At 44.5% G+C, this 137,500-nt stretch overlaps 2 protein-coding genes and 1 pseudogene across 5 annotated transcripts; 1 reads left to right on the top strand and 2 right to left on the bottom strand.

Moving 5' to 3' along the window:
* The first annotated feature begins 46,761 nt into the window (after positions 1–46,761).
* Positions 46,762–100,815, top strand: LOC311124693 (dihydropyrimidinase-like). 2 transcript variants are annotated; one of them, XM_084158325.1, is made up of 9 exons: positions 46,762–47,184; positions 52,074–52,232; positions 52,964–53,143; positions 61,370–61,559; positions 61,747–61,903; positions 62,346–62,487; positions 63,531–63,673; positions 98,508–98,715; positions 98,909–100,815. In XM_084158325.1, the coding sequence occupies exons 1-9, from the start codon at positions 46,933–46,935 to the stop codon at positions 98,966–98,968; spliced, it is 1,491 nt and encodes a 496-aa protein (XP_084014451.1). In that variant the 5' UTR covers positions 46,762–46,932; the 3' UTR covers positions 98,969–100,815. The 2 variants fall into 2 exon arrangements, with proteins under 2 accessions (XP_084014451.1, XP_084014452.1); XM_084158326.1 differs by lacking the exons at positions 98,508–98,715; positions 98,909–100,815 and adding an exon at positions 63,828–64,499 and having other exon boundaries at positions 46,805–47,184.
* Positions 100,816–101,220: 405 nt separating this feature from the next.
* Positions 101,221–106,403, bottom strand: LOC311108231 (dendritic cell-specific transmembrane protein-like; annotated as a pseudogene). The gene is made up of 4 exons: positions 106,366–106,403; positions 102,071–103,139; positions 101,597–101,939; positions 101,221–101,378 (listed from the first exon to the last, which is right to left on the bottom strand). The product of its transcript is annotated as a dendritic cell-specific transmembrane protein-like (transcript).
* Positions 106,057–115,710, bottom strand: LOC311115278 (regulating synaptic membrane exocytosis protein 4-like). Of its 2 annotated transcripts, none has more exons than XM_084157290.1 (6): positions 115,275–115,710; positions 108,286–108,424; positions 107,906–108,018; positions 107,626–107,727; positions 107,241–107,380; positions 106,057–107,120 (listed from the first exon to the last, which is right to left on the bottom strand). In XM_084157290.1, the coding sequence occupies exons 1-6, from the start codon at positions 115,429–115,431 to the stop codon at positions 106,923–106,925; spliced, it is 849 nt and encodes a 282-aa protein (XP_084013416.1). In that variant the 5' UTR covers positions 115,432–115,710; the 3' UTR covers positions 106,057–106,922. The 2 variants fall into 2 exon arrangements, with proteins under 2 accessions (XP_084013416.1, XP_084013415.1); XM_084157289.1 differs by having other exon boundaries at positions 108,286–108,427; positions 115,275–115,708.
* Positions 115,711–137,500: the final 21,790 nt, after the last annotated feature.

The following is a 137,500-nucleotide window of genomic DNA, read 5'->3' as shown; positions in this document are numbered from 1 at the left end:
GTTCAGCAAAGAATGTGATGCAGTGGTGAGACTAACAGGTCGGTGCAGAAACTAGCTAGCCGGCATCTGTGGAATGGATTGACTTTGTGATTACTTCTGCATTGACATCAATAGAAAACATTTGACATCTGGCCCAGGGAGAAGGCATCAGACTGGAGCAACTTTGATTAAATGAAAAAAGAAAACTTCATCAAATTTTGCCCGATCACCTTGTTGGCCCAGTCTCCTCTTCTATCAGACAGGGGAGCTCTCTCAACACCTGTACATTTCTCTGGGCTGAAAATGAAAAGATGAGACACGCGGTTGATAAAAACAGTGGTGGTGGAATGAAACTCCGATCCTTTGGCTTTGATATAGAGTCACTGAGCAACAATTTGCTCGCAGGACAATTTTCTGCTCTTTGAATTTGAATGCTGTGCATGGCATGGCACACAGGGATATACAGGGCAGTGTCCACAGAAGTGTAGAAAATATGGGTGTACACTGAACTACACTGTTTCTGATGATGGCTGAAACGTCATGATTTTTAATATTGAGAGAGAGTAGTTTCCACCCTAATGTACACTGAACTAACATATTTTTTTAGGTATGTTGGGGGGAGAATAAATTGGTACAACAATTCAGTCAAGTCACACCCATCTTTCAATATATTAATGTATGTTTATTTGTGGAACAATAGACAACAATACACCACAAAACGGAAAAGCTATATTGGATACACTGGTAATACGCCTCTCAACCCCAACAAACAACACACCCACACAACACACACATACAACCCCCCCACCCCCCCTTCAATTTAGTGCATTTGTTTTGTTTTGGTCACAGTGAGGATAACACCTACCTCTTCCCAGTTAATGGCCTTTTTAATTCATGGCTCAAACCCATTTACAGAGCCAACCCTTTCACAATTTACCTTAATTTCTGATGTAATTTCCCCCATATAATTACTGTTCTCTTCCTCATAGTTATCTGTCCAATGTACCTGCAATGAAAATATAAGACCTTGACTCCACTTTCGCAGAATCAAAACACTATTTCATTTGATGTCATTGGCTGTCCAACAACATTGTTCGAGGGACGTAATTAGGAGAGATTTATCATTTTTATTTTGGGGATATTGCTAGGACATGTGGGACCTTTATGATAAGCAGGGTGGGGGGAACGTTTGAACACTGCTGCCATGGTTATGTGAATGGCTTTCAATACAATTAATGGCATAGGGAGATTGCAGTGTTGCCATGTTAAAACAGGAAACATATGTGGTTGTAGGCATGCAGGTAAGGAAGCAGTTGTTTCCTAAACATAGCACGCGCGCGCACGCACGCACGCACGCACGCACGCACGCACGCACGCACGCACGCACGCACGCACGCACGCACGCACGCACGCACGCACGCACGCACGCACGCACGCACGCACGCACGCACACACACACACACACACACACACACACACACACACACACACACACACACACACCAGAATAGAAATATGGATCTATTTAAACATTTGCTTACTGTGAGATCTCTCTCTCTCTCTCTCTCTCTCTCTCTCTCTCTCTCTCTCTCTCTCTCTCTCTCTCTCTCTCTCTCTCTCTCTCCCCTTTTCTTTCCCAGAAATTGTCAAGAGTTCTTGACCTTACAGTACTTTACATTAGAGTGGGTCTTGTTAGTTTTTGAAAGTACACAATTGATCGAATATTGCGGTATCTGTGTTGTTACCATGTAGAAAAGTATTCAATTCCACAACGGATTCTATTACAACACATTCACTTGAACCGTCTATATTCACAATAGTTTGAAATCCCCACTCTTACGTTACAATGGTATGTCCATGATGTAAAATGTAGGCATCACTACTGCTCGCCCAAGGAGTGAGAAATTAGTCTTGGGGAAAAACATATTTTCGTAGGTTATTGTTCTTGTTCCGAGCAGCGCCAGATTTTCTGTACACAACCTGCTATATGTTATGTTGTCAAAACTGAAGGTATCCCCGGCAAAGATAAATTAATTGCTATGAGGCAGGAGAATTTGTTTTCATGTTTCAGTCAGTATTGTTGTGTGCCAGAACGCAGGGGGACAGCTGTAGGGGATGGCTGGTCGACCCACAGCCTTCTGCCTCTACCATGGCTAGCTGCACAGAGCTTCACACAACCACTGACTGATTACACACACAGCCCTCAGGAAGACTGGTCACACACACATACAGTCTCCCAACAGAATATAAAGAACTTTCTAAGAGCACCAAAGACAACACAGCCGGTCTTCCAAGTGACTCTTTAGAATAACTTACATGAATATGCATTAATAAGCACATTAATAAATACATATTTCATTATTTATAAACATATATAAGCATTTATAATGGCTTGTTAATGAAAGTTACGATAAAGAGTAACCCAAAAATCTTCTGTATTCAATGTATGACAGAGGAATTATACAGTACTGTAGTATCATAGCACATACATTACAAATGTGAAATTTGAGAATCACACAGCAGGGAGAGTCTGAACTCATAATAAACAAACATGTTCCTTTAGATGCTTTAACAACTTGCAACAAGAAATAAGGTCAAGCCTGTTGTAAGTGATTCCTCCTCTTCTCAATCTGCTCCAGTACGTGCTCTCACTGTACGAGGAAGCAGACGAGGCTCAGTCAGGAGAGATGGAGTTAGATAGGGCAGTCGAGGTAGGAAGCGTTTTCACACCACCACAATTACAGAAATCATCATTACATTGCTCACTCTAACTCGAATACCGATAGAAGACCAAAAATTATGCGAAGGCTAGGAGGAGAAAGTGGCTCACTTCTGTTTGCTAAATTAATCGCTTCCTAAATGGCTCCGGGCCAGGCAAAGTTAACATTTGCAGTTTCAAAGGTTTTCAGTGCTTGCAATGAGCCATGAAATTACTGCATGCCGTCGAAAATGGCAGCTGATGAAAAGCCCAAGGACTGCAGCGGATCCCACAGGCAGAGAGAGAGAGGCTTGGAAGGGAAATCACAAACACAAAGTCTCAGTCATTTCTGATGTGCATCATGGATGGTGAAATTCACAACCAAAAACTTTAGAAAATACCCCAACATGAGATGAGAAGGCTAGTGAGACAGGCAGTGACAAGACAAGACAGATGACGAACAGCTGTTCCTGCTTCTCTCACCAGCTCCTCCGGTGACCAGCGTCCATTGTGGTTCTGGTAGGGGCAGGGGTGGGGCTTTAAGGACCATAATAATGAGTTTGAGATGTTCACCTGGAGCCAAAATGGCTGACCCAAATGAGGTTTGTTTGATTAAATGGCAGGGGTGACACTGCATGTCTCAGACGTCGTTAACAACAAAGTGATTATGGGTAGGAAGACATTTTGGCTCAGCGCTGAGCAGTCAAACAGAGCATGTGATGTGGTAATTCCCAACTCTGTGTTCATCCTTTTGAAGATATAAACATCCTTATCAAATCAACATTGTTGTATGTTATTTTTTTTATACATAATTTGTTGTGTTAGACATTCTTTCATCTTTGCTCTGAATTACATCAAATCCATCAGTCAATACTGCAAGTGGCTAGAATTTTATAGTGGCAGAAAACGGAGCCTGTTTGACATATGGATATGATATGGACATGTATGGATACAGAATAGGGTTTAACCTCCAGAGAAACATGTCTTTGAGAGATTAAAGCCAAACTGGAAAGGACCAAATCTAGCCTATATCATGTTATCCCCCAGTAAAGGCCTGGTACTCCTTTAACTAAAACTGGAACATCATCATAGAGAATGTCTTATCAAAATGTTAACATTATGTATTTTGTAAATAATTTCCAGTAAAACCCTAAAATATTCTCCAGTACGTTGGGTCGTTTGATTTCCCATTCCTCTGAACATGGCTAACACACCTTGGAGATTACCCATTCTCTAAAACTCCCACTGTGCTTTTGGCTGTCTGCTCTTGGTCCTGTCTGGGTACCACTGATAATTAAACATTACCCCCAAGATCAATCTGAGACTAATGTGGACTCTGGAATGCAAAGATGCTGACCCTCTTGAAAATGTTTGAGTGACCGCCTCTAGGATGTTATGGAGTAGGCCAGTATTGTATGGTTTCTAACCTGGCTATATCATGAAATCATACCTTGAGTTAATAGGACGTCCCACATTTGTTTGAGAGTTGTACATTATTGCCTTTGTAAGTCTCAAATTAAGAAGTTCATGGCTAAAATGTAAAACGTTCTCTTTGATATACAAGCACTTCTGCACCAATTTAACTAAAATGTTACCATGACCATGCCGGCCAAAACGTTAAATGAATGTGTAATTATTATTTGGCCTAAAATGGGGGAACCCTCTTTTTTTAAAGACATCACCTAATACTGCTAATAGAATTTAAAAAAATATGTTTATCTTGGTGTCCATGTATTAATGACATTTAAATATGTTATGCCTCTAACATAAAACATGAATACTCTATTGTTAGGTCAAATTTGGAGTGAGTGGGAAGTGTTGGATGTTTATAAATGAGAGCTTAATTAATTAAAGAATGCATTACATTTTAATGTGAATTGTTAACACGTCGGTGTAGACTCATTAATATGCGCCCCATGGGGATTCCAATGCTATAATTTCACCAGCAACCTGCAGGCAGCTCGCTCAGTGGCTCTGTGGCTATTTCATGGTCCCACAGATTGACGGATGACAAAGTAATTAATCCTATGGAGAAATTAACCAACTATTTAGCCTGTGTGTGCAAGGAGGAAATGAAGAGTCAAGACCAGCCTTTTGAGTGTGTTACATGAAAGGTGTGTAATATAACATTTAAAATAGTTGCATTAATTTAGTTGAGAGTGAAGTGTATGTGGCCCTCAAGACTATCAATTGTCATTCCTTCTGCTTCAGGTCAGGGCATACAGTATGTGTGTTTACATTTACGTCATTTAGCAGACACTCTTATCCAGAGCAACTTACAGTTACTTTTATTTTTCATGCTGGCCCCCCGTGGGAATTGAACCCACAACCCTGGCGTTGCAAATGCCATGCTCTACCAACTGAGCTACATCCTTGCCAGCCATTCCCTCCCCTACCCTGGGCCAATTGTGCGCCGGGTCTGCCGGTCACGGCCGGCTACGACAGAGCCTGGATTCGAACCAGGATCTCTAGTGGCACAGCTAGCACTGCGATGCAGTGCCTTAGAACACTGCGCCACTCGGGAGGTTACTGTGTTCTTTATACAATGTTGTTTCTTCAGAGGGATATGCTTTTACTGAGATACCCTTGCACCCAAGCTCTAACTTCTCTGTTCCAGTGCTGTTATATTACATAATAACAGTGATTTGTAACATACAAAAGAGAATATATATTAACACACATCAAAAAAAACTTGTACATTCTTGTATCTATATTTTTTTTATATTTTGTGTAAGTATCATGTACTGTAAATACATATTTTTTTTCTCCAAAAGTAGGGGAAAAGACATGTAATGTGAAAATAGTCTAGCAGAGTGTAACAGTGGCATGTTGAGTGGCCAAAGGGCAACACAAGCCCCCGTGCCACTCGGGTAGTGTTGTTTAAGACTTCACTGAACTCAGTGGCTCTGAAGCTACCGTTCTCTCTCCTTTCTCCCCCTAATTACCATCGCCCCTCCACAACGTCCTGTCGCTCCATCTGTTGTCCCCTCAGACACAGACATAGATACTCGAATCACGTCTCATAACGTGTCTAGTACCATGGGAGAAGCCTACACAGCCACAGCCACAGCCACCACCGTGGCTCAGTAGCAGTAGTACAGCATGCCAAGCCTCACAGGGGGGTATCCACTTCCTTACCCTACTCTACAAACACTGTCCATGGGGCTGGGATAAGATATGATACGTTGAAATAGAGCCATGTTTTAATGTTACAGATCTCTCACAACGAGCAACAACATAAATGTTAACACCAAATGTGTGTTTGTGAACTACATGGCACATGTATAGAGGCCAGGCCGTCTATCTGAAGTCCACTTCAATCCTTCACTGAGACCTTTAGACATAACAGCCCAGTTCCAAAATGACATTGTAGGCTACATTTGTGAAGCCACCGATATCAGGGCATAAAACCCTGAAAAATGAAGATGACTTTCCTTGCATCACAAATAAATGTAGATGGCTGTCTACTAAGGAATTAGGGACCTTTGAATGAAGCCTGGGCCACACATATTTTTTCTCCAATTAAAATCTCCATTCAAACTTTCTGACTTGAGATATGTAGCTATATGTACAGTTGAAGTCGGAAGTTTACATACACTTAGGTTGGAGTCATTAAAACTCGTTTTTCAACCACTCTACAAATGTCTTGTTAACAAACTATTGTTTTGGCAAGTCGGTTAGGACATCTACTTTCTGCATGACTCAAATAATTTTTCCAACAATTGTTTACAGACAGATTATTTCACTTATAATTCACTGTATCACAATTCCAGTGGGTCAGATGTTTACATACAGTGGGGAGAACAAGTATTTGATACACTGCCGATTTTGCAGGTTTTCCTACTTACAAAGCATGTAGAGGTCTGTAATGTTTTATCATATGTACACTTCAAATGTGAGAGACGGAATCTAAAACAAAAATCCAGAAAATCACATTGTATGATTTTTAAGTAATTAATTTGCATTTTATTGCATGACATAAGTATTTGATCACCTACCAACCAGTAAGAATTCCGGCTCTCACAGACCTGTTAGTTTTTCTTTAAGAAGCCCTCCTGTTCTCCACTCATTACCTGTATTAACTGCACCTGTTTGAACTCGTTACCTGTATAAAAGACACCTTTCCACACACTCAATCAAACAGACTCCAACCTCTCCACAATGGCCAAGACCAGAGAGCTGTGTAAGGACATCCTTGTGGGGCATCAATGATCATGAGGAAGGTGAGGGATCAGCCCAGAACTACACGGCAGGACCTGGTCAATGACCTGAAGAGAGCTGGGACCACAGTCTCAAAGAAAACCATTAGTAACACACTACGCCGTCATGGATTAAAATCCTGCAGTGCACGCAAGGTCCCCCTGCTCAAGCCAGCGCATGTCCAGGCCCGTCTGAAGTTTGCCAATGACCATTTGGATGATCCAGAGGAGGAATGGGAGAAGGTCATGTGGTCTGATGAGACAAAAATAGAGCTTTTTGGTCTAAACTCCACTCACCGTGTTTGGAGGAAGAAGAAGGATGAGTACAACCCCAAGAACACCATCCCAACCGTGAAGCATTGAGGTGGAATAATCATTATTTGGGGATGCTTTTCTGCAAAGGGGACAGGACGACTGCACCGTATTGAGGGGAGGATGGATGGGGCCATGTATCAGGAGATCTTGGCCAACAACCTCCTTCCCTCAGTAAGAGCATTGAAGATGGGTCGTGGCTGGGTCTTCCAGCATGACAACGACCCGAAACACACAGCCAGGGCAACTAAGGAGTGGCTCCGTAAGAAGCATCTCAAGGTCCTGGAGTGGCCTAGCCAGTCTCCAGACCTGAACCCAATAGAAAATCTTTGGAGGGAGCTGAAAGTCTGTATTGCCCAGCGACAGCCCCGAAACCTGAAGGATCTGGAGAAGGTCTGTATGGAGGAGTGGGCCAAAATCCCTGCTGCAGTGTGTGCAAACCTGGTCAAGACCTACAGCAAATGTATGATCTCTGTAATTGCAAACAAAGGTTTCTGTACCAAATATTAAGTTCTGCTTTTCTGATGTATCAAATACTTATGTCATGCAATAAAATGCAAATTAATTACTTAAAAATCATACAATGTGATTTTCTGGATTTTCAGCAGTGTATCAAATACTTGTTCTCCCCACTGTATATTAAGTTGACTGTGCCTTTAAACAGCTTGGAAAATTCCTGAAAATTATGTCATGGCTTTAGAAGCTTCTGATAGGCTAATTGATATCATTTGAGTCAATTGGAGCTGTACATGTGGATGTATTTCAAGGCCTACCTTCAAACTCAGTGCCTCTTTGCTTGACATCATGGGAAAATCAAAAGAAATCAGCCAAGACCTCAGAAAAAAATGGTAGACCTCCACAAGTCTGGTTCATCCTTGGGAGCAATTTCCAAACGCCTGAAGGTACCATGTTCATCTGTCAAAGAATAGTACGCAAGTATAAACACCATGGGACCATGCAGCCGTCATACCGCTCAGGAAGGAGACGTGTTCTGTCTCCTAGAGATTAACGTACTTTGGTGCGAAAAGAGCAAATCAATCCCAGAACAACAGCAAAGGACCTTGTGAAGATGCTGGATGAAACAGATACAAAAGTATCTATATCCACAGTAAAACGAGTCCTATATCGACATAATCTGAAAGGCCACTCAGCAAGGAAGAAGCCACTGCTCCAAAACCGCCATAAAAAAGCCAGACTACGGTTTGCAAATGCACATGGGGACAAAGATCGTACTTTTTGGAGAAATGTCCTCTGGTCTGATGAAACAAAAATATAACTGTTTGGCCATAATGACCATCTTTATGTTTGGAGGAAAAAGGGGATGACTTGCAAGCCGAAGAACACCATCCCAACCGTGAAGCTCGGGGTGGCAGCATCATGCTGTGGGGGTGCTTTGCTGCAGGAGGGACTGGTGCATTTCACAAAATAGATGGCATCATGAGGATGGAAAATGATGTGGATATATTGAAGCAACATCTCAAGACATCAGTCAGGAAGTTAAAGCTTGGTCGCAAATGGGTCTTCCAAATGGACAATGACCCCAAGCATACTTACAAAGTTGTGGCAAAATGGCTTAAGGACAACAAAGTCAAGGTATTGGAGTGGCCATCACAAAGCACTGACCTCAATCTTATAGCAAATTTGTGGGCAGAACTGAAAAAGCATGTGCGAGCAAGGAGGCCTACAAACCTGACTCAGTTACACCAGCTCTGTCAGGAGGAATGGGCCAAAATTCACCCAACTTATTGTGGGAATCTTGTGGAAGGCTACCCGAAACGTTTGACCCAAGTTAAACAATTTAAAGGCAATGCTACCAAATACTAATTGAGTGTATGTAAACTTCTGACACACTGGAAATGTGATGAAAGAAATAAAAGCTGAAAGAAATCATTCTCTCTACTATTATTCTGAAATGTCACATTCTTAAAATAAAGTGGTGATCCTAACTGACCTAAGACAGGGAATTCTTACTAGGATTAAATGTCTGGAATTGTGAAAAACTGAGTTTAAATGTATTTGGCTATGGTGTATGTAAACTTCTGACTTCAACTGTAACTTGAAAATTAGCACATAATCATTCAATATGTTTATATCGCATAAAGGACTCAGAAAATTGCAATTAAAAAATCTACCAGATATTTCCAAAAGGCTTGCTGCATAGGACATTTCCCAGAGTACTCTAATCTAATATTTCACTCTCATATCCCTTTAGGAACCTTGATTTATTTGCCTTCGATGTAGGTATTTGATTCTGTGATTTTCACCTATAGGTTAAGGCACCTCCAGACTTTTTTTGGTTCATTCGTTCAAACAACTGTAATAAGTTTTGCAAGGTGACTTTTTTCCAGAAGTGCAACTTTTTGAGGCCGAAAGGCAGAACAAAAAACGTGTCATCTTGGCTGCGAGGCGCGAGGCGGCTGGGCTGAGGGGAACTCTCAGATGATGACAGCAGTCGTGAAAGGGCAGATAAACCCGTGTGGCTCTGCCTCTGAATGTAATGTTCATCTCATTCTGATCCGGCCGTCGATTCTAATCCCCTGTCTGTCTCACAGTCTCACAGTCTCCCCTCTCCAAACAGTTGATTTTCTGCACGTTGAAATCGCCTTATAGATGATCCAGGAGACGACGAGGGGAACGTGGCTGTTTGTCACAACACTTTGGTCTGTTCTTGGCATAGAGAATCATGATTGTTTTGCGCAGTATAACTGTGGAGTCAGTGTGACATGACCAGTGCTCATTACTTAAACAGTGGGGAGAACAAGTATTTGATACACTGCCGATTTTGCAGGTTTTCCTACTTACAAAGCATGTAGAGGTCTGTAATTTTTATCATATGTACACTTCAACTGTGAGAGACGGAATCTAAAACAAAAATCCAGAAAATCACATTTTATGATTTTAAAGTAATTAATTTGCATTTTATTGCATGACATAAGTATTTGATCACCTACCAACCAGTAAGAATTCCGGCTCTCACAGACCTGTTAGTTTTTCTTTAAGAAGCCCTCCTGTTCTCCACTCATTACCTGTATTAACTGCACCTGTTTGAACTCGTTACCTGTATAAAAGACACCTTTCCACACACTCAATCAAACAGACTCCAACCTCTCCACAATGGCCAAGACCAGAGAGCTGTGTAAGGACATCAGGGATAAAATTGTAGACCTGCACAAGGCTGGGATGGGCTACAGGACAATAGGCAAGCAGCTTGGTGAGAAGGCAACAACTGTTGGCGCAATTATTAGAAAATGGAAGAAGTTCAAGGTGACGGTCAATCACCCTCGGTCTGGGGCTCCATGCAAGATCTCACCTCGTAGGGCATCAATGATCATGAGGAAGGTGAGGGATCAGCCAAGAACTACACGGCAGGACCTGGTCAATGACCTGAAGAGAGCTGGGACCACAGTCTCAAAGAAAACCATTAGTAACACACTACGCCGTCATGGATTAAAATCCTGCAGCGCACGCAAGGTCCCCCTGCTCAAGCCAGCGCATGTCCAGGCCCGTCTGAAGTTTGCCAATGACCATCTGGATGATCCAGAGGAGGAATGGGAGAAGGTCATGTGGTCTGATGAGACAAAAATAGAGCTTTTTGGTCTAAACTCCACACGCCGTGTTTGGAGGAAGAAGAAGGATGAGTACAACCCCAAGAACACCATCCCAACTATGAAGCATGGAGGTGGAAACATCATTCTTTGGGGATGCTTTTCTGCAAAGGGGACAGGACGACTGCACCGTATTGAGGGGAGGATGGATGGGGCCATGTATCGCGAGATCTTGGCCAACAACCTCTTTCCCTCAGTAAGAGCATTGAAGATGGGTCGTGGCTGGGTCTTCCAGCATGACAATGACCCGAAACACACAGCCAGGGCAACTAAGGAGTGGCTCCGTAAGAAGCATCTCAAGGTCCTGGAGTGGCCTAGCCAGTCTCCAGACCTGAACCCTATAGAAAATCTTTGGAGGGAGCTGAAAGTCCGTATTGCCCAGCGACAGCCCCGAAACCTGAAGGATCTGGAGAAGGTCTGTATGGAGGAGTGGGCCAAAATCCCTGCTGCAGTGTGTGCAAACCTGGTCAAGACCTACAGGAAACGTATGATCTCTGTAATTGCAAACAAAGGTTTCTGTACCAAATATTAAGTTCTGCTTTTCTGATGTATCAAATACTTATGTCATGCAATAAAATGCAAATTAATTACTTAAAAATCATACAATGTGATTTTCTGAATTTTTGTTTTAGATTCCGTCTCTCACAGTTGAAGTGTACCTATGATAAGAATTACAGACCTCTACATGCTTGGTCAGTAGGAAAACCTGCAAAATCGGCAGTGTATCAAATACTTGTTCTCCCCACTGTATGTAGCTTTTGAGTTTATAAGGGAAAAACACTGAAGTCAGAAGAAAGTGTGTAAGCATACAGTACAATTAGGTTGAGAATCAACCAAAAGCGCATTATAGACAAGCACACTGCACCTGACTTCTTAAGGTCATTTACACTTGAGCTGACATCTGCAGCGTTTACCGTGAATGCGTTCTCTGACAACTCTTTTAACCATATGATGGCCAAAGTTATCCATAATACATTTATTAGCATAAAGACGTGTAGCACATGACAAAATCATTACATTCATTATTTTAGCCACTCCAAATTCTTATTGAATAAAAGTTAACTATGCCTTTCCTGTATCTCTATCTGATCAATGACATTCAGTATTAGCAGACCATTTCCCTTTTAAACATAATAGCCTATAGGAAAAATAACAGGACAGGGGTCGTAGTAACATCACCCATACACACACCATAGGGACACTCACCACCATGCTTATTAGAGTGTGTACAGGGCCCATAGGCCATACAATCCCCTTCAGATAGCTTGACATTTCCAATAGCTATGTCTCTGTGGCAGAGAGACGTTCAGATCAGAGCAGGGCCCTGTGTGGTGTCACGTCTATAGTCGTGTGGCAGTCTGCTGCATGTAGAGCTGAATGCTCCGAGTGCTAAATGAGATCCCAAAGGGAGAAGATGAGACCTGAGAGGGCATTATCTACCCTTGCTAATGAACAATTGTATAATTTCTATCAAAAGGCAGTCATAAGGCCTATCAAATTTATATCAAAAGGCAGTCTTACCATATCTTCTCTAAATACTGTCATGATAAAGGAACCGTTAAAAGAAGAAGAGGGTGATGGTGGGGGGTTGAAGCTGTCAAGAGGGGTGCTATGGTCAGGAGTGTGGGGAAAGGAAAGTCTTTCCTCTTTATCTACCATTTCCTGCTCTCCTTCCTGGCTACATTAAGTACAGACAATCACGCACGGCCATAAGAGATAAAACACGGATGACAAAATATCAACTTCCTGGCTACAAAACTCAAAGCCCTGTTATTAGAATATCAGCAGAGACAGTAATTAATTTTAACTTTAATTGCTTGTACTGTTCGTGTAGATTAGATCACAGGTCTGAGATGGGTTATTAAAACAACTGGGAAATGTTCAATGTAAAAAAGAAAAATTAATATGTTAATTTCTCCAGCCCTCCATCTTAACCTGCTTGTTGAGTGATGCAATTACATTTCTGCAGTACAGACGGGGTGATATGGTGCAGATGAGAAAGACACTGTATCGTTTTGTTGGAAGTGGAAAGGTTTCACTACATGCAGAAAGCGGGACTGAGACAGGAATCTCATTGATGATATCGTCGGCTCATTGGGATACTTTCCTTTTCCATTCCTTGTAATAATCTATGATACAGTATTTTTTTTTTTTTCTTTAACTCTTATTTTACCAGGTAAGTTGACTGAGAACACATTCTCATTTACAGCAACGACCTGGGGAATAGTTACAGGGGAGAGGAGGGGGGACGAATGAGCCAATTGGAAGCTGGGGATGATTAGGTGGCCATGATGGTATGAGGGCCAGATTGGGAATTTAGCCAGGACACCGATAAGTGCCATGGGATCTTTAGTGACTACAGAGAGTCAGGACACCCGTTTAACGTCCCATCCGACAGATGGCACCTTACACAGGGCAATGTCCCCAATTACTGCCCTGGGGCATTGGTATATTTTATTGGGACCAGAGGAAAGAGTGCCTCCTACTGGCCCTCCAACACCACTTCCAGCAGCATCTGGTCTCCCATCCAGGGACCGACCAGGACCAACCCTGCTTAGCTTCAGAGGCAGTAAGATGTCAATGCACACTCAATATGAGTTTTCTGCAGTATTCCACTGGCCAAGGCTGTATGGTGAGAAGACACTACAGCTTAGTTATCACCATGTGCATGCAGAAACAAATAAGACAATTAGACAAATCTAAAACAAATTGTCAGAGTACTAGGCCTACAGCTGACATCTTATTGCTTCAGATGATACTTGTTTTAAATGAATACCCATGCAGACTGATTCTGGGTATTAAAACAGAGCATTCAGTAACCAATCCCCATCTTTCACACCATGACGTACTGTATGTGTACAGTAAATTATTATTTTTATTAAATTAGATATGAGGATGATGAGGCCTTGATTTCTTTGCAGTAAATATACTCTAGCTAGAGCTGCAGTCATTCAGCCATGTGCCTTAAAGCCCATGCAGCACACAGCACACGCTAGGGCTAATAGCCATAATAGGCTAATAGGCTAATAGGCTAATAGGGCTAATAGGGCTAATAGGGCTAATAGGCTAATAGGGCTAATAGGCTAATAGGCTAATAGGGCTACTCTCAGTTGATTCAATGCACACTTTTCTTCATCAATCAAATACTATCAGACACCTATATGCAACAAATCTGCTGGGATGATATACTATTATATGGGCAGCAGACAGGGTATTTTCCGTGGGATTAGCTATTGAATAAAAAATGCATTGCCATATATGCCATTTCAAATTAAATGCACCAATTTTTGGGCCTATCTTTCCGCAGTCTAATTAATTTACATAAACTATAAATACATATTTAGTTCCTTCCTAGCACTGCACTGGTCTGCAGACTGCAGTGCACCAGCGTGCAATGCAGCTGGACTGGAGCTAGCCTTCATTATAAAATGGTGTTAGGAGTATGTGGGAACAGCTAATCTTCGAACCCCTGCCACACAATAAACAGAGTGACAGAGAGGAAGGATGTATGAGATAAGTCCAGTAATGAAAGTGGATGCCAAAAGAAGAGGACAGTATGTAATGAAGAGAGAGCATTGGGGAATGTTTAAAATAAGTTCAAGAACAGAGATAAAGCCAAGGATGATGTTATCGTCAGGATTGCAGAAAGCATTTCAGTAACAGAATGTTCCCAATCACTTAATCAGTACGACTCCACCCAGCACAGACTCTGTCTTCCATCATATGCTATTTCCCCCGCTCTAAACAGTCAATTTTCAGTGTGTGTGTTCGTGTTCGTGTGTGTGTGTGCATGTGTGTGTGGATGTTTGCGTGAAAGCCAAAGATGATACAGATAATAGTTGAATTTGATGGCACTAAGTTACTGAATCAAAAGACCTCTGATGTCACTTTCGCATTGGTTAATACAGAACTGTAGCTTTCCACCACAGCAGTGGCCTATTTCATCTAAATACATCTCTACTACCCCTAACAGTATCAACTGTCTAGAAACAGACAGAGGTTCCGTTTAATCTCAGTCTCCATCCATTATGCCAGAGCAACATCTCCATCACCCACAAGCTTATTTTCCTAAAGCTGCAAATGCTGTGTTCAAAGACTCTCTATCCCCTGTCCCACTGGCCCCAAAGGCAGCCAAACAGAATGAGGCCCCAGATCCACAGACAAAGACTGGCCTGCTGATCTGTTGCCTTGGAAGGCCCCCATATCCGTGCTCGGCAAACACTATCTCTGTGCTCATTTGTGAGGTCTTTAGTCGCTCATGAGTTTGTGATTAACAGTGTTTTGGTTCGATGGCAGCTCACCAGTTGTAGAAGTCGGAGCGGACAGCGGACCCCCTCTGAGAGAGGGGGAAGAATGGGGCACTAATGCATCGACCTCACATGTACCAAGACCTGACTCTGGGCCCAATGCTGGCGCATGGAGAGAGAGGATGCCCCTCAGGGGTACGTGCTCAGTCCCCTCCTGTACTCTCTGTTCACCCATGACTGCATGGCCAGGCACGATTCCAATCCAACACCATCATTAAGTTTGCCGACGACACAACAGTGGTAGGCCTGATCATCGACAACGATGAGACAGCCTATAGGGAGGAGGTCAGAGACCTGGCAGTGTGGTGCCAGGATAACAACCTCTCCCTCAACATGACCAAGACAAAGGAGATGATTGTGGACTACAGGAAAAAAAAGAGGACTGAGTACGCCCCCATTCTCATTGACGGGGCTGTAGTGGAACAGGTTGAGAGCTTCAAGTTCCTTGGTGTCCACATCACCAACAAACTATCATGGTCCAAACACACCAAGACAGTTGTGAAGAGAGCACGACAAAGCCTATTCCCCCTCAGGAGACTGAAAAGATTTGGCATGGGTCCTCAGATCCTCAAAAAATTCTACAGCTGCACCATCGAGAGCATCCTGACTGGTTGCATCACCGCCTGGTATTGCAACTGCTCGGCCTCCGACCGCAAAGCACTACAGAGGGTAGTGCGTACGGCCCAGTACATCACTGGGGCCAATCTTCCTGCCATCCAGGACCTCTATACCAGGCGGTGTCAGAGGAAGGCCCTCAAAATTGTAAAAGACTCCAGCCACCCTAGTCATAGACTGTTCTCTCTGCTACCGCACAGCAAGCGGTACCGGAGTGCCAAGTCTAGGTCCAAAAGACTTCTCAACAGCTTCTCTGCACCGGTACCCCCTTGTATATATAGCCTCCCTACTGTTATTTTATTTTACTTCTGCTCTTTTTTTCTCAACACTTTTTTGTTGTTGTTTTATTTTACTTTTTTTTTTTTTTAAATAAATGCATTGTTGGTTAAGGGCTGTAAGTAAGCATTTCACTGTAATGTCTACACCTGTTGTATTCGGCGCATGTGGCCAATACAATTTGATTTGATTTGATTCGATTTGATTTGAGAGAGAGAGCGAGAGCGAGAGCGAGAGAGAGAGAGAGAGAGAGGGGGGGGGGGAGAGAGAGAGGGGGAGAGAGAGAGAAAAAGAGAGAGGGGAGGAGAGGAGAGAGAGGGAGAGATAATGTGAGAGAGATAGAGAGGGAAGGGAGAGAGAGAGATAAAAAGCAAGAAAAAGTCAAGAGAGAGACTGGGAAAGGGTGAGAGAGACTGGTAGATATATAGATAGGACTGGCAGAGAGAGCGGCAGATACAGAGACACACAGCAAGCCTGTTGACTGTTGGCTGTACGTGGCTGATGGGGTTAGTGGCAGGCAGAGGCAGCCTGCTGAAAAACAGTGTGAGGGAAACCAGAGCAGGGTATGGTGTGGTGTGCTGTTGGACTGCTCCATAGAGCACTAAGCTCCTGGCACACCTTGGCAGGCCTGGAAGAAGCCTGGGAGAAGCCTGGGAGAAGCCTGGGAGAAGCCTGGGAGAAGCCTAGGAGAAGGGGCACATGGAGACAACCACCAACCAACCTGACTTCACCTCTGTCTATCTGTTCGTCCGTCTGTCCGTCCGGCCGTCCGTCCTATTTCATATAAAAAAGATTGTGCTTGCTAAACATATTGCAAACACATATTCCACCTCAATCCCTTCATTTTCTTTATAATGTTGAGACAATTTCCTTGCAGAAATACAACAGAATGGAGCCTCAACATGTTCAGGGGCTGGCAAAGTGGAACGTCTTCGCTCCTCTGTTTAAACAAAGGGTGAGATAAGATTTAAAGGAAATACTTAAGGTGAAGCCAGCTGGCTGCCCTCTCCCAAGCTGCAGCAGCCATGCATCACCCAGAGAGGGGACCAACCTCCAAAACCATCCAGTTTCCTGGTTGTACATTGGAATAACGATTTCTCTGGACTGGCAAATGGTTGGAGATAAATAAATTCATCCTCACATTCCCTCCCAGCTTATTCTCCTGAGATAAAGTCCCTAACCAAGCAAGCCTTAGAGAATGGGAGACGTCTTTGTTTTGGTGTTTCGCACCTGTCTATTGTTTTCTGCATGGGCCTCTGCATGTACTGTACTGTACTGTACTGTACTGTGTATTGTACTGTACTGTATTGTACTGTGTATTGTACTGTACTGTACTGTACTGTACTGTGTACTGTACTGTACTGTATTGTACTGTGTATTGTACTGTACTGTACTGTACTGTACTGTGTATTGTACTGTACTGTATTGTACTGTACTGTGTATTGTACTGTACTGTGTACTGTACAGTACTGTATTGTACTGTACTGTACTGTGTATTGTACTGTACTGTATTGTACTGTAACTTATAGCTACTCTAAAACCACTGCAATCACAGGTGCATTGTGTGTCACACGGAGGGTCAATCATCTGCCATTGTCCATTTCATTTACTATTTATGATGTACATTTATATTAGTTTAAAAAACTAATCATTGACTTTTTTTTCTGAATTATTCTGTTGTCTTTTTTATTTTCCCCTCTGTGCCATTCTAATTCCACGCAACTAACACTGAACAAAAATCTGTTAACTGTCAGAAAGCATTAAGAAAATAGAGCATTCTGCATATAAATGCATGATTACATTACATCAAAAGAATGTTTAACATTTTGTCACATCAACATTGTAATTAATGCAAAACATATTTGCACGAACAACGATTTTACAATGAAAATCATTATTCATAACACTGGGACAATCCAGCGTAGGTCTGGGACAATCCAGAGTAGTTCAGTGAGTGAAAAAAAATAATTAGCAGGAAGAAACAGATTGGACTAATGAGACGACCATTTGACTAGGATCCTTTACTTGACCTGCAGTGTTTCCTCGCCTCGGCCGTTCAAGTGAAAAGACACATTTATAATTATACTCTGCAATGCACCATGAAATTGTTATTGTGGAATACCTTTTTGAAAAACGCTATCAAACAATTACTTTAAAATGTTCCCTGCGGAGACTGTTGCATATGTATACTAAATAAAATGGGAAGTGGGAGCTAGCTGTCTGTGTATGTAGCCTGTCGCCTGGCCTGCCTGTTGACACTGCTGCTGCTGCTGCTTCAAATGGTGCTGTTCTCTTCATGCAGATGAGCTGTCTGTTCAGAGGGGGGATGCTGTGGCAAATAAAATAATACTCTGATAAAACTGAAACATTTTATGGCACAGTGATAATCATTGCAGGCATACGTGCCACTGATATGAGGCTGTTGCAGTTGGGGGAAGAGAGGAAATAATCCTTTTTGTTGGGCTTTAAAAAATGAATCTCAGTTGAATCACATCAAAAAATAAAAAAAACTCAAAAGACAGTTCCAAGATGAGCCAACTCCACGAGAAAATGACCTCCTCGTTTTGGTGATAAAGTTCTAGCCAAAATGATATCAGGCTGGGACGTGACTCATTAGAAATGTGTGTATGGCGTTGAGGCAGCTCTCCCTATCTGGCTGTGCCTGGCTTGCCGACTGATAAGAGGAAAATGCAAATGTACTGATAAGAACTGAATGCAAATATTCATGATATGATATTCCCTGGGAATTATGTGTGGATAAAACAAAGTGTATTATTTCGCCTGTATTCCCTTTTAGGTTTGCCAAAAAGCCTTTTTTTTTTTTGCTTTTTGAATTTGCATTTCTTCTAAATTGATTGGGCCTGCATATTATGTTAAGCTATTTGTTTGCCTAGGATGGTAATTAGTTACTGTAATTACAGCGATGACAGTTGCTAAATTGTTTTTAAAGCATTACAGTACGTCTGTGCCAGAAGATTGCAGTACTTATTTTAGGATTTAAGCATTTGCTGGAAAAACTCCCACTCCAAGGCCAAAGTGAAATTTGTTTGAACTACAAAGCAGCCATTTTCTAAGCAAAGACATTTTTTAAAATGTCTGTTAATTTGCACTAATTGCTGGGTTGACTGTGTTTCGCAGTTTCTTCACCGATCAGGGACATGTTACTGATAGGATGTCTAGAGGGATCAAAATGGCCTTGAAATAGTTTGAAATACATTTGTTTGTTAGCTTTGTGTGCTCATTTTAAGACCAACTTTTTATGTTTTCTGTCAACCAAGAAACAAATTGCTGTTGAAGGCATATTTGTAATTATGGTTCTCAGTGTAGCCTATGCACTTTCAAGTTTAGTAAACATGAATTAGTGTGGATGCTGACATTGGGTAATTTAGAAAGTGTTTCATGTACTCTGATTAAAGAACTAAATGTCAAAATCACATTGATCAGGAGTAGGAGAGCTGCTATGCTTATTTGTAGTGCAGCAAAACAGAACATATCCTTGTGCAATGTCACATAAACAACAGTCTGCCAAGTATTAGTGACTCATAATGATTACATTTTCACTGCTATTGAGGTTAGTTGTCAAATACAATGCCATACAGATAGTTTCGACTTGTCTTACAGTATGCATTATGTGATCTACCTATACGTTTTCATGTGGAGGGGCAGGGCATTGAAAACAAGTAAGTGTAAAAGGTGTGACATTAACAATCCTTGAACACACAATCTACTGGTTGTGGTCTACTATTTGTGAAAATGAGACATGAGTTGGTTACACTTCACAATGGTAGACCCCATTGGCACCGGTCCTTGTTAGATTCTCAGGCATTACACTACAGCTAAATGCGTCATTTGATTTACTATTAACATAATCAGACAACGTGCATGTTGACTCTCATATTCCTTATGAAATGCATTTCTCTTCCAAAATGTTTAGGATGGGAATAAACGTACCACTGAGGTCCCAAGAGCTCCTCTTGTATCTGTCTACTTCCTCTGTCTTCACAGCTGAGAGAAAAACATAATGTCATTTGTTTTTAGAATGTAAAAAGTGGTCATTTCTAATGAAGGCTTGAATGAATAGGAACAGTATTACTCTGGGTGGATGATTATGTGCATGCATATGCATTGGTTGTCCACAAAAGAGTTTGAAGGAAACGGTTACCTTAAATGTTTTGGTGGAATGAAGAGCGTGAGGAGTGGACAGTAATCTGGGGGACCAAGAACTTTAAGCTCCCACTTTCCTATTGTGAGATGTTTACTTGTAACTGCTGTATTACACACCTACACGTCTTAGCATGATTGATAAAGACATGTTTTGTTCTTGAAAATCCCAAATACAGTTATAAAAGAAAATATTAGTGAAAAGAAATCTTCTAATATATATTCAAACAAACTGAAGGCTTCTTCATTGAGTAAAACAAAAACAAAAAAACAAAAAAACAAAAAACAGAACTTCTTAGTGGAAGAGGAATGTGGCCTTGGTGTGAGGGGTGAATTCCCAGCCCACCTCTTCCTTAGCAAGCCTGCTCCCTGGCAGCCCCGAGCCCCCTCCCTGCTAACTGCCACAACCCCTCCCCACTAGATGTTCCAGCCCCCTCCCCACTAGATGATCCACCCCCCTCCCCGCTGGATGCTCCACCCCCTCCCCACTAGATGCTCCACCCCCTCCCACTAGATGCTCCAGCCAGCCCCCTCCCCTCTAGATGCTCCATCCCCCTCCCCACTAGATGCTCTGCCCCCCTCCCCACTAGATGCTCCAGCCAACCCCCTCCCCACTAGATGCTCCAGCCTACCCCCTCCCCACTAGATGCTCCAGCCTACCCCCTCCCCACTAGATGCTCCACCCCCCTCCCACTAGATGCTCCACCCCCCTCCCCACTAGATGCTCCATCTAACCAGCCCCCTCCCCTCTAGATGCTCCATCCCCCTCCCCACTAGATGCTCCACCCCCCTCCCACTAGATGCTCCAGCCAGCCCCCTCCCCTCTAGATGCTCCATCCCCCTCCCCACTAGATGCTCCATCCAACCAGCCCCCTCCCCTCTAGATGCTCCATCCCCCTCCCCACTAGATGCTCCACCCCCCTCCCACTAGATGCTCCAGCCAGCCCCCTCCCCTCTAGATGCTCCATCCCCCTCCCCACTAGATGCTCTGCCCCCCTCCCCACTAGATGCTCCAGCCAACCCCCTCCCCACTAGATGCTCCAGCCAACCCCCTCCCCACTAGATGCTCCAGCATACCCCCTCCCCACTAGATGCTCCACCCCCCTCCCACTAGATGCTCTACCCCCCTCCCCACTAGATGCTCCATCCAGCCAGCCCCCTCCCCTCTAGATGCTCCACCCCCCTCCCCACTAGATGCTCCACCCCCCTCCCCACTAGATGCTCCATCCAGTCAGTCTCCTCCCCACTAGATGCTCCACCCCCTCCCCACTAGATGCTCCATCCAGCCAGCCCACTCCCCACTAGATGCTCAAACCCCCTCCCCACTAGATACCTCAGCCCTCTCCCACTAGATATCCAGCCCCCTCCACATTGACCTGTATATAGCTTGCATTCTTCTTGCATTTCACTGTACTGTTTTACACTTGCTGTATCCTGTGCATGTGACAAACAAACGTTAAACTTGAAGAGATGGCCCAGCCTTTCCACATTAGATGCTTTACCCAGCCCCACACTAGATGCTTTATCCAAGCCTGCTCACCAGTCAGCCAGCCCCCTCCCCACTAGATGCTCCATCCAGCTGGCCCTTACCCTCCTTGTTAGATGCTCCCTCTAGTTACTGTCTTAATTAACACCTAGCTACTGCGGCTATAATAATAGAATCACTTTTCCTGTTTCTGGAAATCCCTTTGAAATTACACAGGATTAAGGAAAGTTGGTTGCTAAATTAGTGTGTACTGTACATCAGTCATTTAATTGCATCTGAGGCTATTAATTAATAAAGGTGCCTTCTTAATAGTTAATGTATAATTGCTATTAATTAACCAGCGGTCCTGATAAAGTGTCACCAAAATCAAACAAAAACAATTAGCATCCGGAGGTAAGTGTCTTTTAAAAGGCTCATAATGAAGACTGGAGGTAATATACAGTAGTAGTTAGAAAGATAATAAACCCAGTGTAGATTTTAATTTGGTGGGAGAAATAATAAACAGTTAACATCCATAAGGGAATTAACATTCATTAATTAGGGGGCTAAGCTCATTGTAACATAATACATATTGTTGAAGATCTGTCTCCTCCAGCAAAGTTGTATCAGTTCTATTAGAAGTGGATACATAGCTAGATATTGAATTTCAACGGTTGAAACTTTTTTTGATTATATCATTGTTGTATTTGATTGTATTACATATGATATCTATTTAATTGGATCCTATGATATTCTATTGGATTCTGTTGGATAATTCATACTATGAATAAATAATATCACCCCATGACTTAAAATACCGTTTTTTAATGATTTATAAATGACATAATAACCATACTTAACTGGCTATAAACTGGCTATAAACCCTTTACCATTAGGGTTGAAAAGGGTACCTTAATGTAAAGTGTTACAGGATCTTGTATAATGTTAAGGAATAAAGTGTATAAGGGTACCTTATTGTAAAGTGGTATGGAATCTAATTAGTGTTTTTGTCAGACATGGTTGCCTGGGCATGCTCACAGGCTTGCTCTTCTGTTCTCTTCTCTTCTCATCGTGTGGTAGAATACATTCCTAGACAAATGTAATCATCTCAAGAGCTCATGTTTGAGCAGTCTCCGTTTGCAGTGTCACATGGTATAAATACAACAGGTAATAACTTAGACCTCAGTGAACAGCCATGACTAATATTTAAATACACTGCGAGGAAACTAGCATCTTTCATGTTTGAGTTAATACCTCCCTAAAGCCTATTCACGGGAAATAACACCAAAACTATTTAGTTGTTAATCTTATCTGGTATAAATCTGTGGGCTAGTTAGGTTTTTGCTCTATAGATCTACGCATGAAGCCGTGTTCATACAGAATGAATGAGGTGGAAGGTTGAGAAACTACATGCATCTTGAACATGAAAAATTAAACAAACCAGACTATTATTTGCAGAGCAATATTACCATGAATACAAATGACACCACAACCTCAATTTTCTGCTCTGTGAGAGGAGTGGTGCAAACCGCCAGTTAAGTGTTATTCCACCGCAAGTGCTTGTTTGGTCTCAGTTTTGGTCGTATCACAATGTCAACAATCATGCTGTTTAGTGTTGGATTGGGTAAAATAATATTTGGTCTACCATCCAGGAGGAAAAGAATGCAGAAAAACCTTTATTCCATGAATTATGTTTTACAATAGAAATGCTCTCCTACATGTTCACCCCAAGAAGCTGTTGCCTTACTTTACATTAAGTACATCAGGAACAAAAGTGTAGGCTACAGTACAGTAAGCAGACACTTGCTCCCCATCAACCGTCTAGACAAATAAAACTAGCCTGGTACACCAGACTGAATGCCAAGTGAAACAATGGTGAGCATAGCATTCAGTCAGGTTTAACCAGGCTAAAATTAAACATCCCACTGAAAACGATTAAAGTGTACCATTCATTCAGCACAGCCTGTCAGGTAAAAGAAAGAACAACCATTCATTCTTAATTCCCACCGTTTTCCCTGTAGCCTTCTACCTCCTTTCCACAGAGAGACAGGCAGGCAGGGATGTGTTATGTTATGGGTCCTCTGGGAGCGCTGGGGTATTTTACTCAGGCAGTGACTGAGGCAGCCCGTCGGGAATACAGTAGAATCTGTGTGAGTATGTAACTCATTAGTTCAGTTATGTAATTTGGTAGCAGTGATAATCCTTGAGGACCGGCAAGTTAACGCACCTCAGCAACAAGAGACAAAGCCATCAACAAGCAGCCAAGTAGCTACAGTACAGCACAAGCTGTTAATTGCTCAGCACCATATACTGTATGATAAATGTCATGACTGTTCCTCTATGGAATTTAGAGTGAGGAGCGTACTATATTTAACAAAATATTGAAGTAGGATCCACTTTGGTTAGTGGCAATAGATGTTAATGATGTAATTAATAGTTTGATTGATATTTTAGTTAAATAATAAAGACAAGGATTTATTTTAGTTAGTAAAGTCAAGGATAGTTTCCACTGTAAGCCTATCAACTTGAGTTCAGGAGCTGAAGCTATGAGGATTCACGTTAGGGTCTTGGGGATGGATGACTGGCTCAGAAGGCGACAGGTTCAACCCTTCCACACTTGACCCTTGTCTATGGTTCTTCAGGGGCCCTCCTCCACTTCAGCCCAACCTGCAGCAGTGAACAGGAAGAGGAGAAAAGGTGTCAGTATCATTCACCGTGACACACGTAGTCCAATAACAACGTACAACATAACAGCAGTTAACCTTTACAACACACTTATTGATCTGTCCTGTGGTTATCAGGCTGCGATCAGAGCCCGGGGATCGGCTTAGCTCTGCTTCAGGCTCTTTGAATTCACTCAGCAGTAATATCGCAAAGACAATGACATCCAGACGCACTAACAGTTATTCGTTTTCCACGTACCTTCTCCCAAGCTTTTCTGTTGAACAATGGAATGATATCAATATCTCTTTCTGGGAGAGACGGCTAGATGTACAATGAGATATCATCTGAACACAAGAGAGCAAATTGATTAAGAAAAAACGCCCGAACCCCCTTGATGATTTTTCACTGATGGGGGGAAAGAGTCTCTCCACGCATTCAAAACATGTAGAGGAGAGGATTCTCTGATGTATTAAAGAAAAACAGTAAGATATCATTTAACAATTAACTGAATTAAATCTTGTTTTGTCTCTGTTAACCTATTCCCTAAATAAATACAGTAGAGCATGTTAATGACTGTGTGTGTGTGTGTGTGTGTGTGTTTGTTTGTGTGTGTGTGTGTGTGTGTGTGTGTGTGTGTGTGTGTGTGTGTGTGTGTGTGTGTGTGTGTGTGTGTGTGTGTGTGTGTGTGTGTGTGTGTGTGTGTGTGTGTGTGTGTGTTAAAAAGCACCACAGATGGTCTTCTACCTGTACCTGTTATGTGTAATATGGAGTTTGCAGTTGTCCCTCCCTGAAACAACACAGGAACTGTAGGATACTCGGTGGACGTGGAACTTGACATTACAGCTCAAGCACACATACAGTATGACATATAGTCAATCTACTAGGTCAGTTTAGACAGTAAGATGACAATGCAATTACTGAACGAGCTACAGCAGATGACAATAATGATGACGATGAGGAGGAGGAGGAGGAGGAGGAGGAGGAGGAGGAGGAGGAGGAGAAGGAGAAGGAGAAGGAGGAGGAGGAGGAGGAGGGGGAGGAGGAGGAGGAGGAGGAGGAGGATTGGGCTTGGGGGATGGTGGGGCGCAGAGGTGAAACGGTCTTTCAACCCCATTTAATATTTTTTTCTTGCGAGTATACATTTTTTGTATCAATATCAAATCATTTCTGGGTAACAGTTAAGTACCTTACTGTAATAGTTTTCCATTAAAATTGGCAAAAATAGCTTTTTAGAAGATAAAACAACTATTTCTCAAGCAATAATTTTTCTAGGACTGTCTGGGAATGGTCTGAGTGGAGAGGGGAAAAACTGAAAACTAGCTGGTATTGCCAGAGAGGTTTGGAACTCTTATTGGTCCATTAATCAATCTTCCGCATGGTGATGTCACCATGGAAAGCCAAAACTCCCGCCCATTCAAACCTGCTGATTAGAAGGTCCTGTGTAGATTGTATTTTCAACCAGCAACTATCAAGAAAAGACACTTATCAAAAAATGTTGTCACATTATTACAGTGTTAGTTTCATCATCTGTTGTACAATATGATACAAAACACAGGATTTTGACTACACTGGGCCTTTAAGAAATCAAATATATTTCCCTTTACTTCCGTCCTGCTCGGCCCTCCCCTCCTGCTCCGTGGCTGAGTGACTCATTGCAAGCTTACAGAACAGAGCTGCGGGCAGCTGAGCTAAACTTCCGGAGGATCTATCATCCTTTTACTCCCTCCTCTCTACCTTCTCTTCCTCTGTATCCACTGCTAAAGCCACTTTCTATCACTCTACATTTCAAGCTTCTGCCTCTAACCCTAGGAAACTATTTTCCAGCTCTCTACCCTCCTTAATCCTCCACCCCTTCCCCCTTCAGCCTCCCTCTCTGCGGACGACTTTGTCAACCCCTTTGAAAAGAAGGTTGACGACATCCGCTCCTCATTCACTCAGCCTATTGAGCCCACTGGTCTCATTCACACAGAACTACCCTACGCCTTGACCTCTTTCTCCCCTCTCTCTCCAGATGAAATCCTGCGACTAGAGAGGTCCGGCTGTCCGTCAACCTTCCCGCTCGACCCCATCCCCTCCTCAACTCATCCCTGACCACTGGCTGCGTCCCCTTTGACTTATAAATGGCCCGAGTCGCTCCCCTCCTTAAGAAACCAAGACTCGACTCCTCTAAAGTCAAAAACGACTACCTCTTTATTTTCTCTCCAAAACACTTGAGCGTGCTTTCTCTGACTAACTCTCTCGCTCTCAGAATGATCTTCTTGACCCTAACCAGTCAGGCTTCAAGATGGGTCACTCAACCGAGACTGCTCTTCTCTGTGTCACGGAGGCTCTCCGCACTGCCAAAGCTGACTCTCTATCCTCTGTTATCATCCTCCTAGATCTATCCGCTGCCTTCGAATTGTGAACCATCAGATCCTCCTCTCCACCCTCTCAGGGCTGGGCGTCTCAGCTCTGCACACTCATGGATTGCATCCTACCTGGATGGCAGCTCCTACCAGGTGACGTGGAGAGAATCTGTGTCTGCACCACGTACTCTCACTACTGGTGTCCCCCAGGTCTCAGTTCTAGGCCCTTTCCTCTTCTCTCTATAGACAAAGTCACTCGGCTCTGTCATATCGTCACGTCTCTCCTATCTTTGCTATGCGGATGACACTCAACTACTTTTCTCCTTCCTGCCTTCTGACACCCAGGTGGTGACACACATCTCTGGGTGCCTGGCAGATATCTCAGCTTGGAAGTCGGCCCACCACCTCAAGCTCAACCTCGACAAGACGGAGCTGCTCTTCCTCCTGGGGAAGGCCTGCCCGCTCCAAGACCTTTCCATCACGGTTGACAACTCCGGGATGTCCCCTAGTGCAGAGTGCAAAGAACCTTGGTGAGACCCTGGACAACACCCTGTCGTTCTCTGCAAACATCAAAGCAGTGACTCGCTCCTGCAGGTTCATGCTCTATAGCATCCGTAGAGTACAACCCTACCTCACACAGAAGCGGCGCAGGTCCTAATCCAGGCACTTTTCATCTCCCGTCTGGACTACTACAACTCGCTGTTGGCTGGGCTCCCAGTTTGTGCCATCAAACCCCTGCAAGTTATCCAGAAATTCCCAAGTTTTCCCATCTCACCCCACTCCTCCATACACTCCACCGGCTTCCAGTCAAAGCTCGAATCCACTACAAGACCATGGTACTTGCCTACGAAGTAGCAAGAGGAACTGCCCCTCCCTACCTTCAGGCTATGCTCAAACCCTACACCCCAACCCGAGCACTCCGTTCTGCCACCTCAAGTCTCTTGGCCCTCCCACCCCTACGGGAGGGCAGCTCCCGCTCAGCCCAGTCCAAGGTCTTCTCTGTCCTGGCACCCAAATGGTGGAACCAGCTCCCCCCTGAATCTAGGACAGCAGAGTCCCTGCCCATCTTTCGAAAACATCTGAAACCCTACCTCTTCAAAGAGTATCTTAAATAATCCCACAGCACCCCACCCTCGCACCCCCTCCTCACCCCAAACCCCTCCCCCCACAAAAAAAGCCTTTCTTGAACACTCGCACGTGACTTTTTTCCCCCTTACTAGCTCTGACTTTGCTGATAGCTACTTTATTGAGGAAAAATGTACTTACAATGACTGTAACTGGTTGTCCCACCTAGCTATCTTAAGGTGAATGCACTAACTAAGTCGCTCTGGATAAGAGTGTCTGCTAAATGACTAAAATGTAAATGTAAATTATAGTAATAGGGGGAATGAAACCCAAGATGGATCATTACAGTGTTGCAATGATAGAAGCAAAAAGCTGAGTTATCCTACATGCTGATAATAGATATGTGTGTAGTGGGAAATACAATTTGAATATAACTTTTAACTGGATATCTCGAAGCTGAAAATTAAACATCCATTCTAATTGAATACCTGGTCCAAATTGCACCCACACCATTATAAATCATCAGGAATCACTTTTACAATACTGCCTCTCTCCTAACCTGCATTACAAACACAGAGGAATACTTTTTAAACCTCTGATAAACGTTAATAAATTACCTGGATTTCTAAATTAATAGCCGGCCGCCTGCCTGGTGGAGATATCATTGTGTTTCATTAATATTTTGATTTTGTGATTAGATCAAAATGCTGTGAATTCCTAAACAGCTCTCACTGATCATAAACTCTTCTCTTTATAAAAATATAAATACATTCTATTCCTTGCAAATCTGCTGATATAGAATAATTAGAAATGCGTTTGCCAGTATTTTTTCCCTCCTGTAACATTTGCATGACTTTAGATCTCAACCCAGTGATCTCCAAGCAGAGGGAAAATAAAATGTATGTTTTGTGCAACGACGACTCCCCAAAATGTACCTTGCCGAGCGAGATAATGGATTATATTGTGATGTTAAAGAGGCTTGTATTTACAAAAAGAAACAAAGGATAGCGGCTCGGTCTCCAGTCCTGGGAGACATTGATTATACACTTCCTGTCAGTCCTATTCAGCTGCTGTATCACTGGCATTCCAGCTCATCTGCTTCTAGACATGATAGGGATCAAATAGTTGCTGCTATACTCATTGTCATAGCATTAAGTTGTATGAAATATTAGGGGGGAAAGACAACAATAGACAAACTTTGACTTAATAACACATTCTTGCCATGCCTACATTCCTTCACACTTTACAATGCATTTCTCTCTCTCACACAATAATAGACCTAGGAAACACACACGTGCAAAAACATGCGCACACACAAACGCAGGTGCACACCAATACACACAAACACAGAAGGTATGTTAAATAATTTATTTAAGTCTCAGTGGAACTCACACAACATTTTGTGCTGTCCTCTACACTGCATTGGTGTTTTGTGCAATGCATTCACTTTTAGTTTAGATTCATGTGTGACTTCACATATAAGTTAGCCACAGTACACTTTCAAACATGGCAGGAAACTGGTATAGTCTGTGTATGTGCGTGCATGTGTGTGTGTATGCGTGTGAGTGTGTGTGAAAGCATACATTTGTGTGTGTGTACGCCTGTGTGTGTGTGTGTGTTCCCAGCAGCTGCACTGGGCCCATGGGACAGGCCTGTGTAGATTGGGTCTCTTCGACCAGTAGCTCATTAGTGGGAGTGAAAAGAATCCACACAGATGGCTGTCAACGTTCTAAAAAGTCGGCTGTATGAGACATGTCAATTGAGGTTTAAGTTCCTTCTGCTCATTCTTATGACATTGCAGAATTCAAGCAGTATTTGTTTATTCCCCACCAAAACTACAAAAACATGGGAGCTCTGTGACATCTGAAAATGTGTTGTCTAATGAGCGCTCAGAGTACTGAGAAGGAGTCTGTACTTGGTACTTGTCATTCAGCACCACAAATTACTCGCTCTAACTTGACATGTTTTCAGTGGTACAGATGATGTGCTCGTCTGTTCTGGAAACACTGGGAATAGGACAGCATTTAACTGGAAATATGGCAAGCGGTCCAGCAAGGCGCCAGTGGGAATCAATTAGACTGTTTACCTGTCCGAGTTGAGATGGAGGTCATAGTACTTTAACAGTGGCTCATCATTCTCACACAAATACACTAACCTGTTCTCTCCATTATTTAATTAACACATCTACATCTGTTACAGTAATTCCGTCATCTACCTCTTGAGTCTCTGACCAGTAAAAAGGTTGGTGTGCTCAGCGGTAACAAACAGTCATGATGATCTGTGATTTGACTATAATATGACTGTACAAATCAAAATTATTTCCAAAAGCAAACCCTGTGATGCAGGATAGAGGGAGGTTGTAATTTCCTAACAAAATTAGGTGGTTAGGGGATAGCAATAATGTATTCTGAATGTGCTTTGGTTAATGTACATCAATGTTGATCGGTTTAATGTTGTTCATTTCTTTTTCATCAGTAACTATAGTAGTCCTGACCAGTGGAGGCTCCTCAGAGGAGGAAGGGGAGGACCATCCTCCTCAGTGAATTTCATAAAAATGTTAATTGTAAAACATTTAAAAAGTTATCCTTTTTAGATAAAACTATACTAAATATAATCACGTCACCAAATAACTGATTAAAACACACTATTTTGCAAAGAAGGTCTACAGTAGCCTCAACAGCACTCTGTAGGGTAGCACCATGTTGTTGCCGGAGGACAGCTAGCTTCCGTCCTCCTCTGGGTACATTGACTTCAATACAAAACCTAGCAGGCTCATGGTTCTCACCCCCTTCCATAGACTTACACAGTAATTATGACAACTTCCGGAGGACGTCCTCCAGCCTATCAGAGCTCTTGCAGCATGAACTGACATGTTGTCCACCCAATCAAAGGATCAGAGAATTAATCTAGTACTGAAAGCATAAGCTACAGCTAGCTAGCACTGCAGTGTATAAAATGTGGTGAGGAGTTCACTCAAAGAGAGAGAAAGACCATAGTTGAACAGTTTTGAGCAAATTCATTTCTTCCAAAATGAAGGAGAAGCAAGAGAGAAATAGAGAGAGAGAGAGATTTCATCATTTCTTTTCACTTTAAGTTTCACTTACTTAGCTAGCAAATGCAGCTAGCTAGTTTAGCCTACTGAAACACCATGCTAAAACAGAGGGATGCTATGTTAGCTAGCTGGCTATGACTTTCCAACACAACACTGGAACTCAAGCTCAAGGTAAGCTTTTGGTATTACAAATGTATTGCCACCTGGGCCCGCCGGTGTAACTGCTTACTGACTGTACACTAACTGTACTGCATGATTGTAGCGGATTTACTAACGTGTTAGTTCTATTAGCTATGCTGACAATGACGTTACTTTAGCTAATATGGTGACAATGATGTAGGCTGTGTGTAGCCGTTTGGCTTGGAAAGGTTTTTTCACCTGGTCAAATACAGCTGATGTGTTGTGCATTGAAGTCCACAAGTGAAGGGAAGAGAAGGAATACAACGTGGCTGTTATGAGAGTGAACTCTGCTTACGCGTGATCAGGGGTGTATTCATTCCGCCGATTCTGTTGAAAAACGTTTCTTAAACGGAAGCAAACAGAAGAAAACGGGGATAAGCATACCTGAATTTGTCCAATAGAAACTCTTGTTTGCAACTGTTGGACTAATTATTACACCCTATATCAGCTTGATGCAGGCAAGAGTGTGCAAGTCAGCATTGAATGTCACTGTCTGTCACCTCAAATTTGTCTCTCGACCTATGTTGTAAACTTTAATTCATAGGATAGGTTGTAGTAACCTCATGATGGGTATACATTTCAGTATCATGTAGTAGCCTAAACCTATCGCTGTTACAATGAACTGGGTGAATGAAATATGAATGAGAGTCATCCAATATGCTGTAATGGAAATAAGGCCATGCTCATGAAAAAAGAATCGCCCTCCCTCATCTTAAACGGCACTGACCGCCACTGGTCCTGACCTAGTGGTATTGTACTTGACACAGTAAGAGGCTGGGTAGTGTACAGAACTGTAGACTAGAGTAGTGCTCTCCAACCCTGTTCCTGGAGAGCTACCCCTTCTGTAGGTTTTCGCTCCAACCCCAGTTGTAACTGACCTGATTCAGCTTATCAACCAGCTAATAGCTAAATCAGGGTCGGAGTGAAAACCTACAGGACGGTAGCTCTGTAGGACAGAGTCTGGGTGAAGAGTTGGACCAGTCAGAGATGCTGTGATACTAACACACCGACTCATCGACACGTAGAGCATTATAGCTGACCTAGTTGTGAGGCTGGCAACTTTTCTCTCCTCCGGCCAACTCTAAAAATAACCCACCAGCCAGTTTTAGACCCGTCTCCACTGCATCCCTGTCACTTAGAGAGAGTGCCAATGACAAGACCCTGTTGAAGTCTCCTCCATAAACACTGTGTACAGTATGCACCATTGGTGCCCCAGCCCAGTGCTGCCATTTCACTCATCCTTTCCCTAAAATTACTAACTAATCATCCTCCTTTTTTTGTTGTTGACAAAGCTAGCATGGTCTTGCATGAGAAAACAACAGATACGTATATAGTTAGCTAGAATCCGCATGTAAACCAATAGCTCTCAAAACCCCTTATTATCCATAGGGTTTTCAGCGGTTAGCTTCGCCCACGATGAAAAGTCAATAATCATTGCTTGCGAAAAGTTTTTTTAAATATATGCTGATATGCCCCTTAACTTTCATATCAGCGAGAAAGAATCTTTCAAATAAAAAATATACACTTATTGTAGCATTTTTGCACAGATACTTACACTGTGTGTGCCTCCAGTTGATGAACTACACTTCCTCCCGGTTACGCTTACACACAAGTGTTTGGAGCATGCTAGATACCTGTAGCTAAATATGTCTTCCATAATTAAGTGCTGTAACATGGAGATTTGGCCGTGTAGGAACACTAACCCTAACCCTATAAAGGTGTTTAGTCATTTAAGCTTTTGTTTTTTGAAAATTATTTATCGCTGATATGAAAGAAAAACTGTATTGCAAGCGATGCGTTTTAACATTTAGAACGAGCGTTTGGGCTCTTAACAAAACTCCCCCGGCCAGAAGATACAATCATCAATAGACGCTAACGTTAGTTAGCTTTAATGAATGGGTTAGTAACCCAATAGAGCCATTAGCTAGCATGTTTAATCATGTCAATCTTTACAAAGTTATCAAAGTTCAACAAAATAGCCATCCACAATATTAGGTAAGTAGTTAAAGAATATGTTAGATACCGACAATGCTATTAAAGGCATAAGATTGAGGGAGATAGGGCAACACTTAGCCTAGTGGTTAGAGTGTTGGGCCAGTAATTGAAAGGTCGCTGGTTCCAATACCCGTGCCGACGAGGTGAAAAATCTGCCTTGAGCAAGGCACTTAACCCTAATTTACTCAAGGGGCGCTGTACTACTATGTCTGACCTTGTAAAACAACACATTTCACTGCACCTATCCGGTGTATGTGACAATAATGTTTGTTTATGTATTTTTTATTTTATTCCAAAGGTACTGTATGCAGAATCAAACATGATCTTCTTCCAAGAGAGAAACAAACTTCCTGTTTACTGAGGTCACATGACAGGTCAAGGTCACAAAAGAAAGAAACTGCATATAGAAAATGCCAGCAGGGGTATGGTAAATGAATACTGGTAAATGAATACTCATGTAACAGAACATCACTGTTATGGCATTTTGAAGTGGACACAATATACTGTACAACTACTTAGTTTCACACTAAACAAAAATATACTATAGCCTATGATGCACTATACATAAACAATGTGCCAAGCGTACCAAATTCCACAGATCTCACTATCTATGAGCAAATGAAGGAGGTGTTAAGAATGTTAAGAAGAAGCACGATCTTTCTGTATATTTCCTCTTTTGGTTCCACTAAGTTGGTAAGCTGTGCACAGAGAATCTGTGTGAAGTAGTTCTCGTTTAATCAATTACTGTAAATGACAGTCAATGATTCTGTTGAAACACACTGGGATTCATGTCCAGGCAAAACAGAAATCATATGGGGTTTTTGTGTTCTTGTTTTTCTTTTTAGTCATTGTATGGCTATTTCTCTTGCTGCATGCATCGCTCCTTAAGATGATTTGGAATTAGTGGACTTTTCAATGGGCCGTATATTATGTAGCTTGGTGGGGCTCCATTAGCTTGTATCAAAGGAGACTGCAGCCTGCGTGGAGCAGTACAACACTGGGTTACAGGCTGTGTTTCAGCAAATTAACAACAAATCCTCACGCCTGCCCGGCCACTTCCAGTACCAGCAGCCAATGCAAACCAACTAATTAAAAGATGAAAGGAGGACATCCTCCTAGCCTAGTGGTTTGTGTTGACGGTTTGCTGAATAGTAAGTCAGTAAGTAACATTCGAGGGGGAAATTAATTTGTTTTGTTTAGATGAGCCTCGTCGGTTGACCACCACCTCACACAGTATTGATTTGACTTGAAGATGTGGTACAGGGCAGAGGGGATACCCAAACATGATCTAGTGTGGGGGAGTGGAAACAGAAAGGGGTTACACTGTTGTGCCATGGATGCAGCTGGTCTGTGGGAAGACGAACTGAGGGCCCTCCCCTTCCCCTATCTACCACCAGTAGTCCAGCTCTCCTCCCAGAGAGCATCATGGGAGTATGGAGCTCAGACTCTAGGATTAGTCAAGGATCCATTTTGAGATGCAGATAATGTTCTGTTACCCAGACCCCCCCTCTGTAATGTTCTGTACAAGAACTCCCAAAACCCTATCCTCCACAGGCTTCAGTCTCTATGCACTCGCTCCACCACTTCATTATAGAAAGAGAGAGCTACCAAAAAAATAATATTTTGTATTTCATTATTTCATCAAACTGTTGTTGTTGTTGTTTGTCGTGGTTATATTTCTTCTATTTGTTGAGGATAACTACGTCAAGACAAATCTGCAGCAGCTCCTACTGTCTGACTGTCTGTGGATCGCTGCGCTGCGCTCGGTCTGACAGTAACATGGAACCGCCACAGGGCTGTTTGAATATGCCCCCTGGACATTCCCTCTCACGCTGTTTAAATGACTTAAGTGGATGGTGGTGCTACAACTTCCCCTGGTCTACTCCAAACTGCCTGGCCTTGTACTGCAATCGGGTGCAATTGATGTGCAGTATTTTGTTATTCTGAAATAAGTGAAGTTGCAATGCATTTGAATTTTGTTTCACCTGAATAACTTTCTCTCTGTAATAATCAGAGAGCTTGCTCCTTCTTGGCATGCTGCATATATCTTATTCTGATCGTGGTTCATGTGACAGAGTGTGTGTGTTTGTGTTTGTGTGAGTGTGTGCGTGCATAAGTGAGTGAGTGTAGCCTCACCTGCCTGTCATTTTGACTGACAGAACAGAGGAAAACATGTGCAGAAGTCTAGCAGCTGGATTTGCACCTGCAGGCTCCAACACTCACAGCTCCACGTTTCTGTCCCTCAACACTTCCACAAGTTAACACACAATAGAGTTATTCATTAGTGGGTACCATTTATAACAGTATTGTTCTATTGTTAGCACATAATTTGCGACCTACATTTATAGATTACCATCAACACAAATAGTGTGATAAAACCCATGAGAAAACGACATAATTCCACTATTACATTGATTCCAGCCCTTGTAGTGCTGTAGGATTTTAGCCTGTTCATACTCCCCTTGGTCACCTCACTATTTGCTCTTACAACACTGTCATTTACAGATACTCATCCAATTTGAAGTATTCTGTTCTGATTGGCTATAATTCTTCATGAAACAATTCAATGTCTCTGCATGATTGTCAAGTTGGGTCGCATAGGGCTCCAGCTACACCCACTCGGGCAAAGCAAGGCCTGAGCAAATTTCATTTAGAGACGTTGTGTCATTTCTTCCATATCCTGGACATTTAAGACACTGAAGTGACTGTTCTGCTCCGAGCATGTAAAAGAACCCATTATCAAAGCATTAAGATATGATTAAACTGACATTTTCTTAAGAAACCCCAAAAAGTGGAAGAAAATAATCGAAAAGCTCTCTGAAAGGGAAGAACTACATACTCCAGATGTTATCAGGACATACTGATCTTTGAAGCAGCTTATTACAGGGCGAGCTAAGAAGACAAGTCCACTGGTGTAGCTACAGATCAGAGGAATGCAAGTCAAATGCACCTGCTAGATCTCACTATCGGTCTCCGTGTGTCAGTCAGTCAGCGTTCGCTGAGGCCCTGTCTGTCGGTGCAGGGGACTACAACCTGCTGATTCTAATACCATGCAGGCAGAGAAGCACCCTTTACTTGGCTGTCTCTCATCATCTATATGGCACGATAAAACCTAAGAAATAGTCTTGTTGTTGTGCTTGTAAATGGAAAGGTTTTTTGACTATCCTTCCTGTGGAATTTGACATACTCAGTGGACACTTGAAGAGGCATTTGCCTCTGTGTCTGTGACCAACCAGTTCATGAGCTTTGATGCTCTCAGGTTTCAATAGGACATTTGTATTTCTAATTTAGTGTTGAACTCGTGCTCTGTACTATTATAGTAATTGACTTCATAGTCACCTCAAATCAACCTTTCGGAGCATGGGGTTCTGATAAAATAAAGGCCAAAAACTCAAAGGAAGTTGGCCAAAATAGTTTGATAATGTGTTCCACATCTAGACATCTAGGAGGTCAGCGAGGGGAAACCTTGCTAAATTACATTTGTATTTATTTATCTGGTTGTCGTGGGGTGGACTGCCATAATGCAATGAGAAAACAAGCTATATGTTGTCAAAAGATCTGAACCGCGATAAGACCAAGACATTTTGATTAATAGTCTGATCAAGCTGGAGACTGTTCTCTTTTTATCCCTCTCTTGCTCTCTTCCTTTTCTCTCTACCTCTCACTTTCCCTCTATCCATTTGTCTCCCTCCTCTCTCACTCCTCTTTCCCTCATGACCCCCCTCTCTCCCCCCTCTCTCTCTCCCCATCCCTCCCCTTCTCCCTCTCTAACTGGCCTGTGAGTAAACGTTACCACGCTACTGGGAGCTTCTCGTCAGGGGTCTTGTGTGGGGCTGTATCATCTTGTGAGGGGGAAACTAGGGGGGAGCAGCATATCATTGTCCCAGTCAGAGGAGGGGGAAACTAGGGGGAGCAGCATATCATTGTCCCAGTCAGAGGAGGGGTAAACTAGGGGAGAGCAGCATATCATTGTCCCAGTCAGAGGAGGGGGAAACTAGGGGGAGCAGCATATCATTGTCCCAGTCAGAGGAGGGGGAAACTAGGGGGAGCAGCATAGCATTGTCCCAGTCAGAGGAGGGGTAAACTAGGGGGAGCAGCATATCATTGTCCCAGTCAGAGGAGGGGGAAACTAGGGGGAGCAGCATATCATTGTCCCAGTCAGAGGAGGGGGAAACTACGGGGGAGCAGCATATCATTGTCCCAGTCAGAGGAGGGGGGAACTACGGGGGAGCAGCATATCATTGTCCCAGTCAGAGGAGGGGGAAACTACGGGGGAGCAGCATATCATTGTCCCAGTCAGAGGAGGGGGGAACTACGGGGGAGCAGCATATCATTGTCCCAGTCAGAGGAGGGGGAAACTACGGGGGAGCAGCATATCATTGTCCCAGTCAGAGGAGGGGGAAACTACGGGGGAGCAGCATATCATTGTCCCAGTCAGAGGAGGGGGAAACTACGGGGGAGCAGCATATCATTGTCCCAGTCAGAGGAGGGGGAAACTAGGGGGAAGCAGCATCAAAAGACTAATCAAAAGGAATCAGTGAGCAACAAAAACATGAAACAAAACTCCCCCCTTGCCCGCCACCGTAGCACCCCAAAGATTCTTCCATTTCATCAACTGTGATACAGGGGGGTAGAAATGAGAAATGTGCATGGCAGCGATGTGGTACAATGCAGCGTTGGTTCTGGTTTCCACCGCTTCACTCCACACTCTCCTGCTGAGTTAATACATCTGACCTCTGCTTAATTAAAATAACAGACTATCCTCCACTGAGAGAAAAGAGACAATTTGAGAATTATTCCAACTAATCGCTAATTAACATTCGGGAAAACAACAAGAAACCCATCATAAAAGATATATCTATTTTTAGTTATGCAAAGAGAGAGGGAGAGAGGGAGGAACCGTCAGAGAGTTATTCTGGCTAACCTAATAATGAACAAATATACAGTAAAGCTCATGTGATGACATGTTATCAAATACATAGGAAAGAGCTAGTAATGGATTCTAAACTAACTGACAACCATAAGGAACTCATTTAGTAGTATGCATAGGAGCTAGAAGCAGAGCTGCCATGTCTGTCGGCGCCATCTTACAAACATATTTCTTAAATACAGTTTAACATTCAACAGTATTTCGTCATGAAAAATTATTCTCTGTAAGGTTTATAGTTAATTATTGTTGTCACAATGTTCATTCTCATGTACTATTCTTGAGAAAACAACTGAAGGTGAATAGAGAGGGAGAGAACAATGGTCTTACGGCTTTAATTGTTGTTGTTATTTTCTGCCATCTTGAATGCTGGCTGTCGCTGCCATGAGGCCTGTAATACTCCAGTGTTCATGGCGTGTTAAGAGGATATCATTATCGTGTGTTTTTCGGAGTAAGCCGCAGATTTGGTTAAATATAGTAGTTTTTTTTGTTTCCTCTTGTTTTCATTGGTGTGTTGAAGCTGGGTCAAGCTGAAACCTCCCATGACAGTTCTCTCACATCAAGCCGCCAAAGTGCCTCCTCTTGCCACAAACACAGCCAATATCGATGCTATGCTCAAAACTGATTGAAAAGAGACTTACATGTTTCAAAGCATGCTGGGAATTAGGGGCCAGGCGACAACCCAAAGTATTAAAGCTTAGATAGTCACCAGTATGCTATAAATAGACAGCGTATGCCCACTTTGTACAGACTGACTGGTAGCCTACACACAAACCACTACATGTAAACTTTAATTCGAAACAACATATCCAGAAAGTATTTACAGAACAATACACTGACACTATAGTCCAGAGATCATTTTTAGCTTCTGTCCTGTACTATGGCAAAAATAACAACAGACAGACAAATCTCCATATTCATGCACTAATGAAAGCAATGCTAAATAAATGAAGCCCCAAAATTGTCATAATTAAACTATTTAACACAATTAAAAAACAGTCTCTTAGCTGTACTGAATGACATTGTAAATGTGGAGTATGTGATGCAGTGTGTTCTTTAACACCTCTCTTTACAACTCATTTTTCTAAATCCTGTATTTACATTCTCTCTTTACCAGTAGAATAAATTGCCTTACAGTGCTCTCCGGAAATTAGGGAAGAGAGCATTGCATCCACTTGTTATGTGGAAAGTCATGTGATGTACTTGTTGAAATGTTGTGATTCTATAGGGCTGCCTTTTTTTTTACAACAGGACAGGGAGGACAGAAGAGCAGGAAAAAGCCGATAGACATGACAGTAAGTGGAGATCTGCTTTTTAACATCAGAAGGTGTACACAACTTTAACTTAAAAAAACACCGATTATAAATCGCTGTCTTAAATGTATTTCTGTTATAGTTATTTGGGTGTGTTAGTTACAAAATAATTGTGAATAGCTAACTATTTTGTAACTAACACACCCAAATAACTATAACAGAAATACATTTAAGACAGCGATTTATAATCGGTGTTTTTTTAAGTTAAAGTTATATACCCCACGGGGGGCCAGTATGAAAAATGTATGCACTCACTAATTGGAAGTCGCTCTGGATAAGAGTGTCTGCTAAATGACTAAAATGTTTTTAAAAAAGTGATATATCTAAATCTCCAGATATTCTAATTGTCGTCCCAAAACACTTTGCTTTTGAGTCAGAGTATCTGCGAGGGAATCTGTGGTGCAGAGAGTGTATTAGTAGAGCAGTGCAGTAATACGATAGCATACGTATTCATCACATCATATCTATCTGTGCAGATCATCAGTAACGATCAACTAAAAGGAGCAGAGAATAATCATCAGTTGCTTTTTTTCACTAGGAGGGTGTGAAATGATTCAAGTATGTTCCTGAAATGCCTGAAAATTTATAAACATTGGTAAAGGAAAGTATTATGATTTGGCAGAAGTAATTGAATTCTTAATAAAAAATGACTGTGCTGTTGGTGATTTGGATATGACTGAGCACTATACCTTTTTTTAATTTTTTAATTTGTTTTTTTTGTTTAGTCATTTAGCAGACGCTATCCAGAGCGACTTACAGTTAGTGAGTGCACACATTCTTTTTATTTTTATTTTTCATAATTTTTAATTTAATTTAAAAAAACACCATGCTCCACCAACTGAGCTACATCCCTGCCCGCCATTCCCTACCCTGGGCCAATTGTGCGCCCCATGGGTCTCCCGGTCACGGCCGGCTACGACAGAGCCAGGATTCGAACCAGGATCTCTAGTGGCACAGCCTTAGACCACTGCACCACTCGGGAGGCCTATACCCACACCTGAATACAAACTATGTCAACAAAACACAAGAGTAAATTAAATCATTTTAAAAAGCTAATTCAACATTTTAAATCACTTTTAACGCTGTAAGTGTGTAGTCATTGTTGGAGACCATTAACATGTTTTTCCTTGACGTATATACTGAATGTACAAAACATTAGGAACACCTTTTCCCCTCAGAACAGACTCAATTCGTCGGGGCATAAACTCTACATGGTGTCGAAAGCATTCCACAGGGATACTGGCCCATGTTGACTCCAAAGCTTCCCACAGCTGCGTCAAGTTGGCTGGATGTCCTTTGGGTGGTGGACCATTCTTGATACACACGAGAAACTGTTGAGCATGAAAAACCCAGCAGCATTGCAGTTTTTGACACACTCAAACCGGTGCGCCTGGCACCTATTTCCATACCCCGTTCAAAGGCACTTAAATATTTTGTCTTGCTCATTCACCCTCTGAATGACACATACTCAATCCATGTCTCAATTGTCTCAAGGCTTAAAAATCCTTCTTTAACTTGTCTCCTACCCTTAATCTAGACTGATTGAAGTGGATGTAACAAGTGACATCAATAAGGGATAAGAGCTTTCACCTCTATTCACCTGTTCAGTCTATATCATGGAAAGAGCACGTGTTCCAAATGTTTTGTACACTCAGTGTATATAGAATCAATATGTTGTATGAAATTAAATATTGGGAATTCAAATTTGTGGGAATTTTATTCTGAAGTATTTAATACTGTATGGACTAAATCAAATAGATTGCTCTGCTCAGTACTACCAATCCATTGTGAATATTTTCCTGGAGAGAACACAAACCCTGTGACATTTAGAGAGGAAACATGATGTCATGTTTCATACCTCACGGAAAAAACAGATTCAATATTATGTCAACTTAAAGGCACTGGGAAATGATCTCTTTGATTTCCACATGATAAAAATGTAAATATCACTCTTTCTTTTTAAAACAGGGTGTTATTGCTCCTGACACTGTCTGGTTGAGAAGTCCATCGACCTTTACATCATCATTCCTTTGGTTGCCCATCAATGTAATGACAAGTAGACATGCATCTGTAACTGCAGGTGTCATAAAGGTCCCCATATATCTTACAACAGCCTATATATATGTAAACTAACTCAATAAGGACACTAGGACTGCAAATTGTGTGGATATTCAAGTTGTGACAGACAGAGGACAGACCAGTTGAAATGTTACTCAATGGTGCCATCTAGTGGTTGTAAAAGCACCCTGTCTGAGACGGACGAAGATCCAAACCCTCTTGTAACACAGAAGTTTGAACAACAATAATCTGTTATATTTGCTGCAATAATTTGATTGCTTTGTCTACGGATTCATCTGCATTGCAATTATAAGTGTAGCATTAAAACACTAATTAATTAACTCAATTGTGGGTAGATTGATTAATTCTAAATAAACATGAGATTGCTGCAGCAAACGAGCTCTGCAGCAGCGTGGAGACATCTGGGACTGAGAGGAGAAGACATTTTGATTATCTTCAGACACGTGTAGTTGCAAATCTTTTAATTAACATGAGTAGATAGTGAGGTTGTTGAACATCTACAGTAGCTGCCTGTTATGTGTTCTCATATTTGGTCAGTTTATCAATGAGAAATGAGGCAGTAGATTTAAAATGCAGTGGTACTAGTGAAAGGGATCGATCTATACTGGGGCATATCCATCATCACCTTTCAAGATTTTTTTAAAAGAATGGGGCCTGTATATGCAAATTCAGCTACCAAAAAAGAGAATGAAATTAAGATCAAACAAAGCAGATGGTCACATAAATCATCTTTTCACATGTTGGACTGTTGCCCTTATTACAGAACAATGAATCACGTGATGTTTTGGAATAGTTTGGCCTTTCTGCTCTTGATCAGGTAAGACTATCATGACGTGTTGATGTTTAATTGGTTTGAAAATACAACAATCATGATAAAAATAGGGTGGTTAATAAGGTTATATTCAAGCTGAAGAAAACATATCAAGCTAGAATATCATGCTTTATTCCCTGACTTCTACCTACAGTACAGTACAGTATCACATGCATCATTTCTCATGCCACATACTAGGCTAACTAAGCATGGTTCTGAACAGGGGTTCAGTGGAGGGGTTTGAACAATCTGTATCAATACAATCCAAGCCCTGGAATAGAGAGAGCAGTCAGTCAAAAAGCTGTCCTTTCTGAGGCTCTGTCAGGATCTGCACATACAGAAAAGCCTCATCAGAGAGATACTGCTAAAGTGCATGTAATACTTTAGAGATTTAATGCAGGTTTTAATTGGATAGAGGCCCATTATTTTTCAATACAGAAGGGGCAGTGAGGCACATAAAGCTCTTGAATATTTTTGCAAATCGTGTTCAACAGCATAATGATTAACCATGGCACTAAATTTGCCTCACAAAATGAAAAGCAAACTTCATGCAAGGCGTAATTTAATTGTTTCCCTTCACATTTTCTGCCTTTCCATTGTTGGAAGCTTAACATTTTTAGTCTGCTCAACAGCTGCCTGCCTTGTGATGCTTGAGCTGCAACAATGTGATTGACAAATGTTTTGAAGTACTGTTGTCGCAGTGTGTTTTCACCTCCATACAGTCCCAGGGAATATTACATCATTTCCTGCTCAATTTGATGCCTTATGGAATTTTTTCCACTTAGTTCTATTGATTACAGATCATCTACTGATATTTGATAAATCATTATGTATGGAGGACTGATCATTTGAAATCTCTATTTCAGTACTGTATCTTAGATTGTGTGTGTCCAAGGGTATGAGTGCAATAAGGTGTTTTATTATTATATATCAAAGAAATGCAATATTATTCCAATATAACCAACACAATATAGAGATATTTGTTTACTCTAGGTATTATGTTTACTCAGGTTAAGATCATTTGACATAATGATCATTCAAAAGTGGAATAATTTTAAACATTTGTCTGTTTGTTTACGGTAGTGTATGTTTCCAGGATTATGAAAGCATGAGTCAAATTTCTATTAGTCTCTTCAATGTCTGTTCAATCTGAAGAGAACACTGCCATCTGGGCAACAATTAGTGGAAATGCAATCTACCAGTCTGGGTCTATGCATGTCTGTGTTTCCTTAACACTTCTGAATCCTTATGGGACAAATAACATTTAACAATAGATTAATCAGATTGAGCATGCACATATGGGGTCCGCTTAGCTTTCCCTTTAATGTGCATTCCTTCAAAATAAGTTTTTTGTAGACACCTGTAAGCATAAAAAAAATGCTAAAGAAGTATAAAAGATAATGCAGTACCAGGAAGAGGCAGGATGTACCGCTACTAGAGACACACAGAGGTAATGAAGGGGATCAATAGGATTAGGAAAAGCATTTTCTGTTTTGCCAGAAATATTGACATTGAAATGGGAATAGTTTAACATAACTGTTATACCAGTAAATAATAAGTAAGTATTACAGAGATTGGAAAAATTAGGACATTCTGAGCTAGAACGAAAAACAATCAAGTCACTTTGAATGACAATGGCCATTTTGGCACTTTTTAATTCATATAACCCCACGTTCGGTTTAGCGTTCCCTGGATATATATATATTTTTTACAGTTACACCTGACCTGTGTAGTTAGTTCAGGGAACAACAACAATGCCCAACGGCAGCTTTCTAAATCCACTCTGAATCGGAACTTTCTTAATGCTGCATCGAGAGTTTCTGTTTTAGTTAGAAGATGCCACTGCTTCCTCATTGGTTTGTCTCCTACTGATTAGGGCTCTCATCTTATGTAAATCCTCTTAAGTCATATGTTATTGTTTATTGCAGTACTGTGAAGGTTAGGTGTTTCCTAAGCCCTGTGCGCTGTCTTATCTCCCCACCACATGCATCTTTGTCTCTCCAATGTCTCTGTTTTTTTTCTTCTCTTTTTAATACACTAATGGATGAAAAAAGTTGTGGGAACTGAACTGATGTGATGTTCTTGTTGACAACCAATCCACTGCACTGAAATGCTCATCTCTCCCAATGGCTAACAACAAAAACAGTTCAGGAGACAAAGAGATGTGATGTGTTGAGTGCTCCAGGAATATCACAATGTTATCTGAAAGTCTGTGGTTTCAGTTTGCCTACTGAATGCGTCCTCAGAAATACACTTTGGTCAGCTTCTAGTGGCCAGAGAATGGGGTGTAGAGAAAATGTTGCAGTTTTAAAGCAAGTTTTCTGTAATTCTAAACATTTTGCCATGGGGTGGAGAGAAATCTTTTCAGTTTTAAAGCACATTTCCTGAAATTCTACACCTTTTGCCATGACTCATGCCATGTTAATATGATATCTGATTGACTAACAAAATCAATAGGGTCGTCCTGAAGGTCAGGGTCCCTTCGTGCCTGGTCGGTAATTCGGCCATGATTTAAATAGCTGCTGGGTAGACTAACTTAACAATCTAAAAAGATTTAGCTGACATGGGCTAATTGAGTGACAGTCAGTGACTGACATTTAGTGGGGGAAAAAAGTATTTAGTCAGCCACCAATTGTGCAAGTTCTCCCACTTAAAAAGATGAGAGAGGCCTGTAATTTTCATCATAGGTACACGTCAACTATGACAGACAAATTGAGAGAAAAAATTTCCAGAAAATCACATTGTAGGATTTTTAATGAATTTATTTGCAAATTATGGTGGAAAATAAGTATTTGGTCACCTACAAACAAGCAAGATTTCTGGCTCTCACAGACCTGTAACTTCTTCTTTAAGAGGCTCCTCTGTCCTCCACTCGTTACCTGTATTAATGGCACCTGTTTGAACTTGTTATCAGTATAAAAGACACCTGTCTACAACCTCAAACAGTCACACTCCAAACTCCACTATGGCCAAGACCAAAGAGCTGTCAAAGGACACCAGAAACAAAATTGTAGACCTGCACCAAGCTGGGAAGACTGAATCTGCAATAGGTAAGCAGCTTGGTTTGAAGAAATCAACTGTGGGAGCAATTATTAGGAAATGGAAGACATACAAGACCACTGATAATCTCCCTCGATCTGGGGCTCCACGCAAGATCTCACCCCGTGGGGTCAAAATTATCACAAGAACGGTGAGCAAAAATCCCAGAACCACACAGGGGGACCTAGTGAATGACCTGCAGAGAGCTGGGACCAAAGTAACAAAGCCTACCATCAGTAACACACTAAGCCGCCAGGGACTCAAATCCTGCAGTGCCAGACGTGTCCCCCTGCTTAAGCCAGTACATGTCCAGGCCCGTCTGAAGTTCGCTAGAGTGCATTTGGATGATCCAGAAGAGGATTGGGAGAATGTCATATGGTCAGATGAAACCAAAATATAACTTTTTGAGAAAAACTCAACTTGTCGTGTTTGGAGGACAAATAATGCTGAGTTGCATCCAAAGAACACCATACCTACTGTGAAGCATGGGGGTGGAAACATCATGCTTTGGGGCTGTTTTTCTGCAAAGGGACCAGGACGACTGATCCGTGTAAAGGAAAGAATGAATGGGGCCATGTATCGTGAGATTTTGAGTGAAAACCTCCTTCCATCAGCAAGGGCATTGAAGATGAAACGTGGCTGGGTCTTTCAGCATGACAATGATCCCAAACACACCGCCCGGGCAACGAAGGAGTGGCTTCGTAAGAAGCATTTCAAGGTCCTGGAGTGGCCTAGCCAGTCACCAGATCTCAACCCCATAGAAAATCTTTGGAGGGAGTTGAAAGTCCGTGTTTCCCAGCGACAGCCCCAAAACATCACTGCTCTAGAAGAGATCTGCATGGAGGAATGGGCCAAAATACCAGCAACAGTGTGTGAAAACCTTGTGAAGACTTACAGAAAACGTTTGACCTGTGTCATTGCCAACAAAGGGTATATAACAAAGTATTGAGAAACTTTTGTTATTGACCAAATACTTATTTTCCACCATAATTTGCAAATAAATTCATTAAAAATCCTACAATGTGATTTTCTGATTTTTTTTCCTCATTTTGTCTGTCATAGTTGACGTGTACCTATGATGAAAATTACAGGCCTCTCTCATCTTTTTAAGTGGGAGAACTTGCACAATTGGTGGCTGACTAAATACTTTTTTTCCCCACTGTAACAAGTGTAAAACTGCTGATGCACAACCAAATTTCGAAATTCCACCTTGTGTATTCTACTATTCTAACTCTCAACAGTAAGTAGAGACCCCGACTGAGTTCCTAGCATCCGGGGCACGTGCCCTTTGTGTCCGGTCGGGGCCCCCTAGCGGCTGGGGGCCCTAGGCGACCGCCTATGTCGCTTAAGCCCAGGGCCGGCTCTGGCTGTAACCTTTGACTAACCTCATGTTCTGGGAATGTTGGAAAGCAAGAAGTCAGCAATCCATCAATCATTGGCCTATTTGTGGGAAGGGCCGAAAGCCCACCATAAAATGGGTGGTCCCTGGAGCTTCATGGAGACAAACACACTTTAGGTCTACTGCACGTTAATTTCTTCCTCACTTTCTACCAGACAATTTTTACTTGCACATGCTTGCCATCTGTGATCTGGATAAATTGAGTGAAAACAATTTTTTTATGGAAGTAACGTCCTAGGGGACCGAGGACCTGCAAGTCTGGTCAAGTTTGCTAAATATTGCGAAATCTAGGCTACTTCCTGGGAATGTATTTTTGTCTCTCTCTCTTGTTGTGAAAGGTGTGTCTACTTGTGAAATATTTGTTCGTTGTATGTCCCATCTCAGCAAAACATTTTCTAACTGACATTATAGGCCTATGCCCAGAGCTTCTAAAAGAGAAAGAAAAAATGTTAAACCAAAGCAGGATTCTTATAAAAGGAGGGAAAATTGTGAACGAGGATTGCTCCATTATCAGTGATGTCTACATTGAAGACGGACAAATTAAAGAAGTCGGATTAAACCTCCAAATCCCGGTCGGAGTTATCGTTATAGATGCCACTGATAAACTGGTGATACCGGGTGGTATCGATACCCATACCCACATGGAGTTGGCATTTATGGGCACCAAAGCAGTAGATGATTTCCATATTGGAACTAAGGTAAGAATAGTTTTGTGTTGTTTGATTTCACTGCATTAGGAATATTCTCTAGTAAATCAGAACAAAAATAATTACAGTGCCTTCAGAAAGTATTCATAACCCTTGACTTATTCCACATTTTGTTGGGGAATTCAAAAAGGATTAAATAGATGTCTTTCTCTCCCATCTACACACAATAACCCATAATGACAAAGTGAATAGATGTTTTTAGAAATGTTCACAAATTCATTTACATAAGTATTCACACCCCTCAGTCAATACTTCGTTGAATAACCTTTGGCAGAAATTACAGCTGTGTGTCTTTCTGTATAAGTCTCTAAAAGCTTTCCACACATGAATTGTGCAACATTTGCTCATTATTCTTTTCAAAATTCTTCAAGCTCTGTCAAATTGGTTGTTAATCATTGCTAGACAACAATTTTCAGGTCTTGCCATAGACCTTCAAGGAGATTTAAGTCAAAACTGTAACTCGAACCACTCAGGAATATTCATTGACTTCTTGGTAAGCAACTCCACTCTAGTTGGCCTTGTGTTTTAGGTTATTGTCCTGCTGAAAGGTGAATTAATCTACCAGTGTTTGGTGGAAAGCAGACTGAACCAGATTTTCCTCTAGGATTTTGCCTGTGCTTAGCTCCATTCTGTTAATTTGTTATCCTGAAAAACTCGCCAGTCCTTAATGAGTACAAGCATACCCATAACATGATGCAGCCACCACTATGCTTGAAAATATGGAGAGTGGTACTAAGTAATGTGTTGTATTGGATTTGCTCCAAACATAACACTTTGTATTCAGGACAAAAAGTGAATTGCTTTGCCAAATGTTTAGGAGTCAATTAGGTTAGTATTGTGGAGTAACTACAATGTTGTTGATCCATCCTCAGTATTTTTCTATCACAACCATTAAACTCTGTAACTGTTTTAAAGTCACCATTTGCCTCGTGGTGAAATCCCCGAGCAGTTTCCTTCCTTTCCGGCAACTGAGTTAGGAAGGACGCTTGTATTTTTGTAGTGACTGTGTGTAGTTATACACCATTCAAAGTGTAATTAATAACTTCACCATGCTCAAAGGGATATTCAATGTCTGCATATTTTTTTTACCCATCTACCAATAGGTACCCTTCTTTGCAAGGCATTGAAAAACCTCCCTGGTCTTTGTGGTTGAATCTGTGTTTGAAATTCACTGCTCGACTGAGGGACCTTACAGATAATGAATTGTATGTTTCGGGGTACAGAGATGAGGTAGTCATTCAAAAATCCTGTTAAATACTAGTATTGCACAGAGTCCATGCAATTTATTAAGCACATTTTTACTCCTGAACGTATTTAGGCTTGGCATAACAAAAGGGGTTGAATACTTATTGACTCAAGACATTTCAGCTTTTCATTTTTAATTAATATGTAAACATTTCAAAAAACATAATTCCACTTTTACATTATGGGGTATTGTGTGTAGGCCAGTGACAAAACATCTAAATGTAATCCATTTAAAATTCAGGCTGTAACACAACATTTGGGTGTGAATATTTTCTGAAGGCACTGTAGTTGTCTGTCTTTTCTGTATTAGAGGTAGGCTACATAAAACCCCATTTAATGAAGTTTAAAACATACATACTGTACCTTTACATAATTAAAAACATATAATCAGTAGGCTATTAAACAAAAAAAAGCATTATAATGTGCAGTAGATGGCCGATGCTGCAGAAATGCAAGTAAACTTGTTGTTTACATTTTTCAGTGCTGAAAGTACAGTGTAGCCTACCACTTCCCTGTAAAGTGCACTCCTCCATAACGTTTCATTGAGAGGTGTGATCAACCACCCCCCATCATCAACATCATCATTACACTGCAGTGTATTTTTATACTGAAAAAGTATAAAGAGAGCATTAGTGAGGCATTAGTCGGGCACTGATGTTGGGCGATTAGACCTGGCTCGCAGTCGGTGTTCCAATTCATCCCAAAGGTGTTAGATGGGTTGAGGTCAGGGCTCTGTGCAGGCCAGTCAAGTTCTTCCACACTGATCTTGACAAACCATTTCTGTATGGACCTCGCTTTGTGCACGGGGGCATTGTCATGTTGAAACAGGAAAGGGCCTTCCCCAAACTGTTGCCACAAGTTGGAAGCACGGAATAGTCTAGAATGTAATTCATTGTATGCTGTAGCGTTAAGATTTCCCTTCACTGGAACTAAGGGGCCTAGCTCGAACCAGCCCCAGACCATTATTCCTCCTTTACAGTTGGCACTATGCATTGGGGCAGGTAGCGTTCTCCTGGCATCCGCCAAACCCAGATTCGTACGTCGGACTGCCAGATGGTGAAGCGTGATTCATCACTCCATAGAACACGTTTCCACTGGTCCAGAGTCCAATGGCGGCGAGCTTTACACCACTCCAGCTGACGCTTGGCATTGCACATGGTGATCTTAGGCTTGTGTGCGGCTGCTCGGGCACGGAAACCCATTTCATGACGAACAGTTATTGTGCTGACGTTGCTTCGAGAGGCAGTTTGGAACTCGGTAGTGAGTGTTGCAACCGAGGACAGACGATTTTTACGTGCTACACGCTTCAGCACTCGCGGTCCTGTTCTGTGAGCTTGTGTGGCGTTGTTGCTCCTAGACCTTTCCACTTCACAATAACAGCACTTACAGTTGGCCAGGGGCAGCTCTAGCAGGGCAGAAATTTGACGAACTGACTTGTTGGAAAGGTGGCATCCAATGACGGTGCCATGTTGAAAGTCTGAGCTCTTCAGTAAGGCCATTCTACTGCCAAAGTTTGTCTATGGAGATGGCATGACAGTGTGCTCGATTTTATACACCTGTCAGCAACGGGTGTGGCTGAAATAGCCTAATCTACTAATTTGAAGGAGTGTCCACATATTTTTGTATATATAGTGTACTTTGAAGAGGTAGTGATTGGGTCTAAATAGGTGTTTAGCGTTTGGTAGTCTAAATTCAGTGTACTTGCCTTTAACTGCCATTTCCCGAAAGTCAGACTCTTCCCACATGCCAACTCAGAAGCTTCTGCATTCACCAAATGTTGTGTGGTTATCCTTATATATATATATATATATATATATATATATATATATATATATATATATATATATATATATATATTCTCCAGACTTGCCCAGAGTGAATTGTTGATATGTTGGCATATTTTTTTTATTGTAGATAACCTTTTCTTTGGAAAAATGCACCAAACATGCATTTTATGTACATGTCTTTAGTAAGATGAAAAAAGTATTTATCCACAATATGTTCTGGACAAGTCCGGTTCTGAAGTGTCTTAACAAAATGAAACCAAAATATTTAGGCTTACTTCATCCAGTGTCCAGAAAAATAGAGTTGTGCGATATGCACATATGTGCATATTTAATGAGATATCACCTCATTTGCATATTTTAATAACATATTTCAGTTTTATTTTTTTTACAAAAAAACGTTTTGATTTCCGTGTCTACATTCAACTGGTACAAATGTATAATGATATGATTAAGGGCCTTAAATCAATGTGCCCTAGTTAATATGCATTACAATTATTGACTGTTAACACAACAACTGAGCATTTTCCTTCTCAAAGCAACTGTTCAGAGTATTCAGAGGTTGTTGATTGTGCTCTTCACAAGTCCTTAGTGTCAGCCTTAGCTATGGAAACACAACTTTCCCCAAAATAACACTACGTCTTACACCCCAAAAAAGATTGGGACCCAGGCCAGATGGGGAAATGCCATTATGTCATGCTCAAATTATCTCAAAGTAACTTTAAACCAAGTAATTGAACTCCCTTGCAGAGATGATTTGGGCATGGAATGAAAATTATGCGAACTGAGGGACATTGACTTACATCTAATATTAGTGGTTGGTACAGTGGCTATTTTTAACAAAACCAAAGCATGGATTGCATTCTCTCCTTGTACATAATCTGTCTACACTCTAACCCCAAACGCTATCTGTAGTAAACCCTAACCCTGCTCTCTGTAGCCAGGCTGTCCTTACAGAAGGAACCAGACCACCATGATCCTGGAATAAACCCTCACCCCTTATCATCAACACCCCTATCTAAACCCGAACCCTTGGTGTGCCCAGGCCGCCGCTCTACACCCTAACCCTGTTCTATGTTTGTACAGGCTGCCCTGGCTGGACCATGGCCTGGGACTAAACAATAAACTTAAACCCTGTTCTGTGTATCTCTATCCATGGAACCTAAACCCTGTTCCGTGTATGTCTATCCATGGAACCTAAATCCTGTTCCGTGTATCTCTATCCATGGAACCTAAACCCTGTTCCGTGTATGTCTATCCATGGAACCTAAACCCTGTTCCGTGTATGTCTATCCATGGAACCTAAACCCTGTTCCGTGTATCTCTATCCATGGAACCTAAATCCTGTTCCGTGTATCTCTATCCATGGAACCTAAACCCTGTTCCGTGTATCTCTATCCATGGAACCTAAACCCTGTTCCGTGTATCTCTATCCATGGAACCTAAATCCTGTTCTGTGTATCTCTATCCATGGAACCTAAATCCTGTTCCGTGTATATCTATCCATGGAACCTAAACCCTGTTCCGTGTATGTCTATCCATGGAACCTAAACCCTGTTCTGTGTATGTCTATCCATGGAACCTAAACCCTATTCCGTACATCTCTATCCACGCTGTCCTGGAAAGTGGCAGGAGGCACTATCATGATCCTGGACTACACCGTAAACATTACCCCCTCCTATCCACCCCTCTCTAAACCCTAACCTATATACAACATACCCTAACCCTGCTCTCTGTACCCAGGCTGCCCTGGCAGGAGGGACCACCCTCCTGGATATACCCCATTCCACCACCCCTAAACCCTACATCCTAACCCCTTTTCTAAACCCTAACCCTGCTCTCTGCACTTAGGCTGCCTTGGCAGGAGGGACCACCATGATCCTAGACTTTGTGATCCCCCAGAGAGGCACGTCCCTGCTGGAGGCCTATGATAGGTGGAGGGACACGGCTGACGCCAAGGTCTGCTGTGACTACTCCCTCCATGTGGCCGTCACATGGTGGAGCGACAAGGTAGTGCCACATCAGGGCCATCATGCCCGTTTTATCTATAATCTATTTTCTAACCTGAAAATAAAAATATCACATTTGGCCATCAGAACCCAAAAAAATTTTATGCATCAGACTCATGCTCGTGTGACGAGGTAGCCTTCCCTGCACCCTGTATTTCTATCCCAAGTAAGAGACTAGGGTTCCCATCAGTTACATTTGTACAGATCGTTACAAAATAAGTAGATATTTCTGTCCCAGACTGAAATGTTTCATTTATTTGTCTTGATCTGTGAATGTTTTGTGAGATTGGGCAGGACTTAAAACGTTGTTTATTCTGGCCTGACGCCATCAAATCTATAGGGATTTTATAAAATAGCAGACTTGTTTTGAAAATGAGGGACACTGTCACTGTAGATTCAATCCAGTCAGCAGTAGATCAGCGTTATAGCGTGCTTGACATTTAAAGGTAATTTCCACTTGAGACAAAAAATGTGTTTATGGTGAATGCTGTCTCCACCAAAGCGGGAATATTGCCTTTAAAAGGTGCATCTCCAACAAAGAACTGAATCCCGGCCTTAATCTCAGCAATATCTACTTATTTAAAAAAATACCATGTGGTAATAGACTCCATGGAGACCTGGGATGGACAGTATGTCAATACATGGTTTTTACAGAGATGTTAACAGTCTTATCTCTCAGCATTGCAAAGAAAAGCACCAAAACTAATTTGCTTTTTGCTAAAACCCTTCTAGGTCAAGAAGGAAATGGAGACTTTGGCCAAAGAGAAAGGTGTCAACTCCTTCAAGATGTTCATGGCATACAAGGATGTGTTCATGCTTCAAGACCATGAGCTGTATGCTGCATTTTCCCAATGCAAAGAGATTGGAGCTATAGCCCAGGTGCACGCAGAGAATGGAGACCTTATTGCAGAGGTATTCCCAAACATTCCTGACCACAACACAGCCAATATGGCTCAAACCAGGGGTTCGTTCAGTTCGCTTCAATGTTTGCAATGTTGTGTGACGGTTTGTATTGAACGACACATTTTCACCAAATGGTACGCACCATTCTTCAACAGCCTTTGAGGTAAGTTTGCTCCCGTTTGGTGGGTGTGGTGAGGTGTGCCCTGATCAATTTAAGTGTGACCATTTGAAATCGTAAAAATCATGCAGCAAACCATATGGTAACTGCCATCTGGGCCACCATAATCACAAAATGTTTCAACTGGTCATTCAGTACATTACTGCTTTCATTGAATTTAACATTGCACACTGTTCTGTCGTACTGAACGCTCCCCGGAAAAAAACATGGAACCTTGTGGGTAACAATGTACCCATACAATATCCCATGAACCAGGACTGAACAAATGTTAATTTATCAACTGTTGGTGAGAAAATACAAATTACCTATTTTGACAGACTAAGGAAATACATTATATTGAGAAAGGTTCAGTCAGGAGTTCCTATTGACTGTCTGCTCAGTGTGTAAGTATTCCAGAGGTCATTGGTTTAGGTTAATGTTTAATCCTGATGTAACCTAATAGAAGACTAAACAAGAAACAAGCCATGCAAAACTATCCCTATCCAAGCCATGCAAAACTAACCCTATCCAAGCCATGCAAAACTATCCCTATCCAAGCCATGCAAAACTAACCCTATCCAAGCCATGCAAAACTATCCATATCCAAGCCATGCAAAACTATCCCTATCCAAGCCATGCAAAACTAACCCTATCCAAGCCATGCAAAACTAACCCTATCCAAGCCTTGCAAAACTAACCCTATCCAAGCCATGCAAAACTAACCCTATCCAAGCCATGCAAAACTAACCCTATCCAAGCCATGCAAAACTAACCCTATCCAAGCCATGCAAAACTAACCCTATCCAAGCCATGCAAAACTATCCATATCCAAGCCATGGAAAACTAACCCTATCCAAGCCATGCAAAACTAACCCTATCCAAGCCATGCAAAACTAACCCTATCCAAGCCATGCAAAACTAACCCTATCCAAGCCATGCAAAACTAACCCTATCCAAGCCATGCAAAACTAACCCTATCCAAGCCATGCAAAACTAACCCTATCCAAGCCATGCAAAACTATCCCTATCCAAGCCATGCAAAACTATCCCTATCCAAGCCATGCAAAACTATCCCTATCCAAGCCATGCAAAACTAACCCTATCCAAGCCATGCAAAACTATCCATATCCAAGCCATGCAAAACTAACCCTATCCAAGCCATGCAAAACTAACCCTATCCAAGCCATGCAAAACTAACCCTATCCAAGCCATGCAAAACTAACCCTATCCAAGCCATGCAAAACTATGTGCAAAGGGAGGAAAACTCTGACCTGCACCTGCTGAAATGTTTGTGCTTACTGTACATCCCTGTTGCAGTAAATAAAAACTTTCAAGGCTGCTGTTATTTTTGAACCACATGTTTGTGTTATGTTGGAGTTTAAAATACCTTTACAGGGTCTGCAGAAAAGTCTAGATGATGAAGTTCTACTCTTGGTGATGTAAGATTTGACAGTTGGTCATTAAATACTTTTTCTAAGGTACTGGTTAGAAATGTTCCCTCTGGGATTAATAAAGTACCTATATTTCCATCTATCTATGCAGCACAGTATGTCCTTGAACTAGTTAACATTGAAGACACTGTGTCACGGTTTCGGCCGAGGCTGCCTCTCTCCCTTGTTCGGGCAGGCTTCGGCGTTCGTTGTCTCCGGAATACTAGCTGCCACCGTTGTATGTTTCATGTTCGTTTGCTTTTGTCTGATTGTTGTCACACCTGTTTTCATTTAGTGTCATTAGTGTCCTATTTAGTTCTCGTTGTGTTTGTCAGGTGTTGTGTGTTATTTATTTTGTCAGTTGTGTATTTCGCTCGGTTGAGCTTCTCTCCACTGCGCTGGAGTTATTACGCACCTGTTTTGTGCGCTGTTGTTTCGTTTCGCCTTCGTGCGTATTTCGCCTTCGGGCAAGTATTGTCCGTTTGCCGTGTTTTGGCATTACTAAAGTCTGTTGGATTATCCGTCTGCGTCCTGCGTTTGATTCCACCACTGCACCTACAGCACGCTTTGACAGAATAACACACCTCATGGAATCAGCAGGAGCCGCAGCAGCCCAGGCGACTCTGGAGGACAGGGTCCGGGAACAAGGTGACCAGATTCTGCAGATGGGGACCGCACTGCAGGAGGTGATCACCACCATCCGAGGCTGGGGGACGCCTCCACCGCCACCCTCCGTGCCAGCACCATCGGCCAGTCAGCCTATTCCCGCACCAGAACCCCGAGGAGTCCGACTCTCGCTCCCGAGGGCTTACGAGGGGACCGCGACCGGGTGCCAGGGTTTCCTTCTCCAGGTGGAGCTGTACCTGGCCACCGTGCACCCGGCGCCCTCGGGACATGAGAGCGTGTCCGCCCTGATCTCCTGCCTGTCCGGGAAGGCGTTGGAATGGGCCAACGCGGAGTGGAGGAGGATCGACACGGACACCATAACTTACGACGAGTTCTCCCGCCGCTTCAAGGCGGTGTTTGACCATCCCCCGGAGGGGAAAGCGGCGGGGGAGCGTCTGGTCTTCCTCCGGCAGGGGAGGAGGAGTGCTCAGGAGTTCGCCCTCGAATTCCGTACTCTAGCGGCAGATGCAGGGTGGAATGATCGGGCCCTCGTCGATCACTACAGGTGTAGTCTACGAGAGGACGTCCGTCGGGAGCTGGCCTGTAGGGACACCAGCCTCACGTTCGACCAGTTGGTCGACATGTCCATCAGGCTGGATAACCTGCTAGCTACCCGCGTACGTTCCGAGGGGGGTCCGTCCATTTCACCCTCCAGCGCTTCCGAGCCGTGCCCCATGGAGCTCGGGGGCGCTGGCGCTAGAGAGAGGAGGGGTCGGCTTACTAGGGGGTCCATCCCCTGCACCAACTGTGGTCGGGGAGGACACACCGCGGCTAGGTGCTGGGGATGGCCTCCTAGGGGAGAGGACGACAGGTCCCGCACTGGGGATTCCCTCCAGGTGAGTAGGCGCCCCACTCACCCAGAGCTCTCTGTTGCACATTTTTGTATGCCTGTGCGTTTTCCACAGGTAGCACCTCATTCCCAGCATAAGGCGCTGGTAGATTCAGGCGCGGCTGGGAATTTTATTGATAAGAAGTTTTGTTTAGCTTTAGGGATTCCCCTTCTTCCTGTTGATGTTCCTTTCCCCGTTCATGCCCTAGATAGCCGTCCGTTGGGTGCGGGCTTGATCAGGGAGGTCACTGCGCCACTTAGAATGTGTGCGCAGGGGGGTCATCAGGAGATGATTCAGCTATTTCTGATTGACTCTCCTGCGTATCCGGTGGTGCTGGGCATGCCCTGGTTGAGTACCCATAACCCATCCATTTCGTGGCAGGAGAGGGCTCTGATGGAGTGGTCTGCCCAGTGTGTGGGTAGATGTTTAGGCGTTTCCGTAGGGGCTACCTCGGTGGAGAGTCCAAACCAGGTGCCCGCATTGCACGTTCCCCCTGAGTATGGGGATTTGGCTATTGCGTTTAGTAAGTCGAGGGCGACGCAGTTGCCGCCCCATAGGCAGGGAGATTGTGCGATAGACCTCCAGGCAGGAGCTGCGCTCCCACGGAGCCATGTGTATCCTCTGTCTCAAGAGGAGAAGAAAGCTATGGAGACTTACATAGACGAATCTCTGAGACAAGGATACATACGGCCTTCCACTTCCCCTGTGTCCTCGAGTTTCTTTTTTGTGAAGAAAAAGGATGGTGGTTTGCGCCCGTGCATCGATTACCGTGGTCTCAATCAGATTACGGTGAAGTACAGTTATCCACTCCCGCTGATTGCGACCATGACTGAGTCGTTGCATGGGGCGCGTTTCTTCACTAAATTAGATCTCAGGAGCGCGTACAACTTGGTGCGCATCAGGGGGGGCGATGAATGGAAGACAGCCTTTAGTACCACCTCGGGCCATTACGAGTATCTGGTCATGCCATACGGGTTGATGAACGCTCCGTCAGTTTTCCAATCATTCGTGGATGAGATCTTCAGGGACATGCAGGGGCAGGGGGTGGTTGTGTACATAGATGACATTCTCGTGTACTCGCCTACCCGTGTCGAGCATGTGGCCCTGGTGCGTAGAGTGTTGCGGAGGCTGGTGGAGCACGACCTGTATGTGAAGGCAGAGAAGTGTCTGTTTTTCCAGGAGTCGGTCTCCTTTTTGGGGTATCAGTTGTCTGCGTCAGGGGTGAAGATGGAGGTAGACCGGGTGTCGGCCGTGCGTAATTGGCAAACACCAACCACTGTGAAGGAGGTGCAGCAGTTTTTGGGGTTTGCGAATTACTACCGGAGGTTTATCCGGGGTTTTGGACAGGTGGCAGCTCCCATCACGTCTCTTTTGAAGGGGGGTCCGGTGCGTCTGCAGTGGTCGGCCGAGGCGGACAGGGCGTTTGGGAGGCTGAAGGACCTGTTTACCTCGGCCCCGGTGCTGGCGCATCCGGATCCCTCTTTGCCGTTCCAGGTAGAGGTGGACGCGTCAGAGGCCGGTCTAGGAGCCGTGCTTTCACAACGGTCTGGCGCGCCACCTAAACTCCGCCCCTGTGCTTTTTATTCTAAGAAGCTCAGTCCGGCGGAGCGGAACTATGACGTAGGGGACAGGGAGCTGTTAGCCGTGGTACAGGCCCTAAAGGTGTGGAGGCACTGGCTTGAGGGGGCTCAACACCCTTTCCTCATTTTGACGGACCACCGTAACCTGGAGTACATCCGGGCAGCGAGGAGGCTGAACCCTCGCCAGGCAAGATGGAATATGTTCTTGACCAGGTTTACTTTTAAGATCACGTACATCCCTGGGTCACAGAACGGCAAGGCAGATGCGCTGTCTCGGCGGTATGACACGGAGGAGAGGTCCGTGGAGCCCACTCCCATACTGCCGGAGTCGTGTCTGGTGGCACCGGTAGTGTGGGAGGTCGATGCTGAACTCGAGCGGGCGTTACGCACCGACCCTAGTCCACCACAGTGCCCGGAGGGTCGGAAGTACGTTCCGCTCGAGGTTCGGGATCGATTGATCTATTGGGCTCACACGTCACCCTCCTCTGGACATCCGGGTATCGGCCGGACAGTGCACTGTCTTAGTGCCAAGTACTGGTGGCCCACGTTGGCAAGGGATGTGAGGGTTTATGTTTCCTCCTGCTCGGTGTGCGCCCAGTGTAAGGCGCCTAGACATCTGCCTAGGGGTAAGTTACTACCCCTGCCCGTGCCACAACGACCATGGTCCCACCTCTCGGTGGATTTCCTTACTGACCTTCCTCCTTCACAGGGGAATACCACTATACTGGTCGTTGTGGACCGGTTTTCTAAGGCCTGTCGTTTGCTCCCCATGCCGGGCCTTCCTACCGCCCTGCAAACTGCCGAAGCCCTATTCACCCATGTGTTCCGGCACTACGGGGTACCCGAGGATATTGTGTCTGATCGGGGTCCCCAATTTACCTCCAGAGTCTGGAGGGCCTTTATGGAGCGGTTGGGGGTCTCGTGAGCCTCACCTCGGGTTACCACCCGGAGAGTAATGGGCAGGTGGAACGTGTAAACCAGGATGTGGGCAGGTTTCTTAGAACATACTGCCAGGACCGGCCGGAGGAGTGGGCAAGGTACGTTCCCTGGGCCGAAATGGCCCAGAATTCCCTACGCCATTCCTCCACTAACCTAACTCCTTTCCAATGTGTGTTGGGTTACCAGCCGGTTCTGGCACCCTGGCAGCATAGCCAGATCGAGGCTCCTGCGGTGGATGAGTGGGCGAGGCGCTCGGAGGAGACATGGAACGCTGCACACGTCCACCTGCAGCGGGCCCTCCGACGTCATAAGGCGAGCGCCGATCTCCACCGCAGTGAGGGACCGGTGTACGCACCCGGTGATCGAGTCTGGCTCTCTACCAGGAACCTGCCCCTCCGCCTGCCCTGTCGGAAACTGGGTCGGCGGTTTGTAGGGCCATTTAAAGTCCTGGGAAGGTTGAACGAGGTGTGTTATAAATTACAGCTACCTGTTGAATATAAAAGTATTAACCCCTCGTTCCATGTGTCCCTTCTCAGGCCGGTGGTAGCTGGCCCACTCCAAGAAAGTGAGATCAGGGAGACTCCTCCGCCCCCATTGGACATCGAGGGGGCACCGGCGTACTCCGTGAGGTCCATCTTGGATTCGAGACGTCGGATGGGGGGTCTCCAGTATCTAGTGGAGTGGGAGGGGTATGGTCCGGAGGAGCGGTGCTGGGTGCCGAGGAGAGACATTTTGGACCCGTCTCTCCTGACGGAATTCCATCGTGGGCACCCGACGCACCCTGCTCCGCGTCCTCCGGGTCGTCCCCGAGGCCGGAGTCGGCGCACGTCTGGAGCCGCGCGTCAAGGGGGGGGTACTGTCATGGTTTCGGCCGAGGCTGCCTCTCTCCCTTGTTCGGGCAGGCTTCGGCGTTCGTTGTCTCCGGAATACTAGCTGCCACCGTTGTATGTTTCATGTTCGTTTGCTTTTGTCTGATTGTTGTCACACCTGTTTTCATTTAGTGTCATTAGTGTCCTATTTAGTTCTCGTTGTGTTTGTCAGGTGTTGTGTGTTATTGATTTTGTCAGTCGTGTATTTCGCTCGGTTGAGCTTCTCTCCACTGCGCTGGAGTTATTACGCACCTGTTTTGTGCGCTGTTGTTTCGTTTCGCCTTCGTGCGTATTTCGCCTTCGGGCAAGTATTGTCCGTTTGCCGTGTTTTGGCATTACTAAAGTCTGTTGGATTATCCGTCTGCGTCCTGCGTTTGATTCCACCACTGCACCTACAGCACGCTTTGACACACTGCCATGTTTTCATTCCTCACCTCAGTGGATAGCTATTGCTATCTAGTTGTGCTGTCTTTGAGACTCTTTACCCATGTTGGTAAATAAGGAGTCCACACATTGATTATATTGCAGCCCAACATAACTATGGAATGTCAAATCAAATAATGTATGACAATAACATATCACACGTGAGGATGTTATTATTATACATGCTAGTATTACAAAACCCACTGCAAACAGACACACAGTCTTCTTCATCTTTGTCGGTCCTATTATCTCCTTTCATCTCATGTACCTTATCGTGTGTCATCAAGGTGCTTCCTAGAACACAGCCAACATACTCCTATCATTGGCAGTCATTTGGTCATGTGATATAGGACATAAGAATACCATTTATGTGTCATGGCCTACATAACGGCACATGAACAGTAGCTTATTTCATTCTACCATATGAGGTACGGGAACCAAACCAAACTTGTTTTGCAGTGTCATGTTTTGCAATCTCATGACACTGGAGTTACAGTTCATAGCTTTTATGTTTATCATTTTATAATTGATCATTTTACTCCTCTGTCATTCACTATAGCATTCATTCTTTCTCACATTTGAAAATTAAGTAATGTTGCTGTGAAGGTTTCTATGTTGCCGCAATGTGGAAGCAAAGAGATTCTATGCATAATAAATTATTTACTAAGGGGGGAAACTATTTGACTTCTCTTATTTAATTTATTCCTTGTCAATGTCTTAAGGGGCAAGGTTCATTACAGTAACTGTCCTCTGTTTAAGCTGAACAGGTGGGTCGGTGTTAACCTGAAAAGATACTAAAATCAGTGTTCACTCAATCCAATATCAGTTACACAAAAAGTCCAAGGATCAACACCTAGTTCTGTTTGATTCAGGTTGGAATGTTCTAGCTCTAGATTGTCAACTTTCTTTTCCAAGTTGAGGTCTGTAGAATAACCACTAGAGGACAGCAGATGCCCAATCTGTAGTCTGTTTTTGGTGACAGAAACTATTCAGGAGATACATACATTTATTGGCAGCATGTTTAGAGTGAGTTTACAACTCCTTGATGAATATTTTATGTAAACGATTAGCAACTAAACTTCCATAGAGTAGTATTTGTAATACACCCGTTGTCTGTTGTCAAAAAGCATGTAACATGTCAGCTTCCTCCCTCAACGCTACCTGAGGAAAACCTATTTGCGTCATGGTGTAATATTCTATGCTAATCTGCTCCTACTTGTATAACCTTTTGTAACTATTTCTGTGAATATTTCACAAAAGTTTATCTGTGTCACACAGGCAGTTTTTTTTTATCTGCCATTTAGGGGGCATTTTTTAAACTGACCTTCTCTCACTTGGCAGGGGGCTAAGAAGATGCTGTCCCTGGGCATCACAGGTCCGGAGGGTCATGAGTTGTGTCGTCCTGAGGAGGTGGAGGCTGAGGCCACTCAGAGAGCCATCACCATCGCCCACGCTGTCAACTGCCCGCTCTATGTGGTCCACGTCATGAGCAAGTCTGCCGCTAAGGTAGTGTCCAACGCACGCAGAGATGGTGAGGGGGCCTGACACTGCCTGCTGGGAGGAACTGTGGGTGGGAAAGAATGACAGAGAGAGAGAAAGTGAGAGAGAATGAGAGAGAGACATACAGAGACAGAGAGAGTGAGAGAGAGGCTAAACATGACATGGATGGTGATCTGTGTTATGTATGCATGGTTGTAGAGATGTTTGTGCCCCAACAGGCCGTGTGGTGTTTGGTGAGCCCATAGCAGCAGGACTGGGTACAGATGGCACCCACTACTGGCACAAAGACTGGGCCCACGCTGCCAAGTTCGTCATGGGCCCACCTCTGAGGCCCGACCCCAGCACCCCGGGATACCTCATGGACCTACTGGCAAAGTATGTGGAGCCTTAGCCAATATCAACCTGATCTCACTGTTCCTCTTCTGCCCTTTCACTGAGTAAAGCACATTAGGTTACACCTTCCGTGCATCCACTGTCACATAAGTGCTCCATAACACTGTCATAACAATGACATAACAGATGTTATAAGCAGTCATGACTAGTGCTATCAGCATATGACCCCAACAGTCATGACTGTTTATAACATACATCACATAATATATGTCAAAGTGGAGTGTATGTAACACAGTGTTACCGACCACCCAGGAACACAGGAACTGGGAAGGTGAACAACAATGCCAAACACAGTGGAATCTTTGAAAAAGAAAGGAATTGAAGTGTAACTGCATATTGTCGGTGCAATAGAAATGAATGACAGGCAGTAAAGATGGCTGCCTTACCGTTTAGTGATGTAGATGCTTCTGTTTCATTCTTCCAGTGATGACCTCAGTGTGACTGGGACAGACAACTGCACATTCTCTGTGTGTCAGAAGGCCCTGGGCAAAGACGACTTTACAAAGATCCCCAACGGAGTCAACGGAGTGGAGGACAGGATGTCTGTCATTTGGGAGAAGGGCGTTGTCAGTTAGGCCTCTCATTCTGCTCCCCCGGCCTATCACATCCTTTTTATTATAGACACTATAGGCCAGTTTCCCGGACAGATTAAACCTATAGTCCTAAACCAAAAAGCAGACTCATGGAGAATCTCCATTGAAAGTGATTTTTTTGTCCAGGACTAGTCTTAATCTGTGTCCAGGATACAGGCCCTACAAAAATGAGTGGTACTATTTTCAGACGGTTGATTCAATTCTATAGTAGGAGTTAATAGGTGCCAAGTGTCATTTCTGCTGTGAGAAGAGAAGATAATAATTGATATTATGCCATTTATTATGTGCATCAAGGAAGTTATTATCTGTCAGAATCAATCCAAACTGTCATAGTGGAAGTCGCAGCAGACTGGACTGTAGCAGCAGCAGGCTCGCTTTCCTTCTGTCCTTCTCTTTCCATTTCTTCCTTCCTTCCTTCCTCCCTCCCTTCCTTATTTCTGTCCTTCTCTTTCCATTTCTTCCTTCCTTCCTCCCTCCCTTCCTTCTTTCTGTCCTTCTCTTTCCATTTATTCCTTCCTTCTTTCTGTCCTTCTCTTTCCATTTATTCCTTCCTTCCTCCCTCCCTTCCTTCTTTCTGTCCTTCTCTTTCCATTTCTTCCTTCCTTCCTCCCTCCCTTCCTTCTTTCTGTCCTTCTCTTTCCATTTCTTCCTTCCTTCCTCCCTCCCTTCCTTCTTTCTGTCCTTCTCTTTCCATTTCTTCCTTCCTTCCTCCCTCCCTTCCTTCTTTCTGTCCTTCTCTTTCCATTTCTTCCTTCCTTCCTCCCTCCCTTACTTCTTTCTGTCCTTCTCTCAGGAAAATGCTTTAGCCGGTTAACCCGGAGGCCATTGCAAAAATTAACATTGTAAAACGCTGGCAAAAAAATTGCACGTTTTGATATTTGGAGTGAAACTTTGAATCGCTTACTGCACACTTAAGCATTTACCTTTTGTCAGGATAATTATGTCAGTAAATATGGAATTTGTCATTCATATCCAGGATATTGAAACTCAGTATTTTGTGTAAATACTTTCCGCAGCATAGCGGGAAAATGGACGAGAATCGATTTGTAGCCGTCACCAGCAGCAATGCAGCGAAAATCTTCAACTTCTACCCCCAGAAGGGAAGGATCGCTAAGGGATGTGATGCTGATGTGGTCATATGGGATCCTAAGGCAACCAGGTGAGACAAGGATAAAGACCATCCAATACGTTTCTCATTAAACACATAGTGATTTAGTGATGTTTAGCCAAATTATTAACTGTTTTGATGATGATGTTTTTTAAATCTTTGTGTATGCATATTTCATCACTACTATTAACTTCTTAAACTGCAGATGGTGCTGACAAATTGAGCTTGCCACAAAGCCTGTCTTCAGGGTGTGTCACGATCGTCGTTAGATGAAGTGGACCAAGGCGCAGCGTGATATGCGTACATTCTTTATTGCAGTACACAACACGAACCAAAACAAACGATACGTGAAGTCCTGGGTTGAACACAAACCTTCCGGAACAAGATCCCACAATAAACAGTGCCAAACAGGCTGCCTAAGTATGGTCCCCAATCAGAGACAGCTGTGGCTCGTTGTCTCTGATTGGGAACCATACTTAGGCAGCCTGTTTTGCACTTGTCATTTGTGGGATCTTGTTCCGTAAGGTTTGTTTTGGATTAACCTAGGACTTCACGTATCGTTTGGTTTATTGTTTTGATCGTGTATTAAGTACTGTAACGACCCGGTATTGTGTTCTGTGTTCGTGGGTGTGTTATCGTTCTCATGGGTGCTAGCAGGGGTTAAATATGCCAGGACAGATGGAAAGGTTGGGGGGGTATGATGGGTAATCCCGCGGGGTTTTGGAATGCTTAAATAGGGGTTACGGTCTCATCTCTCTCTCTTCTGTTTTGGGACCCTTGACTTGACATGTTATATTTGTGTATGTTCGAGGTTTAGCAGCGTGGGCTGTGGCCTGAACAATAGCCCATTCAGGAATAAACCTGTGTTCTGCCTGTACACCTGGTGCCCGTTTCTCTCTTTTACTTTATGACCCAGCTGGGTCATTACATTGGTGTCAGAAGTGCTTTCGAACGACGGGATAGATCGAGATTAGGCGAGTTAGCTGTTTCAGTATAGGCCGTGGTTAGCTTTAGCGTGACTGCATCTACGGTCATGATGATCGGGGCGAGGCGGAAAATTAAGGAAGAGTCGGACAAAGTGTCCGTTGTGGGCTCGGGTGTACCCGGTCGGGAGGGTCAGGCGACGACGGCTGTAGAAGAGCTGGAGAGCCACATGGCGGAAGTTAAATTGTCAGTCAGCAAGATGGCAGAACGGGCGGGTTTTCCATCAAACCGCTCGACCAGAACAGACGTCACGGCGACGGAGATATCGACGTCACCACGTGCGGAAATGGCTGGGCCTCCTTATGTAAACAGTGATGGCAGCGCCCTATTGCCATTAGCCACGGTAGCGGCTAAACTTCCAAAGTTCAATGGACAAGGTAAATGGGAAGTTTTTTTCACTCAATTCGAGTTGTTGGCTAGAGCCGGGAGATGGTCTGACGAGACGAAAGGGTTACAGCTTGCCCTGAGCCTGGCAGAGGAGGCGTCGGAATGCCTGCTAACGCTAGCCCCGGACGAGAGGGGCGAGTACGGTGCGCTAGTGGAGGCATTGGGGGGCCGTTTCGGCAGCGATGCACAGCCCAACATGCTGCGGATTGAACTGAGTAACAAAAAGAGACTTCGGGGGGAATCATTAAAGGCGTTGGCAAGTGATATTCTGAGCCTGACCAGGCGGGCTTATGCAACTATGCCGATTGGGGTGCAAGACGAGCTGGCACGGGACAGTTTTATTAGAGCGCTCTCCCCCACCGAACTGGGTAAGCATGTTCAGATGTCGGACCCAGCATCTCTGCGGGCTGCAGTGGAGATAGCCAGGAAGAGGGAGCTGATCTGGGGTGAGGGAGTGAGAGTGGAGGTTGCCAGTCAACCAGAGGTGAGAGCAGCGGCGGCCGGGGTGCCGGGGGTCACCAAACCAGAGTGGGTCGACGAGTTGGGCGGGTTAGTCAAGACCGCTTCGCTTGTCATTGAGAGGGGCTCCAGACAACATCGCAGTGTCAGCTCAACTCCCATTGTCTGCTGGGGTTGTGGCCAGCCTGGCCACATTCAGCGGGAGTGTGGCAGATTCTCCCGTCACCAGGGAAACGACAGCGGGTTCTCGCGCAGGGGGCAGCGCGGGCCCACCCCTCCGCCCCCGAACCCACAGTAAGCAGAAGAGGTACCCAGCAGCGCAGGCAAGAGGGTGGGGACCTGCTTCCCCAGGGTGTAGCTGCCACTGTGTTTCCTAGTCCGGTAGTTGTGGTGGGACGTACCACCATTGGGGACTTCTGCAATGTCATTGTCAAGGTAGAGGGGGTGGAATGTTTGGCCCTGGTCGACACGGGCTCTACAGTAACCCTGGTGAGACCAGACATACTACCTGTTGGGGTGCGGGTGGAGCCGACCCTTGTCCAGCTACGGACTGTCACGGGGGAGCTAGCCCCCATGTTAGGGAAGTGTCGGTTGTCTGTGACTGTGGGGGGGAGAACTGTGGGGTGTCCGGTGTGGGTAGCAGCGGTACAGGACCCCTGTATACTGGGAATGGACTTTTTGAAAAACTGTGGGGCTCAGTTGGACTTAGCTTCGGGCACTTTGAGGCTGTCGGGGGGGCCCACAGTGGGAATGTCGCCTTCTGGAGGGCCAGCAGGGGGCAGGGCTGTCCCTCCGTCTTCCTCCAAGCTTGCCGAAACTCCACTGGTCGTCCCGGCTGCTCCATTGGTCGTTGTGCCATCCCAGCAGCTGTCTCCGGCGGCAACGACCTTCACTCCCCATAATGGTGCAAGCACAGGCAGCCCAGTAGCCCAAAACACACTGGCTCCTTCACCCCATCAGCCCGACGGGGGGAAGGAGGAAGTTATCGACGCCGTTGAGGCTGTGTGGCTGAAAAACTGTCAAGGTCTGGATGAGAGACAACAGAGACAGTTAAAGCAGCTGCTGTTTGACTTTAAAGATAGCTTCGCTTGGGGGGAAGATGAGGTAGGGCAAACGCACCTGGTTCAGCACGACATCGACACTGGGGACAACCAACCCCATTAAAATTCGGCCCCGTCGCATTCCCCTTGCCAAGAGGGAAGCAGCAGCCACAGCTATTGCTGACATGTTGCGGGCTGATTTCATTGAGCCATCAGACAGCCCATGGTCCGCGCCGGTCGTCATGGTGCCTAAGAAAGGGGGTAAACTTAGGTTTTGTGCGGACTACAGGGGCCTAAATTCTGTCACCACTAAAGACTCTTACCCCATACCGAGGATCGATGAGTCGCTAGACCACGTCAGAGGGTCCTCGTGGTTCTCTTCCCTTGATCTGCGCAGTGGCTACTGGCAGGTGCCCCTCTCGCCTGGGGCACGTGAAAAAACTGCCTTCTCCACGGATAGGGGCCATTGGCAGTTCAAGGTGCTGTGCTTCGGGCTTTGTAATGCTCCTGCCACCTTTGAGAGGCTCATGGACAGAGTGCTGGCGGGGGTTCCGAGAGACGAGTGTGTCGTGTACCTAGACGACATATTGGTGCACGGCACATCGTTTGAGGGGGCACTGGGGGCACTTAGGCGAGTGCTGGAGAGGATCTCGGGGGCGGGGCTAAAATTACACCCGGAAAAGTGCCATTTCATGCAAAGGGAGGTGGCGTTCCTGGGTCATCAGCTGGGTGGTGAGGGCATCAGCACGATGCCAGACAAAGTGGAGGCTGTGAGGGGGTGGCCAATTCCAAGGGGAAAAAAAGAGGTTAAGAGCTTCCTGGGTCTGGCATCCTACTATCGTAGGTTTGGGAAAGGGTTTGCTGCTCCTTTGAACCACCTTCTCAAGAAGGACACTGTTTTTCAGTGGACCGAAGAGCACCAGCGGGCGTTTGAGGCCCTCAAACGTGCCCTGGTGGAGGCCCCTGTCCTGTCCTCACCAGACCCGAACCGTCCGTTTATCCTGGACACCGACGCAAGCAATGAGGGCTTGGGGGCTGTGCTGGCTCAGCGTGGTTCTGACGGGGAGCACGTAGTAGCTTATTACAGCAGAACTTTTGATAAGGCTGAAAAACGCTACTGCGTGACAAGGAGGGAGCTTTTGGGTGTCGTGGCAGCAGTACGCCATTTCAAGTACTACCTGGGGGGCCTGCCGTTTGTGGTGCGGACGGATCACTCCGCCCTGCAGTGGCTTCTCTCCTTCAAGGAGCCAGAGGGTCAGATCGCCCGCTGGTTGGAGGAGCTGCAACCCTACGACTTCCAGGTAGAGCACAGGGCCGGCCTTCGCCACAGCAATGCAGACGCCTTGTCCCGCCGCCCGTGTGCTGAGGATGGCTGTGGGTACTGCGCCAAACGGGTGGAGCAAGAGAGGGAACTGTGCATGGAGGAGGGAGTCAGCTGAGGGTGACAGAGTGCCGGGAGCTTGAGGCTGTGGACGTCGGGGAGTGGAGGCGTCGCCAGGAGGAGGACGCAGAGCTGCGTCCTGTGCTGGGGTGGGTGGAAGAGAGAAGACGACCGCCGTGGGGGGAAGTAGCCCTCTATCACCAGTTACCGAAGGACTGTGGGCTAAATTATCAGTCCTTAGAGTGGCTGAGGGAGTGCTCCAGAGGGGGTGGAAAAAGCCAGCTACTGGAGAAATTACGTGGCAGGTAGTGGTTCCCAAAAGGCTGCAAGGGAGCATGTTACAGCAGCTTCACGGGGGAGTAGGCACAGGGCATTTTGGGGTCTCCAAAACGTTAAAGCGCATACGTAAAGGCTTCTATTGGGCCAGGCACAGGAGGGATGTGGAGGACTTTTGCAGGCAGTGCGACGAGTGTGCTGCTAAGAAAGGACCTCCAGGTCAGTCACACGCCCTCCTACAACAATTTCCAGTAGGGGAGCCCATGGAGAGACTGGGGGTAGACATAGTTGGACCGTTTCCAACCACAGACAGCGGTAACAGGTGGATTCTAACTGCTATGGACTACTTCACCAAGTGGCCAGAGGCTTACGCTCTCCCAGACCAGGAGGCAGAAACAGTAGCTGATGTGTTGGTAGGGGGAATAATCAGTCGGTTTGGGGTGCCACAGTCTATACACAGCGACCAGGGGAGAAACTTTGAGTCACGGGTGTTCTCAGAGTTGTGTAGACGGTTAGGCGCGGAGAAGACGCACACTACTCCGCTTCACCCCCAGAGTGATGGGCTGGTGGAAAGATTTAACAGAACATTAGCACAACAGCTGGCTATCGTTACCTCAAAACACCAGAGAGATTGGGACACCCACTTACCGTTTATTCTTATGGCATGTAGGTCGGCTGTTCAAGAATCGACTGCGTGCTCCCCAGCGCTACTAATGTTAGGTCGTGAGTTGCGCACCCCAGCCGAACTGACGTTTGGCCACCCTCCTGATAAAGACGACGGGGTTTTGCCTGGCCTGAACTATGTTCGTCGTCTGCAGAACCGGTTAGAAGCGGCTCACACCTTCGCAAGAGAGCAACTCGAGAACGCAGGAATGCGCCAAAAGCGGCACTATGACTCACGCGCTAGGGGGAGGCACTTTGGAGCGGGAGAACTCGTGTGGCTTCACAACCCCACGCGCAAGAAGGGGCGGTGCCCAAAGCTGGACAGTGCCTGGGTGGGGCCGTGCCTGGTGATAGAGAGAGTGGGGGAGGTGACGTACCGGGTGGAGGTTCCCCCACGGAGCAGGAAGGTGGTGGTCCACCGGGACCGATTGGCGCCCTACAGAGGGAGGAAAACGGTAGGGAATGGAAGTGAGGACTCTGACGTGAGCACACGGGGACAGTCTAGCGAGGAGACTCTAGCGCAACCTGAGCCTGGAACGGGGGCTGCCTCTTCGGAGGGCGCTGGAAATGACATTGGGGCAGATGAGTGTTCTGGGGGTCCACCAGTGAGAGTCAAGGGGAGGCACAAGAGACTGATGCGACCTCCGGGTCGTTTTAAGGATTTTGTTTTATAACCCTAGGGACTAGGGTTTAGAAAGGGGGGGGGGGGGGCTATGTAACGACCCGGTATTGTGTTCTGTGTTCGTGGGTGTGTTATCGTTCTCATGGGTGCTAGCAGGGGTTAAATATGGCAGGACAGATGGAAAGGTTGGGGGGTATGATGGGTAATCCCGCTGGGTTTTGGAATGTTTAAATAGGGGTTACGGTCTCATCTCTCTCTCTTCTGTTTTGGGACCCTTGACTTGACATGTTATATTTGTTTATGTTCGAGGTTTAGCGGCGTGGGCTGTGGCCTGAACAATAGCCCATTCAGGAATAAACCTGTGTTCTGCCTGTACACCTGGTGCCCGTCTCTCTCTTTTACTTTATGACCCAGCTGGGTCATTACAGTACTATTAAAAGTATGTACGCATATCACGCTGCGCCTTGGTCCGGTTACTATTACGACGATCGTGACAGGGTGAAACACATTTGGCTAAATAAGAAAAGAGTTTCATGTTAACTAGCTATGGTACAGCCTGGATATAACTAGCTATAATACAGCCTGGATTTAACTAGCAATGGTACAGCCTGGATATAACTAACGTTAGCTAGGGTAGCTACAGCCTGGATATAACTAGATATGGTAGGCCTACAGCCTGGATATAACTAGCTATGGTACAGCCTGGATATAACTAACGTTTGCTATAGTACAGCCTGGAAATAACTAGCTATGGTATAGCCTGGATATAACTAGCTATGGTACAGCCTGGATATAACTGTCACGCCCTGGCTCTGGGGACTCTAGTATGTTGAGCCAGGGTGTGAGTTTTCATGTGTGTTGGTTCTAGTTGTTGTATATCTATGTTGGCCAGGGTGGCTCCCAATCAGAGACGGCTGTAGCTCGTTGTCTCTGATTGGGAGTCATACTTAGGTAGCCGTTAGGCATTCATTCATTGTGGTTTCTTGTTCCGTGTTGGTTTGTGTATGTAACCAGGGACGTCACGTTTTCGTTTTGTTGTTTTGATCGTGTGATCATTATATAAATAAATATGTTCGCATTCAACGCTGCGCCTTGGTCCTCCTCTCTCACCGACGATCGTGACAGAAGAAACCACCAAGACTGGACCAAGCAGCGTGTCCAGGAGCCATCGCCAGGGAGATCTCTAGCAGATCTCCTTCGCCTCCTCGACTGGGTCAAGCCGGGTGAGGAAGAGAAGGGCTTGACATGGAAGCAGAAGGGCGAAAGGCTGGCGAGGGACATGGAGACCTGGTCCACGGGTAGGAGAGACGCCCAGAAAATTTTTAGGGGGGGGCTAACGCCGTGGACGACGGGCCAGCAGGAGACCGCGGCAGAGCGGCCCAGCGGGTTGGCAGAGGAGGCCGCCAGGTTACGGGGGCCACTGGTCGAAGAGGGGATGGAAGGTGTAGAGGCACGGCGAGAGGTACTTGGGTGTGTTACCAGTCCGGTCCGGCCCATTCCAGATCCCTGCGTAGGACCAGTGGTGTGTGTGTCCCCAGTACGGTCCGGCCTGTTCCTGCTCCCCGCACCAGGCCAATGGTGCGCGTCGTCAGCCCGGCTCGGCCCGTTCCTGCTCCCCGCACCAAGTCAGTGGTGCGCTTCGTCAGCCCGGCTCGGCCCGTTCCTGCTCCCCGCACCAAGTCAGTGGTGCGCTTCGTCAGCCCGGCTCGGCCCGTTCCTGCTCCCCGCACCAAGTCAGTGGTGCGCTTCGTCAGCCCGGCTCGGCCCGTTCCTGCTCCCCGCACCAAGTCAGTGGTGCGTTTCGTCAGCCCGGTTCGGCCCGCTCCTGCTCCCCGCACCAAGTCAGGGGTGCGTTTCGTCAGCCCGGCTCGGGCCGTTCCTGCTCCCCACACCAAGCCAGTGGTGTGCGTCGTCAGTCCGGCACAGGCCGTGCCTGTTCCACTGGTGCCTGGTTCAGCACGGGTCAGCTGCTTCACGCCGGAGCTAGAGCAATCCGCTCCACCAGTGTGCAGTCCAGCTCCGGTCAGCAGGGCCAGACCGGACCAGGGGTACCTTGGGGGGTTAGAGAGCGAGTGGGGATCATGCCCGGAGCCGGATCCGCCGCCAAGGCGGAGTGCCCACCCGGTCCCTCCCCTGTGGTATTTGGTTGGCGCGGTCGGAGTCCGCGCCTTTAGGGGGGGTTACTGTCACGCTCTGGCTCTGGGGACTCTAGTATGTTGAGCCAGGGTGTGAGTTTTCATGTGTGTTGGTTCTAGTTGTTGTATATCTATGTTGGCCAGGGTGGCTCCCAATCAGAGACGGCTGTAGCTCGTTGTCTCTGATTGGGAGTCATACTTAGGTAGCCGTTAGGCATTCATTCATTGTGGTTTCTTGTTCCGTGTTGGTTTGTGTATGTAACCAGGGACGTCACGTTTTCGTTTTGTTGTTTTGATCGTGTGATCATTATATAAATAAATATGTTCGCATTCAACGCTGCGCCTTGGTCCTCCTCTCTCACCGACGATCGTGACAATAACTAACTATGGTACAGCCTGGATATAACTAGCTATGGTACAGCCTGGATATAACTAACGTTTGCTATAGTACAGCCTGGAAATAACTAGCTATGGTATAGCCTGGATATAACTAGCTATGGTACAGCCTGGATATAACTAACTATGGTACAGCCTGGATATAACTAACTATGGTACAGCCTGGATATAACTAACTATGGTACAGCCTGGATATAACTAACTATGGTACAGCCTGGATATAACTAACTATGGTACAGCCTGGATATAACTAACTATGGTATAGCCTGGATATAACTAGCTATGGTACAGCCTGGATATAACTAACTATGGTACAGCCTGGATATAACTAACTATGGTACAGCCTGGATATAACTAACTATGGTACAGCCTGGATATAACTAACTATGGTACAGCCTGGATATAACTAACTATGGTACAGCCTGGATATAACTAACGTTTGCTATAGTACAGCCTGGAAATAACTAGCTATGGTATAGCCTGGATATAACTAACTATGGTACAGCCTGGATATAACTAACTATGGTACAGCCTGGATATAACTAACGTTTGCTATAGTACAGCCTGGAAATAACTAGCTATGGTATAGCCTGGATATAACTAGCTATGGTACAGCCTGGATATAACTAACTATGGTACAGCCTGGATATAACTAACTATGGTACAGCCTGGATATAACTAGCTATGGTATAGCCTGGATATAACTAGCTATGGTACAGCCTGGATATAACTAACTATGGTACAGCCTGGATATAACTAGCTATGGTACAGCCTGGATATAACTAACTATGGTACAGCCTGGATATAACTAACTATGGTACAGCCTGGATATAACTAACTATGGTATAGCCTGGATATAACTAGCTATGGTACAGCCTGGATATAACTAACGTTTGCTATAGTACAGCCTGGAAATAACTAGCTATGGTATAGCCTGGATATAACTAGCTATGGTACAGCCTGGATATAACTAACTATGGTAAAGCCTGGATATAACTAGCTATGGTACAGCCTGGATATAACTAACTATGGTACAGCCTGGATATAACTAGCTATGGTACAGCCTGGATATAACTAGCTATGGTACAGCCTGGATATAACTAGCTATGGTATAGCCTGGATATAACTAGCTATGGTACAGCCTGGATATAACTAACTATGGTACAGCCTGGATATAACTAACTATGGTACAGCCTGGAAATAACTAACTATGGTACAGCCTGGATATAACTAACTATGGTACAGCCTGGATATAACTAACTATGGTACAGCCTGGATATAACTAACGTTTGCTATAGTACAGCCTGGAAATAACTAGCTATGGTATAGCCTGGATATAACTAGCTATGGTACAGCCTGGATATAACTAACTATGGTACAGCCTGGATATAACTAGCTATGGTACAGCCTGGATATAACTAACTATGGTACAGCCTGGATATAACTAACGTTTGCTATAGTACAGCCTGGAAATAACTAGCTATGGTATAGCCTGGATATAACTAACTATGGTACAGCCTGGATATAACTAACTATGGTACAGCCTGGATATAACTAACGTTTGCTATAGTACAGCCTGGAAATAACTAGCTATGGTATAGCCTGGATATAACTAGCTATGGTACAGCCTGGATATAACTAACTATGGTACAGCCTGGATATAACTAACTATGGTACAGCCTGGATATAACTAGCTATGGTACAGCCTGGATATAACTAACGTTTGCTATAGTACAGCCTGGAAATAACTAGCTATGGTATAGCCTGGATATAACTAACTATGGTACAGCCTGGATATAACTAACTATGGTACAGCCTGGATATAACTAACGTTTGCTATAGTACAGCCTGGAAATAACTAGCTATGGTATAGCCTGGATATAACTAGCTATGGTACAGCCTGGATATAACTAACTATGGTACAGCCTGGATATAACTAACTATGGTAAAGCCTGGATATAACTAGCTATGGTACAGCCTGGATATAACTAACTATGGTACAGCCTGGATATAACTAACTATGGTACAGCCTGGATATAACTAACTATGGTATAGCCTGGATATAACTAGCTATGGTACAGCCTGGATATAACTAACTATGGTACAGCCTGGATATAACTAGCTATGGTACAGCCTGGATATAACTAGCTATGGTATAGCCTGGATATAACTAACTATGGTACAGCCTGGATATAACAAACTATGGTACAGCCTGGATATAACTAACTATGGTACAGCCTGGATATAACTAGCTATGGTACAGCCTGGATATAACTAACTATGGTACAGCCTGGATATAACTAACTATGGTACAGCCTGGATATAACTAACTATGGTACAGCCTGGATATAACTAACTATGGTACAGCCTGGATATCACTAGCTATGGTACAGCCTGGATATAACTAGCTATGGTACAGCCTGGATATAACTAACTATGGTACAGCCTGGATATAACTATCTATGGTATAGCCTGGATATAACTAGCTATGGTACAGCCTGGATATAACTAACGTTTGCTATAGTACAGCCTGGAAATAACTAGCTATGGTATAGCCTGGATATAACTAGCTATGGTACAGCCTGGATATAACTAACTATGGTACAGCCTGGATATAACTAGCTATGGTACAGCCTGGATATAACTAACTATGGTACAGCCTGGATATAACTAGCTATGGTACAGCCTGGATATAACTAGCTATGGTACAGCCTGGATATAACTAGCTATGGTATAGCCTGGATATAACTATCTATGGTAAAGCCTGGATATAACTAGCTATGGTACAGCCTGGATATAACTAGCTATGGTATAGTCTGGAAATAACTAGCTATGGTACAGTCTGGAAATAACTAGCTATGGTACAGCCTGGATATAACTAGCTATGGTATAGCCTGGATATAACTAGCTATGGTACAGCCTGGATATAACTAACTATGGTACAGCCTGGATATAACTAACTATGGTATAGCCTGGAAATAACTAACTATGGTACAGCCTGGATATAACTAACTATGGTACAGCCTGGATATAACTAACTATGGTACAGCCTGGATATAACTAACGTTTGCTATAGTACAGCCTGGAAATAACTAGCTATGGTATAGCCTGGATATAACTAGCTATGGTACAGCCTGGATATAACTAACTATGGTACAGCCTGGATATAACTAACTATGGTACAGCCTGGATATAACTAGCTATGGTATAGCCTGGATATAACTAGCTATGGTACAGCCTGGATATAACTAACTATGGTACAGCCTGGATATAACTAACGTTTGCTATAGTACAGCCTGGAAATAACTAGCTATGGTATAGCCTGGATATAACTAACTATGGTACAGCCTGGATATAACTAACTATGGTACAGCCTGGATATAACTAACGTTTGCTATAGTACAGCCTGGAAATAACTAGCTATGGTATAGCCTGGATATAACTAGCTATGGTACAGCCTGGATATAACTAACTATGGTACAGCCTGGATATAACTAACTATGGTACAGCCTGGATATAACTAGCTATGGTATAGCCTGGATATAACTAGCTATGGTACAGCCTGGATATAACAAACTATGGTACAGCCTGGATATAACTAACTATGGTACAGCCTGGATATAACTAACTATGGTACAGCCTGGATATAACTAACTATGGTACAGCCTGGATATCACTAGCTATGGTACAGCCTGGATATAACTAGCTATGGTACAGCCTGGATATAACTAGCTATGGTACAGCCTGGATATAACTAACTATGGTACAGCCTGGATATAACTAGCTATGGTACAGCCTGGATATAACTAACTATGGTACAGCCTGGATATAACTAACTATGGTATAGCCTGGATATAACTAGCTATGGTACAGCCTGGATATAACTAACGTTTGCTATAGTACAGCCTGGAAATAACTAGCTATGGTATAGCCTGGATATAACTAGCTATGGTACAGCCTGGATATAACTAACGTTTGCTATAGTACAGCCTGGAAATAACTAGCTATGGTATAGCCTGGATATAACTAGCTATGGTACAGCCTGGATATAACTAACTATGGTAAAGCCTGGATATAACTAGCTATGGTACAGCCTGGATATAATTAACTATGGTACAGCCTGGATATAACTAGCTATGGTACAGCCTGGATATAACTAGCTATGGTACAGCCTGGATATAACTAGCTATGGTATAGCCTGGATATAACTAGCTATGGTACAGCCTGGATATAACTAACTATGGTACAGCCTGGATATAACTAACTATGGTATAGCCTGGAAATAACTAACTATGGTACAGCCTGGATATAACTAACTATGGTACAGCCTGGATATAACTAACTATGGTACAGCCTGGATATAACTAACGTTTGCTATAGTACAGCCTGGAAATAACTAGCTATGGTATAGCCTGGATATAACTAGCTATGGTACAGCCTGGATTTAACTAACTATGGTACAGCCTGGATATAACTAGCTATGGTACAGCCTGGATATAACTAACTATGGTACAGCCTGGATATAACTAACGTTTGCTATAGTACAGCCTGGAAATAACTAGCTATGGTATAGCCTGGATATAACTAACTATGGTACAGCCTGGATATAACTAACTATGGTACAGCCTGGATATAACTAACGTTTGCTATAGTACAGCCTGGAAATAACTAGCTATGGTATAGCCTGGATATAACTAGCTATGGTACAGCCTGGATATAACTAACTATGGTACAGCCTGGATATAACTAACTATGGTACAGCCTGGATATAACTAGCTATGGTATAGCCTGGATATAACTAGCTATGGTACAGCCTGGATATAACAAACTATGGTACAGCCTGGATATAACTAACTATGGTACAGCCTGGATATAACTAACTATGGTACAGCCTGGATATAACTAACTATGGTACAGCCTGGATATAACTAGCTATGGTACAGCCTGGATATAACTAGCTATGGTACAGCCTGGATATAACTAACTATGGTACAGCCTGGATATAACTATCTATGGTATAGCCTGGATATAACTAGCTATGGTACAGCCTGGATATAACTAACGTTTGCTATAGTACAGCCTGGAAATAACTAGCTATGGTATAGCCTGGATATAACTAGCTATGGTACAGCCTGGATATAACTAACTATGGTACAGCCTGGATATAACTAGCTATGGTACAGCCTGGATATAACTAACTATGGTACAGCCTGGATATAACTAGCTATGGTACAGCCTGGATATAACTAGCTATGGTACAGCCTGGATATAACTAGCTATGGTATAGCCTGGATATAACTATCTATGGTACAGCCTGGATATAACTAGCTATGGTACAGCCTGGATATAACTAGCTATGGTATAGTCTGGAAATAACTAGCTATGGTACAGTCTGGAAATAACTAGCTATGGTACAGCCTGGATATAACTAACTATGGTACAGCCTGGATATAACTAGCTATGGTACAGCCTGGATATAACTAACTATGGTACAGCCTGGATATAACTAGCTATGGTACAGCCTGGATATAACTAGCTATGGTACAGCCTGGATATAACTAGCTATGGTATAGCCTGGATATAACTAGCTATGGTACAGCCTGGATATAACTAACTATGGTACAGCCTGGATATAACTAACTATGGTATAGCCTGGAAATAACTAACTATGGTACAGCCTGGATATAACTAACTATGGTACAGCCTGGATATAACTAGCTATGGTACAGCCTGGATATAACTAACGTTTGCTATAGTACAGCCTGGAAATAACTAGCTATGGTATAGCCTGGATATAACTAGCTATGGTACAGCCTGGATATAACTAACTATGGTACAGCCTGGATATAACTAACTATGGTACAGCCTGGATATAACTAGCTATGGTATAGCCTGGATATAACTAGCTATGGTACAGCCTGGATATAACAAACTATGGTACAGCCTGGATATAACTAACTATGGTACAGCCTGGATATAACTAACTATGGTACAGCCTGGATATAACTAACTATGGTACAGCCTGGATATAACTAGCTATGGTACAGCCTGGATATAACTAGCTATGGTACAGCCTGGATATAACTAACTATGGTACAGCCTGGATATAACTATCTATGGTATAGCCTGGATATAACTAGCTATGGTACAGCCTGGATATAACTAACGTTTGCTATAGTACAGCCTGGAAATAACTAGCTATGGTATAGCCTGGATATAACTAGCTATGGTACAGCCTGGATATAACTAACTATGGTACAGCCTGGATATAACTAGCTATGGTACAGCCTGGATATAACTAACTATGGTACAGCCTGGATATAACTAGCTATGGTACAGCCTGGATATAACTAGCTATGGTACAGCCTGGATATAACTAGCTATGGTATAGCCTGGATATAACTATCTATGGTACAGCCTGGATATAACTAGCTATGGTACAGCCTGGATATAACTAGCTATGGTATAGTCTGGAAATAACTAGCTATGGTACAGTCTGGAAATAACTAGCTATGGTACAGCCTGGATATAACTAACTATGGTACAGCCTGGATATAACTAGCTATGGTACAGCCTGGATATAACTAACTATGGTACAGCCTGGATATAACTAGCTATGGTACAGCCTGGATATAACTAGCTATGGTACAGCCTGGATATAACTAGCTATGGTATAGCCTGGATATAACTAGCTATGGTACAGCCTGGATATAACTAACTATGGTACAGCCTGGATATAACTAACTATGGTATAGCCTGGAAATAACTAACTATGGTACAGCCTGGATATAACTAACTATGGTACAGCCTGGATATAACTAGCTATGGTACAGCCTGGATATAACTAACGTTTGCTATAGTACAGCCTGGAAATAACTAGCTATGGTATAGCCTGGATATAACTAGCTATGGTACAGCCTGGATATAACTAACTATGGTACAGCCTGGATATAACTAACTATGGTACAGCCTGGATATAACTAGCTATGGTATAGCCTGGATATAACTAACTATGGTACAGCCTGGATATAACTAACTATGGTACAGCCTGGATATAACTAACGTTTGCTATAGTACAGCCTGGAAATAACTAGCTATGGTATAGCCTGGATATAACTAACTATGGTACAGCCTGGATATAACTAACTATGGTACAGCCTGGATATAACTAACGTTTGCTATAGTACAGCCTGGAAATAACTAGCTATGGTATAGCCTGGATATAACTAGCTATGGTACAGCCTGGATATAACTAACTATGGTACAGCCTGGATATAACTAACTATGGTACAGCCTGGATATAACTAGCTATGGTATAGCCTGGATATAACTAGCTATGGTACAGCCTGGATATAACAAACTATGGTACAGCCTGGATATAACTAACTATGGTACAGCCTGGATATAACTAACTATGGTACAGCCTGGATATAACTAACTATGGTACAGCCTGGATATAACTAGCTATGGTACAGCCTGGATATAACTAGCTATGGTACAGCCTGGATATAACTAACTATGGTACAGCCTGGATATAACTATCTATGGTATAGCCTGGATATAACTAGCTATGGTACAGCCTGGATATAACTAACGTTTGCTATAGTACAGCCTGGAAATAACTAGCTATGGTATAGCCTGGATATAACTAGCTATGGTACAGCCTGGATATAACTAACTATGGTACAGCCTGGATATAACTAGCTATGGTACAGCCTGGATATAACTAACTATGGTACAGCCTGGATATAACTAGCTATGGTACAGCCTGGATATAACTAGCTATGGTACAGCCTGGATATAACTAGCTATGGTATAGCCTGGATATAACTATCTATGGTACAGCCTGGATATAACTAGCTATGGTACAGCCTGGATATAACTAGCTATGGTATAGTCTGGAAATAACTAGCTATGGTACAGTCTGGAAATAACTAGCTATGGTACAGCCTGGATATAACTAACTATGGTACAGCCTGGATATAACTAGCTATGGTACAGCCTGGATATAACTAACTATGGTACAGCCTGGATATAACTAGCTATGGTACAGCCTGGATATAACTAGCTATGGTACAGCCTGGATATAACTAGCTATGGTATAGCCTGGATATAACTAGCTATGGTACAGCCTGGATATAACTAACTATGGTACAGCCTGGATATAACTAACTATGGTATAGCCTGGAAATAACTAACTATGGTACAGCCTGGATATAACTAACTATGGTACAGCCTGGATATAACTAGCTATGGTACAGCCTGGATATAACTAACGTTTGCTATAGTACAGCCTGGAAATAACTAGCTATGGTATAGCCTGGATATAACTAGCTATGGTACAGCCTGGATATAACTAACTATGGTACAGCCTGGATATAACTAACTATGGTACAGCCTGGATATAACTAGCTATGGTATAGCCTGGATATAACTAGCTATGGTACAGCCTGGATATAACTAACTATGGTACAGCCTGGATATAACTAACGTTTGCTATAGTACAGCCTGGAAATAACTAGCTATGGTATAGCCTGGATATAACTAACTATGGTACAGCCTGGATATAACTAACTATGGTACAGCCTGGATATAACTAACGTTTGCTATAGTACAGCCTGGAAATAACTAGCTATGGTATAGCCTGGATATAACTAGCTATGGTACAGCCTGGATATAACTAACTATGGTACAGCCTGGATATAACTAACTATGGTACAGCCTGGATATAACTAGCTATGGTATAGCCTGGATATAACTAGCTATGGTACAGCCTGGATATAACAAACTATGGTACAGCCTGGATATAACTAACTATGGTACAGCCTGGATATAACTAACTATGGTACAGCCTGGATATAACTAACTATGGTACAGCCTGGATATAACTAGCTATGGTACAGCCTGGATATAACTAGCTATGGTACAGCCTGGATATAACTAACTATGGTACAGCCTGGATATAACTAACTATGGTATAGCCTGGATATAACTAGCTATGGTACAGCCTGGATATAACTAACGTTTGCTATAGTACAGCCTGGAAATAACTAGCTATGGTATAGCCTGGATATAACTAGCTATGGTACAGCCTGGATATAACTAACTATGGTACAGCCTGGATATAACTAGCTATGGTACAGCCTGGATATAACTAACTATGGTACAGCCTGGATATAACTAGCTATGGTACAGCCTGGATATAACTAGCTATGGTATAGCCTGGATATAACTAGCTATGGTACAGCCTGGATATATCTAGCTATGGTACAGCCTGGATATAACTAGCTATGGTATAGTCTGGAAATAACTAGCTATGGTACAGTCTGGAAATAACTAGCTATGGTACAGCCTGGATATAACTAACTATGGTACAGCCTGGATATAACTAACTATGGTACAGCCTGGATATAACTAGCTATGGTACAGCCTGGATATAACTAGCTATGGTACAGCCTGGATATAACTAGCTATGGTACAGCCTGGATATAACTAACTATGGTACAGCCTGGATATAACTAACTATGGTACAGCCTGGATATAACTAACGTTTGCTATAGTACAGCCTGGAAATAACTAGCTATGGTATAGCCTGGATATAACTAGCTATGGTACAGCCTGGATATAACTAACTATGGTACAGCCTGGATATAACTAGCTATGGTAGAGCCTGGATATAACTAACTATTGTACAGCCTGGATATAACTAGCTATGGTACAGCCTGGATATAACTAGCTATGGTACAGCCTGGATATAACTAGCTATGGTATAGCCTGGATATAACTAGCTATGGTACAGCCTGGATATACCTAGAAATGGGACAGCCTGGATATAACTAGCTATGGTATAGTCTGGAAATAACTAGCTATGGTACAGTCTGGAAATAACTAGCTATGGTACAGCCTGGATATAACTAACTATGGTACAGCCTGGATATAACTAACTATGGTACAGCCTGGATATAACTAGCTATGGTACAGCCTGGATATAACTAGCTATGGTACAGCCTGGATATAACTAGCTATGGTATAGCCTGGATATAACTAGCTATGGTACAGCCTGGATATAACTAGCTATGGTATAGCCTGGATATAACTAGCTATGGTACAGCCTGGATATAACTAGCTATGGTATAGTCTGGATATAACTAACTATGGTACAGCCTGGATATAACTAGCTATGGTACAGCCTGGTGTCACGGTTTCGGCCGAGGCTGCTCCTCCTCCTGGTTCGGGCAGGCTTCGGCGGTCGTCGTCCCCGGAGTACTAGCTGCCACCGATCTATGTTTCATGTTCGTTTGGTTTTGTCTGGATGTTGTACACCTGTGTCTTGTTAGTCCTCGTTTGTGTCCTATTTAGTTCTCGTTGTGTGTGCTTGTCGTTGTGTGTGATTGCGCTTCTGTTTCGTGTTTGGAGCTACATTTTCCCTCCAGTGTTTTGGAGAGGTTATTTTGCACATGTTTGTGCGCCGTTTGTTTTGTCGCCTGTGTGCGCCGTGTATTCGCCTTCAGGCTTATTGTGCTTCTGTCTTTCATATATATTGCACTAAAGCCTTTGGACTGAGCCTCTGCGTCCTGCGCATGATTCATACACCACACCCACCTTCAGCACGCCTTGACAGAATCACACACCATAATGGAATCAGCAGGATCGGCAGTGACGCCTGTGTCGCTCGAGGAGCATCTCCGTGGGCAAGAGGGCCAGATAAGACAACTGGAGACCGCTCTACAGGAGGTAATCAACACCTTGCACCGATGGGAGGCCAGCAGGGTACCCACACCTCCACCTACCCTGCCCACCCCATCGGTCGGTCCACCAGTCCCAGGTTCGGAACCCAGGGGGATTCGGCTCTCGCTCCCGAGGGCGTATGACGGAACAGCTGCCGGGTGTCAGGGGTTCCTCCTGCAGGTGGAGCTCTACCTGGCCACTGTACACCCGGTGCCCTCGGGATACGAGAGCGTTTCCGCCCTCATCTCCTGTCTCACGGGCAAGGCGTTGGAGTGGGCTAACGCCGAGTGGAGGAAGATGGACGCCAACACCATCACCTACGCCGAGTTCTTCCGCCGCTTCAAGGCCGTGTTCGACCATCCACCTGAGGGCAAAGCGGCGGGGGAGCGTCTAGTCCATTTGAGACAGGGGAAGAGGAGCGCTCAGGTGTTCGCTCTAGAGTACCGGACTCTAGCGGCGGATGCAGGGTGGAATGAACGGGCTCTCATCGACCATTTTCGATGTAGCCTACGAGAGGACGTTCAACGTGAGTTGGCCTGCAGGGATACCCATCTTACCTTCGACCAGTTGGTCGATATGTCCATCCGTCTGGACACCCTGCTGGCCACCCGTGGACGTCCAGAGGGGAGTCCGTCCATTCCGCCCTCCGGCACCTCCGAGCCGAGCCCTATGGAGCTCGGGGGTGCCGGCACTAGAGAACGGAGGAGGAGGAGCCCGAGGGGGCCTGTCTCCTGCACCAAGTGCGGTCGTGGAGGGCACACTGCGGCCAGGTGCTGGGGAGGGTTCTCCGGGGGAGAAGACAACAGGCCACGCACTGGGGGGGCCTCCCAGGTGAGTAGACGTCCCACTTACCCAGAGCTTTCTGTTGCGCACTTTTGTATACCTGTTTGTTTAACACAGGTTGCACCTCATTCCCAGCATAAGGCGCTAGTAGATTCAGGCGCAGCTGGGAATTTTGTTGATCGGAAGTTTTGTTTTGAGTTAGGGATCCCTCTCCTACCTGTTGACAAACCTTTTCCCGTTCATGCCTTAGATAGCCGCCCGTTGGGGTCGGGGTTGATCAGGGAGATCACAGCGCCACTTCGGATGTGTGCGCAGGGGGGTCATGAGGAGACTATACAGCTGTATCTGATCGACTCTCCTGCGTACCCAGTGGTGCTGGGGATTCCCTGGTTAAGCACCCATAACCCTGCTATTTCGTGGCAACAGAGGGCTCTCGATGGGTGGTCTGCTCAGTGCGAGGGGCGATGTCTGGGTGTTTCCGTGGGGGCGACTTCGGTGGAAAGTCCAAACCGAGTGCCCGCACTGCACATTCCGCCTGAATATGGGGATTTAGCTCTCGTGTTTAGCAAAACTAGGGCGACGCAGTTGCCTCCTCATAGACAGGGGGATTGTGCGATTGATCTCCAGGCAGGAGCAGCGCTCCCACGGAGCCATGTGTATCCTTTGTCTCAAGAGGAGAGAAAAGCTATGGAGACTTACATAGCCGAATCTTTGAGACAGGGATACATTCGGCCCTCCACTTCTCCCACCTCCTCGAGCTTCTTTTTTGTGAAAAAGAAAGATGGAGGGTTGCGCCCGTGCATAGATTACCGTGGTCTCAATCAGATTACTGTGAAATACAGTTATCCACTCCCTCTGATTGCGACCATGACGGAGTCATTGCATGGAGCGCGGTTTTTCACAAAACTGGATCTCAGGAGCGCGTATAACTTGGTGCGCATTAGGGAGGGTGACGAATGGAAGACAGCGTTTAGTACCACGTCAGGTCATTTCAAATATCTCGTCATGCCATATGGGTTGATGAATGCTCCATCAGTCTTCCAATCCTTCGTAGATGACATTTTCCGGGATATGCAGGGACAAGGGGTGGTCGTGTACATTGATGACATTCTGGTGTACTCGTCTACCCGAGCCGAGCATATAACCCTGGTGCGTCGTGTATTGAGGAGGCTGTTGGAGCACGACCTATATGTCAAGGCAGAGAAATGTCTGTTTTTCCAGGAGTCGGTCTCCTTTTTGGGTTATCGGTTGTCCGCGTCAGGGGTGAGAATGGAGGTGGATCGTGTGTCCGCTGTGCGTAATTGGCAAACCCCAACTACTGTAAAAGAGGTGCAGCAGTTTTTGGGCTTTGCGAATTACTACCGGAGGTTTATCCGGGGTTTTGGACAGGTGGCAGCTCCCATCACGTCCCTTCTGAAGGGGGTCCGGTGCGCCTGCAGTGGTCAGCCGATGCGGACAGGGCCTTTAGGAGACTGAAGGACCTGTTTACGTCGGCTCCGGTTCTGGCGCATCCGGATCCCGCATTACCCTTTCAGGTCGAGGTAGACGCGTCTGAGGCTGGTATAGGGGCCGTTCTCTCTCAACGGTCCGGCACGCCACCTAAACTCCGCCCCTGTGCTTTTTACTCAAAGAAGCTCAGCCCGGCGGAGCGTAACTATGACGTTGGGGACAGGGAGCTGTTAGCTGTAGTTCAAGCCCTTAAGGTGTGGAGGCATTGGCTTGAGGGGGCTCAACACCCTTTCCTCATTTTGACTGACCATCGGAACCTGGAGTACATCCGGGCAGCGAGGAGACTGAACCCTCGCCAGGCTCGATGGAGTATGTTTCTCACCAGGTTCGTATTTAAAATCACGTACATCCCTGGGTCCCAGAATGGTAAGGCGGATGCGCTGTCCCGGCGGTATGACATGGAGGAGAGGTCCGTTGAGCCCACTCCCATACTACCGGAGTCTTGCCTTGTGGCACCGGTGGTGTGGGAGGTCGATGCCGAAATCGAGCGAGCATTGCGTACCGACCCCAGCCCTCCACAGTGTCCTGAGGGTCGGAAGTACGTTCCGCTCGAGATTCGGGATCGACTCATTTACTGGGCTCACACGTCACCCTCCTCTGGACATCCGGGTATCGGCCGGACGGTGCATTGCCCTAGCACTAAATTCTGGTGGCCCACTTTGGCTAGGGATGTGAGGGTTTATGTCTCCTCCTGCTCGGTGTGTGCCCAGTGTAAGGCGCCCCGACATCTGCCCAGGGGTAAGTTACAACCCCTGCCCGTTCCACAACGACCATGGTCCCACCTCTCGGTGGATTTTGTGACAGACCTTCCCCTCTCTCAGGGGAATACCACCATCCTGGTCGTTGTGGACCGGTTCTCTAAGGCCTGTCGTCTTCTCCCTATGTCGGGTCTTCCTACTGCCCTACAGACCGCTGAGGCCCTATTTACCCACGTCTTCCGGCATTACGGGGTACCCGAGGATATAGTGTCTGATCGAGGCCCCCAGTTTACCTCTCGTGTTTGGAGAGCGTTCATGGAGCGTTTGGGGGTCTCGGTTAGCCTTACCTCAGGGTACCACCCGGAGAGTAACGGGCAGGTAGAACGTGTCAACCAGGATGTGGGTAGGTTTCTGAGGTCGTATTGCCAGGACCGGCCGGAGGAGTGGGCACGGTACATTCCCTGGGCCGAGATGGCCCAGAACTCTCTCCGCCACTCCTCTACTAACCTAACCCCCTTCCAATGTGTGTTAGGTTACCAGCCGGTTCTGGCACCTTGGCAGCAGAGCCAGATCGAGGCCCCTGCGGTGGATGATTGGATGAGGCGCTCGGAAGAGACGTGGAACGCTGCCCACGTCCACCTGCAGCGGGCCGTCCTTCGTCACAAGGCGAGCGCCGATCTCCACCACAGTGAGGGGCCGGTGTACGCACCCGGAGATCGAGTCTGGCTCTCTACCAGAAACCTACCCCTCCGCCTGCCCTGCCGGAAGCTGGGTCGGCGGTTTGTGGGGCCCTTTAAAGTCCTGAGAAGATTGAACGAGGTGTGTTATAGGTTACATCTACCTGTTGAGTATAAGAATATTAACCCCTCGTTCCATGTGTCTCTTCTCAGGCCGGTGGTAGCTGGTCCACTCCAGGACAATGAGATAGGGGAGACTCCTCCGCCCCCACTGGACATCGAGGGGGCTCCGGCGTACACCGTTCGGTCCATCTTGGACTCTAGACGCCGGATGGGGGGTCTCCAGTATCTCGTGGAGTGGGAGGGGTACGGCCCGGAGGAGCGGTGCTGGGTGCCGCGGAGGGACATCCTAGACCCATCTCTCCTGTCGGAGTTCCACCGGGACCATCCCGCGCGCCCTGCTCTGCGTCCTCCTGGTCGTCCCCGAGGCCGGGGTCGGCGCACGGCTGGAGCCGCGCGTCAAGGGGGGGGTACTGTCACGGTTTCGGCCGAGGCTGCTCCTCCTCCTGGTTCGGGCAGGCTTCGGCGGTCGTCGTTCCCGGAGTACTAGCTGCCACCGATCTATGTTTCATGTTCGTTTGGTTTTGTCTGGATGTTGTACACCTGTGTCTTGTTAGTCCTCGTTAGTGTCCTATTTAGTTATCGTTGTGTGTGCTTGTCGTTGTGTGTGATTGCGCTTCTGTTTCGTGTTTGGAGCTACATTTTCCCTCCAGTGTTTTGGAGAGGTTATTTTGCACATGTTTGTGCGCCGTTTGTTTTGTCGCCTGTGTGCGCCGTGTATTCGCCTTCGGGCTTATTGTGCTTCTGTCTTTCATATATATTGCACTAAAGCCTTTGGACTGAGCCTCTGCGTCCTGCGCATGATTCATACACCACACCCACCTTCAGCACGCCTTGACACCTGGATATAACTAGCTATGGTACAGCCTGGATATAACTAACTATGGTACAGCCTGGATATAACTAACTATGGTATAGCCTGGATATAACTAGCTATGGTACAGCCTGGATATAACTAGCTATGGTACAGCCTGGATATAACTAACCATGGTACAGCCTGGATATAACTAACTATGGTACAGCCTGGATATAACTAACTATGGTACAGCCTGGATATAACTAACTATGGTACAGCCTGGATATAACTAACTATGGTATAGCCTGGAAATAACTAACTATGGTACAGCCTGGATATAACTAACTATGGTATAGCCTGGAAATAACTAACTATGGTACAGCCTGGATATAACTAACTATGGTACAGCCTGGATATAACTAACTATGGTACAGCCTGGATATAACTAACTATGGTACAGCCTGGATATAACTAACTATGGTATAGCCTGGAAATAACTAACTATGGTACAGCCTGGATATAACTAACTATGGTACAGCCTGGATTTAACTAACTATGGTACAGCCTAGAAGGTGAAAGTGGATATTTCATCCAGTAGGGCCAACACACACCAGCTGAGACCCTGCCCACAAGGCACCAGCCGTGACATCACTGCTGTGTCATCTGCATCGTTCAAATTAAGAGAATTTAAAAAGGAAGAATTGCACAATTTATATCTCTTATTGCACTGAATCCATTGGACGTATGAGTAATGTTTTGGGAAATTAAATAATGGGGTTATGATTAATCCCAGTGAGCAATTCAACATGCTTATGTAAGCACTGATGTTTTGTGCATGAGTGAGATAGAAATATCCAGTTGTGACGTAGTCTTTCCTCTGGAATCTGGGCTAGGTCCCTCAAGACAAATCACAAAGTGTTGATGTGAGCTGATGAAGGGGTAGGAAGGAGGATGAACCCCAGTGTAATTTTGCTGTAAATGAATTTCATGATAATGTGAGATGAGGCTCTTGTGTAAGTGTTGCTCAGCTCAGCTCAGACAGACCTTGTGAATATTACTAATGCATGCAGCTCTGGAATGAGGAAGAGTTCTAGTCCCTACCTCACCTCTTAGCCTTGATGACTACATTATGTCCAATTCTATTTCAGATCAATTCTAGTGTCCCAGGCTTGTGTGGTTGTCAAGTCTCGGCACCCAGAACCAAATCAGCTACTGGATTATGTCTTGTAACATTTTAATGTTAGGGCTGTGATGAGAGACTAGCGGTTGTATAGTAATCCTATAGTATACAGTTATATATTGTAGTACACTATAGTAGCATTGTTTGTTGTACAGCATGTGTGCTACCACTGTGTTCTAGTGCTATAGTGTGATTGAAGCTTTCTAGCCCTTCGTGTTTGATTTTTGTAACTGTGAATTCATCTGTGAAACTGCGTAATTAATTGGCCTAAATGTGGCTTAAAAACATCAGGGGCCGGGGGCAAGACTGAGTTATCTAATGCAATGAAGCTACTGTAGTTCTGCATCCCAAATAGCATCTTATTCCCTACATAGTACACTAGCTTTGACCAGAGCCCTATGGGAAATAAGGTGCCATTTAGGACATATCCTTTGGGTTTGTGTCATTAGTGGGATGGGGAAAATAACTCTCTTCTCCTTCCCCTTTTTTAGATTTTGTTTTGTTTTTATTTTATTGCCGCTACACTTGAAAGATGACTGCGGAGGGAAATATTACCTGTCATAACATCATTGTCATTCATAATTTATTAAAACAATTATTAGTTTGTCACAAATGATTAGAATTGTAAGATTGCTTTCTCTCTTCAAGCTGCTGATATAGTTTTATCCTTTTTATTTCTCAGCAGCAACCATTTAAACGTTTCTTAAATGCAAACTTTAAAAGTGAGCTGTATCATCTGTCAGTTAATTTAAACTGCTCATTTAGATATATCGTCCCATTCCTGCCCTAGGCATATGGCAGACAGTATAATGTCTGGATACCCGGGTAGCAGGCAGCACTATTCTTTTTAGTGTGCTTATGCAGCACTTCTCAAATAGCTGCCACAATAGTACTGTAAGAAAACGCTGAAAATGTTTAGACACAATTTATTGACTGAAAAATATTGCAGATGACGTGCCTTGTAAGCTGTTTTTCTCCTCATGTTCCAAATACTATTATGATGTATTGGTACTTAGACCAGAGAATGTCAATTGCAAGTAGCTTTCAGAATCAAAGCGAGAGGAAACAGACTCATTTAGTTTATCTTATCTTCTAAACTGTGTGTGTAGAAAAACACAGTTTGTCAGGGTTGAGTGTAGAGGTGGTGTAGAATCAGGCGCAGGACACACAGAGGTTACGAACAGCGTCTTTAGTAAAGTCCAAAATGAGCCAAACACGGCAACAGGCTACAGGCGAACTTTACGCACAACAGTAAAGTATGCTAAGGCGCACAAAGTGCGAAACTCTCTCTCAAAACACAAAATACAGAGAGAACAGAAAATGTCGAACTAGCACACAACGTGACACGGAAACAATTACACACAACACCTGACCAAACTCAAGAGAACTAAATAGGACACCTAATAAACACTAATAAGGAACAGGTGTAGCAACACAGACAAAACCAATCAAACATAGAAACATAGAACGGTGGCAGCTAGTACTCCGGAGACGACGACCGCCGAAGCCTGCCCGAACAAGGAGAAGAAGCAGCCTCGGCCGAAACCGTGACAGTACCCCCCCCCTTGACGCGCGGCTCCAGCCGTGCGCCGACCCCGGCCTCGGGGACGACCAGGAAGACGCGGAGCAGGGCGCGTGGGATGACCACGATGGAACTCGGTCAGCAGAGACGGGTCTAGGATGTCCCTCCTCGGCACCCAGCACCGCTCCTCCGGGCCGTACCCCTCCCACTCCACGAGATATTGGAGACCCCCCATCCGGCGTCTCGAATCTAGGATGGACCGAACAGTGTACGCCGGAGCCCCCTCGATGTCCAACGGGGGCGGAGGAGTCTCCTCTATCTCATAGTCCTGGAGTGGACCAGCTACCACCGGCCTGAGGAGAGACACATGGAACGAGGGGTTAATATTCTTGTAATCAATGGGCAGTTGTAACCTGTAACACACCTCGTTCAATCTCCTCAGGACTTTAAACGGCCCCACAAACCGCCGACCCAGCTTCCGGCAGGGCAGGCGGAGGGGCAGGTTTCTGGTCGAGAGCCAGACTCGATCTCCAGGTGCGTACACTGGCCCCTCACTGCGGTGGAGATCGGCGCTCGTCTTATGTCGACGGATGGCCCGCTGCAGGTGGACGTGTGCAGCGTTCCACGTCTCCTCCGAGCGCCGCACCCACTCATCCACCGCAGGTGCCTCGATCTGGCTCTCATGCCAAGGTGCCAGAACCGGCTGGTACCCTAACACACACTGGAAAGGGGTTAGTTTAGTGGAGGAGTGGCGGAGAGAGTTCTGTGCCATCTCTGCCCAGGGAACATATCTCGCCCACTCCTCCGGCCGGCCCTGGCAATACGACCTCAGAAACCTACCCACATCCTGGTTGACACGTTCGACCTGCCCATTACTCTCCGGGTGGTAACCCGAGGTAAGGCTCACCGAAACCCCCAACCGTTCCATAAACGCTCTCCAAACTCTGGAGGTAAACTGGGGGCCTCGATCAGACACTATATCCTCGGGTACCCCGTAATGCCGGAAAACGTGGGTAAATAGAGCCTCAGCGGTCTGTAGGGCAGTGGGAAGACCCGGCATGGGAAGGAGACGACAGGCCTTCGAGAACCGATCCACAACGACCAGGATGGTGGTATTCCCCTGGGAGGGGGGAAGGTCTGTAACAAAATCCACCGAGAGGTGAGACCAGGGTCGTTGTGGAACGGGCAGGGGTTGTAACTTACCCCTGGGCAAGTGTCTGGGCGCCTTACACTGGGCACACACCGAGCAGGAGGAGACATAAATCCTCACATCCCTGGCTAACGTTGGCCACCAATACTTTGTGCTAAGGCAGTGCACTGTCCGGCCAATACCTGGATGCCCAGAGGAGGGTGATGTGTGAGCCCAATAAAGGAGTCGATCCCGGACCTCGAGCGGGACGTACGTCCGACCCACCGGACACTGTGGAGGGCTAGGGTCGGTGCGCAACGCCCGCTCGATCTCCGTATCGACCTCCCATACCACCGGTGCAACCAGACAAGACTTAGGTAGTATGGGAGTGGGCTCTACGGACCTCTCCTCCGTGTCATACCGCCGAGACAGGGCATCTGCCTTCCCGTTCTGGGACCCAGGGATGTAAGTGATCTTAAACACGAACCGGGCTAGAAACATATTCAGTCTCCTAGCTGCCCGAATGTATTCCAGGTTACGGTGGTCAGTCAAAATGAGAAAAGGGTGTTGAGCCCCCTCAAGCCAATGCCTCCACACCTTTAGGGCTTGTACCACGGCTAACAACTCCCTGTCCCCTACGTCATAATTACGCTCCGCCGGACTGAGCTTCTTCGAATAAAAAGCACAGGGGCGGAGTTTAGGTGGTGTGCCGGACCGTTGTGAGAGAACGGCCCCGATACCGGCTTCAGACGCGTCCACCTCCACTTGGAATGGTAAAGCGGGATCTTGTTGCGCCAGCACCGGAGCCGAGGTAAACAGGTCCTTCAGTCTCCCAAAGGCCCTGTCCGCCTCAGCTGACCACCGCAAGCGCACCGGACCCCCCTTCAGAAGGGACGTTATGGGAGCTGCCACCTGTCCAAAACCCCGGATAAATCTCCGGTAGTAATTCGCAAAACCCAAGAACCGCTGCACCTCTTTAACCGTGGTTGGGGTTTTCCAATTACGCACGGCTGACACACGGTCAACCTCCATCTTCACCCCTGACGCAGACAACTGATAACCCAAAAAGGAGACCGACTCCTGGAAGAACAGACATTTCTCTGCCTTGACATACAGGTCATGCTCCAACAACCTCCTCAACACTCGGCGCACCAGGGCTACATGCTCGGCTCGGGTAGAACTGTACACCAGAATATCATCTATGTACACGACTACTCCCTGCCCCTGCATGTCCCGGAAAATCTCATCTACAAAGGATTGGAAGACTGATGGAGCATTCATTAACCCGTATGGCATGACGAGATACTCGTAATGACCGGAGGTAGTACTAAATGCTGTCTTCCATTCATCGCCCTCTCTAATGCGCACCAAGTTATATGCGCTCCTGAGGTCCAATTTTGTGAAGAACCGTGCCCCGTCATAGTCGCAATCAGAGGGAGTGGATAACTATATTTTACAGTAATCTGATTGAGACCGCGGTAATCAATACACGGGCGCAAACCTCCATCCTTCTTCTTCACAAAAAAGAAGCTTGAGGACGCGGGCGAAGTGGAGGGCCGTATGTATCCCTGTCTCAGAGACTCGGCAATGTATGTCTCCATCGCCCTCTTCTCCTCTTGTGACAAAGGATACACATGGCTCCGCGGGAGCGCAGCTCCTGCCTGGAGGTCTATCGCACAATCCCCCCGTCTATGAGGCGGCAACCGCGCCGCTCTCGTCTTGCTAAACACGAGTGCTAAATCCTCATACTCGGAGGGAATGTGCAGTGCGGGCATTTGGTTTGGACTCTCCACCAAGGTCGCCCCTACGGAAACACCCAGACATAGCCCCTCACACTGGGCAGACCACCCCTTAAGAGCCTTCTCTCGCTACGAAATAGTAGGATCATGGGTAATCAACCAGGGAAGCCCCAGTACCACCGGATACGCAGGAGAGTCGATCAGATAGAGCTGAATCGTCTCCTCATGACCCCCCTGCGTCTCCATCCTAAGTGGCACTGTGACCTCCCTAATCAACCCGGATCCTAACGGACGGCTATCTAGGGCATGTACTGGGAAAGGATTATTGACCGAAAGAAGAGGGATCCCTAACTCTACACAGAATTTACGATCTACAAAATTCCCAGCTGCGCCTGAATCTACTAGCGCCTTATGCTGGGAACGAGGTGCAACCTGTGGAAAACAAACAGGTATAGTTATGTGCACGACAGAAAGCTCTGGGTAAGTGGGGCGCCTACTCACCTGGGAGGACTCCCCAATGCGTGGCCTGCCTTCTCTTCCACCAGGAGACCCTCCCCAGCACCTAGCCGCGGTGTGCCCTCCACGGCCACAGTTGGTGCAGGGGACGGCCCCCCTCGGGCTCCTTCTCCTCTGTTCTCTAGCGCCAGCACCTCCGAGCTCCATAGGACTCGGCTCGGAGGCGCTGGAGGGTGGAATGGGCGACCCCCACCCGGGACGCCCGCGAGTGGCGAGCAGGGTGTCCAGCCGAATGGCCATGTCAACCAATTGGTCAAACGAAAGCGTGGTATCCCTACACGCCAACTCTCGCTGGACGTCCTCCCGGAGACTGCAGCGGAAGTGATCTATGAGGGCCCGCTCATTCCACCCTGCATCTGCCGCTAGAGTCCGGAACTCCAGTGCAAACTCCTGAGCGCTCCTCATCCCCTGCCGGAGGTAGAATAGACGCTCCCCCGCCGCCTTCCCCTCTGGTGGATGGTCAAACACTGCACGGAAGCGGCGGGAGAACTCCGCATAGGTGATAGTAGCGGCGTCTATTCTCCTCCATTCGGCGTTGGCCCACTCCAACGCCTTGCCGGTGAGACAGGAGATGAGGGCGGAAACGCTCTCGTGTCCCGAGGGTGCCGGGTGTACGGTGGCGAGGTAGAGTTCCACTTGCAGCAGGAACCCTTGACACCCGGCAGCGGTGCCGTCGTACGCCCTCGGGAGCGAGAGCCGAATCCCACTGGGTTCCGGAAGTTGGACAGGCGGACTGATCGATGGTGATGGTGTGGTAGGTGGAGGCGTGGGTACCCCGCTGGTCTCCCATCGATGGAGGGTGTTCATAACTCTATCCAGAGCGTGTCCGATTTGATTGATCCTGTCCTCCTGTCCACGAAGACGCTCCTCGATAATTTCACTGGGTGCGGTAGCTCCTGCTGATTCCATGATCGGTGTGTAATTATGTCAGGGTTGAGTGTAGAGGTGGTGTAGAATCAGGCGCAGGATACACAGAGGTTACGAACAGCGTCTTTAGTAAAGTCCAAAATGAGCCAAACACGGCAACAGGCTACAGGCGAACTTTACGCACAACAGTAAAGTATGCTAAGGCGCACAAAGTGCGGAACTCTCTCTCAAAACACAAAATACAGAGAGAACAGAAAATGTCGAACTAGCACACAACGTGACACGGAAACAATTACACACAACACCTGACCAAACTCAAGAGAACTAAATAGGACACCTAATAAACACTAATAAGGAACAGGTGTAGCAACACAGACAAAACCAATCAAACATAGAAACATAGAACGGTGGCAGCTAGTACTCCGGAGACGACGACCGCCGAAGCCTGCCCGAACAAGGAGAAGGAGCAGCCTCGGCCGAAACCGTGACACAGTTGTAAACCATATCTTCTTTAAATGTTATTTTATTCTTTCTTTTTTCAAATTAGAACAAAAATCATAGTATATATATATATATATATATATATATATATATATATAAACAGTGGGGAAAAAAAGTATTTAGTCAGCCACCAATTGTGCAAGTTCTCCCACTTAAAAAGATGAGAGAGGCCTGTAATTTTCATCATAGGTACACGTCAACTATGACAGACAAAATGAGAAAAAAATTCCAGAAAATCACATTGTAGGATTTTTAATGAATTTATTTGCAAATTATGGTGGAAAATTAGTATTTGGTCAATAACAAAAGTTTCTCAATACTTTGTTATATACCCTTTGTTGGCAATGACACAGGTCAAACGTTTTCTGTAAGTCTTCACAAGGTTTTCACACACTGTTGCTGGTATTTTGGCCCATTCCTCCATGCAGATCTCCTCTAGAGCAGTGATGTTTTGGGGCTGTCGCTGGGCAACACGGACTTTCAACTCCCTCCAAAGATTTTCTATGGGGTTGAGATCTGGAGACTGGCTAGGCCACTCCAGGACCTTGAAATGCTTCTTACGAAGCCACTCCTTCGTTGCCCGGGCGGTGTGTTTGGGATCATTGTCATGCTGAAAGACCCAGCCACGTTTCATCTTCAATGCCCTTGCTGATGGAAGGAGGTTTTCACTCAAAATCTCACAATACATGGCCCCATTCATTCTTTCCTTTACACGGATCAGTCGTCCTGGTCCCTTTGCAAAAAAACAGCCCCAAAGCATGATGTTTCCACCCCCATGCTTCACAGTAGGTATGGTGTTCTTTGGATGCAACTCAGCATTCTTTGTCCTCCAAACACGACGAGTTGAGTTTTTACCAAAAAGTTATATTTTGGTTTCATCTGACCATATGACATTCTCCCAATCCTCGTCTGGATCATCCAAATGCACTCTAGCAAACTTCAGACGGGCCTGGACATGTACTGGCTTAAGCAGGGGGACACGTCTGGCACTGTAGGATTTGAGTCCCTGGCGGCGTAGTGTGTTACTGATGGTAGGCTTTGTTACTTTGGTCCCAGCTCTCTGCAGGTCATTCACTAGGTCCCCCCGTGTGGTTCTGGGATTTTTGCTCACCGTTCTTGTGATCATTTTGACCCCACGGGGTGAGATCTTGCGTGGAAGCCCAGATCGAGGGAGATTATCAGTGGTCTTGTATGTCTTCCATTTCTTAATAATTGCTCCCACAGTTGATTTCTTCAAACCAAGCTGCTTTCCTATTGCAGATTCAGTCTTCCCAGCCTGGTGCAGGTCTACAATTTTGTTTCTGGTGTCCTTTGACAGCTCTTTGGTCTTGGCCATAGTGGAGTTTGGAGTGTGACTGTTTGAGGTTGTGGACAGGTGTCTTTTATACTGATAACAAGTTCAAACAGGTGCCAATAATACAGGTAACGAGTGGAGGACAGAGGAGCCTCTTAAAGAAGAAGTTACAGGTCTGTGAGAGCCAGAAATCTTGCTTGTTTGTAGGTGACCAAATACTTACTTTCCACCATAATTTGCAAATAAATTCATAAAAAATCCTACAATGTGATTTTCTGGAGAAATCAATTCTCAATTTGTCTGTCATAGTTGACGTGTACCTATGATGAAAATTACAGGCCTCTCTCATCTGTTTAAGTGGGAGAACTTGCACAATTGGTGGCTGACTAAATACTTTTTTTCCCCACTGTATAAACTCAGCAAAAAAAGAAACGTCCTCTCACTGTCAACTGCGTTTATTTTCAGCAAACTTAATGTGTAAATATATGTATGAACATAACAAGATTCAACAACTGAGACATAAACTGAACAAGTTCCACAGACATGTGACTAACAGAAATGGAATAATGTGTCCCTGAACAAAGGGGGGGGGGGGGGGGGGGTCAAAATGAAAAGTAACAGTCAGTATCTGGTGTGGCCACCAGCTTCATTAAGTACTGCAGTGCATCTCCTCCTCATGGACTGCACCAGATTTGCCAGTTCTTGCTGTTAGATGTTACCCCACTCTTCCACTAAGGCACCTGCAAGTTCCCGGACATTTCTGGGGGGAATGGCCCTAGCCCTCACCCTCCGATCCAACAGGTCCCAGACGTGCTCAATGGGATTGAGATCCGGGCTCTTCGCTGGCCATGGCAGAACACTGACATTCCTGTCTTGCAGGAAATCACGCACAGAACGAGCAGTATGGCTGGTGGCATTGTCATGCTGGAGGGTCATGTCAGGATGAGCCTGCAGGAAGGGTACCACATGAGGGAGGAAAATGTCTTCCCTGTAACGCACAGCGTTGAGATTGCCTGCAATGACAACAAGCTCAGTCCGATGATGCTGTGACACACCGCCCCAGACCATGACGGACCCTCCACTTCCAATTCGATCCTGCTCCAGAGTACAGGCCTCGGTGTAACGTCATTCCTTCGACGATAAAAGTGAATCCGACCATCACCCCTGGTGAGACAAAACCGCGACTCGTCAGTGAAGAGCACTTTTTGCCAGTCCTGTCTGGTCCAGCGACAGTGGGTTTGTGCCCATAGGCGACATTGTTGCCGGTGATGTCTGGTGAGGACCTGACTTACAACAGGCCTACAAGCCCTCAGTCCAGCCTCTCTCAGCCTATTGCAGACAGTCTGAGCACTGATGGAAGGATAGTGCGTTCCTGGTGTAACTCGGGCAGTTGTTGTTGCCATCCTGTACCTGTCCCGCAGGTGTGATGTTTGGATGTACTGATCCTGTGCAGGTGTTGTTACACCTTGTCTGCCACTGCGAGGACGATCAGCTGTCCATCCTGTCTCCCTGTAGCGCTGTCTTAGGCATCTCACAGTACGGACATTGCAATTTATTGCCCTGGCCACATCTGCAGTCCTCATGCCTCCTTGCAGCATGCCTAAGGCACGTTCACGCAGATGAGCAGGGACCCTGGGCATCTTTCTTTTGGTGTTTTTCAGAGTCAGTAGAAAGGCCTCTTTAGTGTCCTAAGTTTTCATAACTGTGACCTTAATTGCCTACCATCTGTAAGCTGTTAGTGTCTTAACGACCGTTCCACAGGTGCATATTCATTAATTGTTTATGGTTCATTGAACAAGCATGGGAAACAGTGTTTAAGCCCTTTATAATGAATATCTGTGAAGTTATTTGGATTTTTACGAATTATCTTTGAAAGACAGGGTCCTGAAAAAGGGACGTATCTTTTTTTGCTGAGTTAACATATACGTTTATGGCTGTGTTTACACAGCCACCCTAAGAACCCAAATTTGATTTTCTTTTTATATCTGATCTTTTTTTCTGACTGTCCACACTCAGTTTGACATGTGACCCATATCAGATTTGCACATGCACACTGATGTAGCCTCTGAAGTAGCACTCAGATGCAATGCTAATTTCCTGTCACTGTTCCTTTAAATTGATGAGTGGTTGTCATGGTAACGGCAGGTCATGTGCAAATTAAATTACTTCAGAAAGAAAAAACTTGATCTGAACATACAGACAAAGGTTGCATATGGAGGATCGGGTTTGTATCAGGATTGAGATCTACATATGGAGATGGTATAAATCGGAACTCAAAAGATCAGATTCCCTGTGTTTTTTTGCTGTTTACATATTAGGGAAAATATCAGATCGGTATCCGATATACAAATAATTGGCAAAAACTCTGAATTGGGCTGCCTGTGTAAACGCAGCCTATGTGTAACGTTAATTACTTGTAATGTCCTCATTCAACACACTATTTGACCAAGTATGTCTGCATCTGTGTGTTTGTGCATGTGTAGGAAGATATCTGCAGCAACGCACCACCAGGCTGTGGATTACAACATCTTTGAGGGCATGGAATGCCACGGTGTTCCCGTGGTGACCATCTCCAGAGGGAAGGTGGTCTATGAGAGAGGTCAGCTGAAGACCCAGCCAGGAGAGGGCCGCTTCATCCCCAGACAGCCCTACGCAGAGTTCATCTACAAACGAGTCAACCAGAGGGAACAGGTCTGTCTCAATATTATGGCGCCTTGTGACTTATCGCTTTATTATAAAGTTTCATAATGTTCCGTGACTGCATCTATGATGTGCTATTCATGTATTTATAAGGCCCAATAACACTATATATTAAGGTTCTACAAGTGTTGTAGTTATACCTGTGTTATTAACTCTGGTTTTTAAAAAGCAGTTTGTTTTCCAGGTAGGACAGCCTAGTCCTGTAATCAGGAAGCCTTATGATGGTGAAATAATCTCCATATAAAGGAATGGAACTCATCATGAAGTTATCTCTAGCTTCGGATCTGCATGCAAAATGTTCTCTCAACTTTTCAAGGCTACCACGGATCTGTGAATTTTGTTAAGCTGGACCAAGAGAAAATTAATGTTTGTTTGAATGCAGATGCCAGTGAATGTTTTGATTCTGATGATATTATGTGCCCAAAGAATTTAGTAAAATGTATACAATTGTATAAAATGTATTATGTTATTACTATGTGAAATAAACACTTGCATAGTTATATTTGATAATGATGGTGATGATGATGCCCATTTAAACACATAACTTCCAACAATATGTCTTTGTTATGTTTGTATCTGGCATATTGGGCATTGGACGAGACTCTACCCTTACCTCTGTGTTAAACTATGACCGGGATACCATCAAATGTACGTTGTATAGTAGCACACAGTGTTTCACATTGAAAGGTAATTTCCACTTGAGCTGACATCCGCAGCGTTTACCATGAATGCGATCTTCACAAACACCAGGGAAATTGTCGGTAGTGCAGTGCACAGTGCTGCAACGTGCCTTGGATTGGATCCTGGCTATGTAAAAAAGGCCCAGTGCTGTTGTCACACAGCATCACACTACACATTGGGATTGTCTCCTACTGGGCATGCTGGCATGCTGGCATGGCACTGAGCCGCTGGGGCTCTGCAGACATAATGTGAGTTTATCAGCGGGACGCTACGGGTCAGTGGCAGCAGTGTATGAGTCACAGTCAGCCCACTCATCTCTGTGCCTTCTCTGTCGCTCTGCCTTCTCTTTCACTGTGCCTTCTCTCAGTAACAGACCTGGGTTAAAATAGTATATATTTTCTTTAAAACACTCACACTGCACTTTACTGAATTTACCTGCCTGGCACAATTGAGCAATGACGTCCAATTATGGTATTAGGCAAACATTTTCACATGATCCTTTATCTTAATATACAGTGGGGTCCGACAATATTGACGCCCTTGATAAAGATAAGCAAAAATGCCTGTCTAAAATAAATAATTCAAATACTGAGCTATATTGTATGCTCTCAAAAAAGTTGTAAATTATATTATTTTATACTAATACAATTGCTGAGAGAAAAGGTAGGTGTAAAAATTTAAATAGTTAATTGTCCACAAAATCAACATATTGCAGTGACCATCTCAGTCTCTGGACTTGAAACCCATTGAAAACCTGTGGTTTGAATTGATTAGGGCAGTCCATAAGCGCAGACTTAGGATATCAAGTATCTGGAAGGATTCTGTATTAAGGAATTTGGAAAAAGGCTCAGTGCCGTTATTTTCGCAAGGTGAGGTATTGAAAGGTATTGAAAACAGGATTGTCAATAACTCTTTGAGAAAAAATGAATATTACTTGTTAAACAAAATCGTTCACTCAGCAATTGTATAAGTATAAAATAATATAATTTCCCAATTTTTTTGAGCATACAATATAGCTCAGTATTTGAATTATTTATTTTATGCAGTCATTTTTGCACATCTTTATCAAGGTAGTCAATCATTTCGAACCCAACTCTAAATACCTTGAGACAAAATAATCTGGTAAATGTAACATCATATTTCAACATTACAGAAGCATAAAGGGGTACGTCTCCTGACTGACTGTCAGCATCCTGTGAAGGGGGATGTATCACTGTCAGGACCCACTAGAATCACTGTGGTAAATGAGCATTATGGCATCTGGATATAATGCTAATGGGGTGACTAAACACCAAGTGCATGATGGGAGCTGAATAGGGGCGTGCACATTTAGGGAAGGTCTGGTTTGTGTGATGATGTTAGCGAAACTGTCCCTGTCGTTTTTCATCGACATTAAACAACTGAAACAGATATCATGTTTTGCATATCTATGTGTTCTCATTGCAGACAATTACCCTGTGCACTTATGATCATCCAAACTCCATAGGCATGGTAACAATGAAGAATATGCAGAAGTTAAAGACATGACATAGAGATACAAGAAGTTTATATCTCAGTTACTATGATTGAAGGCTGTTTTTGTGGTGTTTTTATTCTTTAAAATGAAGTGTCATTTTGTCCCAATTATTCATTGTTTGAACTATTTACATCTCACATTACATTGCTTCAAAAAGTTGCTTGTAAACCTTGGTAACCATAATTTAACCTTTATTTGTTTTATTATTATCAGAACAATTGTTTTACCTTTATTTATACAGGTACTTTAATTAACAAACTGAAATACTGTATCTATTTACAATGACAACATGTCATTAGTCTAGATTAAAGTTGTTATATAATGTAACGAGTTACATAATTCACATTTTCAACAAAAAAAGGTGTGTCTCACTTCTTCCTGTGGCAGCATAAAGTCTAGCTTGCTTGGTGAAAGGAGTCATCCTCCTGTGGTCTGTAGAGTATTGGACACCAGAAATCTGGCTGATGAAGAAAGTATGGATTAATCAAACAGTACATTAGTAACATACAGATACTGTATCTATTGTCTTACTGAGAAATGACTCTGCACTTTTTCCCTGGGACAAATTATGACAATGTTCAGCGCTGTAGGCCACATAAGAAAATCTATGTAATATACAGTATTATACCATTCTAAGGTTTCCATCAGTGTTTCTCAATGATCTCTGGATTATACAGACCTTCTTGATGAGGGATTTCAGACTGCTTTCCTGAGCTTTCCTTTTCCCTTCCTTTCTTGATCTCTTCTTCAGGATCTTAGCATGCAGAAACTCCACCCTCTCCTCAGCGTTAGTGGAGAAGAACTGCTCACACACCATGAGCCTGATCTGTGTGAGCTTGGCAGACATCAGGGCCATGCTGAGAAGGGCAGCTAGTAACACAACCAGGGGCCGGATGGAGTCATAGAGTAGTAGTCTAGGTTTAGGAAGGCAACTCTTCTCAAAGAGGGACACCTGGTAGGAGAAATCCCTCCTGTCGATCTCCTCTGAAATGATGACACCAATAACGGTCATGTCTTCCTGAAACAACAATGGTTCAGTAGAGTAACAGGGTTATAGCCTAGTGGCTAGATTGTATTGAATGAATTAATGCAATAAATCATTGACTAAGACTGCATCTTGTTGTGTGTTTTACTAACATAGCTACTTACGTTTATGTTCATAAACAAAGGAACATGAAATGGCTCTAGCTCATGAAGTCGCATTCTGATGACCTCAACGAACCAGAACATGAATACATCAACACCTATGAACAAGACCCAGGCTAGACAATGGGTGAACACTGGGAAACTGAATTTTAGCATTGCTTTCCCTTCCATGGCACTGAGTCGAGGTGAAGGGATGGTGATGTAGCATCTAGCCTCCTTCGGTGTGAGGGGGAGCACTGGAGGCCTTCCTTCTGCCTTCTGCTTCTCATCAAAATGAATGAACGTCCTGGTTATGTACATGTTTTCATATTTCTTGTTGTGGCGGTATCTCCTCAAGTGCAGCACTGTGAAGCCCATCAGTAGGAGGAAGTTGAAGGCAGGGAACAGTCTCTGACCTACAGAGGATATCGTGTCCACCGCGGCCCAGATGCTCTTTGCAGTTCCATTCAGAGTCCTCTCTGCTCCAACCAGCTTCTCCATGAACTTCTCAGAGTCTCCTCTGGATGTGACCTCCAGATCAGACACCAACTCCGCCACCCCGAAGTCTGTGAACGTTCTGAGTACATCACCGACCCATCTCAACATCCTGATGTAGTTACAGAGCGGTGTGATGTTGATGGACACCCTCTTGGCCTGCAGGTTGCACACCATACTCCTACTGAGCCCTGTGATGTTCTCCAGTGTGTTCTGGACGTTCTTGAGAACCACCAAACTGGTCCCAGCGGTGATGAGAACGTTCCGGCCCTGCCTCATCCCACAGGAGAGCACAAACAGAACCCCAAAGCAACGCACCCTCTTAGAGAGGAACAGAGAGGCCCCCACAACCACCCAGCAAGAGCATGCTATCCCAGCAGCCACCAGCAGGCCGTACTGCAGGACATAGAGCAGGTAGAGGAGGAGGATGGAGCTCAGGACGAGACTGAAGGTGAGACAGGTGATCAAGAGGACTGATCGGTCTCTCCAGCCCTGCCTGGTGTTTGTTGTGTATAGGGCTACAGCAGCAGACCAGGAGCGATACAAGGTTCATTTCAATTGAGGGCAAGTTGTTTCATCATTGATGAAATCACAGTACCTGAGAAAGGTAGAACGACAAATATGTGTCTGATAATACTGTAAATCCTTGAAAATTCCATGACTGAAATTTTGTCTCACAGATTGTGGCAAAAAAATAGTTTGAATGAATCCAAAAGAAACAAGTAATTCATAGGTTATAACTATGTAATTTCCATTTAACCATGTAATTTCTTGGTAAATATCTGGTAATTTATCTACGTAAAGTGCTACCCAAGCACACTGAAGAAAAATATTAAAACAAACAACCAGGTTTTCAGGAAGAATAATCAAATAATCTATTAATATTAAGAGGACTGAGATATGCCTGAAATCCAAGAGGATAAATAAATATGATTTCATTTGATTTATCATGTCCATAAAAAAAAGTGTAACTCTTATTTTGGGTAAAGTCTAGCATGACATATAGTTAGAGGGAACCAAAAGTTGCTTTAAAACTACAGTAACTGTTGACTATCTTGGGCAGACACTGGTGTGTCCAACCTTATACCTTAAACATAGTTTTTCATAACAATCCACCATTACTTTGGAAAGCATTACTAGAGCCTCACAAATTCAGCATTATCACAACACGCTTACCTGCTGGTCCTCTGTGGTATGTCTGTATAGTAGATTATGTGAAGTGATAAGCAGAACTCTCAAGCTTTCATACCAATTTTAACCTCAACACTTACTCATTTCCCATTTAAAATTTCAGAACTTAGTCACCTCCCAGTCGGAGGCGTCGCTCACTTAACCGTCTTACCACACTGCAGGAGTTCATCTCACCAAACACGTGAAGAGTAAACTGAAAATACAGTACTGTCATTGTTGAAGTACAGCATTTTGTGATAGGTGGTTAACTTACTAACTAACATACTAAATTACTTACTTACTTACTGACTTACTTACTATTCAAGTAGTACAACCTTCAATATAAGGAGAGCATTAGAGCATTGTTGGTCATTCCAACATACCACTCTACACAGCTGTATATTGTGTGTGTTTTAACAACAGTAAAAGAGGAACTTTCTTTTTAGTTCAGAGTAAAATGTATTCCTGGCTCTCTCCAAAATTATAGGTTGTTCTTTCATCTGCAGTGTCGGCAAAGAATTTAGTGGAAGCACAACTTTGCACTCATATGATGGGAAGTGGAACGGACTCCTACTACTTGTATCTTAACTTCCCCCAGCTTGAACTTAGTGTTGATTAGTTCACATGCTGTATACAGTTCTGAAAGACTAAATGAAATATCTGTAGTGTAGACTGTAGTATAGGTAGGAACCAGTAGTGGGCCACAAAGGTTGTGACCTTTATGTTGGTACTTGCCAGCCAGTTTGTTATTGTAAAATATAATGGGTTTTCCTTTTTACTCCCAACCTACCTGGAGGAATAAAGATAGTAATTTGTGGATGTTGTGGAACAGGAAATAGTCATGCCCAGATAGATAAAAATGCTCTTGTATGTTGATATTGTTCGCTGTGACTCAGTGTCAGTGTAATATCCATTTTTTATTTGAAAAATAACTTACATAAATCTCTGTACTCAACCATACTTCACCAAGACATAGCCTTGGCATAAACACATTGCACCAAAACAAAATAAAGAAAAGGCATTCAAAAGGGTAAATAACATATTTCTTTGTCATCATGTGAGACATTATTCCTATTCCAAAAGATTCTATTAATCTATTTATGTTTGCTTGTTTTATTCAAATTTCTAATATGTACAATGTAAATCAAAAATGAAAGTATATAGCTTGTTATAGCAACAAGATATTGGATGGACATTAGAATGTATAGGTTTAACATGGAAAAGGAATAACGTCTCAGTTTATTTTCATTCAGACATAACTGTAAGATTCATATACCTCTCATACACAAGAAGCATTTATAATTACTAAAAATAGAAAATAAAATATAAACTGGTCTTGGCTTGTAAATAAACAAATAAAAATATATGAAATTAATTTTATTTTCACAAAAACAAAAAAACTAAATTCATATTGTGTGGCAATATCCCATGTTGCTCATCCTCACAAACAGTGCCTGAACTACACAGCAATATACATAAGTTGTATGTTTGCTGCTTCTTGCTTGGAAATAAATATCCCTCTTGCTGTACCAATACAGATTATTTTTGCATGTTAGTTAACAATACTGAAATAAAATACACTTGCAACCAAAACTTTTTTGTCAACCTCCAATGAATATAAAGTATTTTTACTTGTCATTCTTTTTGAAAAATTGGAAATAAAATATGATCTAGGAGTTGGTGGAATGTTTTGTTAAAACGTTTTAATAGTTTGGCCATGAAAGTAACTAATTCATTTGCTGTAGAGGGGAAAAAGTAACGAAGTTGACATGCACTGTACAAGAAACTGCAAAAACCCCAAATATCATCTTTATCAAAACATGCTGAGTTACTTTAAGGTGTGCCCAAGCCATGTTGCAGAAAATCCTTTTCAACATGCTTGTTAAACAAATCAAATCCCAAAAAAATACATATTGAAACGATATAGAACTGTAAAAGAACCAACAGTCCTGAAACTCTGGACAATATCAGGGGGTGCCCTGGGACAAGAGAGAAAAAGAGACGTGTACAATTTAAACATTATGTTTATCTTTATAAGGCTTGTAAACCTTTACAATGAAATAAATCATTTACATTTATTTTCATCATCACTTTGTCACATAAACTGTTTTTTTTTGTTAAATAACTCCAAAAGTTTTTATTTTAGTTTCTCTTACTGTATGTCTGCCAAACACAGACTTATGTTATGGATGGTCTAAAGAATGATAAACAATGTGTCTTTTTTATCACGCTGTTGCATTCACTCCCCTTTGAAAACCATGCACTAGTGACATTTATCTTTAAAAATAATATAAATTGTTGAAAATGGCTGATCTGTTTTATTTGTTTTTATTCATCTTTTTTTTGCAAGTTGCAGCCTCAAGAAAATAATTTTCATATTTTTTTTATTCAGCTAAATTTTTGTCCATGCTAAATTCTTTTTTTTTTATCGTCATTTAAATGTCATACAATATATCAACAGAGAAATAATAATGTTAGGTCATAAAAGTTAGTCTTGTTGTGGGTTCTGATCATTAGATTCTGGAGCGTCGATAGTACAGTCGCCTCTTCTGTATTGCCTTTAGTAACTTTAGTATTGTCTCTCTGGTGTGATCTACTACCTACACTGTATAGGTATTTTGACTAGGGCCTCATATTCGGAGTGTGAGCTTTACCTGGGCCACCCCACCTCTCCTATTGCAATGATCCTCATAGCTTCATTTACACATCTAGCTAGGTCTGTTGGCGTGGCGTGACCAAGCTTCTGGACAGGACAACACTGTCAGTCACCCCTTCAGGTATACAAGTACATCGACAATAAACAAACAAAAAACAAACAAATTAATTAAAAACGAAAACATTTATTTTTCATTCGAAAAGGGCTTCTGTAGAACTCATCGAGCGGGTTCCCAGTTCTGACCCCCATGGCTTAAGATTGGATGAAAACCTGGAATCGCTCGATTTAGAGACGATTCCTCGTGCTAAGGAGTCCGTTACGGCCTTCCAATCCGAGCTGGCGCTCCGACCCGGCCGAGGGAGCGACGCTCGCTACGCACAATGTGTGCGACATTTTGCTCAAAACACAGGATCACGTTTGCACCCCTAGAAACAGGCTCAGAAGACACAACATCAAGCATGCAGTGTAACCGGGGGGCGTGACCTGTCTGTCGCAACTTGTTTAACCTCAACACTGGGTGCTGCTGCTACAACAATGCTATCAGTCCACACACTGCTATGACCGGCTATCCAATGACGTTTGGGAAGCTCTTCTTGTCAAGGGGGCCAGGGTAGGGTCCACCAATGAGGAAGGAGGAAAGAGCTTGAACCAGCCAATCACCATGTTGGACAGGTCCAGCTCATCTAAAAGTATCTGAACCGCTCCCATAAAGGATTTATGGTCCATGCGTCCGTAGTCTCCCCATACGATAATCTGTGGAGAAGAGGGTTTATTAGACATGTTATTATAATATTTTAGATGCCTGCATTTGCTTAGAAATGATGTGTGAACTGTGAAGTATTTATCAAGGCCTTGTAGAACGTAGAAGTTTACCTGTAGAACTTTCCCTCCAGGAGCCTCTTCGAACGGCAGTTGCTGCTGGTAAAGGGGATCCAAGGTTTTTCTTGCTACTTTTGTTTTCTTTTTGGCTATGCAGGCTCCGTTTTCTAAAAGATATACCTTTACATATGGTGCTACGAAGAGAGAGAGAGACAAAAAGGTTACTATACTATTGGCAGCATTGTCAGTTGGTTGAAACTCTGGTTACCATAGTGACCAGTTGGTATTAACATGAAGTTCAAGGCTGTGGGTTCTATTCTATTCTACTCACATACAGGATACTAAAAATGTATGTACTCACGGTACTGTAAGTAGCTTTGGCTAAATGTGTCTGCTAAATAGTATATATTAATATATTATACATCATGTAGTAAATTACCTGGCAGTGCCTTGGAACCTGGTTTTCCCACAAGGCCACGGGCTCGGATCACCTCCACCTCCAGCGCTCCTTTCTTGTCCACGATTCCAATCTGGATGTCACCTGAACCACACACACCACAGCCAACACAATGTCAACACTCCATTTACACAATACAGATATCCATTCCGTATGGGATGAGGTCGCTAAAGGTATCTTGACACACAAATAAAATATATAATTCATTCATTCATTCAAAATCTCTTGATACAACATTGTTCCAGGAATCTGATCCACCTACCCATGGGTGGTGTCGCTAGCGTCTGTCGTCCAACCAGCTGGGCTGGGCCTAGTCCATCCAGGAAGTCAGAGAACTGGGCATCCGAGGAGAGCCTCACACCAGGGAAGATCAGGCTGGAACGGAAGAGAAAGATGACACTGGTAACTATGGAGACTAAAGAAGAAGGCCTCAAAGCTTGAACTTGATTTCTTGCTGCGTCACCATCAAAGGTACAATTAAATACAAAAACGATGTTCTAACATATTTAGAGTTGACAAGATCCAAAAAAGACAGGAAATTCAAATGAGCACCCCAACCTTAAACTTGACCTAAAACCCCCAAAAAAATGTTTTTGGGGGGGGTGTACATTATCACATTGGTATGCGTCATACTCCACTTACTTTCCCTCGGAGCTGTAGCTGTTCATGCTGCCGTCGGTGGAATCTCTGCTCGCCTGCCGAGTCATCCTGCTCCTCATCTCTACGGCCAAGCCCGTTTCTGTGCTCCTCTGGACGGTACTGCGAAGCTTCTTCCCACCGGCTTCTGGACAGAACAGAGGGACAGAGTGGAAGAAAGAGAGAGAGAGGGAAAGGGAGAGAGAGAGAGAGAGAGAGAGAGAGAGGGAGAGAGAGGGAAAGATAGAGAGCAGGGGGGAGAAATAGTCAATACATTGCTCTCAAGTGTGTGCTGTGCTTTCGAATTACATCCAGTAGGTAAATTGCAGACATAGCGTTTTCACTGATTACGAGAAGTCTCATTGAAGTCATCAACAGGAAGAACACACTTCCACTCTATGGCAATTCTACCAACAACATCATGCACCCGATTCTCAGTGCTACCAAGGCACTGCAACTTCCATGTGATAATTTAGCAAAGAGATTTATTCAACATAAAGTGTCATATTATCAACAGAAATATAAGAAAAAACAGAGTTGTGTGTTTGCGCGTGTATGTGTGTTCGTGTATGAATGGGCTAAACAGAAGAAGACCATGTACATCCCTCTTCCTGCCATGCCAGAGCACCGGCTGCCTGCCCTGCAGGGTTCTTGCTCTAGCTTAGTATCTCTCTCTCCCTCTATCTCTCTCCCTCTCTCTCTCTCTCTCTCTCCCTCTCTCCCTCTCTCCCTCTCTCCCTCTCTCCCTCTCCCTCTCTCTACCTCTCCCTCTCTCCCTCTCTCCACCCCTCCCTCCACCCCTCCCTCCATCCCTCTGTTCCACCTAGGACCATTCAGTGTCTGGCCTCCCCCAACTGATACAAGGTGACAGCTGACTGCCCCCATTAGACCTGCTGAACATCTCCTCCAATCTATGTGACAGTAGGCCCTGTGTAGGGCACATGGCCAGGACGTGGCTGGAGCTGCGTGAGGCCTGAATGGCATTCTTTGCAAACCATCAAGGAGGGTCAGGAGGAGGATATACTGTAGGAACAGGTACTGGTACTAGTACAGGTCAGCCACTGCAGAGCTCTACAACAGTCACATGACAGGGCTTTTTGCAGAGAACTAAAGAAACAAAATGGCTGTTCATTCAAATACAAAAATGCATACGGGGTACACCGGACTAATTAAAAGTGTAAAATGGTAAAAGGTGAACTAATGGGTCTGTCTTGTCTCTCAGTAAGGAATGCAGGAAGCAGAGTTTTATTTCACCTTTATTTAACCAGGTAAGCCAGTTGAGAACAAGTTCTCATTTACAACTGCGACCTGGCCAAGATAAAGCAAAGCAGTGCGATAAAAACAACAAACACAGAGTTACATATGGAATAAACATAACGTACAGTCAATAACACAATAGAAAATCTATATACAGTGTGTGCAAATGTAGTAAGTTATGGAGGTAAGGCAATAAATAGGCCATACTGCAAAATAATTACAATTTAGTATTAACACTGGAGTGATAGATGTGCAGAAGATGATGTGCAAATAGAGATACTGGGGTGCAAATGATCAAAATAAATAACAATGTAAATAACAATATGGGGATGAGGTAGTTGGGTGGGCTAATTACAGATGGGCTGTGTACAGGTGCAGTGATCGGTAAGCTGCTCTGACAACTGATGCTTAAAGATAGTGAGGGAGATAAGTGTCTCCAGCTTCAGAGATTTTTGCAGTTCGTTCCAGTCATTTGCAGCAGAGAACTGGAAGGAATGGAGGTGTTGGCTTTGGGGAGGTGTTAGCTTTGGGGATGACCAGTGAGATATACCTGCTGGAACGCATACTACGGGTGGGTGTTGCTATGGTGACCAATGAGCTAAGATAAGGCGGGGATTTGCCTAGAAGAGATTTATAGACGACCTGGAGCCAGTGGGCTTGGTGACGAATATGTAGTGAGGGCCAGCCAACCAGAGCGTACAGGTCACAATGGTGGGTAGTATATGGGGCTTTGGTGACAAAACGGATGGCACTGTGATAGACTACATCCAATTTGCTGAGTAGAGTGTTGGAAGCTATTTTGTAAATGACATCGCCGAAGTCAAGTATCGGTAGGATAGTCCGTTTTACGAGGGCATGTTTAGCAGCATGAGTGAAGGAGGCTTTGTTGCGAAATAGGAAGCCAATTCTAGATTTAACTTTGGATTGGAGATGCTTAATGTGAGTCTGGAAGGAGAGTTTACAGTCTAACCAGACGCCTAGGTATTTGTAGTTGTCCACATATTCTAAGTCAGACCCGCCGAGAGTAGTGATTCTAGTCGGGCGGACGGGTGCAAGCAGCGTTCGATTGAAGAGCATGCATTTAGTTTTACTAGTGTTTAAGAGCAGTTGGTGGCCACAGAATGAGTGTTGTATGGCATTGAAGCTCGTTTGGAGGTTTGTTAACACAGTGTCCAATGAAGGGCCAGATGTATACAAAATGGTGTCGTCTGCGTAGAGGTGGATCTGAGAGTCACCAGCAACAAGAGCGACATCATTGATATACACAGAGAATAGAGTCGGCCCGAGAATTGAACCCTGTGGCACCCCCATAGAGACTGCCAGAGGTCCAGACAACAGGCCCTCCGATTTGACACATTGAACTCTATCTGAGAAGTAGTTGGTGAACCAGGCGAGGCAGTCATTTGAGAAACCAAGGCTATTTAGTCTGCCAATAAGAATGCGGTGATTGACAGAGTCAAAAGCCTTGGCCAGGTCGATAAAGACGGCTGCACAGTACTGTCTTTTATCGATCGCGGTTATTATATCGTTTAGGACCTTGAGCGTGGCTGAGGTGCACCCATGACCATCTCGGAAACCAGATTGCATAGCGGAGAAGATATGGTGGGATTCGAAATGGTCGGTGATCTGTTTGTTATATTGTTTAACTCGGAGGATAACCAGGGTAAAGAGAACGAACGTAAAGAGAACTAATTTATGTGGCAAGCATGACCACTCGACACACACTGTCAGGGAATGCATGTCAACATAGAGAGTGAATGTTTGTCACTCAATGTTTACATACACTACCAGTCAAAAGTTTGGACACACCTACTCATTCAAGGGTTTTTCTTTATTTTTACTATTTTCTACATTATAGAATAATAGTGAAGACATCACAACTATGAAATAACACATATGGAATCATGTAGTAAACAAAAAAAGTGTTAAACAAATCAAAATATATTTTATATATGAGATTCTTCAAATAGCCACCCTTTGCCTTTATGACAGCTTTGCACACTCTTGGCATTCTCTCAACCAGCTTCATGAGGTAGTCACCTGGAATGCATTTCAATTAACAGGTGTGCCTTCTTAAAAGTTAATTCGTGGAATTTCTTTCCTTCTTAATGCGTTTGAGCCAATCAGTTGTGTTGTGACAAGGTAGGGGGGTATACAGAAGATAGCCCTATTTGGTAAAAGACCAAGTCCATATTATGGCAAGAACAGCTCAAATAAGCTAAGAGAAACGACAGTCCATCATTACTTTAAGACATGAAGGTCAGTCAATACGGAAAATGTCAAGAATTTTGAAAGTTTCTTCAAGTGCAGTCGCAAAAACCATCAAGCGCTATGATGAAACTGGCTCTCATGAGGACCACCACAGGAATGGAAGACCCAGAGTTACCGCTGCTGCAGAGGATAAGTTAATTAGAATTACCAGCCTCAGAAATTGCAGCCCAAATAAATGCTTCACAGAGTTCAAGTCACAAACACATCTCAACATCAACTGTTCAGAGGGGACTGTGTGAATCAGGCCTTCATGGTCGAATTGCTGCAAAAAAAAACACTGCTAAAGAAACACGAGCAATGGACATTAGACCGGTGGAAATGTGTCCTTTGGTCTGGAGTCCAAATTGGAGATTTCACTGTCTATGATTTATTTAGAATTTAAGGCACACTTAACCAGCATGGCTACCACAGCATTCTACAGCGATACGCCATCCCATCTGGTTTGGGCTTAGTGGGACTATCATATATTTTTCAACAAGACAATGACCCAACACACCTCCAGGCTGTGTAAGGGCCATTTTACCAAGAAGGAGAGTGATGGAGCACTGCATCAGACGACCTGGCCTCCACAATCCCCCTACCTCAACCCAATTGAGATGGTTTGTGATGAGTCGGACGGCAGAGTGAAGGAAAAGCAGCCAACTAGTGCTCAGCATATGTGGGACCTCCTTCAAGACTGTTGGAAAAGCATTCCAGGTGAAGTTGGTTGAGAGAATGCCAAGAGTGTGCAAAGCTGTCATCAAGGCAATGGGTGGCTATTTGAAGAATCTCAAATATAAAATATATTTTGATTTGTTTAACTCTTTTTTGGTTACTATATGATTCCATATGTGTTATTTCATAGTTTTGATGTCTTCACTATTATTCTACAATGTAAAAAATTGTAAAAATAAAGAAAAACCCTTGAATGAGTAGGTGTATCCAAACTTTTGACTGGCACTGTACGTAAGAGTGGTTCTGCTTTATCACAGGAACAACCTTTCTGAGGACAACACACAGAGGGGATAATAAAGCCCTATTTAACCAAGACTTCTTACAGTTTGAAGACAGCTCAATAATTCCCCATTCTGTGTTCAAATAAACTGAAAATAATCTGGCATATTCATATTGTCCTTAATGCAATTTCCCTCTCTCTAAATTTTTATTTGTGTGCGTGATTTGTGCCTAGAATTTGCCCATATCAAACACATTAATTATACTCTGGCTACTGTCCCTGCCTGCAGCATCTCTCCCTTCCTGTCTGCCTGCCTGCCTGCCTGTCTCCCATCCACAGGAAGTACAGACTCTTAGAATCAGAGAACGATAAGCTTTTATTTCTCAGGCAGGCACTCACTGCTGAGGCCAGAACCCTGGCAGCTCAGCTATTCAATGACATCCGCCTCCTCTTCCTCTCTTCTCAGCACTGACAAAGCAAACCGGATTCAAAGAAGCTGACAGTGACGTCTAAAGGCATCTAAAGACCTGCCAGTGTGACAGACAGTCAGGCTTCTGCCATATAGGAACTACCTAAACACAAACAATAAGCGATGTACTGAATGATCAATTAACATTCATTCAGCTGAATCAAAGCCAAGGTCAACCTGACCACTGTATGTACTGTGGTTAGCCTGCATATTGTTGTATCTGAGGTCATTATGGATGGCCATACTAATAAAGGAGGAGAAGCTCATCTTTGAAATCTCTTTTTAATGGCCAGCCAACTGTTTTTAATGATGCAGTTTATACCTCATTGGACAGAGTAATGCTGAATTAACATGTGTGATTATGATGAGACTGTAGGTGCCATGAGCCAGGCCACACACACACTCACACACACACTCATACACATACACTCATACACACACACTCATACAGACACACACACACAGGCTTTGCCGTTGTCATGGTTTGTTATTAAGGTAGAGCATTAAAAAGATTACGGAGTGGATCTTTGAAAGCTCACTCAGACAGATATACTCAGTCTTAATTAGAAATTAAGCTACTGCCATTGAAAGTGCTTTCCATACACGTCATTAAACTCTATAACCCACTAAAAGGGAAAACAGTCTATAAAAATATGTATTCTGCAAAGAGCTAAGGATCTGTGAAAGATATAATAAAATAAAAAGCATTTAGGAGATGCTGCAGTGCATCCAGACCTAGCCTTGAAAAAATATATATGTTCTTAAAAACCGTGATTTTCCCAGAGCCTAGGTGCTAGAATAAAACCTTAATTTGAGGAGATATTCTCTGCTGGAGTCCTAAAACCCTCTAAGATACTGTCTTTACGTAACATGTTAAACTACACATCAAAGGCTCACCTGCAGTGTCACTTCCGTCCAATCAAATGACTGTTTACAAACATCATCAATACAGTTTGTGTCATCTGGGAGAAATGTTTGTGAACAGTAACTTGATTGGACGCACATTTCGGGTCGACTACTCTGGTACCTGTAACTCCAGGTAAGGAAGCATTAAAGTCAGTGTCTACCCAGAAAGGGGATTGAGATGGAGGGGGCTGGAGACATTTCTACCGTATTATCGCAACATTCCAGTGGATCATGTCTATTTCAGAGGAGTCTATTAAAGTCTATTTATAGGAGGAGGGTAATACGATCCCCCTAACCCAGCTAATACAATCACAGCTAATACAATCCCCCTAACCTAGTCTTATGAAAACATCCTATTTGGATTATCATAAACATATTCTCAACACCCACTCAGAAATAAAACAGCTATAAAAACACACACTAGACACTAGAGACAAGGTCAATACAATATCTAAATCTAAACTACCACCCACACCAGAACAAATAGTGATTCATTCCAATCGAGACTAGACAAGCATGCTTGCCATTGGTAAGTGAAGTCAATGAGGGAGTAGGACAGTGTTTCAGAACAGACATCAGATCTAAAGCAGTAGCCAATGACACGAACAGGGATGTAGCTAGTCAATTACGAGAAGCATATCCAAAAACACACTGAGCATGTCCATCCACAGCCTCCACCCTCCCCGTGCTCCCTCTCCCCTTTCGGGTCATCAGTCAACCATCAGTCCATCCCTCACTCTCCTCTCTCCCCCGGTCCCTCTCTATCTCTCTCCACCCCTCCAGCCCTTCGTCTGCTCCCTCTCTTACTGCTGCCCCTCTCCATCCCCCATCCCATCCCTCTCCCATCCCTCTCCCATCCTCCCATCCCTCTCCCATCCCTCTCCCATCCCTCTCCCATCCCTCTCCCATCCTCCCATCCATCTCCCATCCCTCTCCCATCCTCCCATCCATCTCCCATCCCTCTCCCATCCTCCCATCCATCTCCCATCCCTCTCCCATCCTCCCATCCCTCTCCCATCCTCCCATCCCTCTCCCATCCTCCCATCCCTCTCCCATCCTCCCATCCCATCCCTCTCCTCTCTCTCTCCCTCCAACAGCAGCAGCAGCAGCTGTGTGTGTCTGCTCCAGTGTCTCAGGGTTAGGGCCATCTCATCTTACCTCTGTCCTCCTCGTCGAAGGAGTTCATGCAGGGGAAGTAGTTGGCCAGCGCCTCGAACGACGCAGACAGGCTCATCTTGCTCTGGGAACGCTGCATGCGCATCCCGGACCCCGGGGCGCCAGCCGCTGCATTGGCATCATGCCCCTGCCTACCCATGGTCACTGATCACCTGAGTCAAGTCGCCTTCTAGCGGAGGTTAAAGGTCTCCAAACAGCTCTACCGTGCACCAAGAGGAAAACTGAAGACGTGGTTGAACGCTGAAGCCCAAGAGCAGACTATGGTGCTGTACTGTAGCAGAATGGCTTTCTGATGTAGCTCTGTGTGTTGTCTCCCTGTGCTGCGTAGAGTGAGACTGCGTAGAGAGAGAGCCTGCTTGCTTCTCTGCTCCGTGTTAATGCTCTGTTCTATGTGCCTGCTTGGTTATCTCTGCTACTCAGCTCCTCTCCCTCCCTCTCCTCTTCTAACGCAATTGGGAGAATGATAGGGCGGGGGGCAAGCTGCATCCTCCTCAGCCAATCAGAGGGATCTCTGCTCAGGCGCACCTCGGCTGCCTCTCCAGGCAAAGGAGCTCTACCCAGAGATACAACTCACTGAACCTCACAGGCTCCTTTCTCTCTCTCGCACACACGCACGGATGCACACGCAAACAAACACACACACGGATGCACACGTGCACATGCATGCACAAATATACACACACACACACACACACACACACACACACAAACGCAGAGCCACAGAGGTCCCTGTGACAGCCAGCCATTAGGGCCATAAACAACCCTGAACAGCTATTCCACAGAGGGGGGGTGTTGGCCACATGCCGGTCACTCACAATTCACGTGATAGATCTCCATCCCCATCCCATCCCCACTCCCCCGGTTCCCAGCAGCGCAGTTCTCTTCAGTGTTTTTCCACCAAAGATTGCAGCAAACTCCATGTAGCCAGCTATCCCACTCTCTTTTAAGTTACCCATGCATCATCAGTACAGCGGTGCTAAAACTATTGCCATTATCGAAGGAGAATTCACTAGAGCTAGTTCAAATTTACTGTCTATTAAATAACAGAATTCTTGTCTGAGACATCACTTCCTTCAACATCATTTCAAGCATGGACTGTTTGAATTAGTAGTCATAAACACTGCAGAGTCCATTTCTGGCATCACTCTCTTCAACCTGAGAGACTGGAAAAGGCAACAGACATCGTCTAACTAGCTCACTTCAGTACTGGGAGTGTGTGTGGACCAGTTTGGACCAGCTTGGACCATCCAGCCAGAACCACTTCAGTCCAGATCTCACAGGTGGTCCCTAAGACCCTTTACAAAGTTTGTGAGCACAGTAAAATTAGACCGTAATGGCATGTGGGAGAGATGCCCTATATACCAATCTAGGACATCAAGCTTGGTGAAGAGAGAGCCGAAGTGTCTGTAGAGGCAGGTTAGCGCTGAAACAACAGACAGCTAAATTGTGCTGTTTTAATAATCTTGTCAGAAAACCAACTGCAGTGCTTTTTCTCAGAGAAACTGGCAGAATAGACACAGTACTGGCCAATTACTGAACAAGCACTGAGCTGCACTCCTTTAAATATAGCACACCTCTGGGCTACAGTCCCACACTGGGAATAAAAGTCCTCACTAAGAGAAACACTGCAACCTATTTCCACGAAACAAAATCGCCCAATTTCCCCTTTTGTCCATTGAATGACAGGTTCTCATCTAGGTCAGATGAACAAGTAAAGGAAATTAGATGGAAGAGAAGAACACCGTCCGAACCAATTGGGTCATTTTAATGCGTAATCTGTAGCAGTTTGGAATATGATAATGATTCAACCAGATTGAGAGTTGAGATATGCGTACTAAACTCTTGAACTGTTCTTAATGGGAGACATTTACACTTTTAAGTGCACTCAAGTCAGAATTGTGTACAACTCATTGTGTATTAATGAGGACCCTGCTAACACCTCCTCCTACGTACCACAACCATCAGACAAACACCATTAACTTTGAGGTAGATGATATGGCTGTGAGAGCCAGAGGCTTAATGTTTTGGAGTGGCACCAATAATTATTGGATCATTATAATGAGTGAGGTCACACTAACAAGCCAAAAGTACCTGCATCTTTATATTACTAGACTATTCATTCCAGTGTGTGACCCGCTCATCACTACAGGAGGAAGAAAGAAGATAGCGATAAATGCAGTTTGTTAAATAGCCTTGTCACTTGACATGGCAGAGGTGACGTGTTGTGTTGGTCTCAGAGGTCTAGTACTCTACTGAATGCGTGGCTGACCCCTGGCTGACCCCTGTTCCATTGTTCCATTAGTTCTATAGACCTAAAAATACACAACTACATTCTACTATGACGATCTCGGTTCGACAGACACTGGGAGACAGGAAGCAAGTACAGGGTGATGATTTAATAAATAAAAGACATGGAACAAAACATGGACAGCGTCTGGACGGGGTAACGATACAACATCAATGCAAACACGGGGATCAAACTGGGGAACAGACAGATATAGAAGGGGCAATCAACAAAGTGAAGGAGTCCAGGTAAGTCCAATGAGCGCTGATGCGTGATGGTAAGAGGTGTGCGCAATGATGGTAAGAGGTGTGCGCAATGATGGGCAGCCTGGCGCCCTCGAGGGCCAGGGAGGGGGAGCGGGAGCAGGCGTGACATTCTACATGCTTCAAAAGAGTAAAGGACATGTAGAGAGGTAGATTACTACAGGACGTCATTGAAAATCAGCATCAGACGATCCCTCTGAGGACACTTATTCTTCCCTGTGAAGAATCCTTCAACCATGAGGTTGGTGTGGGGATTATGACAGGTCTGACTTGTCTAAATGGAAAACATTCACCTGAGTGCAAGACATGCATCCGATTGGAGCAGATATATAAACATTATAAGCAACCCACAAACAAGGTCTTAGAGTAGAAAAATATCTACAGTATATAGCTATACAGCTTTTTATATTTTTCTTTACCTAGCAATGTACGTTCAACATTGCCATAACAACCCAGAGCTACAGTAAAACAAGGGTGTGAAAGATTCAGAGGAATGATCCAGACGTTCTGGGAAGTGGAATGGCACGTGTCTCACTGACCACGTGACTGCTATTGGAGTTCAACAAAAACAACATGTTGTGCACGTGCTGTGTGCCACAACTTCTGTACCTTCAGTGTGGAACACCATAACCAACCCTCCACCCTCCACCCAACCAAGGATCAGTCCCAAGAGGTGACGTAAAGGCTATTCAACGATATGACCAAGGTGCTGAATACAATACACAGACTGGTCTGAAGAAAATAAGGTTGATTACATAGCTAGTTGGTTTATTTCCTACGTCTGTCTGTGTAGATCTGGTGTCCACAAATAGAGTGCACTTCACACTCCTTTCTGAGGACAAAAAGTAAATAAATGAAAGCCAGGGGCTGAAATCTCATTAATTTTGAAATATACTGCACATGAGTAAGAAAAGGTATCTCTGTATTGAATTCATTCATATTAATTAATGCAGCAAGTTAAAAGTCAGCCATTAGTATAAAGCAGGGGTGTCAAACTCATTTTAGCTCAGGGGCCACATGGAGGAAAATCTATTCCCAAGTGGGCCGGACCGGTAAAATCATGGTATATATACCTTAAAAACAACAACTTCAGATTGTTTTCTTTGTTTTAATACGATCAACATAAAACATAAAGCTAGAGCCTGAGGACAGTGTGTCCAAAATAGTACAAGCACAACATCACTATTAATCATAAAACACCTCAAGTTTATTTGAAAATTCTAAAGAAAAAGAACACACAAACACACAATGCCTCAGTGATTCACAGAACTGTTTCACAGATCACAGAACTATATCAGGGTGTCATTTCTCAGGCAGAAATGTAGATAAAAATAATGAAATCCTGTTCCCCAAACAAGTGCAAGAACCACAGAGTCAAGAATAGGTTAAATATATAAATAAAATAAAATCAATTAAAAACAATAGCACATCACCATAAAAACATATAAACATAAAGCTGGAGCCTGAGGACAGTGTGTCCAAAAGCACAACATCACTATTAATCATAAAACACCTCAAGTTATTTGAAAATTCTGAGGACAAAGAACACACAAACACACAATGCCTCAGTGATTCACAGAACTGTTTCACAGATCACAGAACTATATCAGGGTGTCATTTCTCAGGCAGAAATGTAGATAAAAATAATGAAATCCTGTTCCCCAAACAAGTGCAAGAACCACAGAGTCAAGAATAGGTTAAATATATAAATAAAATAAAATCAATTAAAAACAATAGCACATCACCATAAAAACATATAAACATAAAGCTGGAGCCTGAGGACAGTGTGTCCAAAAGCACAACATCACTATTAATCATAAAACACCTCAAGTTATTTGAAAATTCTGAGGACAAAGAACACACAAACACACAATGCCTCAGTGATTCACAGAAGTATATCACAGATCACAGAACTATATCAGGGTGTCTCATGCAGCACTTTAAGTGGGGTTGCATAGTTTATTTGACTCCTGATACCTGGCATCTTTTAGCTTTCACCAGCGCATCAATATCAGGCGTCACATCCTGAGTGGCAGCCAACTTCAGGATGTGATTCAAGTGCTTGTGCGTGAGCCTTGAGCGCAGCTTTGTTTTATTTATGCTCATTACAGAGAAAACTTGCTCACAAAGATATGTGGTTCCAAACATGCACAACAGTTTTGCAGCGAGGGCTGTCAAGTTGGGGTAACCTGGCAAGAGATTCTGATAAAATGTGTCCAAGCCAGCTGTTGCAAATTTGCCCTTCAAATCCGAGTCACACTGCAAGTCTATTATTTCAAGTTGGATGCTGACGGGCAGATCAGAGGGATTCACGGTGAATGGCGAGCAAAAAACGTTGAAGTCTTTCTCCCGTTCACCAAAAATCTGAAAGCGTTGCTCAAACTCCCGTAACAGTCCCGTTATTTTATCTTTGAACCGCTTCATGTCTGTCACATGTTGGGTCGCGCACACATTTTTCAGACAGGGGAAGTGAGCTGCATCACCACCGGCGAGTTGCGTCTCCCACAATGACAGCTTCAACTTGAAAGAACGTATGCTGTCATAATACTGCGTGACACCTTTGTTGCGCCCTTGCAGCTGTTTGTTCAAGTTATTCAGGTGCTCTGTAACATCCACCATAAATGCAAGGTCCTGCATCCATTCTGCGGAATGAAATTCTAACACTGGTTTGCCCTTTTCTTCCATGAACTGTTCAATTTCTTCTCGTAAATCAAAGAAACGCCACAGCACAGCACCTCGGCTTAACCATCTTACCTCAGTGTAGTATGGCAGGCCATAGATGTGGTCTTTCTCTCTGAGAAGGCTGTCAAACTGACGGTGATTCAGGCTTCTGGATCGGATGAAATTAACAGTTTGGATGACCACCTTCATGACGTTATCCATCTTTAATGACTTGCAACACAAAGCCTCCTGGTGCAAAATACAGTGAAAAGTCCAAAAATCACGTCCTCCATTTGCAGATTGCACTTTCTCTCTAAACTTTGTCACAACGCCTGCTTTTTTCCCGATCATTGAGGGCGCACCATCTGTAGCCAGGCTGACAGCGCGGGACCAGTCCACTCCGACCCTGTCCAGCGCGCCGACGAGTGCGGTGAAAATATCAGCTGCTGTCGTTGTATCTGTCATCGGCACCAACTCCACGAACTCCTCGGTGACGGTCAATGTGTCATCAACTCCGCGGATGAAAATGGCCAGTTGTGCAACATCTGTAATGTCTGTGCTTTCATCAATTGCAACCGAAAACGCAATAAATGACTTTACTTTTTGCTTCAACTGGCTGTCCAAATCCACTGAAAGATCGGAAATCCTGTCTGCAACTGTGTTTCTTGTCAGGCTGATATTTGCAAAAGCCTGGCGCTTTTTAGGGCACACAATCTCCGCTGCCTTCATCATGCATGTTTTTACAAATTCACCCTCACTAAATGGTTTTGAAGCCACTGCGATTTCATTAGCAATGAGGTAGCTAGCTTTCACTGCAGCGTCACTTTTTTATTTTTATTTTTTTATTTCACCTTTATTTAACCAGGTAAGCCAGTTGAGAACAGGTTCTCATTTACAACTGCGACCTGGCCACTGATGTCTCGGCTGTGAGTAAACACAGACTGCTGTTTCTTCAGACCCGCCAACAGTTCATTCACCTTCTCTCTTCTCCGCTGTCCTTGAAAGTTGTCATATTTGTCCGCATGAAGACTCACATAGTGGCGACGAAGGTTATATTCTTTCAGCACTGCAACATGCTGTGAACACACCAAACATACAGCTTTCCCATTCAATTCCGTGAATAAATAGGAGGATGACCATTTTTCTTGGAACACTCTGCACTCTGCGTCCACTTTTCTCTTTTTTGACAGAGACATATTGGGGCAATGAGGGTGCCAAAGCACATAATGTTAATAGTAGAAGCCGTAATAAATATCGCGGGCAAAACAAAGTAGCTCATCCGGACTGGCAGCACTTGCTTGACCTACTTGCTCTGCCCCGGTATAAACAGTTTGGTTGCTTAACACAATTGCTATTGCACCATCCAGTGGACTCAATTGGAACAGCAGTTTCTTTTATTGAAAAATTGCAGCTCATTTTTATACTTTACAAAATCATCTTGCGGGCCGGATTAAACCCGTTTGCGGGCCTGATTCGGCCCGCGGGCCGGACGTTTGACACCCCTGGTATAAAGCATACAAGGTAATTTCAAGTATTTTATGACAGCTGGTGAAGGAACTAACTGTGCTCTACATTATCTTCATTTCTAAGGAAACAGAGCATTAAAGCCCCACTGATCAATTAGTATACAGTAGATCAATTAGTATACAGTAGAAGTCTATGAGCCTAAAGTAGATGCCCACAGAATTGGGTCAAATACAGAACATATGTCAAATACTTTCAAATACTTGGGCTGTGTTTGATTTAGTTTGCCTGGTACAATGGAACTAATGATATATTGCACACTTAAATATACACACGCTAAATCAAGCGCACCTGAAATTCTTTCAATATGCATTCTGACCGTGGTCTGGAAGTCCATAGACCTTATAAGACTGTACAGCAATGACCGTCTCAACATCTTTGACTCTTTCCCAACAACATGTACAATAGTTTTCCAGACGTATTAGTCATTTACCATAACTGGTCTTGCTTCACAGACAGAGATATTTACGATCAAAACCGCAAAAAGACGACAGATAGTCGGGAAAATAATAGCACCTCACACGACGGGAATCCCAAGAACGCTACTTATCAGATGATAACAGCAAGTCCGGGGCATAATATTCCTGAAGTGACGCGGGTGCTGAGCAACAACATAAAGACATCAAAGACTGGTTGGTCTTTGGGGAAGGAAACGTGTGTGATTGATAGGGCACGGTGAGGCCAAGAGAAACAGAACCAGTCAGCCTGCAGAGTGTAAACACAGCCTAATGGAGCTGTCCTGTCCTGTCCTGTCTCCTCTGTTTCCTCTCTCTCTAATGCCCAGCCCACCACCGTCATACAGACCAGCACAACAGCATTCCTCAGACCATACAGCTAGGGCTACAATGGCAACTGATACAATACAGTCATACACACAAACATAAAAACACACACAGCAGCCCTGGTGGTGGGGAAGTACAGCTTTCCTCCTGCTCCTGGCTCTGAGAGCTACCTGCCGTCTGCTACACTAACACTATAGGACTGATTCAGGTCATCCTGGTGACCACAAATGGATACCACAATTAGCTTCATAAGGGAGAACGGATTTGAAGACTAAACGTAATGATATCATGTCATATTGTATAATATCATATTGTATTGTTTTGTATTGTTTCAAATCACATCAGATCACATGACATTCATATAGGGTGGGGAAAAGCCAAGGTATGGAGATGAGAGGCATCAGTATCTCAGTTTGATCCAACAGCTCATTCCATTTCACAGAGGTCAGTCAGTCAGTTAGTCAGACAAGCTTTACAGTAACAGCCAGAGGAACTACAGGATGGAATGTCTACTGATGCCAAGGAAACCAAACCGGCAGATTTCTGGGAAGAAGAGAGTGTAAAAGAGAGTTACGGTTTGGATACTTGTCAAAGCTACATTAACACTGACATTGAGCCCTAGTCATTAACACACATTAGCCCTACGCGTTGTTTCGGGGAACCAATGCAATCCTTCAGGTCTCAGGCAAGGTCACACAACTGTTTCAACAAACCACCCGTTACGCACACACACACACACACGCACACGCACACACACATACACACACAGAGCTTACAGTATGTAGTTCACACCTTCAGTAGTGTGAGGAAAGTGTGACATGTGTGAGATGTATGATGCAGGTGGACACACAAGGTAAGGTGAAGTAGGAACACACTGAGCTGTATAGAGGCAGCAGTAGCACTGTGACATCCTGTACTCAGTGGTGTGAATACACTGACAGATAGACAGAGAGGGAGAGGGAGAGAGGGGGGGGGGAGTGAGTGGTGAATGAAAGAGGAGAGAGAGAGAGAGAGAGAGAGAGAGAGAGAGAGAGAGAGAGAGAGAGAGAGAGAGAGAGAGAGAGAGAGAGAGAGAGAGAGAGAGAGAGAGAGAGAGAGAGCGAGAGAGAGATATAGAGATACAGTGAGGGAAAAAAGTATTTGATCCCCTGCTGATTTTGTACGTTTGCCCACTGACAAAGAAATGATCAGTCTATAATTTTAATGGTAGGTTTATTTGAACAGTGAGAGACAGAATAACAACAACAAAATCCAGAAAAACGCATGTCAAAAATGTTATAAATTGATTTGCATTTTAATGAGGGAAATAAGTATTTTACCCCCTCTCAATCAGAAAGATTTCTGGCTCCCAGGTGTCTTTTATACAGGTAACGAGCTGAGATTAGGAGCACACTCTTAAAGGGAGTGCTCCTAATCTCAGCTTGTTACCTGTATATAAGACACCTGTCCACAGAAGCAATCAATCAATCAGATTCCAAACTCTCCACCATGGCCAAGACCAAAGAGCTCTCCAAGGATGTCAGGGACAAGATTGTAGACCTACACAAGGCTGGAATGGGCTACAAGACCATTGCTAAGCAGCTTGGTGAGAAGGTGACAACAGTTGGTGCGATTATTCGCAAATGGAAGAAACACAAAATAACTGTCAATCTCCCTCGGCCTGGGGCTCCATGCAAGATCTCACCTCGTGGAGTTGCAATGATCATGAGAACGGTGAGGAATCAGCCCAGAACTACACGGCAGGATCTTGTCAATGATCTCAAGGCAGCTGGGACCATAGTCACCAAGAAAACAATTGGTAACACACTACGCCGTGAAGGACTGAAATCCTGCAGCGCCCGCAAGGTCCCCCTGCTCAAGAAAGCACATATACAGGGCCGTCTGAAGTTTGCCAATGAACAGAACTGGGTGAAAGTGTTGTGGTCAGATGAGACCAAAATCGAGCTCTTTGGCATCAACTCAACTCGCCGTGTTTGGAGGAGGAGGATTACTGCCTATGACCCCAAGAACACTATCCTCACCGTCAAACATGGAGGTGGAAACATTATGCTTTGGGGGTGTTTTTCTGCTAAGGGGACAGGACAACTTCACCGCATCAAAGGGACGATGGACGGCGCCATGTACCGTCAAATCAAATCTTGGGTGAGAACCTCCTTCCCTCAGCCAGGGCATTGAAAATGGGTTGTGGATGGGAATTCCAGCATGACAATGACCCAAAACACACGGCCAAGGCAACAAAGGAGTGGCTCAAGAAGAAGCACATTAAGGTCCTGGAGTGGCCTAGCCAGTCTCCAGACCTTAATCCCATAGAAAATCTGTAGAGGGAGCTGAAGGTTCGAGTTGCCAAACGTCAGCCCGAAACCTTAATGACTTGGAGAAGATCTGCAAAGAGGAGTGGGACAAAATCCCTCCTGAGATGTGTGCAAACCTGGTGGCCAACTACAAGAAACGTCTGACCTCTGTGATTGCCAACAAGGGTTTTTCCACCAAGTACTAAGTCATGTTTTGCAGAGGGGTCAAATACTTATTTCCCTCATTAAAATGCAAATCAATTTATAACATTTTTGACATGCGTTTTTCTGGATTTTTTTTGTTGTTATTCTGTCTCTTACTGTTCAAATAAACCTACCATTAAAATTATAGACTGATCATTTCTTTGTCAGTGGGCAAACGTACAAAATCAGCAGGGGACCAAATACTTTTTTCCCTCACTGTATAGAGATATAGAGATATAGAGAGGGAGGGTGAGATGGATGAGTGGTGCATGAAAGAGGGGGAGGAGAGAGAGAGAGAGAGAGAGAGAGAGAGAGAGAGAGAGAGAGAGAGAGAGAGAGAGAGAGAGAGAGAGAGAGCGAGAGAGAGAGAGGGAGGGGGAGATGAGTGGTGAATGAAAGAGGGAGAGAGAAAGAGAAAGAGAGAGAGAGAGAGATGTTATGACAGCAGAGGGATGCCTTTCAGAGTCATTCAGAGTCAAGATAATCATCTATAATACAACCTGTAATCACGTTTCACATGTTCCACTCCCTCATACAGTATACACATGCATCAGTAATGCTATGAAGCAGTGTATCATACTTCCATCAATGAAAACAAACTGTTGGAGTGACATGTGGCCTGTGAAGGCAATATCATGGATATGTAATCATCAAACAAAATACTAGTCAAAAAGAAAACAAGAACATTTCCCAAAACGAATGTGACCTTCAAAACTGTTGGTGACTAAGAGGATATAGACGTCAAAAAATACATTTTGACTGATTGCTCATACAGTGGGGGAAAAAAGTATTTAGTCAGCCACCAATTGTGCAAGTTCTCCCACTTAATAAGATGAGAGAGGCCTGTAATTTTCATCATAGGTACACGTCAACTTTGACAGACAAAATGAGGAAAAAAAATCCAGAAAATCACATTGTTTTTATGAATTTATTTGCAAATTATGGTGGAAAATAAGTATTTGGTCAATAACAAAAGTTTCTCAATACTTTGTTATATACCCTTTGTTGGCAATGACACAGGTCAAACGTTTTCTGTAAGTCTTCACAAGGTTTTCACACACTGTTGCTGGTATTTTGGCCCATTCATCCATGCAGATCTCCTCTAGAGCAGTGATGTTTTGGGGCTGTCGCTGGGCAACACGGACTTTCAACTCCCTCCAAAGATTTTCTATGGGGTTGAGATCTGGAGACTGGCTAGGCCACTCCAGGACCTTGAAATGCTTCTTACGAAGCCACTCCTTCGTTGCCCGGGCGGTGTGTTTGGGATCATTGTCATGCTGAAAGACCCAGCCACGTTTCATCTTCAATGCCCTTGCTGATGGAAGGAGGTTTTCACTCAAAATCTCACGATACATGGCCCCATTCATTCTTTCCTTTACACGGATCAGTCGTCCTGGTCCCTTTGCAGAAAAACAGCCCCAAAGCATGATGTTTCCACCCCCATGCTTCACAGTAGGTATGGTGTTCTTTGGATGCAACTCAGCATTCTTTGTCCTACAAACACGACGAGTTGAGTTTTTACCAAAAATTTCTATTTTGGTTTCATCTGACCATATGACATTCTCCCAATCCTCTTCTGGATCATCCAAATGCACTCTAGCAAACTTCAGACGGGCCTGGACATGTACTGGCTTAAGCAGGGGGAAACGTCTGGCACTGCAGGATTTGAGTCCCTGGCGGCGTAGTGTGTTACTGATGGTAGGCTTTGTTACTTTGGTCCCAGCTCTCTGCAGGTCATTCACTAGGTCCCCCCGTGTGGTTCTGGGATTTTTGCCGTTCTTGTGATCATTTTGACCCCACGGGGTGAGATCTTGCGTGGAGCCCCAGATCGAGGGAGATTATCAGTGGTCTTGTATGTCTTCCATTTCCTAATAATTGCTCCCACAGTTGATTTCTTCAAACCAAGCTGCTTACCTATTGCAGATTCAGTCTTCCCAGCCTGGTGCAGGTCTACAATTTTGTTTCTGGTGTCCTTTGACAGCTCTTTGGTCTTGGCCATAGTGGAGTTTGGAGTGTGACTGTTTGAGGTTGTGGACAGGTATCTTTTGTACTGATAACAAGTTCAAACAGGTGCCATTAATACAGGTAAAGAGTGGAGGACAGAGGAGCCTCTTAAAGAAGAAGTTACAGGTCTGTGAGAGCCAGAAATCTTGCTTGTTTGTAGGTGACCAAATACTTATTTTCCACCATAATTTGCAAATAAATTCATAAAAAATCCTACAATGTGATTTTCTGGATTTTTTTTTCTCAATTTGTCTGTCATAGTTGACGTGTACCTATGATGAAAATTACAGGCCTCTCTCATCTTTTTAAGTGGGAGAACTTGCACAATTGGTGGCTGACTAAATACTTTTTTTCCCCACTGTAGCTCTTCCTCATTGAAAAACAGTATTATTACACATTGGAACACAGAGTGGGAGGACAGACAAGCAGATCAGAACAGAAACAGAACATCTTTAGCAGTGGTGAAAACCGAGGTGAGTGAGTGAGTGAGTGATAGGGGAAGTATATGTTTAGCACAGCTGTGTTGAATGTCTGTCTGTGGGCAGTCAGTCAGTCTGTGGTCGGAGAGGAGCTGACTTGGTGACACGGGAGACATATGCCAGGGGAAGGGGCGTGGGGAGAGTCACGCTCCAAGCTGACAGACTAACAGGCTGGATGAGACGTTTACCAAAAACCAACAGTGTTATGTTAGGTAAGCTGATTGGCCAATGGACAAGCTGCTTGATGGATGGATCATCCCTTTTCTATGATTCAACGGCCCCCTATTCCCTATGTAGTGCAGTAGTTTTGACCAGAGCTATGGGTCCTGGTGAAAAGAAGTGCACTATAAAGGTAATAGGGTGCTATTTGGGACGAAGCCTAGGTCTTTCTGGGGAACCTGGGTGTTGTAACGAGGTGACCTATTAACGAATGGCAACACAGTCAACAGCAGAAAGAAACCGAAAAAGACCACATAGCTTAGTGAGGCAACTGGGGAAAATGTTACTAGTCATTATTTTAACAGTCATTTAGCAGATACCTTTATCAAAAGCAACGTCTAGTTAACAATAACACATACAGGTAACTGCCAAAATAAAGGAAACACTTGAGTAAATAAGGGATATATAGTATATTGAAAGCAGGTGCTTCCACACAGGTGTGGTTTCTGAGTTAATTAAGCAATTAACATCCCATCATGCTTAGGTTCATGTATAAAAAATGCCCATCCACAGGGCATGAGTGGTCACGGAATGGTTTTATGAGCATGAAAACTATGTAAACCATAAGCCATGGTTGTCTCAGTGACCAGATCTCAACCCAATTAAATACTTATGGGATATTCTGGAGCAGCGCCTGAGACAGTGTTTTCCACCACCATCAACAAAACACCAAATGAGTAGAACTTGTAGAATCTATGGCAAGGTGCATTGAATCTGTTCTGGCTCGTGGTGGACCAAGGCCCTATTAAGACAGTTTATGTTGGCGTTTCCTTTAATTTGGCAGTTACTTGTACATCAAGTATTATATGTACCCATGCCAGAATACCCACAAACACAACAGTCCAAAATGGAGAGGTACTGTCTGCCCATTATTGAGAACAGTTTGTTTTCATTTTGCAACGTTTTGCTAGTGTTCCCTACACAGTGAACATGACCCCTGGTGTTGCCAGCTCCATAACTCAAATTAATGCCAACCACAAAGGGTGTTAAGTAGTACCACTTAACCAAGAAGAGATGTACTGTAATGTACTGACGGAAGAACATGATTGAGACAAAGACACATAGTAAAAGTTCGGTTGGCATGGATGGGCACATGGGACAGATGTGTGCCAAAAGACAGATCTCCCAGTCAGCTCACTCACACATGTCCTGCTCTGCTTGCTCAAAACAGTTTGTTTGGCCGTCTTGTTTTTCTGTAACTATGGCTACATGTTTAACTAGTTTTTTATTGAATTCAAAACGAAAGCCATCATGTATTTGTGACAGAAAAGGCTAAACAAGGACATTAGTTAACATCATGGACAACACAAAGCACATGAACCAGCTGTTGTATCATGTGCCACTAGACAACATTAAGTTATTCATTCAAAAATAATATAAATAAGACAATCACTGCCTCATGAATAATCACTCTGAAAGATGTTTGGTACATCAACATTGATCCTAATACAAATAAGAATAAGATAAAGTTAACATATAAGACACATTTTGAACGTTATCCTATTTGTGCATCTCTGAGTGATGTTCTATCAATTCCCGGGGTCATTGAATGTTTTCATATGTATCCGAGACATTCACCGTTCAAGCAGGCAGAAATACAGCCAGTATGACGCGTTTTGCATCATATGACATGAAAACATTCAATGACCCCGGGAATTGATAGAACATCACTCAGAGACGCACAAATAGGATAACGTTCAAAATGGGTGAATCTTTCCTTTAATTTGTCTTATATGTTAACTTTATCTTATTCTCATTGTTCTGAATGTGCAATTTTGCATTTCTATAAAGACTTTATAAAGAATCTCCAGGTGAGGCGAGGTGAGTAGTCATGCTGTACTTCGCTCCGCAGGTAATATGACACATTACATTACAATGGAACGATTTGATTAGTGTAATGTTAGCTAGCTACATAGTTGTATTTGTATCAAAGATAAAGGTGTAGTATAGAGAAACTATCGAGGTTAGCTAGCCAGCTACATTCGTTCGCAGCGACGCCGTTTTTCAAACAAAGTCAACACCGCAGCCATTGCTACCTAGCCAACACTACCAGCTAGCAGTACTGTAGCAACTAAATACAATATCCTTTTAGCCAGCTACATTCGTTCGCAGCGACGCCGTTTTTCAAACAAAGTCAACACCGCAGCCATTGCTAGCTAGCCAACGCTACCAGCTAGCAGTACTGTAGCAACTAAATACAATATAATTTTAGCCAGCTACATTCGTTCGCAGTGACGCCGTTTTTCAAACAAAGTCAACACAGCAGCCATTGCTAGCTAGCAGTACTGTAGCAACTAAATACAATATCATTTTAGCCAGCTACATTCATTCGCAGCGACGCCGTTTTTCAAACAAAGTCAACACCACAGCCATTGCTAGCTAGCCAACACTACCAGCTAGCAGTACTGTAGCAGCTAAATACAATATGATTTAATTAGTCAATGAGAATTTTGCAACATAAAGCTTCCCTTTCTGAACATTCGAGATGTGTAGTCCACTTGTGTAGCTAGCATGACTGACTTTGTGCTAGCTAGCCAACGTTTAATTATTGCTGCGTTATGAAAGGAACTAGACACGGACACGAATTATCTGTTTAGTGTGTTAACACACTATTGGTAGTTTGTTGTAACCAAGTATTGGTGCTAAACCGTGTGTTATTGGATGCTAGCATGCTAGTTAACTATGGCGTCATAGGATACGGTGCCCTGGGCGGTTTTTCATGGAAGAATACTGTACCAAGTTAGCTAGCTGAATAAAGTAAGTTAGAGTCTATTCCTAGAAACATTGAACCGCTGTAGTTTACAACAATTATAATTTCTAAAGTGGAAGTTGGGAGAGTTATATTCGGGTGTTTCAGTGAAACAATTATAGTTTCTGAGGTGGAAGTTGGGAGAGTTATATTTGGGAGTTGTGGTGAGGGAGGCCCCGCTCTCTCCTTTCCCAGATGTTTAGTTCATTTCATTCCGATCTCCTCTGCATTATTGTAGCCATTTGCTGCAGCCTGTCAACTATGCCTCTGCCTATCCCTGTTCTCTCCTCTCCGCACAGGCTACACAAACGCCTCACACTGCGTGGCTGCTGCCTCTCTAACCTGGTGGTCCCTGCACGCACCACCCACCTGGAATTCCAGGTCTCAGGCAGCCTCTGGAACTGCCGTTCTGCTGCCAACAAGGCAGACTTCATCCCAGCCTATGCTACCCTCCAGTCCCTCGACTTCTTGGCGCTGACGGAAACATGGATTACCACTGAAAACACTGCTACTCCTACTGCTCTCTCCTCGTCTGACCATGTGTTCTCGCATACCCCGAGAGCATCTGGTCAGCGGGGTGGTGGCACAGGAATCCTCATCTCTCCCAAGTGGACATTCTCAATTTTTCCCCTAACCCATCTGTATATCTCCTCATTTGAATTCCATGCTGTCACAGTCACTAGCCCATTTAAGCTTAATATCCTTGTCATCTATCGCCCTCCAGGTTCCCTTGGAGAGTTCATCAATGAGCTTGACGCCTTGATAAGTTCCTTTCCTGAGGATGGCTCACCCCTCACAGTTCTAGGGGATTTCAACCTCCCTACGTCTACATTTGACTCATTTCTCTCTGCCTCCTTCTTTCCACTCCTCTCCTCTTTTGACCTCACCCTCTCACCGTCCCCCCCTACTCACAAGGCAGGCAATACGCTTGACCTCATCTTTACTAGATGCTGTTCTTCTACTAATCTCACTGCAACTCCCCTCCATGTCTCCGACCACTACTTTGTATCCTTTTCTCTCTCGCTCTCCTCCAACTCTACTCACTCTGCCCCTACACAGATGGTAATGCGCCGCCGCAACCTTCGCTCTCTCTCTCCCGCTACTCTCTCCTCTTCCATCCTATCATCTCTTCCCTCTGCTCAATCCTTCTCCCTCCAATCTCCTGATTCTGCCTCCTCAACCCTCCTCTCCTCCCTTTCTGCATCCTTTGACTCTCTATGTCCCCTATCCTCCCGGCCGGCTCGGTCCTCCCCTCCAGCTCCGTGGCTTGATGACTCATTGCGAGCTCACAGAACAGAGCTCCGGGCAGCTGAGCGAAAATTGAAGAAAACTAGACTCCCTGCGGACCTGGCATCTTTTCACTCCCTCCTCTCTACATTTTCTTCATCTGTTTCTGCTGCTAAGGCCACTTTCTACCACTCTAAATTCCAAGCATCTGCCTCTAACCCTAGGAAGCTCTTTGCCACATTCTCCTCCCTGCTGAATCCTCCTCCCCCCCCCCCCTCCTCCCTCTCTGTGGATGACTTCGTCAACCACTTTGAAAAGAAGGTTGATGACATCCGATCCTCGTTTGTTAAGACAAATGACACTGCTGGTCCTGCTCACACTGCCCTACCCTATGCTTTGACTTCTTTCTCCCCTCTCTCTCCAGATAAAATCTTGCGACTTGTGACTGCAGGCCGCCCAACAACCTGCCCGCTTGACCCTATCCCCTCCTCTCTTCTCCAGACCATCTCCGGTGACCTTCTCCCCTACCTCACCTCGCTGATCAACTCATCCTTGACCGCTGGCTATGTCCCTTCCGTCTTCAAGAGAGCGAGAGTTGCACCCCTTCTCAAAAAACCAACACTCGATCCCTCTGATGTCAACAACTACAGACAAGTATCCCTTCTTTATTTTCTTTCCAAAACTATTGAGCGTGCCGTCTTTAGCCAACTCTCTTGCTTTCTCTCTCAGAATGACCTTCTTGATCCAAACCAGTCAGGTTTCAAGACTGGTCATTCAACTGAGACTGCTCTTCTCTGTGTCACGGAGGCTCTCCGCACTGCTAAAGCTAACTCTCTCTCCTCTGCTCTTGTCCTTCTAGACCTGTCTGCTGCCTTTGATACTGTGAACCATCAGATCCTCCTCTCCACCCTCTCCGAGCTGGGCATCTCCGGCGCGGCTCACTCTTGGATTGCGTCCTACCTGACCGGTCGCTCCTACCAAGTGGCGTGGCGAGAAGCTGTCTCCGCACCACGTGCTCTCACCACTGGTGTCCCCCAGGGCTCAGTTCTAGGCCCTCTCCTATTCTCGCTATACACCAAGTCACTTGGCTCTGTCATATCCTCACATGGCCTCTCCTATCATTGCTACGCTGACGATACACAACTAATCTTCTCCTTTCCCCCTTCTGATAACCAGGTGGCGAATCGCATCTCTGCATGTCTGGCAGACATATCAGTATGGATGACGGATCACCACCTCAAGCTGAACCTTGGCAAGACGGAGCTGCTCTTCCTCCCGGGGAAGGACTGCCCGTTCCATGATCTCGCCATCACGGTTGACAACTCCGTTGTGTCCTCCTCCCAGAGTGCGAAGAGCCTTGGCGTGACCCTGGACAACACCCTGTCGTTCTCCGCTAACATCAAGGCGGTGACCCGATCCTGTAGGTTCATGCTCTACAACATTCGGAGAGTACGACCCTGCCTTACACAGGAAGCGGCACAGGTCCTAATCCAGGCACTTGTCATCTCCTGTCTAGATTACTGCAACTCGCTGTTGGCTGGGCTCCCTGCCTGTGCCATTAAACCCCTACAACTCATCCAGAATGCCGCAGCCCGTCTGGTGTTCAACCTTCCCAAGTTCTCTCACGTCACCCCGCTCCTCCGCACACTCCACTGGCTTCCAGTTGAAGCTTGCATCTGTTACAAGACCATGGTGCTTGCCTATGGAGCTGTGAGGGGAACGGCACCTCCGTACCTTCAGGCTCTGATCAGTCCCTACACCCAAACGAGGGCATTGTGTTCATCCACCTCTGGCCTGCTGGCTCCCCTTCCTCTGCGGAAGCATAGTTCCCGCTCAGCCCAGTCAAAACTGTTCGCTGCTCTGGCACCCCAATGGTGGAACAAGCTCCCTCACGACGCCAGGACAGCGGAGTCACTCACCACCTTCCGGAGACATTTGAAACCCCACCTCTTTAAGGAATACCTAGGATAGGATAAAGTAATCCTTCTACAGCTAGGTTGTTGCAGATGTACTGTCCTACAGAGAATTCAGTACTAACCAGTGTGCCACATTTGTGTGAGAGAGAGAGAGAGAGAAAGGAAGAGAGAGAGAGAGAAAGGAAGAGAGAGAGAGAGAGAGAGAGAGAGAGAGAGAGAGAGAGAGAGAGAGAGAGAGAGAGAGAGAGAAAGGGAGAGAGAGAGAGAGAGAGAAAGGGAGAGAGAGAGAGAGAGAGAGAGAGAGGGGGGGGCAAAGAGAACATGAGGTAGCGTTATAGCGGCAACTGCAGTGTAGTGTCGGCTACCTGGGAGCAGAGGTCATCCAACACTATGTGTCTGGCCAGGTCTCCTCTGAGATTAATTAGGAACCAGCTCTAAGAGGGGGTGGTTTGTATATGTATGTGTGTGTGTGTGTGTGAGAGAGAGATTGGAGCCCAGATTAGGAGAAGATGATAGAACAGACATTTAGTCGAGGGACAGTAGAGCACCATATCTACGTTACAATCTATAAGTGGTTAGGCTGGTATGTACACAATGCATATTGGACTACATCTGTGTGTCTCTTTCTCTCTAATGTTTTTCCGACAGAATGAGATATAACATCTCAGGCATGTCAGCTCTGACTGAACACCAAGTGAGACATCAGTAACTTCAGACTGGAGAAAGGCTCTGCTACTTCCCAGACAAACCTCTCAGGATTCAGAGTGTTAACAGAATGGAACAGCACAGAGAGACAACCTAGGGAGGGCTTGGGTGAATACACATGTCACTATTTCTGAATCCAAGGGCTGCAGGAAAAAAAGGACCAGGTCAATCATAAACGTATAATAAATGTCTTACAGTCTGACCTGACCTGAACAAAGTACAATAGCAACATGCATTTGTTTCTAGGCCAGAATGCATATTTAGCATCTCCTAAAGCATCTTAACTGAAGTGCCGTTGAGATCACAAGATGGCAACACAATTCTGTAACTGCCAACACTTTCTTAATCAGCACAATTTGTTATGGCAACTTGCCTAGAAAGATGCTGAGATAGTAAATACGACAGATTGGGGATGTTTAGGACATCATGTTTATTACCCTACCTGTCCTACAGTATTTGAGCACGTCAAATTTTATTAGCTACAATATCGGTACATTTGAAACACTGCATAAGGCAATAGACACAGCAACAATTTTCCAATGGCTTGCAGAGTTTGAAGCACTATAGTATGTTTTTTTCTGCTGAGGCAGATTTGACAACAGCAGTTTTTGGGGGAGGGGGATGTATAGGGATTAAGAGTCTTCTCCACCGAGGTTAGAGTGCAATTACCAGCGATTTGAAGACTGCTGAACGAGGTGTGAAACAATCGAACGTTATAAATCAACTCTGTGTTTCAGCTTGGTCATGAGTAATGCCATGCTGACACACACACACACACACACACACACACACACACACACACACACACACACACACGCCCACCCACATTCAGAAAAACCTCAGCCCTATGAAGCAGCTATCACAACAAGATTAACTACACCAATCTGTTCAAGCTAACAAACTCCACATTGATACCTCAACCTTATGGTAACCTTGAATTAACATGTCAGAATAGCGAGTAACAAGGTACATTAAGACAGTTCCTTCAGCAGAAATATCAAAACGTCAATAAAATGCAAATTAATTACTTAAAAATCATACAATGTGATTTTCTGGATTTTTGTTTTAGATTCCGTCTCTCACAGTTGAAGTGTAGCTATGATAAAAATTACAGACCTCTACATGCTTTGTAAGTAGGAAAACCTGCAAAATCGGCAGTGTATCAAATACTTTTTCTCCCCACTGTATATATATATATATATATATATATATATATATATATATATATATATATATACATATACATATCTTTCTTTTTGATAGAAACACAATCATAGCTTTTGTATGTGCTCACTCATTTCCATAGAAGTTGTGTACTTGTCTTTTGTGAAATAACCATTGACACACCATAGCCAACTAATTTATTATACAAGCACATTATGGATGGGGTTAGAAATGGGAAGAGACAAATGTCTTACAGATAAAGACATGACGATGTGTCATCTAGAGACACTATCAGGGATATTGTCCATATCTTGACAAAATCAGTCACTCAAAGAACTTCAGAAGCTCCCTTCAGTCACGAGTCAAAAAGGGGCAAAGGAGGAGAGAGGTTTTACTGACAGGGCTGTGGTGCAACCATTACAGAATGATGCGCTGCGGGGCAATCAGTAGGAATGATTAAAACTACAAAGAGATGCCATGTGCCTGTCAAATCATGGGTTTGAGGGGTAAGGCAGCGCCACGTGAGTAAAACACACATACACACACACATGCACGCTCCAGCACGCGCGCACTCACACATGCACGCACACACACACTCATTCCCCACCTCCCTTTACGCTCAACCCTCAGTGGACATGAGTGATGAAGAAGGGAGCAGTGATTATTGACCATAATCATCCCAGACCTGGTCTACGTCCCAAATGGCACCCTATTCCCTCCATCGTGCACTACTTTTGACCAGTATATATGGAATAGGGTGCAATTTGGGACACAGATTTTGGATGAGAATAAAGGCCATTTAAGGTGTGAACAAGTGACCCCTTGAGACAGCAGAGCGTCACCTCTCAGGTCCTTGGGTATGATTGAAGTTGACCTTCCTATAGATGGACCAGACCTCAATCAGGGACAACCCGTGACCAAGACAACCCACCCATCCGCCCGCCTGCCTGCAGCACTTTTTATTGTCGCATTCAAGTTCCACTCTCTCAAAATAATAATAGAAGTCCATGTAAAAAGAACCAACATTATATTCATGGGCTTTGCTTTGTGTGATATTAACTGAAGAACGTGTTATGAAAAATAACTTATGATGATTGACATTTTCAGGTCATCCATTGGTGTAAATCACTGCAATAATGGTCTTTACCAGTCATTTCCTTCAGAAGGAGTACATTCAATTGACCTAGTTCTTTAACTGAGAGGCTACGATAATGTGTTACCCCCTAGCTTCAGTTTTCAGGGTGGTTTGACTATTTTCATCTCTCTCTCTCTCTCTCTCTCTCTCTCTCTCTCTCTCGCTCTCTCTCTCTCTCTCTCTCTCTCTCTCTCTCTCTCTCTCTCTCTCCAATGATAATAAGTTCATACTGTTCTGATACACCTATGATAAGAGGTACTCCTTTGAGACAAACATTGTGAAACAAATTAAATGAAATCTAGAACGTTTCTCTCCCACCAGCTGCATCTCCACCAGGGGGTCTATGAATAGACCCAGTGTGCTACGTGATACGGAGGCCCTTAGGGTATAGCATCTTGAAAACGTGACTGAGAACAGAAAGAGAACGTATCTAACTGAAGTCACCTCTCTGCCATGTGAAACATAAATATAACTGCAAAACTACAGTACAGGAAAACAACAAAAGGAATACGAAAACACATGAGAACCATTATTTGAACATCACGTACACATAATTAACAATCCATTGCAATGGTCTGTATGTTGTTTTCTTGTACAACTC

This window comes from Coregonus lavaretus, assembly GCF_964263955.1.
Source record: "Coregonus lavaretus genome assembly, chromosome: 3".
Classification (NCBI taxonomy): domain Eukaryota; kingdom Metazoa; phylum Chordata; class Actinopteri; order Salmoniformes; family Salmonidae; genus Coregonus; species Coregonus lavaretus.
Note: the sequence above shows the minus strand (reverse complement) of the source record. Positions and strands in the feature narration are given on the sequence as shown.

Bases quoted from the DNA above. Each gene is read 5' to 3' on its own strand.
- LOC311124693 (XM_084158325.1), top strand. From the start codon at position 46,933: ATGTTAAACCAAAGCAGGATTCTTATAAAAGGAGGGAAAATTGTGAAC. The intron at 61,560-61,746 runs GTGAGGGGGCCT...GTGCCCCAACAG, and splicing joins GTCCAACGCACGCAGAGATG to GCCGTGTGGTGTTTGGTGAG. The intron at 63,674-98,507 runs GTGAGACAAGGA...GTGCATGTGTAG, and splicing joins TGGGATCCTAAGGCAACCAG to GAAGATATCTGCAGCAACGC.
- LOC311115278 (XM_084157289.1), bottom strand. From the start codon at position 115,431: ATGGGTAGGCAGGGGCATGATGCCAATGCAGCGGCTGGCGCCCCGGGG. The intron at 108,428-115,274 runs GTAAGATGAGAT...TGTTCTGTCCAG, and splicing joins CTTCGACGAGGAGGACAGAG to AAGCCGGTGGGAAGAAGCTT. The intron at 107,728-107,905 runs GTAGGTGGATCA...TGTGTGGTTCAG, and splicing joins GCTAGCGACACCACCCATGG to GTGACATCCAGATTGGAATC.